The sequence below is a fragment of the Haemaphysalis longicornis genome, unplaced genomic scaffold, assembly GCF_048455015.1.
Source record: "Haemaphysalis longicornis isolate Haplotype H1 unplaced genomic scaffold, Haemaphysalis longicornis Haplotype H1 scaffold_43, whole genome shotgun sequence".
Lineage (NCBI taxonomy): Eukaryota > Metazoa > Arthropoda > Arachnida > Ixodida > Ixodidae > Haemaphysalis > Haemaphysalis longicornis.
The window spans coordinates 2,085,573-2,229,751 of NW_027526371.1; the positions used below are offsets into that span (position 1 = coordinate 2,085,573).

Here is a 144,179-nt window from a genome sequence, read left to right on the forward strand (position 1 = left end):
AAACTCTCTCAGTACATGGCGGAAGGAAGGATCGAGCAGCGGTGCAACGCGTTGGAAACAGATCGAAACCATTCGAAAGCGTAAGGCGGAAGTAGAACGCGAAAAAAATCTGCTCAAGTGGCGAGAGCACGAAGCCCTTCGAGGACGAAAGGTGGAAGCACAGCGTCTCGGGCGTATTGCAATTGCTTTTGAATTGCCAACATTTATGTGCCTATAGTTGTCCTGCCACTTTTCTCATGAAGGTGCAGAACCGGCTCGCCAGCCGCCAATCATATCGTGTTATCCTAGCTCGGCAGCGAAAGTAGCAAATTGTGCTAATTTATGGGAGGCTTATTTAAGGCGGCTTTGGTTTCTAGCTCGTGTAATTTTCATCGAATGTTCCGGAAGGTCAGCTTATTCGCGAAAGCAGTCGTCACTCGGTTGTTTATGTGTAGGGACTGCGCGAAAAAACAACTATTTAGGGCTAGCGTCGCGACGGGATAAAGACCCAATAACCCTAATAAAATAAGTGCGTCCCGAGGTCTATTCAAGCATTTGAGCCAGAAGTTAGAAAGAAAGAGCCTTTGAGAACGCTTTGGTCGGGTTTTCATATTGGAGTCAAGCTATATTGGGGGACTTGCTATGTTTATTGAAGGGGCAGTGGCGCGATATCTGCGTAAATCTAGGAACCCACACAATTCGGGGGTACATACAAAGTAGGAGGAGGTTGCCTTTATTGTGACAGGAAGACTCTACGTCAAGTGCGGGAGTGGGAGCTGAAGGTGGGGTGTTTGTATCTTGGGACATCTTAAAGGCGGACAGTTCGACCCAAAACAGATGGGCTCCTTGAGAAGGCTGGCGAGGCCGCGTGGGGTGAGGAGAGCAGGCTGACGACTCTAACTGTTCGCGCAAGACCGCTTTTTATACAAACAAGCATGCAAATAAAGCCAGCATGGAGTGTTCCAGTGAACGAGGGTCGATGTATAAATAGGATGTATTTGGAGGAGGCTTGAAGGTTCTGTAGCGCGTGAATATCGGACAGTGCCAAATTAGGTGCTGGAGATTGGCGGGCGTGTGGGAGGCGCAGAAGGGACATCGAGGAAGCAGAGACACAACGACGTTTTACTATAACGCGGCTACGCCAATCACGCCTTAGCCTGTACAATAAAAGCTCGTTAATTAGAACCCGGTGCGACCCATAAAATAGTTCGAATTAAGCGGAGGCCGAATTAGCGGGAGGCTGCTCGAATCAATGGAAATCGCGTCACACTGCGCGGGCAGAACTCAAAGAAGCCACCTCTGGACTCGTTATCGCGAATTAGCCGCTACTACGCGTTTGTGGCGGGTGATTTCGTAAATAATGTTCCGTAAATATTTATGGCAAGCGCCGGAGCACTGGCGCTCGTGGCGCGGCGCCCCCCTTTGTAGAAGCGAAATAGGCTGTTGCAGAATCATAGCGCACGCGCCAGGCTGTTGTTTTCGTGTTTGTTGTCTTGTATCTCTAGTAAATTTGGTTTGGTTTGGATTTGCAACACATGGTAATCATTCTGGGCCGACTTCTTCTTCGGGGAGAGATAGAAACCTGGGGATCTCAGTTCGAATTAACCGTTTTGGGTACCGACGTGATCGAATTATCGAAACTTTCCTCCCATTGAAATATACAGGTCTTGGCCGGGACCAGGGTGGAAGTTCGAATTAACCGGAAGTTCGAATTAACCGGGTACGAATTAACGAGCTTTTACTGTATAAAATTACACCATCTTCCCAAGGGGAACCCTGAGGTGATGCGAAGCATCGCAGAGTTCCAATCCAATCCAATCCAATCCAATCCAATCCAATCCAATCCAATTTAAGCCAAGCCAATCCAATCGAATCGAATCCAATGCCCCTCGCGAGAGAGTGTTCGCTATCGGAGAGGAGAGGGGTGAGCGGCGGAGAGCGCAGCTGGCGCGGCGAGGAGAATGGGGGAGGGGTGGACGCCGACAACAACGCCGGATGGATGCAGGGACAAGGCGAGTGAATGAGATGCGTCGCATCTAATACTGCGCAGCACAGGTGACCGCCGAAGAGCGTGCGCAATGACCGGGAGGAGAGAGGCGCTGCGTGTGGCGAGGAGTGTACACGGCTCAGGAAAAGGGCAGTGGCAGTGGAGAGGAGTATGGAGTGGGTCTGTAACCTTACTCCATCCGCAGATGGTCATGCTTGACTGTGCAACAGTGTGGGAAAGCCAGCGTACGAAAATTAAGCTTGCATCGATTCTCAGAGCCGGTTTCACCTTTAAACACAAATGCATGGCTGAGAAGACGTTTGTCCAGGGGCAATATAGGCCTACGGATATTAAGATATAGAGGTTCAAGGATGTTCACTTGCTTTTTCTTCTCTGAATGTTTCCATACAATCAAAATTGTTGGCCCATGCGCCGTCTGTTGCTCGACCCAATTTGATGGATCCGGATCTTTAAACAGTTGGATCCTAACCATAGGTATGACTAGCACCTTACGGCGAGCATTTACAACTCTCTATTCCTCATTACTTCCCCTATATTCATAACAAATTTTTTTCGGCTTATAATAATTCCCCAGGTAGCGTTCCTCAGAAGCTAACATATGCCAGAGTTACGTACACTTGTTCTGCAGACGGCTTGCGTGCGTCTGTCTTTTTTGCACGGCTTAGGCGTCGTGCCAAAAAGCCAACCCAAAGAGGGGAAGCCTTACGGCGAGGATCGCAGGTTCGCAAGTTGTGCGGCAAAGGCAGCTTTCATTTTTCCGATAATCCAGCATGGCGAATAACCCAGAGTGAAGGAATATAAATACTTGGGAGTGTGGATAATCAATGGGGATAACTACTTAACTAACGAGCAGCAACTTGCGGGTAAGGGAAAGCGAAACGCAGCTATAATGAAGCATAGAGCTCTGTGTGGGTATAGCAAATATGAAGTAAAGAGAGGAATGTGGAAAGAAGTAATGGTTTCGGGTCTCACATTTGCGAATGCTGTGCTACGCTTAAAATCAGACGTTCTAGCAGGCCTTGAAGGCAACCAGGGAACGGTAGGACGTTTGGCCTTAGGCGCGCATGGAAAAACAACTAACGAAGCAGTTCAGGGAGATATGGGCTGGGCGTCGTTTGGAGTTAGGGAAGCACAGAGTAAAATATGCTTTGAGAGGAGGTTGAGGGCAATGGATCAACGAAGGTGGGCAGCTAGTTTTTAGGTACCTGTACTTGAAAAGCATGGGCACGCAGTGGTTAAGGAAGACTAGAAGGCTAACGATGAAATATGGATAGAACAGTGGAGAATCCAAAACAGCCCAGGTAACGAAAAAAGAGGCAAGGCAGATTGAAACGAATAAATGGAGAGGAAAAATGGAAGCTAAAACGTCGTTATAGACGTACAGGGCTGAGAAATTGAACATCAAATTTCTATGATAATTCCCAGGGCAGTGCTTTGCTTTTTGAGGCTAGAGCAGGTTGCTTGCGAATTAAGAGCTTTGTGGGCCAGTATTCACAAAACGATGGGGTAAGCCATTCTGTATAGGGTGCGCTTGAATGTGGCCTACGCGGGACATTTCCTGTACAAAATCCACCAGATATCTTCACCTTTTTGTTCAAGATGTGACTCACGAGAAGACATTCATCATGTTATATGCGTGTGCCCAAAGTACGCCATTCACAGACAGAAACTCGTTATCTTTGCGCAGGCATCTTGGTGTGGGACTTGAGCTGAGGGCTGTTTTAGGTCCTTGGTCGGGTCCCAGTCAGACTTGCTGCACGTTCAATCAAAGCTCTCTTGGAGTTTCTTCGGAGCACAGAACTGGACACAGTTTTGGGATTCAAAATTTTGTGTGCATCAAATGCTTTTTTTATCATTTTTATAGATTTTTTTGTTTTTCTTCTATCATCTAGAGCAGCAAGCCAGCGCGACGGCTCGGCTAACATCGCTGGCCGTCGCTCGGCTAACCTCTTAAACGCACACTTCACAAAACAACAATACACGAGAAAAGATAGGAGACGACAGTTGCCTTTCTTTCCTTCTTGTTTTTACCAGGATCGGCAATGGCAAAGCAATGATTCAGTGACGCCGCAGCTAGCTTATGATCAATGAAAACTCACATTACTTAGTCTGCATTAGGCTTACCCTAAAAAACACCTGTTACAAAAACCGGTAGAAAAAATTGGCTCCAATCCACGCTGTGAAGGTGGTTGGAAACTTTGAAAGTAAAACTATAAACGACACCCACAACAATTGCCATGCGATGTCACTTGAATTCACACGCGTGGCTTTACAAAGAGTGAAACCAGAGATTCTACCAGCCATTACCTGAGATACGCGGGGGCGGAGTCCCGAAAGCAGCATCGCCGGCCACGGCCGGACCAGAGCGGCGGACGCGTCGGCGCAGAGAAAATGGAGATGAGCGTCTTTCGATGGGTGCGACAGCGGAACATAGCGATCCTGATGTGCTAGTTCGGGGCTACGCCACCGCGCGACACACGCGCAGACACCGAAACAATTCGGCATGTGAGATTAGTGATTCCCATATATATCGATTTAAACTAGTTAGTTTCGTGAGTTTGAGAATCGCAAGAAAGCTGAGGGAACTTTTATAATCCCTATTTATCAGAACGAGTTCCTTCTTCCTTTTTTTGTAATACCTGTTAAAACACAACCGAACTGGTATTCACCAATTTAGAAAACGGAGTCCCATTCATGGCAAGCAGTGCTCAAAAGTTAGCGTTTCTCTAGCGACCAGGTGTCTATGTGGACTCTACATTTTGTTTTGCCGCCCTGCAAGCCAATCCTTAAAGTATCCTTGCTTTACGACCACTTAAATATGTCGGGTCCGGGTTACCCAGGAGGCGCTGGTGAACACGTTAATCAAGCCGTGCGAAGGAAGCACGCAATGGACGCGAAGCAGCGCCAAAACAGGCCCAAAACAACCATTGCTGAAGCAGACGACAAAACCAACGGAATGGTCCCACCGACGCGCCCTCCGGAGTGAGCAGGTTCCGGCGCGTGGGGAACGCTTCGTCGCCGCGCCATCTTCAGTGTGCTCCGTGAGTGAACAGCGCCCTCCCCCTCCTGAGCGGCGTTGAGAGTTTCTTGTCGTGTACGCCACGACGAAACCGTTGGCTGGTAGAGGTAGAAAACTTTGCTTTAATAAAATCCCGTTTGGTTTCTTATCAGGTTGCCTCGCCGGCGTACGCCGGGCTTTTTACTGGAAAGCAGTATATGTCTAACCCCCCCCCCCCCCCAGTTTTCATTCCGGTGTCATCGATTTACTCGGCGCCGCTCCGGGGCTCCTCCTCACCGCCGCTGACACCTCTTTCACAACCATTTACCCCCTCTCCTCCGCCTATGCCCCTTTGGCAAGTTGCGCAGTCGGCAGCTAACGGCCGTAGTGCGGTTATCAGATGATTGCGAAAAATAAACAGAAGCACGGGAGAGCGTAAAAATGCACACACGATTAATGCACTCCCTAATAAGAAATTTGTGCACAGCGCCAGCTGCAGTCTTCTCGGTCACGGCGCATTCCTGCTGCATCTCAGGAAGCGTTCTCGTGATGAGCGAACCTACAGCGGCGCGCGCAACTCTGCTGCTACCTCATGTTGCAAATCGTGCTTTAACCTCCCGCGAAAATGTCACGTGGTTCGGATTAGCCCCCCACAAGGGAGCGGCGAGCATGTTGTTGCATATCGCGTTTGAACCTCCCGCGCAAAAGTCACGTGGTTTGGATTTGCGGAGAATGGAACAGCATGTGTAGAAAGTGTCAGGGGGAGGGCGCTCCTTGGTGGCGATGCATGAGACGTGTGGGAGGGAGAAACAGTGAGAGAGATGACGCTGTAGCCGGATGTGCGTACTCCACGCTTCGCTAGACGCTCCTCTCCGTTTTCTTTTTTTCGTCGCTGCTGCGTTCGCTCACTTAGTTACGCGGACATAAACAGATGCCGCTCCCGTGAATCCCAGGTAAAGGCGGCCAAAGGGCTGCCCCTTAAAACGACCGAAACCAGCCGTCGCCGTTTCCGCTAAAATTCACTTCGCCAAGTAGCTGCGAGTCCTTTCCGGGAGAAGGGAAATTTCCCCAGTTGGAACGCCAGCTTGAGCCCACATTTTTCTGCTTGGAAGGGCTTGCGAGCGACATTTTCGCTGGTGTCTTTCACGCCTAAGTATGCGCCATCACGGACTGCCGGTATATGCGTTCATGGTTTGCGTGTAGAAAAGGGCGCGTGCACGCATAGCTAGGCTTCACGCCACTACCGATGAAATGCCGGTTGTGCTGGTGGGAGATTCAGATCTCGAAATTACATGGCTCGATGTGGTTAGTCGGCTGTCCTCCTTAATCGAGTGGTTCGGTTGTGAGTTGGTGTGTTACACAGACATCTTACACACACAGTAACGTGCATACGAGAAGGAAGGAAAATGGTCAGCCGCATGTTTGTACGCGAGAATAGAGCTCAAGGTCTTCCAGGTTTTAAATGGTTATTGGACGCATATGCAAGCCGTTTGTTTGGAGTAAGAAGAGCAAGAATTGAGACGTTGGCCCGAACACAAGAGCGAATGGTCGCAAAGACAGCGGAAAGCTGCTGGCGCAACCGCTACCGCCTCAAGTTCAGCTCATCGAGTAGCATCGAATCCCTCCCGCATGATTTTCGACGGCGTCTGTCACTTCTAAGCACGGGCACGTGACTGGTTCCCGGTTTATGCGTGCGCAGGTTTGTGGTGGAGAATAGTAAAATGAGGAGGGCGGCGTACCCGCGCAGCTATACGTTTCATGCCCGTAGTGATGGATGACATATCCCTTGTGCTGTTGCGAGGTTTAAACGCGGACGTAAATGGCCCAATGGCACCTGTCCGGAGTCCTTCATGGTAGAGCGGATTGGGTTTGTGTGTGAGTCTATGTTCAGACAACCGACGCAAAAGCCGTATCGCGATCTATGGACGTTGATGATGATGTTGTTTGAATGTTAATGGCGCAAGTCCCCTAGGGCAAAGAGCTCCAATAGAGTGTGACCTATGGAAGTAAAAAATGTCATGTCACGATGTTCAGTTGGCAGAGACGTGAAATGACGTCATTCTTTTAAGTTATTGCGACAGTTGCTTCAACATTATGAACCCGGCCTTACACAAACTGTAAAATGCTTACGACGCTGGAGGGGCAGAGGCAGTTCCATGTCAATTTGCAAGATCAAAGATTGGATGCTTCAGAGGTTCATTCAGATACTTGGCTAGGAAGTATGATCCGTCACACATTACGATAAACGTGTTTTGTTTTTAAGTGCGAATGCACTTTATAAGCGACCCTGAATTCCGGTGACCGCCGTCCGTCCACATAGCAACAGCTGCGGGTGCGCGCGCTCCTCGTCTTCCTTGGCAACGGGGGGAGATGGGCGCGCGCTGCCTGGCCGCTGACATGGCACATACCCACGTGGGGGATTGGCCAGGAATCTCCTCGTCTTCCTTGGCAACGGGGGGAGATGGGCGCGCGCTGCCTGGCCGCTGACATGGCACATACCCACGTGGGGGATTGGCCAGGAATCGGGCGTGAGAAGGGCTAATGCACCCGCCTAAAGGAGTACTGACACGAAATTTCAAAGCTGAGATCCGCTCTAGCAATCAAGTACAACGACAACACAAATAGGTGTCTGTGCATGGCACATACCCACGTGGGGGATTGGCCAGGAATCGGGCGTGAGAAGGGCTAATGCACCCGCTTAAAAGAGTACTGACACGAAATTTCAAAGCTGAGATCCGCTCTAGCAATCAAGTACAACGACAACACAAATAGGTGTCTGTGAATAAATGCATCTTTCTTTCTTTGTAGTTGTGTGTGTGTGTGTGTGTGATCTCTCTTTCGCGAACATTACCGAACCGCGCAAATTCAACTCCTGCATTCGCACTTTCACATTCTTCCCCTCGGGTAAATGCGGGGAAATTTTTTTGTGCACTCCGTGGACTGCGTCGAGCTTTGCAGGTAATCCTTCTTCACAGAGTGGAAGGGTACTAATATTTTCCTCTCTGCGGCATATGTTCTTCAGTAGCTAAGAAATCCCAAGGTGCTCCCTCAAAACGGAAACATCACAGCCGTGCTCGGGGTTGTAAAAACGTGTGGTAACGACTGATGTGAAAAAAAAAATAGCTGTAGCCACTTAGCTAACTCTGGATATATGAAAAGCGTAAGCTTGGCTTAGTATGGTTTTGCCTTGGTTTAAGTTTGCAAACCTTTAAATTAGTTGTAATTATTATACTATTCTTCCAAAGCCTGCCTTTGTTTACGGTTGGGGTCCCGCTTCGGGCGTTTTCTGAGCCAAACAGCTAACCAGATGATATCCCTGCGGTGGTCAGACACCGCTTGCCGCTGACGGCTCAAAGCCCCCGATAGCTTTCGCGCAACGATCAAAGAAGACGGTTGGGCCTCGCTGTCATTCATGGCCAAGCCAACGCCGCCTGTATTAACATTGCCTGACGCGTCGCGCGCTTTCCAATGGGAAGGGTAGGGACGCTTAGTTCAGATACTGATCCGCTATGTGGCGCGTGCTGGCGGACATCTAGCCTTACGTCACTGCTCGCGAGTCGCAAACGCTGCACCCACTTCTACGACGTGTGTCTGTCAGCTTGCCTGTTGGGCTTCAAGGGCCGTTTCGCTTACATCTTAGCCACGACGGGGCGCTAGTTCTGTGGCGCACTGGGGATCTCGTTCAACGTGTCGCTCGCTTCATACTTGCTGCATTTTTCCAAAGATAAAGACGGAGGCGGACTGAAATAGTCTAAGAACATACTGATTGTCGGGTAGACATATAGCTAACAGAAAACGATATTTTCGGATGGGGCAGCCATTATTTTACTGATATTTTTTTCTTGAGTATTTAGAGAAGAAAAAATTGCGTGCACGTTTTTTGTTCAGGCGCCCACTTCTGCGATTACTTTCCAATAATATCACGTGCTTGTAAACTTCAGAAAAATTATAGGAAACAAAAGGATAAGCAGCTGCGATCCCGCCACGCTGTCCGGGCGCTTCTACAGTACAGTTCTCAATTTTAGAAGTGCGTACCGATGCGGAGTGCGAACAGGGGTGTCAAAACAATACCTAAATGCGGAGGGGATATAGGGGGGATGCCCCACTCAGAAAATTTCAGGGCCTGTGATCCGAGTAGATAAGCGCGCAAAGCCGGCATCAGCCTGCGGCAGCGCAAGGGATTTTGCTTCGTGACAAAGGAAGTTTTATCACTGACAGACCAAGACAGACAGGCATGGTGAAAAACAAGAAGGCGTAGGAGCGCCGCCTCGGGAACGCTAAACAAACTTTCCACTATTTTGCATAGTTTCCGAGAAGCGGCGCTGGCTGGCGGACACGAAAGCACGCTGGAAGGCTACGGAGCGGGGAAGGGTAGGAGAGAGCAACAGGAGAGTGGCTGTTTGGCCATTTTTCGCTCACGCGTTAGGCACTGTTTATACAGGCGGTGTTGGCCAAGCTCGCATGCACACGGCGAGTCACGTGGTCAGGCGTGAACCAGCTGTGGTGAGCGCATGCGCCAAGCCGGCAGCGGCGCGGCAAGTCACGTGATGCATTGCCAAGGGTACGTCGCAGCTGCGGTCAAATGAACGCCAAAGTTACCGCGACGGGATACCGCTTGACGAGATTAGTAATGCTTTCTTTTAAAATACGAAACAAAGACGGTGGCTCTGTGTTTAATTAAGAGGCCTTCGTTCGAGTGATTATAAACAAAAAAATTGGCCGCGTATCTGGTTCTTTCATTGCAAATGCCGTCAAAAGACGACAGTATTTGTCGGCTTTTGCGAAGTAAATGCCTCCCTTCGCTTTCCCGCTCACCTCTCATGTTGTTCCTCTTGCGTCGCGCTCCTACCAAGGTAAAGACGCCAAAGGTTCGCTTAAATCCTTTTAAACTTCCCGCGTTCCTCTGCTCCAAACCGGGTGTCTCGATGCGAACGCTGCCGTACGGTGAAGAAGCGCGGTAATCGAGGCGCCCTACTTCAACGTTTACAGAACCGCGTTTCCCTACTCCACGTGCGTTGCAAGCAGAACGTGGAACCTATCTAGTGGAACCTTGCGTAACTGTTGCCGGTTGATTTCTTAAAATGGCGCCAGAAGCTATAGTGGCGCGGGCGACAGCAGGCGACGGCGGAGTGAATTCTTTATCTGCAGTTGATGAAGTATTTAATTTCACAAAAAAGTCAAGAATGTTTGATTTTTCATAAAGGAACACTACAAATATCACTTCTGTATTGATTTGTTGTCTCGTATTTGCGTAATGTCTTGTTCTTCTTCAACAATGTTGACAAGTATGAACATTACACCGGACATAGACGGGCAGACTTAGCTGTGCCTATATAAGACTATTGCGCAGGCATTGTTTTGCTTTGGCCGTGTGGCTGAATCGAGTCACAGACAGACAGACGGATAGACAGACATACAGACAGACCAAAATTTCTGGGTTTAACTAGCCCAAGAAAGACTATCATCTTTAAAAAAAGATTCAAAAGTAGATTGCTATGTATTAGGATTCGCGCATGTCTTGTTTATATTGCCGTGGACCATAATGCGCGGATTCTAGCGTCTCCCGTGACATACATTATAAGCGGTGTACACTTACGTGAGTCAATAAGCCAAGCAGAAGCAGGGGCAACAGCGGTACCGATGATGGCTCAAGTGTATCTATGGTCAGACGTAAATCAGAGTTACTGTATATAGGAGTTGTGAAACAACCCATAGGCGCCATGCATCAAAAAGTGGCCCTACGATTGTTCCACTGTTTTGGATTTTTCCGTACAGTGGCGCCATCTGATAGTGACAAAAAAAAACTTTACAACGTCGTTCACCGCTTGACGACCTGGGCGAAATATGGTATTTGGATGCTTACGTAAATTTTTTGTGCCGAAAAAGCCCAACGTGCTCAACCACGCAAATGTTTTATATGCATTCAAACCAAGAGTAGTAAACAAATGCGGCCGTGTGGTCAGCTAGATGCATTATCACCTGCGCATTGTCTGCTGCGCGTCATCTCAGGGCTTTTGGCGGCAGAAAAAAGTTATAAATTCGCTTCGAAGGCTTGACGCAAGCTGTAAAGGATTATTTAGAGCAACTTTATCAGATACTGGACTAGTTTTGGCATGCAGTGTGATGTAGGCCGAGCGACAACTGCAAATTTAGTACTCCAGATAGGACCTGTGTTGTGCTGGAGTGCCCGCACAAGTGCCAATCGGTCGAGGCAGCTGCGCAGACGTAGAAACAATCTCAACAAGAAACAGCAATGAAGAACTTAGGAAAGTACAAAAATAAAAATTATGCCCCTTTAAAACACAATATAACCTTATATTGTCACTTTGAATGGTTAGTTTTTTATAGGGCGTGCAGTGCGTATAGGACGCGACCGTTCGCACCATCCAAATAAGCAGAGGGGCTCCAAGTGCGGGCCGCTTTTTGAGGCGGAGTTTCGCAACTGTCCACATCGAAGAGCTCTGAACGAAGATATCGGAAAACCCGGACTTGGACAGTCCCATCACGGTGGCGGAAGTGAGGGCTGAAATCAACCGCCTCAGAACCAAAACGGCTGCCGGGCCGGATAAAATCAGCAACAGGATGCTCAGGAATCTTGACGACTGCTCCATTAGTAATCTAACAACGTATATGCAAAAATGCTGGGACAAGGGAGAGATACCGCAAGAGTGGAAATCTGCGAACTTGGTCTTGATTCCGAACCCAGGGAAGAAGCTAAGCTTTGAGCACCTCCGACCAATTTCCATCACATCTTGTGTTGGAAAATTGATGGAGCACGTAATCCAAACTAGACTGAATAGATTCATGGAAGATCAAAACCTGTATCCTGATACTATGATAGGCTTCAGATCACACCTGTCAGTATGCGATGTCATGCTGCAGCTGAAAGAGCAGGTTATCGAAAGAAAGACTGTTGATACTAGGGTAATTGTGGGTCTGGACGTCTCGAAAGCGTTTGATAACGTAAAACACGCAGCATTACTCGAGAACCTTAGCGTGCTAAACGTAGGCGTGAAGACGTATCACTACGTAAGGGATTTTCTCTCCAATCGGACTGCAAACATAAGCTTGGGAGGAGAGTCGCTCGAAAATATTAAATTGGGGAATAGAGGGACACCGCAAGGGTCCGTCCTCTCTCCGACCTTGTTTAATGTAGCGATGATCGGGCTTCCAGGGCGGCTGGACGAAATAACAAACCTGAATTACACCATATATGTGGACGACTTGACGCTGTGGGTGAACAGTGGTAGCGACGGCCAAATTGAAAGTACACTTCAGAAGGCCATAGATACAATAGAAAAATATCTTGAGCCGATCGGGTTGAAATGCTCGGCAGAAAAATCAGAGGCTCTTTTTCTACCATCTCCAAAGAGGAAAAGGAACAGTCCCCCTTCCAAGAGCTACGACATTGCTTTACGAGTGAATGGAAATGCCATTCCGACCGTAGACACTATTAGAGTCCTAGGGCTGCGCATACAAACAAATGGCAAAAACACTGAAACTATCAGGAGACTTGAAGCGAGTACCAGCCAGACGTGCCGGTTACTTAAGCGCATTTCTAACAAGCATGTGGGGATGAGGGAGGCCAATCTCTTGATATTGGTTCAGGCTTTCGTCATAAGTCGTATAGTATTCGTTGCACCCTATCTGAAACTTTGTAAAACAGAGAAAGATAAAATTGAAATCATACTCAGGAAAGGGATCAAAACCGCACTAGGTCTTCCTCCGAACACCCCGACGGTAAAGCTTCTAAGACTAGGTGTATCAAACACTCTGGATGAGCTTATAGAAGCCGCCACGGTGTCTCAGCATCAAAGACTTTTGAGAAGTAAAACTGGAAGGAACATCATGGAGCGCCTGGGATTCGAACCGTCTCAGTGTTCCAAGCAGACTGATATCGTACCTAGACCAACTAGGAATAGACTCATGATTATACCGCTGCCTAAAAACATGCACCCGGTATTTCACAAAAGCAGACGAAAAAATAGGGCTATCGCCTTGCAGGCCAAATTTGAAGGGAGGTCTGATGTGCTTTACACGGACGCTGCCGAATACGACAATAACAAGACCGCACACACAGCGGTAGTAGTTCGTGAGAGTGGAGACCCGGTCTCGTGCTGCACCGTCAAAAACACAAATGCAACTGAGGCAGAAGAAGTTGCTATTGCTCTAGCAATAGCACAAACCGGTACAAGGGTGGTTGTTAGTGACTCTAACGCAGCCATTAGGAATTATGATATGGGCAGGGTCTCTGCTAGAGCACTGCACGGGCCCGGGCCGGCCCGAAAGCCCGGGCCCGACCCGGCCCGCGGGCCGGGCCGGGCCGCCCGAAGTCGATTTTTGGTGGGCCCGGGCCGGGCCCGGGCTCAATGCCGCGGGCCCGGGTCGGGCTCGGGCTCGACGCCGTGGGCCCGGGCCGGGCTCGGGCTCGACACCGTGGGGCCGGGCCAGGCTCGGGCTTGAATTCATAGGCACGGCCGTTAATAGGTCCGACGTGAAGTGTAGAAAAGAGCATCAAAATGAATATTCTTGGTTTATTTTTGCGCGATTCTTGCTGTTAGTTGTACGCATTATTTTAAAAACGTGTTTTGCTAGGTCTGATGGCCACTATACTGCAATCTTAATGACATTTCTTGTACTGCATCAAGATTTTATATTTTGGTGTATAACATACCAAAGATACGATTACAAGTAATGCCCAAGAGGGGAAGGAATTAATTCAGATATCCCGGAGCTGTGCACCTATGTCTATGTATGTACACGTGTGTTTTAGATGTCGCACCAATCAAAATGCGGCTGCCGTGGCCGGGAATCAAACACGCGTGCCAGAGAAACACCACCGCTTAACAACCACTGCAGGTGAAGTATTTCAACGCGCGTACATACTCGTTGATTCAAATGCGTATCAAAAAATTTCAGCAATACCAACTTGTGGCCGAGACAACCACGTGAAGTTTCCAAGAGCCTGGTAATCAAAGGTGATGGTGTCTCTCGTCTAAGAATACGAGCTATTATTATGCCGATGTGGCGTGAACTGCAGACGGTGAAATCTAAACTACGCGCACTTCTAAACCCTTATTTTTTGCGTTCAGGTCATGACGTGCTTGTACAGACTAGATGCTCCATCTGATCGCCCGGAATATAATAAACAAACTTTCTTCAGCGTCAAAGACCGGGCCTGGTCACACACGCGCAGGCCCTCCCTAGGCCAAAAAATAAATTACCGGGCCGGGCCGGGCCTGGGCTTGAGATGGCGGGCCCGGGCCGGGCTCGGGCCAGACTCACTTATGAATGCTCGGGCCCGGACCGGGCTCGGGCTAGGTGTTACGGGCCCGGGTCGGGCTCGGGCTTCGCGAAGCGGGCTCGGGCCGGGCTCGGGCCTTAAAATCAGGCCCGTGCAGGGACTCTCTGCTGCAGCCGCCAAAATTCTCAGAGAAGGTCAAGTATCAGCAGATCAAATTTCACTGATATGGTGCCCGGGCAACCAGGGTCTGCGGGGGAACGAGAAGGCGCATGCGACCGCCCGAGGCCTCACTTACCGGTCGATCGCAGCTGACTCACCGCCTCCACGCGAGGAACCCCTTCCTTCACGTGACGAACTAACGACATTCCAAGAAATAATTTCTCATTATAAGCTCGGTCGCAAGATCTATCCAGCGGCGGATAAACAGCTCAGCAAAAAAGAGGTCATGTGGAGGAAATTGCAAACCGGGGTGTTTCCAAACCTTCAACTATACAGCAAATGGCATCCGGAAGTCTTTACTTCTAAGTTGCAAAAAAGAAACCAGCGGCAAGCACACGCAGGACAAGAGAAGGAGGGACACAAACACAACGCTGTGTCCCTCCTTCTCTTGTCCTGCGTGTGCTTGCCGCTGGTTTCTTTTTTGCAACAGTATGAACCAACAAGCCCAGCATTTCACTCTCTTTACTTCTAAGTGCACTCACTGCAATAACAATGCGGACCTGGCCCACATGGTCTGGACATGCCCTTTCTATAACGACCCGAACAGAAATGTGGAATCCTGGGAGATCTTATTCCGGCCGACGGTTAGGGACAGACCGATGACTTTGCGTTGCTCTTCTGCTTTATGGTTGAGTAATAAGATCTCCCAGGATTCCACATTTATGGTTGGGGTTGAACGGTTAGGGGGTGAACGGGGGTCTAGGCTAATGCCCTCTCCCTCGTCATTTTAGACGGGTGCAAATAAAAGTTAATTCTCTCTCTCTCTCCCCCTTCTTCTTCTTTCCCCCTACTTTACCTTGAAAAAGAATAAATTTTATTCCTTCCTTCCAATATGAAAGTTTTGTATGTTCAAAAAACAGTTCTACTACCATACCAAATATAAAAGATTCTGAGTACATTGTACGAGCGCTGTAAGACGGGGCCGAGGAAGAATTACACGGGACAAACGGGTTAGTGGTATGTAATTATTTATGTGCCCCATCCTACACTGCTAATACAATGAACTGAATATCCAATAACCAACTAGCCCAATTTTCGCTCCTTAACAAATGAAAGATTAGATATTTTGATACTGTGCAAGTAAAGTGAAAGCTCACGTTCACAATTCCAATGTTGTCGAACCTTTCAAATCAAAATAGCCTGCTGACAAGAGAATATACTCATGGCAAAATCTTTCAGTACTACGAATCAAGAACATCAACATTATAACTACGAATTTTAGAACTGTTGTTTGATTTTTACCTCAATACAACAAACTCCGATTTCTGCTGCTGCTGACCAATTGATGCATCGGTACAACTACTACCACCTCACCTTTTGGAAACCCTTAAAACAATTTCGAGGACGACCGCCATGAAAAACGAATTTGAGCGATATTATCAACTGATTACGACAATCATTTATTGTCTTTCTAACTCGGATAGCCAGTTGACGCTAAATACACAGCACCATGCGTAGGTGTTCTTAAAATATCCCATGCACTCAAATTGCTTGGCGGATTTATCGGCCGGGCCTTTTCTTGTTCTATATTTATCTATTTGTTTGTTACTATTTGTATTGTTTCTTTGTTTATTATTTTTATTCGAAATAAGGTGCTGGATTTATTAGTAGGGAGGGGGAATGGGGTCAGGGGCAACTGAACAAGTGTGCAGCCGGCAAAGCGAAGTCAAACATTTCTTCCCCAAAATCCTTCATTTTATCATACATTTATACTTACTTCTTTCAACCTGATCTCCGTCCAGAGCATTTCCCCAGGTTCAACCAAGCTACCAATTTATTTCTGCCGTCAGAAAAGAAGAAATCTCCACGTGCGGCGAAAAGCGCATTTACTGCGATAAAGGCATCTCACTGAATGGAAGTTTCCTGTTAGAGAGACTCTTTCAAGTTCCTATGCAAAAAAAAAAGATGACACCATCTTTCCGTAGGGGAACCCTGAGTAGTATGCGAAGCAGGCATGGGGTCGATTCAAGTGCCCATTAGTTTTCAGTTCGTCGTTTCCGTGAGGTAGAGGTACGTAGCTACCGTTATATTTACCCTTTGGTTTCCATAGTAATTACCACACTTTTCACTTACCGGAACTACGAAATGGGAAATTGCGTTGACCCCATGGCTATTTCGCATACCACTCAGAGTTCCCCTACGGGAAGATGGTGTAATTTTATTGAAGGGGGGTGGGGGGTGTTAGAGTGGAGAGGCATTAAGGAGAGAAAGAGAGAGAGAGAGAGAGAGAGAGAGAGAGACGTTGTACGTGGTATGAGTTTGTCTTTATTTAAGCATTATCATCATCATGTTCAACGTAGGTGACGTGGAGCTGTGGTTCGCGTTCCGCTTTGATGATGACCGCCTTATGGTCTGTGAAATGTAAACTCAAGGGCTGTTGTAGTGGATGAACCCTGAAGTTGCTGAAGATGAGGTCGATGCACATTCCCCGGATGGTTGTGGGCTGCTTGTAATCACGGCCCCCCCCCCGAGACTCGCCGACGCACGCCGCTGCTGACGACGATGAAACGTCATGCTTGTCGCGTGCCGGCCCAGGAAGACACCGGCAACACTGCCGCTCCAGGAGCCCTTAAAGGGGAAGCGTTCCCGTCTCGTGCCGGCCCAGGAAGACACCGGCAACACTGTCACTTCAGGAGTAATAGAAGGGACCGGGCGTTCAGCAAGCCGAGCACGCGCAGTGGGGGTGTGGACGGCGCAACAACGACAATGACAAGGGAGGGACATAGCCCCGACCATGAGATGCTTCGCATCTAAAAAATGCGCTGACTATTACTATGCTCCTAAATGAGAAATTTGTTCACAACGGGTACTGCAGTACTCTCAATCATGGCGCATACCTGCTGCGTCGCAGGAAGTCATCGCGTGATCAGCGAACGCACGGCGGTGCGCCGTCATTCTGCTGTTAATCTGGCAGCGCGTCGCTGCCGCCGCCGAGCATGTGGTTGGAAATCGTGTTTGAACCTCCCGCTCCAATGTCACATGGTTTGGAACTTATAGTACCCTCTAGCAGCGTCTGGCGAAAATGTGAGAGGGAGGCAGTGAGAGATGATGCCATAGCATCGCGTAACGCCCTACCCTCCACACTTTTGCCACACTTTCCTCCGCCGTTTTCTGTCTTCGCTCGCACGGTTACAACGCCGTCGCCATCGCCGCCGCCAAATCACAGTAGCGGCCACCAAAGTGCGCACTTAAAAAGTCTGACAGAAACATTCACAATATATTTAGCTTTCAGAAACATGAACCCGGCCAACAATAAATTTTATTTGTTCCCACTCGTCGTTACGCTCCTCAGTAACTCGAAAAAAGACACTTATTTGCGCAAAAGTACTCTATGGCAAGTGCAACTTCGGGTTGTAGAAGGTAGGCCGCGTTTGGTACGAGGCAAGTTGGGGTCCGGTGGTGTCTTAGAGAAGTAAGCCTGGCAAGTCCCTCGGGGAAGTGGGATAAGTCGTGCGAGTTTAGGCTGAGGTGAAGAGGAGGATTTGTGCTTATGACAAAGTAATGTTGTATTCCCTGGTCATTGCTACCACACAGGAGGGCACAAAACTGCACGAGTAAGAAGCACACTATAATGCGTAGCCTTTAAAAGCAAGCTGTAAGAGTTCTTATACCGCCTTTATTGAAACAGACATCGCTTTATGAGCGCAGTTTATCGATTTCCAGACCACAAATTTTAACTGCACCACAAAGTAAACACACTTAGCAGTTACATGCTTATAGTTCCAATCTGCGCACTGAGTACAGCGACATGCGAATGAAACATTAATTACAAATCTTTATAGATATCGGAAGCTAAGCGTGGCTTAACTGCGCATTGTGAGGCCGCACGGCCACATGATCTCTCGCACGTCATTTCACAAACCATTACACGCCTCTAAACATGCTGTATTTCCACATGTACATGGACAGCCGTAACAAAGAAAACATACCAGTTATCAGCCCAGAAAGCAGGGCAATTTATCACAAACTGAGATCTGAAATAACACCGAATCTTCCATCGATCAGCTTTCCGCAGTGCTAACGTGCACGGGGCCCTGAATTGTGGAGGACCCGTTAAGGCGCCTTTTCGACCTACCACAATCCCATCATCAGTCGACCGGACATGGGTCGCTTCGAATAAAATTTCATCCATCTCTGTTCCCCTCTCATGTAACATTGTGCCAATAACGATGGATTCATAATTTTTCCTCGGTGTTAAAGGGCATCAGTCGATGGCGAGGCGCGGAAGCCTGGCGGCGAGCTTTTTCTTGGCGTCCCTGGTGACGAGCGCGGAGCCCGTGAGGGAGATGGCCCTGAGGTCGCTGTGGTGGAGTCCCAGGGCGTCCAGGCCAGCGTCGGTGAGTAGGAAGCAGCGCATGACCCTGAGCGTGTGCAGCCGAGGCATGTGCCGAGCTACAATCGACAGCGCCCCGTCCTTGATCGGGCAGCCGGACAGACTCAGGAAGCGTAGTTTCGGCATGCACTGCACAGGGGAAAGGGCGGCATCGAAAGTGCCATCACCACCGGCTCACTCCTCTTATGTGTGAGTTTAACCGAAGTATAGTCACCGCAAGGCTGGATACTAGACAGCTTGCCAAAGATGATCCCTGTACTTCGTACAGTCCACAGCTACGAATATTGGCATTCAAGAAACGCCCTCTGACACGACAGAGTAATGAACGCGAAATGCCAAGACACACCTGTGGACTTAAGACACAAGAAAATCGCGTTAAATGGGAAAATGTCGAACGTTAAGCCAACATACCCAACCACTGCTTTGGCGTCGGTCGTGCCAGGCGGGCGTCACACTCACACCTTGAAGCCGTTACGACGCACAGAGAGCATAAAGGTTCTGCCGCCGAGATTAGTTACAAAGAGGCCGAATGCCAGTACGACGACGGGCGTGGCCATACAGCAAAAAAATTCCCCGCATTTCCCCGAGGGGAAGAATGTGAAAGTGCGAATGCAGGAGTTGAATTTGCGCGGTTCGGTAATGTTCGCGAAAGAGAGATCACACACACACACACACAACTACAAAGAAAGAAAGATGCATTTATTCACAGACACCTATTTGTGTTGTCGTTGTACTTGATTGCTAGAGCGGATCTCAGCTTTGAAATTTCGTGTCAGTACTCCTTTAAGTGGGTGCATTAGCCCTTCTCACGCCCGATTCCTGGCCAATCCCCCACGTGGGTATGTGCCATGCACAGACACCTATTTGTGTTGTCGTTGTACTTGATTGCTAGAGCGGATCTCAGCTTTGAAATTTCGTGTCAGTACTCCTTTAAGCGGGTGCATTAGCCCTTCTCACGCCCGATTCCTGGCCAATCCCCCACGTGGGTATGTGCCATGTCAGCGGCCAGGCAGCGCGCGCCCGTCTCCCCCCGTTGCCAAGGAAGACGAGGAGATTCCTGGCCAATCCCCCACGTGGGTATGTGCCATGTCAGCGGCCAGGCAGCGCGCGCCCATCTCCCCCCGTTGCCAAGGAAGACGAGGAGCGCGCGCACCCGCAGCTGTTGCTATGCGGACGGCGGCGGAATGCGGACGGCGGCGGACGCTTCAGGCTCGCTTAAGAAGTGCATTCGCACTTAAAAAGCATTAAGGACAAACGAATTCTAAAAGCTTCGTGAGGAAAGTTATGCTAAACATCCAAACCGTCCTGGAAATTGTGTAGATTCACTACCCTCTAGTCTACAATACGCGCAAATGCAGACACAGGCTTTGCGTAACAACTATGGAACGACCCTACACGGCGGTAACTTCCTATTCCACTCCGCGAAAAATATGGACCTGACCTTTATTTGTTCAGCCGTGTTGTATCTGTTACAAATTTATTGTCGCACCAGTATAATATTTTATAAACAATGAATAATTAGTCATGAGTATCATTCTGCACGTCCCCACTCCACATTTTGACACGAAAGTGTTGTATTCCCGGATACACCAAGATTTCGCAGTCGTCATATCCGTCACGGAAGTGACGCCAGCACAATGAAGCAAGCGGCCTGTAAAGAGTACACCCCTGCACACAGGTATTATTGCGGGGAAGCAACCTTTCGTACTATCGAATACGTTATACTAAGGGTTGTTCGCTTTCGGGTTTTATATTTTAACATGAAAGTGTATTATGCCGCGATACCCCGAGGTTTAACTGACGTCGTATCTGTCACGGAAATGACGCCAGTGCACCCACAAGACAGCCGCCGACCCGCAAATCATGCTCAGCTGCAGATTTCGCTGCACATTTCGCTTGCGTGTTTTACTGATTCCTATGACAGAGGAATCAACCACACTTTTTTTCCTCATTTCCGGCCGTGTTCGACCACCATATTACGCAGCATTAGGAGCACAATTTTATGTGTTGTGATTCTGACCAGACTCGTCGGATACCCATCTGAGCAGCTACCTCCCTCTGTTGGTTATATTTCGCGCTAGACTTTCAATACCAACACTTGATTGATTGATTGATTGATTGATTGATTGATTGATTGATTGATTGATTGATTGATTGATTGATTGATTGATTGATTGATTGATTGATTGATTGATTGATTGATTGATTGATTGATTGATTGATTGATTGATTGATTGAGGTTTAACGCGCGTTCGCTACACAGGCGAGAAGACTCGCCGTAGTGGAGGGATCCAGATTATTTTCACCACCTGGAGATTTTTTAAGGGGCACCAAAATACCGAACATACGGGCGTTTCCACTTTTCGCCTCCATCAAAAGTGCGGCCGCCACCGCCGGGAATCGAATCCGCGTCCTTGGGATCAGCAGCATGCCTTACACGCTCAGCCACCGCGGCATGTACCTGCATTTTCCTACGCAGTGAGCTCAGCCTTACCCAACGTAATTCCTGGTGCCTCGAAAACACGATAATCGTAATTGTCTTTTTGCATGAATTCAAGCTAAATCCTACTGGCTTCGATGATATAAACTGGTGAAGTAGCATTAAATGTATTGTTTAAAAAGGCTCCTGATAGAAAATTCAAGTTGGATACGTCCGAAACGGTGTCAATTAGAATAACAATCCCCGTAAATTCAAAGCGCACAGCAAATAATTTGTCTAAATGAAAAGGAAAGCGCAATGACTGGAGACTGACCTCCAACTGTCTTTCGGTATATTCTAATGCTGTCAGAAGGACTAGCCGTTGTTATCGGCGTCTTCTGACAACAGCTACACCCAGTCAACATGACTGTTCGAGTTTTGTGCATCCTCTGGTTCTATTTTGCCACCATAGCATGCGTATTTACTTCTAGCGGAATATTAACACGCTGATTGCTGTTTTTTTTTATTTTCAGTGACGTCAGTGAGCTTGTATAGCTCAAGGTTATTTTTCTACTTTTCCCAACTTTTCGGCATTTGGAAAGCCTCTCCCATTTATTATCTCCATTTACGATATTGAAACCATTAAAGGGGCCCTGAAAGGCGTTTTGAGCACACTAAATGAACTAGCGCAATCGTTAGATTTGGTTGTCAACGTCATCTGTGCCAAGTATTACTCTTTTACGCGCCGCTGAAAGCTCACACTTTTGTTGAAAAGTTTGTCGCCCTTTTCTCACCCTTCCCTGTGTGTTTTTGGACGCCGCCATCTTCACATATCTACGTCATCGATTCCCAGGTGGCGCCATGAGCTAGACATCCTGCTATTGGGCGGATTTTTCACGCACTTCCGGCAAAGAGATGTGTCGTCTGCTCAGCAGCGGCTCGCCGGCTGATCTGCCAGCGGAGTGCCGGAGTGCTTGGACATTTTACGACTATCCAAACAAGTGTAAACAAACGCTTAACCGAGTGTATTGTATGCAACACGGCCATACCACGACATGGATATTCTCTTACCTGAGTACGTTCCATAAAGAAAGCGTTGAAGCCCCGTGGCACTTCTTTGTGCAATCGCAGCGAACGCCTTCAGCCGAATGCCCGGTTTTGACGCATACATTTTATTCAACTTCAAAAAAATCCAGAGATCCGTTTCGAATGAACAAAACGTCACAACATGCGTTGCAAGTCTGAACCGCGAATGACCGACGATCGGTTGCCTCCTCCTGCCCGTCGTAAATTCGGTACTCACCTCGCGCGCGGTTTGCGGGGATGAACAGCAAGTCACTCAACTCTGGCGCGCAAGCCGAGAAGGCTTTTTGCCACGCACACTTCACATACCCCATGCGAGGTTGAGTCGTACGTCGCTCGAGAAAGATAATCCAGACCATGGGAAACACTATCCACCCGCAGAAGCACAACGTCGCATTTCATCGCTAAACAAACGCGTCCACAACACACACACCATCGCCTCCTGTAAAAATACAGGAGGCGATGCACACACATGCACACACAGATTCGGTCACTGGCTTGGCTTAGCTGCAAGCTTCGTTCGGACGGTCAGCGATGTTACGACTATACAGATCTGGGTGAGGGCGACGTGCTAACCACTCGACGTATTTAAAAACACAGGGGCAAAGAACTTGGTTCATAGGAAGCAAATTACTGTCCACAGAAGAGCGCAACCGTGGATGCTTGTCGCGCTACATGAAGCGGGCATGAAGCGGGCACCTCTACGCCATCTCAACAGATGGTGCCAGCAGGTCAAGCTGTTTTGCTTGCTACTTCAGCTGTCACAATCGCGCGGATTTCACTTTTGCAACTTTACTTGTTGCAACCTCAAGCGAACGAAAGGCCAGGCCGCACACATGCGGCCAGGTCTTTCGTTCGCTTTTCCAGCCTTGAGCGGAGTGCGGGATCTATGGTGTCAACAAAGATTAAAAATTACGCCCACCTCCCCTCGCGGGAACCCTGGTGTGATGCGACGCTGAGAGGGTTCAAGCGCAAGCGGAGAGCAACCGTCGACCGAAAGGCCGCCGGAGAGCGGCACGCCGGTTATATGCGCAGCGCGCCCGAAGGAGAGGAGACTGCGGAGAGAGAGAGTACTGCACATGCGCAGCACCGGGCGCAGCGCCGCCCACCGGCGGAGTGAGAGCGCGCTGGGCCGCACACGCTCTCACCTGGGCACACGCCGGCGCCAGTGCGTCTGCCACGGCTATGACGCAACACAATCCAACACAATACACTTTAATCCAATCCAATCCAATCCAAGTCAAGCCAAGCCAAGCCAAGCCAATCAATGCCCCTCGCGAGAGAATGTTCGCTATCGGAGAGGAGAGCGGGAGAGTGGCTGCGGGCAACAACGGACGCACGCAGGAAGGACACGGCCGCCGACAAGAGATGCTCTGAGCGTCGCATCTAAAAAGCCAGAATAGCTTGACCGTAGCAAACGACAGTCTGAGGAGCGCAATAGGAGCGCAGCTAAGGAGCGCAGCATCATGGGAGCGCAGGACCGCTAAGGAGCGCAGCATCATGGGAGGGCAGGCTCACGCGCCGTCAACAGCGAAGAAAAGTTGAAATGAGGAGGAAATGCGGCGCGACGATAATGCGCGGTTTTTGATTTACGATTTCTCAGCTAATACTCATCGCTTTACCAAAATTCTTGCGAGAGGAGATTGCTAATACATTGCTTTATTTGGTTACATGCATATCCATGCATCGGCGGAAGGTATTTCAGGACCTCTTTAAAGGGGAAACTTCGGCTATATCTGCATTTTTGTGGAAATGCAGGGCGTCACACGGTCCCGGCTGTGGGAGTACTCGGCAAAGAATGCATGCCATAAAAGTGTTGCACAGTCCCTTCAAGCGTCTGCCGTGTAAACTGCCCAAACGGCGCTCTGCGCAACAACGAAGGTTGAGGACATGAAAAGAGAGGGAAGCGTAAGCTGGTGAAAGTCTCAACTGAACTGCCGTTTAATAGACTGTACGGTGCCTCGTTTGCGAAGGCACCGGCATAGTGCAGAGTTCGGTGCTGTTCTGCCGCCTAAAGTTTTAAATTTTATCTAGATATGACAGCCACCTCGATGTTTTTTTATTGCAGTTGCATTTGCCCGATATAATGCGCTTACGCTTCACATTATCTGGCGATTTCGTCCATTGATTTGAAAGTACAATCTTAAAAATATGCTAATAAAATGCAGTAACGCGCTGTATTTACTATCCCCTTCCGAACCTTACTACCCCCAGAATGGTACGTAGTCCTGCCGCAAAGTATGGAACCTAATACTAGAATTACTGGTCTAGACCGTACCCTCAGTAACTGCTGCTTCTTTAATACTAACATTCACTAAGAGTAACAAAATTCTATGTAATAATGAATATAATAACTAAAGCAGTTTTGCCATTACAAAACACGATTAAAAGTTTTTGCAAATCCACATGTTGACTTGTATATGCCACCAATAAAATGAATAGTTCTGGAACTATCGATAAATTATTTGATTTTTGCAACAGGCTCACTGACTCTATCAGAGGACTTTCCGCTGCTTTATGTTTGGGAGGCTCTATTTTCAATTTTTGAGATTCTGAACGGCAGTCTAGAAACCTTACTCCTTGATATTATTTCTATATCGCACGAAAAGACACCTCGCACCAGAATAAACGCGCCCTTCTGGAAAGACTGGCTCAGGAGTTTGTGTGAAGAAAGAAAGAAAACGTTAGAACCATCTGTAGTAGGGACTCTGGCTGTCCTGGTCTGATGTTGTTGTAGTATCATGTAGTGTTGGTACTAAAACACCGGGACACTCTTTTTCCAGTGCCTCGCGCTGGAACACGTCGTGTTTCAAAGACACGAGACTTACAACAAAGCTGTACACCTCTACCCCTCAAAGGTCTAATCTCCGTGGGCAAAAACGCCAAGGCGCCAAGAATGCACTTATACACTGCATGCTTCGCCCCTCTCCAGATTTCACGTTGTGGAGATGGCCCGGGATTTTTTAACTATGACACACTAACACGTGACGTGGTGGTATCATTTTATGTGCTTTTCTTTGGTGACTACAAAGTTGTTTGATATTGTTGCACTGCCTAACCGCAATTCATCGAAGTGTTAAACAAAAACTTACTGCCCTTCCACTGTAGGAAGAAGGATGACCTGTAGAGTTCGATGCAGCCCACGGAGTGCACAAAACAAACCACGTTTGTATGCAATTTGCTATTGATTCAACCTAATTCTAGCTGAAGGAAACTTGGGAAGACCCCAGCTTTAGTATCGCGGACAAACACGGAGCTGTCTGTTTCCCTCCCGTGTCATAGGCATCTTACTGTTTGTATAACACACAAACCCAGTCCGCTCGACCACTGAGGACACCAGACAGGCCGCATTCGGCCGTTTGACGTCCACGTTTAAACCTCCCGCCTGCACCACGGACGTGTCATTCGTAAGTGCATGAAACCTATAACTTCCCGTGCATGCCCATCCCACCTCCCAAGCCGTGCATGCCGGAAACCAGTTATTTGCGCGTGCTTAGAAGTGAAAAAAAAAAAAGCGTCGGAAATGCGTTTCTGAAAACCCTTTCAGCTGAACAAGTAATATTGGCTTACGTCGGCGTTCATAGCGGTGAAGCAGCTGCTCATCCTGGAGGAATTCGCAGCTACACGACGAGCTGGAACTTGCGGCGGCGGAAACGGCAGCGGCTTTGCGTTGTTTTTTCGCGTATTCGCGCCTCCATTCGGGCCGACGCTTCTTCCAATTCCTGCTCTTCCTCAAAGCGAACGACATGCGTCCTCCTCGTAGAGAGTTGAACCTGGAAGGCCTCGAGCCTTTTTTTTCTAGCGGACAAACATGTGGCTATCTGTTTGCCTCCCCCGTCGTAGGCATCTTAGTGTCTCTGTAACCCACCAACCCAGACCCAAACCGCTCGATTACGGGGTACAGCTGACAGGGCGCATTGAGCCATGAGAGCTCCGCGTTTAAATCTCCTACAAGCACAACGGGCATGCCACCGGTAGCGACACAAATCCCAGCTACCCATGCAAGCCCCTCCTAATACGCCAAACCCGTGCATGCATAAACCGGCAAGTGAAATTTACCCCACCGGCGAAACTGTCGCTCGGAAAGCCTTTCAAGCTGAAGAAGAATTATGGGCTCACGCCGGAGTTCTGACCGGGAAAGTGGCTCCTCAGGCGGGAGGATTTCGCTCCTACTCGCGAGGTGCAATCTCAAGCGGCAACGGCAGTGGCGGCTTTAGGTCTTCTACGTCCGTTCGCGCTTCTGCGTATTCACAGAAATCATCTGATAACGGTGCCACCCCCGTTGTCATCCGATTGCGAACTTGCGAAAGAAGCATCCTTGGTGGCGAGGGGAATAACAGTTGTGATAGAGGAGTCGGCGGTGGCGAGGAGGAGCCCCGGAGCGGCCCCGAGAAAGCGGCTTCAGCGGAATGAAAACTGATTGGGGGGAGGGGGTTAGATAGATATAGGTTCATGATTGGCGTGTTAAGCATAGAAAATGTTTGGGTTCACTCGCCCTGTTCCCTGTGCGGTAAGCATGCTTTGAAATTCGTCCCCCGAGTTACTTAGCAAGGCAACGTCATCAGGAAATCTCAGGTTACTGAGGTATTCTCCATAACCCTTACTCCCACCTGTTCCCAATCCAATGTTCTGAATACTTCTGGTAAACATGCTGTGAATAACATTGGAAAGATTGTGTCTCCTTGTCTGACGCCCTTCCTTATAGGTATTTTACTGCTCTCCTTGTGGAGGATGATGGTAGCTGTGGACATATTGTAGATACCATATAGTCTTCTTACGTAGTGCTTGTCTACACCATGGTTCCACAATTCCTGCATGACTGCTGAGGCTTCGACGGAGTCAAATGCTTTTCATAATCTATGAAGGCTATATATAGGGGTTGAGTATACCCTGCACGTTTCTGTCACCTTACTGTTCGTGTGAATATGGTCTATTGTTGAATAGCCTTTACGAAACCCTGCTTGTTCTTTAGGTTGACTGAAATATAAGGTTGCAGAAATTCTGTTAGCGATTACCTTGGTAAGTACCTTGTAGACGACAGACAGTAAGCGCATAGGTTTGTAATTTTGCAAGTCCTTCATATCACCTTCCTTACGGATTAGGATGATGTTCGCCTACTTCGAAGATTAGGGTTTTCTCGCGGTCATTAGGCACTGCGTATACAGGTTTGCCAGTTTTACTAGTACAATTTGCCCGCCATCCTTCAAGAGGTCTGCTGTTATCCGATCCTCACCAGGTGATTTGCCCCCCTGGATGTCTTTCAAAGCCTTTTTACTTCGGTCGTTACTGGTGGGATGTCTACCTCCGGGGGTTTAATAATGTTTATGCAGAAAAAATGAAGGAAACTCACACTGACGCGTAAGACTTGAAGGTAGCGAAGCTGTACGCAACCTTCACGAGCATGACGAGAGTTTAAGTCCATGATTGCAGCCGATTTGCTTGTTCTTCGCTGCCGCAACGACCTTTACTCTATCATTGTTGATATAAGTGCGAGCTTCTTTCATTGTTGATATAAGTGCGAGCTTCTTTCATTTGTTGGGTAAGCGACGATCATCGGACATCACTTTGGAGGGGGGCTGTACGCAACCTTCACGACAATCACGACGGCTTAAGTCCACAATTGCAGCCGATTTGCTTGTTATTCGCTGCCGCAACGACCATCATTGTTGCTGTAGGTGTAAGCTTAATTCCTTCATTTTTTTGGCAGCGACAATCTTTAGACATCACTTTGGAGGGGTGTACGCAATGACATGTATTTCTCGACCCGAGCAAGTGTTACCATGATTACGGCAAACGCTGGAGTTTTTTTTTTTTTTGTCAATCTTGGCCAATCTCCCCAAGTGGGTATGCTTGGCTTGACGAACGTGCGCAGTGGCGTTGGGTGGTCGTCGCAAGGCACGCACACATGAGCGCTAGGCATTTGTTGCTTTTGTTAACTGCCGGGCGGTCGCTGCGAGGCCCACGCTCACGCACACGCACTCGGCAATTTCTCGGTATTTTTAAATACGGACACGAAAAATAACGATTTGCTAAACAGCTTCGCTGTTAAAACTAAAGTACTGAGCAATAAACTTCGGGAGAACACAGCGGTTTGAGATAGGTGGCGCGGCAGTGGAAGTGATAAACAAAAATATCTACTTAGACCAAGTTGTGACACCGGATCCCAACCATGAAGCTGAGATAATGATAAGAATGGGGTGGAGTGCATTCGGTAGGCCTTCCCAGATAGAGAATGGCAGGCTACATTTGTCCCTGAAGAGAGAAGTATATAACGGCTGCATCTTACCGGTACTCGCCTACGGGGAAGAAACTTGGAGGCTGTCTAAAAGGGTTCAACTCATATTGAGGATAAGGCAACGAGCAATGGAACGGAAGATGATAGGTGTAATGTTAAGGGATAAGAAGAAAGCAGAGTGGATCAGGGAACAAACGCGTGTTAAGGACATACAAATTAAAGGACCCTGCAGCACTTACCATCGACTACTCTGAATGTTTTGGGGGGTAAAGTCTATTGTCCCAGCAATCTCGTACCACAACAATTATGAAAATCGTTCACTATCACCGAAACTACGCGCGATGAGAAATCGCGCGTAATTGTTCCCTCTCAACTCGACCGTGAACAAGGCTACGAAAGCTGTGCGCTCTCTCGCGGAGAGGGGGGCGTTTCGCGGCGTTCTCTTCCGCGGTCTTCGATATATCACAGGCCTGGAAGTTTTCTCCTTTTCTCCGCAACGTGGAGGTGTCTATTTCCGGTCTGGAGCCACAAAAAAGAAGCAGGCATGGGTGCCTGCTCGCAAGCGCGCGCTCAGGCTGGTAGGGCGTTTTCGAAGCAATAAACGTTTGTTGTCGAGTGGTTTCGATAAAACGGGAGTATCGAGTTCGTCACTCAAACTAAGCGCGCACTCAAAACACAAAACAGACGCCAAAATTGTGCGTACAGGTTCAGGCATAGAAAAGGTTGGTACACAGCGCCGACGACGGCGGATCGTCACAGGAAATGCGAGAAGCCGCGAACATGGAGGAAAGAAAAGGCCGCGAAGTTGACCAACGACAGCCAGCCATGCCAGGGGTGCACAATGAGGAAAACTGAAGAGAGCGCGGTTGGTTTTTCTTCGTCTTTCACAGCAATTTGCGTGCTCACCGCTTCAAGTGCACGTGTAATATTTGGCTCAGGTATTCCTGACAGTGTAATCTAAACGTCGCGCAGGTTTACTTTCGCTGCTCAAAGAGTGTTGCAGGGTCCCTTTAGGAAGAAATGGGCGTGGGCAGGGCATGTAACGCGAAGGCAAGACAACCGTTGGTCATTAAGGGTAACGGAGGGGACCCCTACAGAAGGCAAGCGTGGCAGAGGGCGGCAGGTTAGGTGGGCAGATGAGATCAATACGTTTTCGGGGATACATTGGTCGCAGTTAGCACAGTACCGGTATAACTGGAGATCTGTGGGAGAGGTCTTTGCCCTGCAGTGGGCGTAGATAGACTGATGAGCATGATGGTGGTGGTGGTAGTGGTGGTGATGGCCTCTTCCCATTATCCAAAGCCTGCGGGAACTGTAAAAACTGACTCTGAGCCGATGGCATCATGCAGCAACGGAAGTTTCTCCTGTCCACAAGGATTGGCACAGATTCCTTCTGCGTAGTGTAATTTTTGCAAAACCCTGTAGGGAAATTTGCTGCCCAGCCAGTGCATCTAAGAACTCCACCTAAAGCGCACGTTCGTCTATTTTAAGTGACTTGGATCCCAACGCCGCTTTTGGCGCCTGGTAAGGAATGCTCGCCTAACAAGTCGGTCGCTCGCACTTCGTTTGATGCGGCTTTAAAAATCAGCACATTTCCTGGCTTAGAGTTGAAGCTAACTACATCGATGCCATCCAAAGGCGGCGCAAACGAGACACGAGGCAGATGACCCACCGCGTACTAGAAGATTTGCAAGCCGGGAATCTTGAAGGCCAGGTTTTGTTTCCCGGTCTCGGTGATGGATGAGCAGCCCGTCAGGCAGATAACCCTGAGGTTATCGTGGCAGCGGGCCAACGCATGCAGGCCTGCGTCGGTCAGGTGGAGGCAGTTGTTCAGGCTCAGCTCGTCCAGGAGAGGAATGTGTCGGGGGACGTACGAGAGTGCCCGGTTGCTGATAGGGCAACCTGACAGGTCGAGGTAGCGAAGCACAGGCATACACTGCACAAGGGGGAAAGGGAGCACTTGTTGGCTCCGACCCAAGCTGAACACAAAAGCTATGCTTAACAAGACTCGAATCTCCACGAAGTGAATCATGACGAGTGGGCGCAGCACTGGGGATCGTTCTTACAGTAAATCACCCGTGGCATATTGCCCACTCGCGCATGCAAATGAGTGACAACGCGTGTGTACAGTATATACAATTCCAATGCAATCCGATACAATCTGATACAATTCAATCTAATCCCATCCAGTCCAGTCCAATCCATTTAACCCAATCCAATCCCCGTCCAATGCTCCTCGCGCATGCGCAACACTGTGTACACGGACGCCAAGCCCCGGAAAAAGCGAGGTCCTGAGGTGCTTCGCTCCTGAAAAGCGCCACTTCTACCGCAAATCTTCACACTCGGTAGTGAACCACGGAGGCTCCCTGTGCTTTGTTAAACAGATTTTGGCATTCAACAAGCATTACGCATGTGTTTAACTGCAAATGATGTGACACGCCTGTAGACCACCATCTCTTAGCAAATTGATTTACCCAGACAACTCTCCAACTTTGAGCCATTCATGTTCGGCCACATTGCGGGATACTTGGCATCGCATGTCGGTCCTTCCTTTCGCGTGTCGGTACTCCGCGGCGTCTATACATACACGGTGGTGATGGAGATGGGGTAAGGGCACGGGCGCACTGCACCTGCGCTCCGCGTGATGTACTGGGTGCATGTTGCGCTGGAGTAAAGTATGCGGAGGCAGTCTCGGATGTCTTGAGGCAACGAAGCTTCCTCCTCTACCATTGCCGGGATGCCAATTCGTAAGCGGTGAAGAATGTGCCGCCCTGTGTAAGCGGTAGAGAGGCGGCGTAACTGATCAATACGATGGGCCTGTAGTAGCTCGTGGGCAGTATTGTATGCTCCCAACGAGGCGAGTCTGGCAGTGGACAAGTGGAGGGGGATATGTAATGCTGCCTTCTACGGCGACTCCTTCAGACCAACTCTCGAACCAATCGGTCCCTCCTCCACAAGATGTATCCCTCTGAGTTCCCTTCATCCAACTGTCCCCTCTGTGACTCCCTGGGCACACTAACCCACACCATGTGGGCTTGTCCTCTTAACCTATTCCCCCACATCTCCAGCGTCGAGCAGTGGGAGGACGCGCTGGGCAGCTCGAAACCGGGGGTGCAGTACACTTCTGGTTGACCGAGCCGCCACCGTCACCGCCAGCCTTCGGCCGGCAGCCACCACGCGTTCCCAGCCAACTTGCTTGGAAAATAAAGTGATTTCTCTATCGCTCTCTCCCCCCTCTCGACAAAGCAACATCCTAACACACTCCCGTCGTCTTCTTGTGTCCTGGTTTCGATTGGCGCTGCAGCTATTTTTATAATCAACTACCACCTCGCTCAACAGTACGCTTTGTTAAGCAGAGGACCTGCGCTTACTCATGTACCCCACTAGCACACATATTCCTGCTTCTGCTCTTCTATCCCGGGACTTCCCTCCGTCCGCCCTCGACCAGCCTTTTACATTAACAGAACTGCACCAAGCGCTCAGCACCCTTCGTCGCAATGCGACGCCCGGGGAAGTTCGAATAACTTTTAAACTACTCCGCAACCTTCCCGACAGCGCACTTTTATAGCTGCTGTCTCTCTTTAACCACAACTGGCTCATTGGCGAAGTGCCGGCGTCTTGGAAACATTCCAAAATTATTTTGATCCCGAAACCAGGCAAACCACACTCTTCCAAATCTTCGCCCTATCTCGCTTATGTCTTTTGTTGGTAAATTGCTTGAGCGTATGGCATTGACGCGCCTTCAATGGCACTTTTCTCACACCTCTTCCCTCTATTTTACCCAAACTGGATTCCGCCATTATATATCCACTTAGGATACCCTTCTCCGTATTTCCCATGACGTCTACGGCTTTCGTAGCTCCTATCAGCTCCGTGCCATCCTTGCTCTCGACATTCATTAGGCCCTTGATAATGTTCAGCACACTGCCATTCTCGCTAACTTAGCCAAAACTAACTGCGAATCTCGCATGTATACCTACATCCGCTCCTTCCTTTATCACCGTACTGCTTCTTTCTCTATCCCGGGCTCTACCTCCCCTCCATTCTATCTATGAGCTGGTACACCTTAAGGCTCCATCTTTTCACCCTCCCCTTTTTAACATCGCTTTAGTTTCGCTTGCTCCACTGTTAGATGCCATCCCCCTTCTCTCCTACTCTTTATATGCGGATGACATCACGCTCTGGTCAACCAAGGGCAGCCCAGGCCAACTGGAGGACACTCTTCAGCAAGCGTGTGACGTCATCCAGGGATATGTCACGTCTGCCGGCCTCTCTATTTCACCTCCAAAATCCGCTCTCCTCGTAGTCAGGAACAATCGTGGCGTGGCACCGGACCGCTTTCCTCAGGTACAATTTTTTTGGCAGCCGTTTACCGCACGTTGACACCCTCCGGATCCTTGGTTTCACCTTACATTAGGCGGGAAGCTCTGCGGACACTTCACAATCAGATCACTCAGCTCTCCCATCTCCTCCGCTGGGTCGTCAGCCGAAGAGCAGGACTGCACGAACATAACCTGCTCCGCATCATCGATGCTTTTGTTATGTCCCGTGTACAACTCTGTATTTGTAACCCTCGCCGTCTCAGCTCTCGTACCTCGAGGCTTCCCTCCGTGCACTTTACCGCTTCGCTGTGGGAGTACCCTCCTACGCCCCCAGCCCAACCCTTCTGGAACTCGGGATATACAATACTCTTGAAGAACGCATCGCGTGCCATCTCCAGGCCCAACTCGAACGCCTGCAGACTTCTGCCCCCCAAGGTCCTATATCCTTAACACACTACCCACTACCCCACTTCGCACCATACTACCGGAACTCCCTCTTAGGGCCCCTTTCGCTAATTTACGGGTTGAGTCTTTGCCTCGCAACATAAACCCTGATCAACACGTTGATCATTGTGCACTGCGCGTTCAGGCCCTTTAAAACGAATTCATTTTCTGCTCTCCTGCGGTTCCATCGTTTACTTTACTGACGTAATCGACATGCCCTCAAACTCGACGGGTGCGACTTCATTTCTCCAACTCCCTTCTTTAGACACTGCCACGCTTTCCTTTCTTTCTCCACCGGATTCGACCTCCCTCGAAGAATACGCCATTGTCCTTGCAATAGAGCACGCTACTCTCACTGTTCCTACAACCACGCCAGTATATGTCTTCTACGACTGTCAATCGGCCCTTCGTAATTTTGCTCACCATGACACCCACCCACACACCACTGACTTCATCACTTCGACACTTGCTTCAAATCCTCGGCCACGTTTCACACTGGTTTGGGTTCCTGGCCACGCTGACATGTGCGGAAACACTATAGCAAACCCGCTCACCCGAGTACTTTTCCCAGGTCCGCCCATGTCCTGGCCAGCCCCGTACCACCCGCCGACGGTTCGTACTCAGCACCGCGTTTCATGCCGTTACCAAATACACGCCCAACGCCTATCACGCACCCTGTACCCAACCCCCACACCCATCTCACTCGTGAGGCTACACGTGCCTCATTCGGCAGGCTCAAACCTCTTCACTCCCTTCCCATCACATCCTTCACAGCATCTATAGGCGCCCTGGCCATCCTTCCTGTCCCACCTGTTCCTCCTACCCATCCATCCCTTATTCTTATTGGTGCTGCACTCCGCCATCTGTTGCCCCATCTCTCGCCCCCATCACCTCCTGGGAGCTCTGGCTGTCTCCCCCGCCGACAGTAAACATCCAAACTGCCCAGGAAGCTCTTTATAAACATGTGCACCGCATCCACTCGTGCATACTATACTACGTGGACCTGGTGAATTGAACACTCAAATTAGGACCTCGACTTTGGCCCTACGGAAAATAAAACTTCGTTCTGTATCTCTCTTCATGGCTGAAAGTATGCTGACGCGTAACATACAATCATCGATGCCAGCATTCATTTTGGCAGCTCACGTAAGGCTTCTATATGTAAACATTCCACTTCCAAACGCTATAGGACCCTTTGAGGAAGACCCTTTCGGTTCATTTTGTTCTAAGTGATGCTCGTTTATTTGGGACAGAGAGAATGTAAAGAAGAATCTGTTGTCGGCCCATGTTGTCGGTTGGAAGGGGGCGAACGGGAGGCTCCTGGTGATGGCATGAGCTTCGGAGGGTGCTGTTCATTGGACTGACCAAGTGGTGACAAGCGTGTCCGAAAAGTTCAACGGTAAGCTCCACACCTAATCGACAGAAGGTCCAAGTGTACGTTTTCGCCTTCACAGTTTTGAATGCCCTAAGCATCCCCCGTAATTTGTTTCTATACGAAGGAGCTCAGTACTTCGCTAATACCGCTTCACCAATAGATCTTCTACTCATCCGTAAGAGTGCCGCGTTCGAATAACAATAAGGCCAATTAGATGCTGATGATGAGATGTAACGTGCCGACTCTACGCAGGCGATGAGGGGCGTCACAGTGGACGGCTTCGGATTAATTTTGACCACCAGGGATCTGTAACGTACGTTGAAATCTCGAAAACACGGGCGTTTTCGCTTTTCGACCCCATCAGAAACGCGGGCGCCGCGGCCACGAGTCTTACCTGCGTCCTCTGGATCAGCAGCACAACCCGGGTTCAATTCGCGGCGGCGGCGGCTGCTTTTCTGATGGAGGCGAAAATCTGGCCAATTATATCTTAAGCTCAAAATAATTCAGCTAAATGAAAACGAAAACAGATGACTGTGTGGAAACTCGCCACTCACGTCTTTGTATTACACTATGGTGTCACATAAACCAGTTTTGGGTGGTGTGCACTCGTGGACCAATAAACATGATAGCTCAATTATAGGGCGGCCCCTTTTTACTTTTTTGTTCATTTTATCACTTCATTTATTGCTAGCCTGCTATTAATATGCTGAAAACATCTTGTTTTTCTCTAATGACGTCAGTTGACACAGTGCAAAAAGAAGCTTGAAAGTTAGTCAATATTTGCGATATTTGTTTGCTGAGAAACATCATTCGGATGGAGAATGGTGTTGAGGGAGTCGTTAACGGCCAGCTCTTTCGCAAAAAACAAGAAAAGATGCCCTGGTTCCTTTGAGCGTACGGTACCGTAACGCGCTGCAAATTAACCATGAAAACAAGTACGATGTTTTATCTCAACATGATTGGGCTGATGTGCGCGCGAAGACAATGTGAGCACTCACCTACCTGCGTGATATAGCGAACTGCGATGTCCCCTGCGCCCGTGCAGCCGACGTCGACTTCTTCAAGGCCGAAAGAAACTCGGCGACCTGCCGCGCGCCTCCACCCTACGTCCGTTATTTTATGGCACCCTTGAAGACTCAGCACTTTCAGGGAGTCCATGCGTGCTAAGTGCTTCATCACGCCGTCCGACAGCCTCGTGCAGTACTCCATTCGAAGCCAGAGGAGTTGCGGCAGATGTTCCGCCAACACTCTGACTCCTGCGTTCGTTATGAGTTCGCACATGCTGACGTCGAGCTGGGTCAGGTGGCTCAGTGACCTCGCAAGCTTTGCCAGAGCATTGTCCGTGATGGCGGTCTTTTCTACGTAAATTGTCGTCAGATCAAGAAGCCCGGGACCCGAGTCAATGCACGACACTCCTTGGTCATCTATGAGCACGCAGCCGCGCATTTCCAACTGCTCCAGAGACGATCCACCGGTAGCGAGGTGCCGTATGCTTTTGTGCGTGAGCCTTTCGCACCAGTAGAGGTTGAGAAAGTTCAATGTTGCTATTTTAGAGAGTCTCTCCAACGCAGCATCGCTCACCAGGGGGCATTCGGAAATATCTAGAAAGACGAGCTTGGCTATGGTCTCGCTGACATACCGCAGACCGGAGTCCGTCACGTCCACGCAGCTGGCGAGTATCAAGATCTCGATCTCATTTCCCGCAGAGACGTCCAGGAGTTCACCGGCCTCTGAGAAACCTGCAAGCCTCATGAGTCCAGAGTCGCTGACGCTGCAGCCAGAAACGTCTAACAGCTTCAGCTTTCGCAGTCTCATCGACACGTAACCCAGGGTGGAGTCGGTGATCCCACCGCAGTAACCGATATACAGCTCAGCTAAATTGGGAGCGTGCTCCGTGATGCAGTCGATGGAGGCGTCGGTAATCAAGGAACACGTCCGAAGATTTAGGCTCATGAGCGAGGTGTACTGCTGCCACCCCACTGACGTGCGCATGGCGTCGTCGTCCAGTTCTTCCTGACAGGATGAGAGGTCTAAGGACCGTATGTCCGGCAGGTTCTGGAGAAGCCAGCGTAGCTCCATGGGGGGAAGCACGTCGGGAGGCGCACCGATGGAGAGCACCTTGACGTTGCGGATGCCGCGCCTTCGGATGCAGTCCAGCGATGACCCGTAGAGATCGAGCAGCTAAAGCAGGGCCTCGTCGCCTGCCCACATCCGGGGCTCCTCGGCGATGGCCTTCAAGGCACTGATCAACTGGGCTATGCGGCCTCGGCCGGCTGGGTCGAGGTGGCTGAGGATCAGAAGGATCGCCTCTGGGCTGAAGGGCGTCGCCGCGGCCGCTTGCGGTGACCGGCAAAACGTTCGTGCGACCTGGATCAGCCGGTTTGCGGGCTGGGGGTCCGCCTAAATGATGTAATGTTTGGTTGGTTGGTTGCCTCCCACAATGGCACATACCCACGCGGGGGATTGGCCAAGAAGTTTTGTGCCTAATGAGGATGTGACCTATATTATTTTAGATCCCAAAATTTAGAAAAGAAAATACCCAACAGAATTTTTTAAATATGTATAATATGAAAGTAGATTCAGGAAGAAAAATGAGGTATGTGTGAATGTTTAGCTGGCTAGCAGGAAAACCTGCCTGTCGCCACAACATAAGAATGGAGGGCAGACACAACATCCCTGTGGCAGACTCCTAGGGCGGAAGCGCCTAGTGACAGGACCTCGTAACTAGATAGCGGAAGGTTAAGGCGTCTAAAGGTTGACTCCAGATGCGTGCGTCGCATTGGGGAGAAGCTGCGGCAATTAAATAGAAAATGATCTAAATTTTCCAGTTCGTCGCAGAAAGGACATTGCGGAGATGGAGCCAGACGAGATTTATAAAGATAAAAAAGTGCGTCGGCATTGGCTGCAATCCTCAACTTCTTCTCTTCCACGCGAGGAGGGTCCGCACGAGCAAGCAGTATGTACTCAGCGCGAAGCGCCATTATCTATTCGGCCATCGGTACAGGCCTGGCTGCACGAGCAAGCAGTATGTACTCAGCGTGAAGCGCCATTATCTATTCCGCCATCGGTACAGGCCTGGCATTTTTTTCTGTGTTTAACTAGCCGTTCGTTGGTTTGCGTTGAACACTTCTGCTATTATCTTCCGCAACAACTGAAAGGGGCCCGCTTCTCGGCGTCCGTGCCCTAGAGGTACAGACGTGGGCCTTGGTTCAAAGCCAAGTAATCGTATTTTTTGCAAATATTTTAAAGTAGCACGATCTTCTTATTATCAAAATGTTCTCTTATATCAATTTTACGCATCAAATTGTGTAAGCAATACACCTTGTCAATGATTAATATAAATCTTTCCTTCTAAGCACGAATGACTACTGCTACGTAATAGATTTTCCACTTGTCCGTAGAAACAGCTGGGCTAGCTATTTAAGGGGGGTATGAGTCTATCGTCAGCACAATTGAAACGAATCACTTCCCGCTGCGGCGGAACGACCGGACTACCGAGTGAGTTGCTGGCAAAATTTCTAGCCTGGTTCAGCGGCCGGTATGCGCAAAACGTTCAGAAGCCGCGGACTCCTGGCAAGGTTGAACGACCATCTTCTGTTAAACTTGAACCGCTGGAGGTCAGTAATATTTCAACGACCGTAGCCACTAAAAGTTTAACGGTTCTCGGCCAAGAAAAGTTCTACGGCAGGTCGGCGGCAAAACCATGCCAGAGATCGGTTGTGGGCCCCTAGGCAATGCATTGGTCAGAGATGAGCGGTTGCCCAGCATATTCCAGAGAAATTTCAACGTGTGGCCAAGGCCCGCTTCTAAATGTGGGCTTTGCACTGCCAACAGAGCAAGGCCGGATAGAAATTATCCGGCCAAAGTACTAAGGTTGATGCCACGCCTTAGTACTTTGGCTGTTTGTAAGGCTGTGAGAAACAGAACCTAGGGACTGTGAATTTGATATCATGCATCTTGTAGCCTGCTGTATAAAGCACTGTACTATAAAGCACAAATAAAGCACTGTACTACCAAACCATCTGCGCTAACTTCCAAACCGGCGTCGCCCAGCGTCTGCAGCATTACACCACGATCAGTTGTCTGAATGACGTAGCTTCGTAAGATCAGGCCAAAAGAGCTCCTACTTCCAATTTTTGCGCGGTGTAATTGACGTCGTTCAAGAGCTGTATTCCGCAATTCATCATCTTTCTGTTTTCAAAAAATGAACGAAGTTCACACTAATGCGTAATGCTTGAAGGAAGCGGAGCTGTACGCAAACTTCACGACCATTACGATGGTTTAAGCCCATGATTGCAGCCGACTTGCTTCTTCTTCGCTGCCGCAATGACCTTTACACCATCATTGTTGCTGAGGGTGTTTGCTTCCTTCACTTTTTTTGGAAGTGATAATCATTGGAACCTACTTGGACGGGCGCACGCTATGACGTCTCTTTCTCGTTCCGAGCAGGTGTTACCACGATTACCATGAACGCTGCAGTTTATTGTTCAATCTTGACCAATCTCCTCAAGTTGGTATGCTTGGCTTGACAATTAAACGTGCGCTTGGGACGCTGAAAATCGCCGCGAGGCAGCCACACAGGAGCATTCGGCATTTTCTTGGTTTTTTAACTGCCGGGCGGTCGGCGCGAGGCCCGCGTTCACGTGTACGCGCTCGGCAATTTTTTGGTATTTTTAACTGCGTACACGAAAAATTACGATTTGCTAAAGAGCTGGCCTCTTTAAAAAATTTGGTTGATGCCTCTTTTGTAGGAATCGGTGAAACACGAAAGTGAAATGTGCCTTCACAGGAGAATTTTTTGTGCATCCTTATATTACGTCCGTATGGCACCGTTAGACGCATCAATGTTAGACACTGGATTGCACGCGCCTGAACATAGCGTAAATCCAACTGAAACCACAGCCCCTTGAAAACCGTGCGAACGAAACGGAACCGAAACCGAAACCGAAAACACTAGATAAGAGAGGGCATGAGGGTACCTCAATAGGCATAGAGTTTCTTACAATATACTTACTAAGAAACTCTATGTCAATAGGTGACCGGTAAAAAGCGAAAAAACTCATGGGTACGTCGTCTGCTCCAGCCACTTCCGGTTCGAGATCTCGCCTGGCCTCCCGTATGCCGGCGGCTTTCACGCGCGTGTGCGTGTTGTTTATTTGTCACAGAGTGCTTACCTTTCAGAGAAGCCCCCAGCAGGAGTCATCGTTGTTACACATTGAATGTGCAATAACAAGCACACGCGCGCGTGAAAGCCGTCGGCGTACGGGAGGCCAGGCGAGCTCCCGAACCGGAAGTGGCGGAACTCCGTGGGAGCAGACAGTGCCCAAATGAGCCTTTGCGCTTTTTATCGGTCACCTGTTCACCCGCGTCCCGCGTCCACGAAGACGCTGGCATCGAGGCGCCGACTGTCGGCGCTCATTAGTGCCATGATGAACTACTTCGCTTCACTTCTCTTTGACGGCACCTGAATGAAGGAAGTAGTGGGAAAGATATAAGGCGCGTTCGTAGACCTACTTGTGCTTGAATTCGTAGTGCAGTGGGCAGAGCGCTGTGTACCTCCTGTTGCGGTGAGAGAGTTCGTGGCTCGAATCCGGGCGCAGCCGCGTGAATGGAAGTTTTTCTGGCGACGTCATTTCCGTGACGGTTATGGCGCCGCTCAGATCTTGGTGTACCCGGGCATAAAAAGCTTTCGTGTTAAAAATTGTCGCCATCCCGTCGTACGAATGTGGGTATCCAGCCACGGCAGTGCTAGAGGGCTCCTGCACTGCCGAGGGGGCGCTGCGAAATCGGCTTCCGGGAAATATTTCCGGGTAGTACAAAGCTGCGGGGGTACCATAGGATCCAGTGTTGACTGAAGCAAACTTGATACTGCGATTGTTTTGCTACACGGTCTCCATCACATCCCAGACGCGTCCGATCTCGTCCGGTGATCAACTTGGCATTAGGGAAAAAAGCTTTGCAGCGTTACATACGTTTACAGCGTCGACGAAAGTGCTGGGACGGTGATGGCGCTCTGCCACTCCCAGATTCACCGAGCGATGGTCGTATGAAGTGAAATTTTAAGTGAAAGCTTCTTGTTTATACTAATACGCTTAGTGACAATGACTTTTCAACAACAGCCGATCGAACAAGAAGAGTAACGCAATCGGCGATGATCGCGCGTAAAATCCAACGAGTCTCGCGTACCACAGCCGTACTTTTGCGCTCTGAATTTTCAATAAACACTGCTGGTTTGCGTCATCGTTACGAATACCTATTGCACCGCTAGCTTGCCGTTTTTTCTGTGGCTCAGTCACAAAATTCAGCGAGCGTCATAATCGGCAAATATGCTTGTGATTCTGGAAGTAGTGGCCGTAGTGAGGCTCACCCGAAACCATCGAACATATACTACTAGAGTGCTCTGCTTATGCTGAATCAAGGGCCCGTTTACAGCAATGAATTGAATGTCTCCAACCTGGACCAATAAAGCTTGATGCTGGGACCATTCCACTCACCATCCTCCCAGCGCAAAGCCCTGTCTGCATTATTTGAGTACCTCGAGGACATTGGCGTCGCTACAACACTGTAGCCATCTCCATAGCATGTGCAATCAAGTTTTTTACTCAGCGCCTTTAAACAAGACTCTATTCATTTTTAATTTTTATTCTTTTTTTATTCTTATCTTTTGTCTCCTACTCTTCTTCTTCCCCCTTCTTCCTTTGTTTCCTTCTCCCTCATTCCCCGCAGAGTAGCATGTCAGCGAATTCATGCTGGCAAACCTCTCTGTTTTCTCTGTAATAAAGAGTCTCTCTCTCTCTCTAAAACAAAGTGGTCGGACGAACTGAGTGGCCGTTGCGTTTTCTTGATGCTTTCACCGTATTTAATTACGGCCTTCCATAATATATTCCGATTTCACTCTTAATAGGCTAAAGTAAGGATCGGCAACGTTTCGAGTTATAGTACATCGTTGCATGAAGTCGACACGGCAGAGGGCTGGCTGGACGGCAAATAAGGTGGGAGAGGGGGGTGGCTTTAAAGGAAAATAAAAAAAATCAGCAATTGCCAATAATATTTGACAATATTCTGATGAAGTGTGAAGGTGGGGGACAATGCAACTGGAAGCAATGAATTCTGATCTGTCATTGTCTCGCCGTCCAATCTCTTTTGAGGACAAAACTGGCGTGTCGGCGTTCATTTAAGCGATGACCCCTGCACTAGAAGGTAACCAACACACCCGTGACGATCTTATGTAAATATATGAGCCGTGCACCGGGTATGCGACTGTGTTATGTTACACATCTAAGCAGGCAACGGACTCGCGATTCGGTGCTTGATTCGCGTCGTTTAATTGCGCTCAATTTGTTTATTTGTCGGTATTGCCTCACCTACTCGCTAGTATATGTGTACCCCGCCGTTCGCAAACCGTGTGGCGTAAAAAGATCATTTAGTTTGCGAAAATACAAAACAAATTTTCCACTCGTTTTCGAGGCGTTGCCAGGCCAGCAGCGTCCGCTCAATCGGCTGCGCTCCTCACGTCCACTGGCATGCTCCTGCTGAAGCGACCATTTACAGTTACTGTTAAATCTGCCGCTGGCTATGCACCAGTCATGATCATCATCGTGGATTTACTGTGCGAGTAAAGTGATGATCGCCCGTAGCAGGCAACCATGGCTTCGGTCTTGCTTCGGTCGTTCTTCCGTTAACATTTTGGTGCCAAAACCCGGGAAGACGACCGCACGCGACGAAGGAGACCACCGACGCCCCCTCCGGCTTGAGGTTCGCAGAACCCCTCTCCTTTGACTGCTGTTTACGCTGCTCAGCCCCGCCCTCAGCCGGACGTCAGCATGGCTGGCCCTGACCATGCATCTACCGACGACCGACTGAATGCGTGCGATGGATAAGCTGCGCCGGCGGCAACGCATCCTTCGCGGCGCTACTGCGAGACTTCTGAAGGCAGCGACGAATCTTCTGGATGCCACCTCAGTGTCTGCGCACGACCTGCAAGAGGCCGTTGACCAGCTGAAGAGTAAGAACACCGTCCTTTATGAGGTGGAGCAGAAAATCATCGATCTGCTTGACCCTGAGGAAGTGGAACGTGGTCACTTCGACGCATTGGCGTACCGAGGGCATATATGCCATGCCCTCAACCAGCTGCGCTCCGCCTTGAAGTCTACGGAGGCTGCAGGCCTCGGAAATAAGACCGACGCCACTTTCTCCCATATGACCGTACTAAACGCGGCTCACGCACATCGACCGCGGCAGTTGTCTTGCCTAGGCTACAAGTTTCTGCTTTTCACGGTGAGCCACGTGGGTCCACGCCGACGGCCGACAGTCACCCGAACCTTCCCGATATCGGCAGCCTGAGCACTGTAAACCGCGTGGAGCTTAGTTTGCCGGCGCCGCAGACAGATGTCTTGACGTTCATGTCTCTGACGAGGATCGAACGAAACAAAGGCAGATGCGATCGCTTTGCGCCCACCATGACGTCCGCTACCTCGTCTCAGGCTGGCGTGAGGCCAGAAGATCCTCTCGAGACCTACTGCTCTATTACGGCGGCGCAAGAACCCGTTCCATACAACGCAACGGCGGACGCGGAGAAGAGCCTATTCCCCCAAACAAAACAAGCGAACACAATCGAGACTAATTTGTCCGGAAACGTTTTGCAAGTCTCCGTGCAGGAACGAGCGATCGTTACAGCACAGGATTCAGCCTTACAAAATGCCGATGAGGCTGAGCGCAAGGACCTGCAAGTGGGAGCCGGCTACGAGGTAGCATCGGTCGTCCCAACACAAGCCGGGTGTGAAGAACGTGAGGCTACGCCTGCCGCAGACAAGGACAGCTCGGTTGCTTCTGACCAAGCAGTAGACGAAAAACGTGAGGTAAAGGACGTGGAAGAAAACGTCGAAGTGACACCGTACGCGTTCGAGGACATCTTTTTTGCAAAATTCATGAACAGAGAGTCATCATCATGTCGATTTCCCCTATCATTAAATCTGTAATCCCCGCTAAGGGCAGCCATGGCCCAGGTCTGCCTTACGTCATTCTTTCGTAACATTTTGGTGCCGAGGCTGAACCGTCTGTGCAGACTATTTCTCGTCATTCCGCGGAGACAGGCAGGCCTGGTGGATAAACAGGAGAACCATATTCTGAGCTGACACGTACGAATAAAATGGGCTGTTCAGGAACGGAGTTAGAGAAGAAAACCCACGGGAGGCTCAAAACCGATCTAAGAACACCGTTGGACGCCAAGACATCCCAGATTGCCCGCCGTCATCTTCAGGACAATCGCAGCAAGGCGTCTTTCGGGAAGTCTTTCGGGAAGCAGAGCGCATAGTTCGGTTGTCGTCCGCGTCACCGTTTCGCGCTTGGTTGTCCTGAAAGCGGAAAGACGGCGCAAGCACCGCTGGAAGAGCAAGAGGAGACAGGGTTTGCCTACAGCTTTACAAGGATTGACCTCCTGGAACGAAAAAAAAACTTTACGGTTGTGAACCTATTTTTACCCACTAGGAACCGTCTTGCGGGCCGGGGGAAATGTTAGATCCCCCGCCAGGTATACGCTGCGCCGCAGGACAAACGTTGCAGCGTTCCGAAGTCACAAAGAACTGGATCAGTACGTTCAAGTTGTGCCGCAGAGCTGAGGTGTTCAAGACGCTTTAAAGCGAGGAGCCAGCGCGTAGTGATCAGAGCCCACTTGAATCAAGCTTTCGGATTAACTGCGACACTCTCTGTGCGTACATCATCCTAAGAGACACGTACTAGAGGGCCATGTTGGGATTGGGCCGATACGCGGTCGCGGTGCCAGCTGGAGAAGCTGACGACTGGCCAGCAAGTACGGCGTGCTGTAGCGCGCTTCTAAAGCGGCAGACACGAACGTTACGCGCGCGAGAGGATGTTAAATCTCCCGCTGGCTATGCACCAGTCATGATCACCATCGTGGATTTACCGTGCGAGTAAAGTGATGATCCCCGTAACGGGCAGCCATGGCTTCAGTCTCGCTTCGGTCGTTCTTCCGTTAACAGTTACCTCAGGCTCAGCAACGTTCTGTTTATGCTACTCGCGAACTTTCCTTTGTCGTCCTCACGCAAGAAGAACGAACGATAATTATCTTCAAGAAGTTAGACCACCCGGCCTGGTGATACTGCCCCACGCCGTCACTATCACGATAGCTCGCTCAAAAAAACGCCAATAAATCGGCTTGTTTGAGCGGATATTATTTTGTTTAGCCTCTACAACTCATTTAAGGGCTATTTATTACAGTATGCAGTCACTTAAACGTGCCACAAAGCGGTTAAACTAAGTACAACCAAGTTTAACTCTGCCTAGTAATTGAAAACGCATGGAGGGCGGTGAGGGTCGTCTGCTTTTGTACTATTCATAGGCGTCGGCCACTAGGGGCGCTGCATGTAGCCAAAACGGACGAATAACGTGGGAAAGCGGTAACAGACAGTCCAGCATAGACTACAGTTTAGTATCCGAGACAGTATACGAAAGGTTGCGGGAAATGAGGATAGATAGAAATGGAACAGACAGCTTAGGAAGCGACCACAAGCGGCTTACCTTGCACTTTGGAGGCGCAACCCGAACAAATTTAGAAATAGGTACAATAGGATGAACTAATTTGAACCATGAGCAGTTAAACATCATCGCTGATAGAATGGAAGATGAAATCAATAAATACCGAGACAAAAAATGCGATTACGACGAAATGATTGCGTTCATAAAGGGTAAGATGAAGGAAGCAAAGCAACGAAACCGATGGAAAGGGAAGAGAAAGCCCAGAAGCTGGTGGAATAAGGAAATAAAAGAGGCTATTGACCAGCGAAGAAAAGCGTCGAGAGAACATAGAGAAGCAAAAATAACTAGTATGGAACCGGAGGTAGTGAAGGAGAAATGGGATATCTACCGGGGGAAAAAACTAGAAGTGCAGAAAATGGTGCAAGCAAAGATGAAGCAGAAAAGCGAACAATGAATGGCAGAAATACGGAAGAAGGACAAAAGCGCATCCAAAAAGTTTTGGAACCATGTAAAATTACTAAACTCAAACAACGATATACATCAAAAATTCTTGATTGATGAGGAGGGGAAACATTTAGAAGGAGAGCACGCGCTGGTGCATATCCATCGATTGATTAGTGAGAAGCTTGGGGCAATAGTGGTAGGGAAGCCTGAACCGATAACATCAGCGCCACAGAAGTCTGCGGAAAGGGAAACAAGTTTGAGCAACCTTGATTGGAAAAGAGCAGCGCAAAAGGTTTCCCCCAGACAGCAGTGGGCCCGGACGGAATACCAATGCAACTGATAAACCTGCTTGGACCTAAAAGTAAGAACTCGTTTATGAGGGCAATAGATAAGCTGATAGAAACCAAACAAATACCAGAGGACTGGCTAGAAAGTAGGATGAATTTATTATATAAAGGCAGAGGAGACAAAGCCAGTATTTATTCATACAGGCCACTCACAGTAACGTCAGTGGTGTGTAGACGCGTAATGCAGGCGATAAAATCAGAAATTCAAGCATGGATGGAAGAAAATGAAATACTTGTGGAACTGCAGAATGGATTTAGACAAGACAGGCGATTGGATGACAATTTGTTCGTGATAACGCCATGCGTTGAAATTGATTACGTTCTTGGACATTAAAGGGGCATATGACAACGTAAACAGAGAACGGAGCTGGAGAATGCTGAAACTCCAGGGATTAGATGACGAGTTAATACAGTTCCTTATAGAAATCTATAAAGACAATAGAGTGCACCTTACATGGGAAGGACAGAAATGCGCCCAGCAGGTCAACATCCATCGGGGACTGAAACAGGGATGCCCTTTGAGCCCAATACTGTTCATTCTTCACATGGCAGGGTTAGAAAAAAAACTGGAAGAAAGTGAAGTAAGATTCAGCCTAACGCATACGCTGCACGGCGAAGTGGTACAACAGCGTATTCGGGGAATTTTATACGCAGACGAAATTGTTCTTTTGGCTGATAACCAGACCGATATGCAACGGCTAATAAATATTAGCGGCCAGGAAGCCACCGACCTCGGGTTAAATGTTAGTGCAGAAAAATCAGGAATAATGGTTTTCAATGACGCTACCACTGAGGCAGTGTCTATCCAACAAGGCGAATCACCTAGAGTGAAGGAATATAAATATATAGGGGTGTGGATAAAGGAAGGGGATAACTACTTAAGAACTCACGAGGAGCAACTTAAGGTTAAGGGAAAGCGAAACGCAGCTATAATAAAGCATAGAGCTCTGTGGGGGTATAACAAATATGAAGTAGTAAGAGGAATGTGGAAAGGAGTAATGGTTGCGGGTCTCACGTTTGCGAATGCTGTACTCTGCTTAAAATCAGACGTTCTATCAAGCCTTGAAGTGAACCAGAAAACGGTAGGACGTTTGGTCTTAGGCGCGCATGGAAAAACAACTAACGAAGCAGTACAGGGAGATATGGGCTGGGTGTCGTTTGAAGTTAGAGAAGCACAGAGTAAACTATGTTTTGAGATGAGGTTGAGACAAATGGATCAACGAACGTGTGCAGCTAAGGTTTTGGGTACCTAAACTTGAAAAGCGTGGGCACGCAGTGGTTAAGGAAGACTAGAAGGCTAACGATGAAATACGGAAAGAACAGTGGAGAAGCCAAAACAGCCAAGGTAACCAAAAAACAGGCAAGACAGATTGAAACGAATAAACAGAGAGGAGAAATGGAAGCTAAAACGTCGTTAGAGATATACAGGGCTGAGAAATTGAACATCGTGAAAGGAAAATTTCTATAATTCCCAAAGGAGTGCTTTTTTTTTTAGGCCAGAGCAGGTTGCTTGCGAACTAAGAGCTTTGTGGGAAAGTATTCACAAAATGGTGGGGTATGCGTGGTCTGCGGAGAAGAAACAGAAACTATGCGGCACATAGCGTTAGAATGTGAGGGTATCCATCCAAATCTACATGAGGGAAATATTCGGCTCCCAGAAGCCCTAGGATTTAAGGGTAGCACAAAGGAAGTTAACTTTAAGGCTGTCGAGGGGTCCAAACGATTAGAATCCTGGTGGACGAAAAGCTGAGAGGAGAATATTGCCTAGGACAGTTACCACCTGTAACAGAAAAAAAAGTATTTTGTTCCTAATAAGCTTTTTGTGCCTGCCCTAAGCAGCGCTAGTAGTAAACCAAGAGTATAAAACATAGGTATATTAGTCCTGTTTAGTAAGATGACATGTCATCACCCCGCTACAAACGGGAAACGAATACCAGTCGTCATCATCATCATCATCATCATCATCATCATCATCATCATTATCATAATCACTCCAGCGCAGGATGCCTAGAGCGGCGGCGCGCGCTTTGTTGATACGACTTTCGCAGCGGAGGCGCGAACAAGGAAGAGCAGTCACGCGTGGCCTCCGAGATTCAACCGCGCGCGTTTTGCTCCGGCCGTTTCAATCGCCCGGAGAGAGCTTCTTTCTCCACACCGCGGCGCTCGCCACCTATGCATCATGCATCAACTATTCCGCTGCGGCTGGGCGCAAGCGATGAAACCCGCGTTTTCGCTGCTTGCACACAAATTGAGTCGAGCAGCGAGCTTTAAAATAACTGGTACAAGACAATAACCAATAACTTTATTATGGTTAAATTAATAATATAAGGCGCACGAGTACAAATATTAAACAGCAATCACCCGAACTTTAAGGCTTTCTGGTTCGTTCTTGTGCTCTCTGCCGTGGTTTCTCGTCGCTGTTTCATTTTTTTTGTCTACGTGGATTTTCCCGCAGTGCCCCTGAAAAACTTCTCACGTCCTTACCCAACACATTATTTACAAGGGTGGTGACTTGCTTAGCATCTGTCGCATAAGTACAATTTTATCAATGGTTCAGCCACAAGAACGTTTCTGGTTGGAATGCATGTCAAGACAGATTTTTTCCGGGGCGTTTTAAGGTAGGCTTGGAAAATCGTAAGCATGCAAGACCTATACCTAAATCAACCATGGTACATTCAGACACAACCGTCCATTGCAGTGCCATTGGGTATTTGCTAGGTTTTCATTAATTGATTATAGGGTTTAACGCCCCGACGCAACGCAGGAGATGATCGGCGCACCGTAGTGGTGGGCTCCGGATTAATATTGACCCCCTGGACGAAATCTCGAACACACGGGCGTTTTTGCTTTCCGCCTCCATCAGAAAAGCCGGTTTCAGAAGTGATTTGTGATATATATATATCACAAATCATTTCTGAAACCCGCTTCTGAAACAAAAAAGCTGGTAAAAGGGTAGTAACGGCTGTATTTACTAACTCCTTACGGAGTTTACTACCCCCCAGAACGGTACGTAGGTGCTACCACTAAGTGTGGAACCGTTACTAGTCTAGACCGTGCACTTAGTAACCGCTGCTGGTTTGATACTAACATTCACTAAAGTAACAAATTCTATGAGTTATTGAACATAAAAACTACAGCTCTTTTTCCACACCAAATCACGATTAAAAAGTTTTTGCAAATCCACATGCTGTCTTGTATATGCTCACATTAAAGTGCATGATTCTAAAATTATTGCAACAATGTTTGGTTTTTACGACAAGCCCACCGACTCCCTCAGGGGACTTTCCGCTGCTATCTATAAAAGCAAGAAGAGCAGATGTATTTCTAAGGTAACTAAGTAATACTTGCTCTCCTCGCGCATACCGCTGGTTTTCTTGCTCCATTTAGTTGTTGATTGTCCACGTGTGATATGTGCGTGATGAATGTGTCTATGTCGCGCTGCGCAGTCAGCAGGTCCACATTGTTACGCGTAGCTTTTTACTACGTCATGTATGGCCAGTTAGTAAAACCAACTAGGTACCTAGTCAATACTGGGACAAGTAACTGGTTAGTGTTCTGTTAGTAAGTGCGCCGACCTTTTTTTTTAAGAGCGTACAGCGCATATCATGGTCTGTAATAACTGCACGGATACGTCATAGCTTGAAGGTGCCTAGTTATCACGTGACGCGCGACTTAATTTGTGTGTGTTTGCAATTGAGGATGTTTTTTTTATATACCTGTGCGCGCAGAAGGCTAAGCTAGATTAGTGGTTTCATGTGAATCCCGATTGCAACAAATTAGTGTGCTAATTCTACTATTTTTTATTTTGCAAGATGACTTCGAACATTTGTTCTACTTTAATTTTTCTTATTTTTATGCTTTCAACTTCCGTTCAATAAATTCGCTCCGTTTGAGCTATTTTAAAGATATTAAACATCTCGCCGTGATAATTATGCACTTCTATGCAAAGCCAGAAGATTACACGGTTGGTCGTTCTCCCGATATTTTTATGCGCATTTCCGTAGCTTTTTTCAGCGCTTTTTTTTTATTCTTCACTTTTTGCGGAGGTGTATAAATGCGGATTTGTTATTTTATAGGCTAACTTCTAAAATTTATTTTCTATTATTTTTAAGATTCTGTACGGCCAGTCACCTCCATTAATGTATAAAGATTAATTTAACATGATAACTCTGCCATTTATACATTTCTGCGCAAATTCATGGCATTTCACGTTGGTCAGTTTAAACGTTTTTTTTTTTATTCCCGATTTCTTTATTTATTATTGGGGTTTCCGCGGTTAATATTTTTCAGGGCGTTTTAGTCTTGTCCTCGTTTTGAACGCGAGATGTATAGGACGGAAATTTTTTATTTCGTAAGTTCACTTTTGTAATTTGTTTCTAGGTTTTGTATTTTTTGTTGCTAAGATGCCGTTCGATCAACCATCTTTATTCGCGCTATTATAACAATTATATTTGTTAAATCTGACAAGTATTCATTTCTGTGCAAATGCGGGGCATTACGGTTATTCCGTTCGCACGAATTTTTTATTCACTTTTTCGCCATTCTTTTGCGGCTCCTCTATTTTTGTTTTTGTTTTGTGGAGGAGCTGTGTAAAGATATATACTCTGTTTTCGTTAATATTACTTCTATTTTTTATTTTTTTACTTCCTGTATTTTTGTTTTTAATTACATTAGACCAATGATCGTTATCTGCGCTGTCGTAGCTATCAACATGTTAACTCCGCCGATCTTCATTCGCAATTTTTTTTCTTCCTGGCAATCCTGTTCTATCCAAAGATTTCTTTTTCTTATCTCAATATTTTTCTCGTACTTCACTTTTTTTCTCTCTCTAAAGTAAACCGGGTCACAGCCTAACCCTTACAGGCAGCTTCTTGGCCAATCCCCAGCGTGGGTACGCGCCATGACTTAAGGATCCAACCAACCAACCATCCACCGATCTGAATTTTTGTGGAAATGCAGGGCTACACATCTGGTGCCGTACTTGGGGCACTCGGCAGTTGTGTACGTCCGCTCTAGAATGAGCCAATAACGATAGCTGCTGCTTTTTACTAATTAAGACTGTATGCCTCATGGCATAAAACGTATATTACAGTTATATGTTTACTCCCGTGCCGCGGAAGAACGCAAGTGCCGACGTGAAGGCCCCCGTGTCGTCGGCAATGCGCTGGCTTTGGTTGGCGCGCGCTGCTCCGGCGTGTGTATCATTTCACGGGTTTTGGGACTGACATCATGCTGCCCAGGCGCCTGAAGATGCGGAGACCACGGCCGGTCTGGGCACGAGCGTGAGCGCTCGCGCCCGCGTCCACACCGGCAGTGGTCCGACAAGAACGGTGACGTCACGAGCGCCGTCCTGTCATGGCGGCCGCCTCGGTGTTCGTTTTGTCGAAACCGAAACTGACACGTATAAACAAGGCTGTAAATAATTATTTACTCTGCGGCCGACCCACTGGTGAGTCATTTTATGATTGGTGGGCTGGTAGGCATTACAGCGAAGAAAACGTAACACGAAAATTTCGTCTCAGTACTCTTTTAAAGGGAGCATAATTCTACCTCTTGGGAGCACTATATGATACATTCCGGTTTCACCCATAAGGGAGAAACTACCACATTATTTTTTCTTCGAGTGTACAATCCGCGGCAGCCCGCTTCGCAAACTCAGGGTCTGTGCTTCCCACTTCACGCGCGAACGCATGTGAACTGGCGAGGTGAAAAGCACGTGAGAGAGAGAGAGAGAGAGAGAGAGAGAGAGAGAGAGAGAGAGAGAGAGAGAGAGAGAGAGAGAGAGAGAGAGCTTTAATGAGCACGGAAGAGGTAAGCCCCACAAACGGCGGGGCTTGCTACGTCAGATGGGGGTGAACATAGTGAGGGGAAAAAAGAAAAGAAAATGGGAAGAAGTACGCAGCATCAATGAATAATGCGGAGACGAAAATAAAATCAGTTCGGAACGCAGAAAACATTTACAGCACTAGGAGAATAAAAATCTGAGAATCCCAAGGTTAAAGAACCTCGATTAATCCCGAGTCAGACAAACAAGTTAAGAGAGCCTTTGTCCCACGCACCGCGTCAGCGTGATTTTGCCACGGACCAAGAAAGTGATGGAGCTCTGAAGAGTTTTTGACTAGCAGTCGCATGTTTCGCGATGAGTTGTATGCTGCGGGCAGTGACACAAGACATGACGTCCTCCCTCACACAGCCCACATAACACAATGGCGAGTCCACCCAGCCTATTTTAAAAAGAAAGATACCAGTGAACGCAACGTTCAGGAGTAGTCGGTGAAGGACACCCTCTGTTTGCTTTTGTAGGCCTCGCGGAAACTGGAAATTGCACTGAGGGTCAATCGCGTGCAGAGGCAAGGGTACCCTAAGAGGGCCCTGCCAAGCTGGCAATTGCAGTTTTCCAGTGCACTCACGATCGTACTTCCGTCTTGTCTAGAATACGGGATTCCAATAGAGACAAGCAGATTGTGCGCCTCTTTCGCTGCGGCGTCAGAGACGACGTTCCCCTGGATGCCAGAATGACCTGGAAGCCATTGAAGCGAGATGCAGTGCCCGTATCGTAGTCCAAGTGTGTGCAATGCGTTCAGATCACGCACAAGACATCTACACACCTGACATCGCGCCTGACGCGACAATGATGGGCACGGGCGCACCTTCGATTGTGGAACACCCTTCATTCGATCATAAGACTGAAGAATTACGAGCAAGCAAACAAACAGCAAGAAATCACCCTCCATCTGAGATCTTCGAACTGAAAGAATGTCTTTCGGCCTATCCCGGCGTGTCTTCATTGGCCATCCTAGCGGCATGTGCTGCTTTTTTTTTTGCAGAACGTCACGCAATTGGTTATTCCATTGATGATGATGATGATAATGATGATGATGATGAATGAATGAACTTTTACTTTATCCCAATCCGACTCCCTGGGTACAGGCAGAGCAGTGGGGGGACTCCTCGGTCTAGGAGTCCGAGGGCAATGGCCCGGTGTATCATTTCTCGGGCGGTGTCGTGCGCCGCTTCATTGCCGGCCAACCCATAATGTCCAGGAGTCCATAAAATGTGGACCTCCTTGGGGAAGTAAGTGGAGTGTTCGAAGATGTGTAGGGCACTGCAAGGAAGTAGACCTTTTTTAATATGTCGACAGGCTTCCTGTGAGTCCGTGATTGCTGTCGCGTAGCCGCGACAAGTGGAGGTCAGAGAGAGCGCAATGGCTATCTCTTCAGCTTCAGTTTGTTTTGAGGCCCGCGTGGAGCCAGGGGCTCCACGCGGGCCTCGTTGGGATATGAGAATGCGTCCACGTAAAGCACGTCCGGAAGATGGTGGTATTGGGGGCGGATATAGTTGATGCGGGCGGTGCGACGACCATCGTGGATGCCTGGGTGCATGTTCGGGGGTAGTGGGGCGGCTTTATTGCGAGCGCGCAGTTGGGGGAAGGCGTGCCAGGCGGTGAGGCTGAGTCGGGGTCGGATAGCCCAGGCAAGCTAAGGTACTACAGCCAGTGGGCGTTGACATTGCGAAGTTTGTTGAGCTTGGCACAGCTCTGTCCAAGTATTATGTATTCCCAAGCGTAAGAACAAGTCAGTAGAGGTGTGAGTGAGGAGGCCGAGTGCAGTTTTGTACGTTTGCCTAGTTAAAATGTCCAGTTTCTTGTGCTCTGCTGGTTTGAGGGACAGGTAAGGAGCTCCGTATGTATTGCGACAGATGAGGAAAGCTTGAAAGAGATGGGGATCGAGTTTCAGCTTTTTTGAGGCAAGTACGTGATGGCTGATGCACTTAACTAGTTCCAATTGAGTAACTGTGCGTTCAAGTGCCAGGATGGTGTGCGAGCCTGAGCCGTCTTGTGGGATTGTGAGTCCGAGTACCCTGAGATGGGTTACTACAGGAACGGAACGAGTCTGTATAGTAAGAGCCGGGTGCGACGTCGACGCCATGTGTCATCCCCGAGTTCTCTGCTGAAGGTTTAGCAGTGCAGATTTTTCCGGGGAGCAGGTCAGACTACATTAAAAGAGATACATGCTAGTGATTTTGATGGCTCGTTGAAGTGACTCTTGTTGTTCACCTATGGAATCTGAGTTGGCCCATATCGTAAGATCATCGGCATATAGGGCACGGTGGAGGGATGGGACTGTGTAGCAGTGGAGGCACATCTTTGAAAGCTATGTTAAAAAGCAAAGGGGAAATGACGGAGCCTTGTGGTGCTCCTCGGGAGAGCGCTGGGAAAGAGGGTGTGCGTAAGTGGGCGATCCCCACTGTAGCGGTGCGGTTGGTAAGGAAAGCTCTCACAAAGTGGTATAGTCGGGTCTAAACATGAAAAATCGCCAGGCTGTTTAGTAAGGCGTAGTGGGAAACGTTATCAAACGCGCTCTTGATGTCGAGAGCGAGGATACAGTGTTTGTGATGCTTCGTAAGGTTAGAGAGAAGGTCTTCCTTGAGCTGCAGGAGAACGTCTTGGGTAGACAGTTGAGGTCGCGCCGTACATAGTTGTTGCTATGATCCCTGTGGCCACCGCCCTACTAACCATCCCCAACCTACACACTTTTGTATACGCCGATGACATCACCCTTTGGGTGACCAGTGGCAGTGACGCTCAGACAGAAGAGACGCTGCAGCTAGGAGCAGAAACTGTGAGTACAGTCGCCCGCACAATCGGTCTATCATGTTCACCGCACAAATTAGAACTTCTCATCGTACATCCCACGCGTTAACGCCCACCCACTGCGCCCCCCATCGGCGTCTGAACTGGCAACACACGCGTGCCTATCGTCCCCTCCATACGCATACTTGGCATCACTATACAATCGAACCGCGGCAATTCGCTCACCTTCCAACGACTCCGCTCACACACACTTCAGACCATAGGACCCCTCAGACGTACTACATTTCGGCGCCACTGCCTCACGGAGCCCGAGTGATTTCGGCTGTTCCATGCTTTCGTAATCAGCAGATTCACGTACCACCTCCCATACTGCAGGCTCACCGTAACAGACAAAGCCAAATCAGACTGCCTTCTCCGCAGTCTATAGGGCTGCTCTTTTGCTTCCACCGAATGCCCCTACCGACCGCCTCCTTCAGCTTGGCGTACATTACACCACGTCTGAACTCATTGAAGCCCACCGCATGGCCCAAATCCACCGACTGGTCCGCACCCACACTGGGAGTTCCATACTCGCCCGACTCTTCATCTCAACCCATATCCTCCTCCCATCCCCATCCCCCGAGAATTTCGCCAACTCATACGAATTAAAGGGACACTGAAGTGAATTTGTCAAGCTCCCGTTTTTGCTTGCACTGCGTAGACTGGCTCAAATTAGCCCGCTTTTCATCGTTTATCCGGTTGACAAGTCGGTAATTATCTTGCAAAGCGAGAAAGAAGAAAAACTACCATGCGCGGTTTGCGGCGGCCGCACCAACTAAAGGTTGTGACGACGGGAGGAGACGCACCATGATTGGACGATGCCCAAGGTTTGCATTCAAACAAGTTTCGATTTCGGTTCTGTGAAACAACATGTTTGACAACCGACGGCATCGTTGGATGGGCCTTCTCGATATCTCAGTAATCGTCGTACCGCGCTTCTGCCATGTTGTCGGCTGTAAAATGCATAAGATAAGCCTTCCAGGACGGCTTGGAATTGTAGCAATCACTAGCCGAGGCGTACGCAGTGCATGAACGCCCTCCGCGTCCCCGCAGACGCTCAAATGCCAAGCGCTTTTCCCCCATATTTGGAGCTTCCCTCACTCATGCCTGTAACGTAAAAAGCGTGTTCGCACCAGGCCAAGAGTCTGTTGATTCTGGCCTGTGCCCACTGCCCTCAAGCAGTCAGTGCTTATGGCAACAGCAGGCCAACGAGAACTCGCTAGCGCGTCAGTGTCAGCCTGCGCGCATTCTGTAAACTAGTTCGTGGAGCAGTGAACGTTACGGCCCCCCCAAAAAAGGTGAACTCAGTACAGAAAACATCGGTCGAAAACGGACAAGTCAACTTACAAAAAAAAAAAAAAGGAATGTACCCTCGGGCATTCAAACCCGTGACTCGCAAAACACTTACCTAGCGCTCCAGACCACTCGGGTAAGGGCGAGTGCTGCTGACCTTAGAAAGATAAGGTATATAATGTATCACTATTTGTTGTATTGCGCTCGTGCAGTAAGCGTCCCCCAAGTTTCCACAATATCTTACGTCTAGCAATTGCATTTCTTAGACGGAAAAGCGTTCCCAAATGTGTGATCGTGCTGCTGACCGCTGTGCTTGTTCGCCCAGCGCGAACAAGTCTTCCTGCACCCTAGTTTTACGCTGTACGGTAAAAGTATCAGTTGATTTTATTTCCTTACCTATTGACTTCGCTGACCCTTCTCCCGCCTTCAAGTGGCCTTATATTTTTAACGTACCAGTCAGCGAAGCGTCGCATGTGCGCTTGTACAGCGCTTGTGTGAAGCGACCTTGACTTGGAACTGTTTACAGTGTACATACTAACAAAGTAAAGAAAGGCACATTCTTCCATTCACAAACGTGTTGTGTCTTAGTTTCAACCAAGGAGGTTACAAAAAATTGCTGGAGTGAAAGTCACCTATACCAATTTTTTTTTAACCTCCTTGGTTTTTTTTAACCTCCTTGGTTTCAACCAAGGAGGTTGTTTCAACTGAGCGAACGAATTGCGACGACCCGTCGGCGGCCGGCGGACGAAACGCTCGGCCGACTGACTCTGTCGGAAGTTCGGCAAGCCGTGCAGTAGCGCAGCCAATTGCCAGCTAATCTCCCTCTGACGTCACACAAAAACGCCACAGAAAATGGGTGAGGGGGCAGAAAGGAGGACAGCATTTTCGAATTGATTTCTCTACTAAATATATTCGCGTAAACGCGCTCAGAGTAGTCGAAACAGGGCTTAGGGACTCCGGACTACAATTTGCGCTCGTAATCCCGCAATGTTTACAAATCACTTGAGTGTCCCTTTAAGCCACTGACTCGCAACTCCCACCCCACATTACATGCGGCCAGATGTGCTGCACGCGTAGCGAACCTGCAACGCCCGCACCTCCCCTCACCTCATACCATCTACGTATAGACGCTGCTAGCTACCCCTCCCGAGCTGCATTCTCCATAGTAGCGCTCTCCGAAGATAGCACACCTCAGGACTGCTTCACTCTCCTCACCGGTTCAGCGGTAATGGCGGAGGAGGCGGCCATATTCCTCACCCTAGCCCAAGACCCTTGTCCAGACACCATCCTCTCAGACTCCCATTACGCAATCAGAAATGTCCAAGCTGGCATTTCCAAAATTGCCCTCAAAATTCTACCCTGGAAACTACCTCCCCACCCCGTGGCCTTGTTGTCGGTCCTTGCCCGTACGGGAATAGGTGCCAACGAGGCGGCCAGCCGAGAAGCTCGAGCTATGACTACCCGAGCAGGCCTTTCGTTGGAGACCAACCACGGCCTTCCCAGCTCCCGGGACATCTCATACCAGGAGATCGCACAGCATTACCGCCTGCCCCACCGCCACTATCCCCCCCCCCTCTCTCCCCAGCGTCACACAGGAGGAGGCCAGAACCTGGCGTCTCCTGCAAACGCACTCCTTCCCCTGCAGAGCCTCCCTCTCCCACTCACACCCTTCCCTTTTCCCCTCCCCACTCTGCCCACTCTGCGGCGCCCGGGACTCTCAACTACTCTCTCTCTGTGATTGCCCGCGCTCCCCTTCCCCCCCTTTCCCCACACCCACCCACTGGGAGCAGGCCCTCGTCTACCCTCGTCTACAGGGCCCAACAGGTCGCGGAGACCCTCTGGGCCCCCGCCACCTCCTCCCCCTGACCCAGCCATAAAATAAAGTGGTTCTCCTCTCTCTCTCTCTCTCTCTCTCTCTCTCTCTCTCTCTCTCTCTCTCTCTTGCGCCCAAGTCAGCTCGGCCGGCGCGAAAACAAACACCATTCAGGTAAACAAGCTAACCCCACTGAAAGATATCTAGTTGCCGGGTGGTTTTAATTAATAAGTGAGGGACCCGAACTTAACGGGCTACCTAAACCCAAAATCTTTGTCACTTTGTTCGACTTCTCGGCTAAAAATCTGCAGAAATTCAGAGAATTGTCTACTAAGGCAAAGCATTCTTATGCCGCTTGTCCAGAGTGTGAGTTCCTTGCAACCAGATATGGCTATGCGAAAGACATTGTTATTTTATTATTTGTAAGTTTCCTTGTTTTTCTCCGATGACGTAAATTTATAACATTATAGCGATGAAGAGCCTTTAATTACTTCGGTAATTATGTTTTTTTCGAACATGTAAAGTGTACTGCAGAGTCGGCCTATTGACGCTGTTTTTATACGTATTCTTAGCAATACGTATTCTATACATATTTTTAGTGGCTTCAGCAAAAAAGAAAAACAAAGCCCTAGCGCTGTCGTCAAGCGCTACCGGGCATGTAAGAAAACTCCAGCGCTAATGCTAAATCTGAAAGACACCCTCCTTGCGAGAGCAGACAGCGCGGCCGTCGCATTCTCTGGAAGCCATTATGGATAATTGGAGCCGTGGCTACGTGTGCCAATCCTTCCCGAGAAGACTTGTAGGTCCCGGCAGCACTGCCTCGAGTCGATGGCGAACAGCTGGCAGAATTGTTCAATGCTGAGCATGAATTCGCATCCACTACTCGACACGAAGACGACGACGACTTCTTCGATGCATGTGACGATTACTAGCACCGCATTATGCAAATAAACAATGACACTAAAACTTAATGATGTGTCCGGCAATGCTCACCTATAACAGCTTCGCCATTCAAGTCTCGCGCGTGTGACTGCAAGCTGCCCTGAATTTTTTTTATTATTCTGGTCTTGGGGGACGTGCATAAGATGCATATTTATGATTTTTTTTCAGATCTCTTTTTGTGAAAACTCTATTTTTTTCTATTTTTCTCATCTTTCGGTTTTCAGAATTCGGTTCGACCAATCATCTCCACTCACGCTATTATAAAGCCTACAGGTTTTCGTCTTGCCAAATCTGCATTTTTGTGGGAATGCAAGGCACGGTTCTCTGTATTTTCACTGTTGTATTCGTAGTTTCAAGATTCCTTCAAGGACTTTTTTCATTTATTCTTTGGTTTTGCGGGGAGTTGTATAAGACGAATATTTTTGATTTTGTTAGATCATTTTTGTGATAATTTTAGTCTTTCTGTTTTTGGTTTTTGAAAATTCTGTTAGACCAATTATCTCCATTTACGCTGGTATAACAATTAAAGGCATTAGTTTTTGCCATATCTGCATTTTTGTGGAAATGCAGGGCGTGTTGCATGCTTATTTTGAATGTTCCTTTGCGGACTACAGTCAAAACTCGATCTAACAAAACCCGATCTTACGAATTTCTGGATCTAACGAACAAATTTGGATTCGCCTAGGGGTGCTCATACGGCTCAATGCGTTTGTGAACTTGAATGAATGAAATAGATTCAGTGCCATTCCCGATCTAACGAAGCATTTTGAGAAAAAGACATTTCAACAGGAGTAAATATGAATGTATTTCGTCATAACCCGTGAAGATTATTGCGTGTCACGTCAGGTCAAACAAAACACGAGTCATTTAGCTTTTTTTTTTTTTACAGAGCAATACAAGATAATCTCAGCACTACCGTGGCCGCGGACGACGGCATCCCGGCCAGCACGATTTGCACAACATTGAAGGCAAAGGTCACCATGATCTATATTATTAGGACTTGGTTGCTGGCTAGTTGGTTCATGATGTACGAAGGAATAAGTTTGCGCAAAAGACGAGGACGAAGAGACGAGATAACAGGACGAACGCCTGTCCTCTCGTCTCTTCGTCCTCGTCTTTTGCGCAAACTTATTCCTTCGCGCATCTATATTATCACTGCGTCTGGAATTGCGTCGAAGAAAAAGCACTTCAAGACCACCAGGCACGAAAAGTTGGAGCAAGCCCTGTTATGGGGTTCAAGTATATGAGAGCAAAGAATGTTCCGCTCAGCGGGGAAGCGGTACAACAAAATGCGGCATGTTTCGGGCGCCTGCTGAAGTGCGACGACTTCGGGGTAAACCTCGGCTGGCTTATTTTACACCACGGACTTTAGCAGATTATTAAATTATTATCAGGCGAGCGCAGCGGTGGCCGCAATTACGAATCCTCCTTTAAATATCAAATTTATGGAATTGAGGGCTTGTAATATGACAGTCCCGATTTAGCGAAGTAATTCCCGGTTCCCTATGACTTCGTTAGATCGTGTTTTAACTGTATTTACGTCTAGTCTTCGCTTTTGGTGGAAGTTGTATAAGTGCATAGTTATTATTATGTCATGAGTTTTGTGAAAATTTTATTGTTTCTATTTTTCTTACTTTTCAGTGCTTCAAAATTCTGTTCCACTAATTATCCCCACTTAGTCTAATATAAGAATTACAGCTCTTACTTTTGCCAAATCTGCATTTTGTGGAAATACATGGCGTTACACGGTCCCGGTTATGGGGGTACTCAGCAAAGAATGTTACACACTAGAAACAGGCGCGAGAATGCTTGAGCCTGAATTATATATGGGCATGACCGTTCCAAGCAGCCTGACTCATTCGACTTGCTCCAGCCAATCGTCGGGATCCTCCGAAGGTGACCCATGAAGTGATGGCGGCTCCCTGGGTTTTTGAAGAACGGCGGGAGGATTGGTAGCGTTGGTCATGGTGCTTGCGCTGATCGTGCTGGTGGCCACGACGTCTTTCTTCACTTCATACGGAAGCAGACCAAGCTCCGGCTGAAGACTTCGCTATCGGCGACTGGCACGAGATTGGCTTGCCTGACGACTGCCACGGGTTTAGGGTTCACGTACCCAGAAGCTTCACCAGATGTCACGTAGCCAAAGACGACGCAAGTTTCTTCAAAAAACAAAGTTTATTGGAGCGAATTTGTGGTCCGCAATAACTCAAAGAAAATACAAGCGGCGTGGAAGCAGTCAACGAATTGACGTGTGCAGACTGGCATCAGGGATCGAATTTCGCGGCGTTTGCGTTCCGAGCATTTTTACTTTGGCATTAATCTTTCGCGAGCTAACAAATCAGACCTAGAACTTTGGCGATAAAAGACGGACATTCTGTTTTAGTAATTGTAGGCGATACACTTTTCCTATAAAATTAGATAGCCGGCGCGGCATAGAAAAGAAAGAGGCGCGAACGCGCCCTTCACTTCTTAGATAAGACGGCTGGGCGCGGACAGACACTGTAAACAAAATACAAAAATAAACACTGCAGGGGTTCTAGTTCGCAGCAATATTGAGAGCGCGAGAGATGAGATAAAAACTTAGGTTCCGAGGAGATCGAGTCCAACGATGATGATTATGATTGTTGTTACATTGGCAAAGGCTTCCACGTGTCCAGCTCCGTCGCCTCCGTCATGTAGTGGTAGCGTGGTGAACGAGCGGTGAGCAGAACAGCTGCCTTGGTGTTGATGACGAAGAGGCAAAACTTGAATTCTTTACTGCATGGCGAGATATGAACAGCGACGATACTGTAATAGCATGGCAGTCGATGGGCAGAGCGACGCTCAGTTTAGCCCCCAATCCCGAAAAGAGGGTTGCTGGCCATAAACAAGAAAGGAGGGGCAGTAACCGGTGGTGCCCCGGACAGCAGTTTTATAAGCAAATGTAACGAAGGGAAGAGGGATGTCCCACTTTTCGAACGACAGCACTTCCCTCCTCCGCATCCTAAACTCTCAAAAGATGAAGAATCACTACTTCGCCGACTCCAGAGCAATACCTTCCCTCACCCAGCCCGCCTCCATCGCATGTTTCCAACGCAATTCCCGGCCGCATGCAAGTTCTGCTTACAACACGGTACTCTTCCCCACATCATATTAAAGTGCAAGCACAACCCCAACCTCCCCCCTCTTCCATCCCCCCTTCCCACCCCTGAGCTGTGGGAGAACCTGGTGACCAGCAGAGATCTGGACGTCCAGACACTTTTGGCCTCCAGAGCGAAAGCTGCCGGCTCACCGCATGGCTTCCTGTAATAAGGAACCACTCCCGCTTCACCGGCTCAATAAAATGTTTCTCACTCACTCACTCACTCCCACTTTCTGTGGGCGGGGATGTTGTACACAACGAGCAGATCGGACAATCTGCAATTGTAAATAGAACAAGTTCTGCAAGGATGGTAAATAGAAGAAGTTCTGTGAACGATGTTGGCAGCCCGAAGCATTTCTGCAAGAATGTGACAGAGAAATGTCTTGCCGCGGTCGCTCAGCACGAGCCGAGGTGATCCATGGCGCAAGGTGATGTTGCGTAAGGTAGTCAGCAACTTCTTCAACACAGCCAGGTAGGAAAAAAGCGGGCTCTGCTCGTCGAGTCAAGTGTTCGACCGCCGTTACGATGTCACGCGGTATCCAGTCGTCGTTGTTATTCCTACGGTTTCAAAAGGAGCATAAGGGCAGGGAACCCTGCGCAGCAATACCGCGGGAGGGAACGCAGATCGCTTGCGGTGCTCACGCGAGGCGCACGAAGTGACATACTTTGCTAACCTTGTCCATAATACTGGAGAAAAAAAACCTGCTCCGGGAACGGTCTTTGGGAAGCCAAGAAGGCCAGCTGTCGCATCATCATGAAGTGCTGCGAGTATGCGAAGACGAAGCTCCGGAGGAATTACAGGTATCCATTTGTAGCCTGTAGCATGGCGATTCGTGCGGCAAAGTACTCCATCAATCAGCCGAAAGTTGTTTAGTTACGTCGCAGCCCGCTGTTGGGTGGCCGAGCAGAGCCATTGAGGTGGTCGATTCATCATCATCAACCTGCCTACTCCCAATGCAGTCCAAAGGCCTCTCCCGTAGATCTGAAAATATCCCAGTCATGTTCTTACAGCGAGAAATGTATCCCCGCGAACTTCTTGATCTGCCCCCGCCCCCCGCCTGCCACGCTTGCCTTCTCTAAGGATCGATTCTGTTACCTTTAATGACCAACGGTTATCTTGCCTTCACATCACAGGCCCTGCCCACACCCATTTCTTCTTAATTGCTACTAATATGTCCTTAACACGTGTTTGTTATCTGACCCATTCCGCTCTATTCTTGTCCCGTAACGTTACACCTATCATATTCCGTTCCATTGCTCCTGAGTCGTCATCAGTTTAAGTTGAAATCTGTTAGGGAGACTCCAAGTTTCTGCCCCGTAGGTGAGTCCGTAGGTGATCCTTCCCCGTAGGAGAGGCGGTCGATCGAGAGGCGGTCGATTATACAGCGGCAATAGGAATCTGCCCGTTGAATCTATAGCAGGTTGGTAAACACATCCACTGAATGGTTGATGGGTGCCATCGGTAAACCTGGTTACCGTGACCGGGTGCAGGCAGCGGACGATGAGGCAGGTAGTGGGCATGGCGAAAGGTCCGATCATGGTTAAAGGTGGGCATGGTCCGGTAGAATGCATTGAGATGCATTCTACCGGATTTGAACGTAATGGTAAAGTCGAACTCCTACAAGTCCAGGGACCAACGGTGCAGCTAGGTGCCTTTAAAATGTTTCATCTGTCACAGCCGACAGACAGCATGATCATCTGTGACGGTGGTGAAATGACGGCCGTGCAACTATGGGCAAAACTGAATGGACCATACAACAGGCATTCATACAAAACATACTATTAACTATTGATTCGTTTGCTGATAGTGCAATTTCACTCAGCGGATGTCAGTGAGCGACTACAATACGCTATCACTTCCTCCGGAATGGAATGGAGTCAATGATGCACCCGCTGAGATCAGCATGCAAGAAGGTCGGCGCTGTATTGTCAAAATGGCACGCGATGGGATCATAGCGAAGGCGTCTTTGAGAGATTGAAAGGCTCTTTGGCAATTATCTGACCAAATGAGGGGCACGTCGGCGCGTAAAAGCTGGGGCAGATGGATAGCGAGGACAAAACGCCGCAAGTACGATGCGAAGCCAAGGAAGCTTTTTTAGTGGCCAATGAAAGTTGACTACCGCGGCTGTCTTGTCTTGATGTGGACGTATTCCATCTTTGCAGGTGACATGTCTAAGCACTTTGACGCTCTTGCTGACTAAACGTAATTTCTTCTCATTCAGTCGAAGTCCGGCATTAGACGGGCAGGTCAGTACTTCCTCAAGGTGCCCCAGATGACGAGAATATGTGATGGAAACTATAACATCGTGCAGATAGCATACACATGTCTTCTACTTGAGGCCACGAAGAGCGGTGTCCATCAGTTGTTCAAAAGTAGCCGGCACGTTGGAAAGGCAAAACGGCATTACATTAAAGTCGTAAAGATGATCTGGGGTGGTAAATGCCATCTGCTTGTCTAATTCGTGCATCCAGATTTGCCAATAACGTTAATGACGGTACAGGCTTGAAAAGTATTCGGCCCTTTCCGAACAGTCTAAGACATCATATTTGAGGGGCATAGGATAGACGTCTTTCCGGGGGATATTATTCAGCGCCAAGTCATCAACACAGAACCACACAGAGGCACCCTTTTCCCCCGCAGGACATCGGGATAGGACCATGAACTTGTCGATAGGCGAATAACCTTCCGTTTGAGCATATCCACATTGTTTTCGTCAATTAACTTCCGCTCTGCGTCGAATCACGGCCGTGCAGTATACCTTTCAATTCGATGCTCTGTTGCAGTAGTCTGTGTGAGGCCACGCGAACGAACGTCAAATAAGGCATGGTACTTGGCCAGAACGAGTAGTAACTTTGCCTGGTTAGGCGTAAAGTCCGAAATAAGAGTGCCAACAAGAGCTGACATATCAGAAGGCGAAGCCATCAATGCCTTGTTCGAAGGAGGCATGTCGGCAACCGAAGCTTTTGTAGGCCCTTGAGAAAATGTAATGGGTTAATTTCTGGTGTTTAGTGCAGCCAGGACTAAGGACCCACTAACAAACCGAACATGACAAGTTGCCATGACAATCCCTTGCGGAAGAAATTGCGTAGAAAGGACCGCCACAACATCGCCTTCGGTGATTTCGTCGGACGAAACTAATAGGACGCCTTCAAAACTTGCTTCTAAAACTTAATCGGCATTGAACTTGAGGGTGGGGTGTAGCGCATCTAAAAAGCTTAGATTTTGTGTGTCGGCAATACGGATGGCCGAGTTACGACATGAAATAACGGAATATGCAGAGGAAAGAAAGCCCCATTTAAAAATAGTTCATGTGCACACGGGTAAATACCTACACATTGGAAAGAATGGCGGAATCCTGCTATCAAAACACGCACGGAATGAGCAGTGGGCTTGAAGTCATTGTCATTAACTCCACGTAAACAGGGACCGGAATAAGGAGTCTTTCATTTCTTCAGACGCGAACACACATTAGCATGGATCACAGAAATACTATGTCCAGTGTCCAGTAATGTTTTCACTCTAGTGCCTCCTATAAAAACAGGTACTAGCATGTTAACCGGGAGTTCGGGAGGATTGTCGGTCCAAATGATGCAGTTTCCCCTCCAAAAACTGCAGCATCTAGTTTTCGTGCGGTTGGTTGAAAGCATTGGTAACGGGTCGAAGTAGTGACAAAGCACGACGATAGAGCAAAGGGGAACGATGTCGAGTGGGGAGAAAATCACGGGTACGGTCAAGTACGGTCCGTGGCATCAGGACGAGTGACGAGCGGCCCTGGAGTGGCGAGTGCACGCGCTTACGAGGGGTGTAGCTGAAGCGTTGTCTCGTCCGAAGGGGGCATAGCCTCGTCGCTCGTCTGGGTGGCGCTGGGGCAAAAGCGCGAAACATGGGCTCAGATACTGCAGTAGAAGCACACAGGCCGGTCGCTGTAGGACGCACTTTACTTTTTGCCACGCTGAAGTGCCGAAGGGTGGTGAAATTGGCGGGAGAAGCCGGATGTACGATTGGCTGTGTGGGATGTTGGTCGTACACGCCAGCTCCTCCTTGATCAACTCACGCAGTCCATGTGCGTAGACATGAACGTTCTGAGGGCAGGATGCCTTACGCTGTTGTAGCTCCTCGCGGATGATGGTACATCTTAAATAAGCACGGAGCTCTGCATCCCCGAGGGTCTCGTACATAGAGTTTCAAACTATATACTAAAGGGAAATCGGGCGTTTCAATCACGGGTCGTCGTGGGCGGCGCCATTGCAGCTAGTGACGTTTCTCGCCTACTTGGCTTAGCCAGCCACATGGCCTGTTGTTTGTCACCAAACCAAAACCAACAAAAAAGGGCAACATTTTTTTGTTCATCTTGCATGAAGGTTCTAAATAATCACTGGCAAATGAATATTTTTGGAGCTTCAATTTTATAAAACAAGGCACATTTGAATAATCCTCTACAGTTATAGTGTTGCTTTTTTGCCAACATTTCAGCCTGTTCTAGAGCCCTGCCAAGAACAATTGAAACGTGCTGCTAGGTACATGACGGAACGCTCCTTGAAGAGCGCCTCCCCAAGACAGTGGCGCCAGATTTCACTCTAGTATATATTAGTACGAAACTCTATGGGCTGGTAGGCCAGGCGTCCTGTAGAAGGAGAATAAATTGCAGATTGACAAGCCGCTCGTATATCACCCGCACGTCTGCAATGGTGGTGTCATTGTAATATCGAGGGAATTGAAGGTTAAAGAGGCGTTTCCCTTCATGATGTGCCGCAGCTTATAGGCTTTTGACATGTCTTTGCCGGCTCGACGACCCAGTGCCGCGAATTCTTGGATGTACGAAGCGTAGGTTTCCTCCGGGTGCTCTATACGGGTGTCAAGTTCCTTTGTAGCTCCAAACGAGCAAGCAGAAAACGTGACGAAAATGTCCCGCAGCTTCTGCGTGAAGGTGTTCCAATCAGGGATGGCATCCTCATGGTGGAGATACTAGGTGTTCTCCATGTCGGTCAGGTAGAAAACAAAGCTCTGCAGTTTGTACGTTTCGTCTCAGCATTTGAATGAGCTCACCCTGTCGTCCTCATGCAGCCATTCGTCAACACTGTCACCGCGGAGGTAAGCAATAACGGGAGGATTGGCTGGAGGCTGGTGATAGTAATGGCGGGCTAGACAGGACCTGCTCTGTTGGCCGCTCCCCCGCTGTTCTCGTGCTGCACAGAGATGGTTGGTAGCGTCAAGCGCCGACCTGATCAAAGCTTTCGCTGTGCGACCGTTGTGGCTTAGACGTCGGAATCAAAAGCATCCTCCATCACTCAAGAGAGAGCGAGAGAGACAGAGAGAGAGACAGACAGAGAGAGAGAGAGAGAGAGAGAGAGAGAGAGAGAGAGAGAGAGAGAGAAAGACAGAGAGAGAGAGAGAGCGACGAGGTCTCCAAGACGGTGTTCATTAGGAGGCTCTGTCCGAACATTCAGAGCCACAGCAGAGCGAGCCCAATTATGATGATTATGAGTATGCACAGATGATAATGGCCATAGGTTACAGATGTTGGGCAGCGTACCCCTCGCTACTCACACTGGCTGCGTCAATGATGATATCGATTGCATGAATTATCATCCTAAAACATACCGCGAATGCTCACAATGTACATTTCTGCGTATCCAAATATTTGTTGCCCTAAAGATAAGTGGGACCGGACGGGTCAACGAATCGCCGTCACAGGTTACGTCGGTCTCCGCGAGATGGCGGTACTTGTCCGTGCTAAGTACACGAGGTGTATTTGATGTTCCAAACCGTCCACCACCGACGCAAAGTAATGCCTCGACTCCAATGTGAGTGTGATTAAAACATCTCGGTTGAAACCACCGTTGGGAACCCGGTTGAAACAAGGCAGACGACGCACGCCGGTGTTTTTTTTCTGCGACGTGCGGGCGCAGTGACACAAGCCACGCCGTGTTCGTGCCGAAGCGCATGGCCGTTTCCCGTGTTGCCAATGGAAGAAATGGCAGTAAATGTTTTCAGTGACTACCATCTATAGTGTTTATACGACACAATCGCAGCCGCCCGACTGGTTGCATCTTCTTGAGGCGGGCGTTTGCACACGTGTCTTTTAAATGATGTGTCAGTGAACGCACTGCATTGTAGCTATGGTGTTATTTTAACGCTTTTCGGCTAGTCTTCCATGCAATACAAAAAACGTAGAAATGGTGCGATCGTATTGACGCTGGCTTCATAACGCTAGGGACCAAGGTTCAATTCCGGCCACGGGAACCGTTGTTTTCTTTCACTTCACCCCCAATCATTCATCATCATCGTCAGAGACATCCTCTGATGGCTTTTAAACCTACAATCCAGAAAATGACTGCTTCCCTGCAGGGCGTACATGTGTACAACGGCGTCAGTGAGGACAATAAAGCTTCGTTTTAAAGTCCATCTGATATGCCTTGGCATTTGAATCATGGTCTCTCCAGCAGCAGCCCAACGACCTACCACTTAGCTATTTCCGCACGCCGTCATAGGTAGAGGAAAAGTTCTGGTTGTTGCTTACTTCGTAGGGCATGTCCGTTTGGGGGATTGCCTAGGAATCGGGCTCTAAGGAAACAATGTGCCCCCTTTACAAAAATCCCAAAACTATGAATGGGAAAGGTAAATGTTGGACAGTTGAACCTCGGTGTAATGAACACTGATATAGTGAATTATCGGCTATAGCGAACTAAATACGAACTTGGGTTGGTCAAGCTTAATTTCAGTATTCTTTTACAACGAAACTGAAACCCTGATAGCCGTGCTCAATATCGGATACAACGAAGAAATATCGGCCAGTATGCTGAAAAGCTACTTGGAAAAACCCTCCGGCATCCGAAACTGCAGAAGTATAAAGTCCCTTTTGTTCGTGGACAATGTGGAAACTCCATCCTGCTCAGTGCTGTGAGCTCATCAAATAAATAAAGATGCGGACCTTCTTGGTCAAGTGAACCTTGTCCTGTTGTAATTCCACGTACTCACGTTTCGGTTCACACAGTTTGAAATGCAACAAGGTGAAAGGTTATAGTTACCTTGTTTATAGTGGGTTCGAAGCCAAAAAATGCCTTCTTGTATCGCGTGTTTTCGCGTGAGCCAGGTGGTCGATTTGTTAGAGACGATTTTTACCTCTACTGTTACAACGATTATTGGATATAACGAACTAATTTGCAGTCCTTATACCACTTCGTTATAACGAGGTTCGGCTGTACTATAGTGTGTGCATTGTTACAGCTGAACGTAACGGCACGTGGTTAGAACAGGCGAACACGTTCCGCGCGGAACCCTGATTCTCTGGAGGGAGGCTGTGTGTAGTGTGGCAGCCTGCTTGCTGACGTTGTGCGCGCACCAAGACGGAGAAACGAAAGTGAAAAAAAAAAGCGTTTACGTGGTGTAACACAATAAAGGCGGGTGACATGTTTCGTGTAAAAAAAAAGAACGAAAAGCGAAATAAAGAGAGGAAAATAGGATGTACCAATAAACAAGTTGGTCAAAAACGCACTGACGATTACTACACTCCGTAATACGAAATTTCACCGCAGCGCGGAGTGCGGTCGTCTCGGTCACGGCGCATGCCTGCTGCGTCTCGGGAAGTGATCGCGTGATCATCGAAGGCACCGCGGCGCGCGCAACTGTGCTCTTATCTCGCAGCGCGTTGCCTCCGCGCGCGGCGACCATGTTGTTGCAAGTCGTGTTTGAATCCCCCGCGCAAATGTCGCGTGCAGGCGCATAGCCAAGATTTTTTTTCGGGGGGGAGGGGGGGAATAAAGTTGTTCTCAAGCCCCCCCCCCCCCCCCCCCTGACAGAACAAAAATCGTGGTAGTTTGTAAGCGTCCCTAAAAACTAAGAAGACAAAATACGTGCTTGGTTCATTAAATTGACTCCATTGTCCGGATAGCAATGATACCAATCTTATCGCAAGCTTCAGAGGAATAATCGAGATATTAAAGAAAACTTAAGAGGCAGTGGCGAATCCCCAGCCCCTTTCCGGCGACTTCCGTATGACGTCACAGGATCCTGTTGGTACGATTGCCGCCGAACGACCTAAACCACCGTCGTAAAACATCATCGCGCGATTGTTGAAGGGCCTCTAGTTCAATCGATCCTATCAGTGAATTTTTACGTGCTGCTAACACACTTATAACTACATCTTAGTGCTGGCCTAAACTACATCATTCCTGTCGATATTACGTCACTGCAGCGCGAAATGTGCAACTTTTTTATATGCGGTGCATTGCTTCGGTTGAAAAACGTATTCTGTGACTGGAATGGAGCTAACTGAGTCACCAAAGGCTAGTTCTTTCAAAATAAACAAGGTTGTATTCTGTCTTCAAATGGGTTGTGTAAGGTCTCGCTCATGATCTTGGTGTTGACTATGATGGTATTTTAGTGTCAGGTGAAGTTGTAAACGGGGAAAAAATCCGCAGACCACGTGGTGCAAATCTGCGCCAGTGATACGGGACGTGTACTGCACGCACAGGCACCTTGTGCAGGCATTAGTTTCATGTGATTACTTGCTTTATTTCAACGTGTGTGTGATGAGTGTGACATCCGCAATAAAACGGCTAGGCCGTACGAATGAGTTTTTTTTTACTTAGTTGCTTTTGTCCAAAAAAGCAGATGAAATTTTTTATCTTATGAGTGTTTTACGCCCGTACAGCAGCTTCCAGTGTAATGTTAATGGAGCTAATTTTGTGCAGCGTACATCGAATCTCTGCGCTTACGTTATGTGTAGCGCTGGTCTGATCTTAAAAAAAAACGACAGGCTATTAATTATGCATACAAGCTGCTTTATATCACTACCAATAATTTCAGCAAATACAGACATCACGCACAAGAACTGCGCTGTTAACGGCGAAGATTACACGAACATGTTAGGATTAGCCCTCACGCAAAGCGGAATAATTCAGCCATCGGTACTGTCAAGCAATGTCAGTTGAAATTGTCGCTTCTGTTTTAATTCTGTGACGCAGTCCACCGCGTAGCTTCTAAGGACGCCGGGCGGACATGAGAAGCTGGTGCTTTGTAACAACATCAATCTGGTTAACATTTCGGTACAACCAAAATGCTGACTCTGCTGTAATGAGCTCCCCTTTGGTGTTTTAAAATGCTTGCATTATTCTCTGTCAAGTTTTCAATGCTTCGTGCTAAATGCTCTATAGTCTGCCTGAAGGCGGGTGCTATTCAGTAACTTTTCTGGGGCAGCCATCACCTTTAGTTGTAGGTGCCCCTTCTGGAGAAGGAAGAGCAAGTCACTGAAAATTTCCCTATTCAATGCTATATAGAACTTTAAATTTAGCAAGAACAAACAAAACATAATGCAAAGACGGCGTTGTCTGACCATACCCTTGCGGTTGGTCATGTTCTACGCAAGTTGAGCAAAATCTTGCTGCGTTTGAAATTTTGTCGCGAGATCTGAGGAAAGAATTATAATGAGGTCCTACCATTCTGGTTTGAAACAGTAATGAAAGAACATACTTTTTAGCGGACGCGTGCGCTGCTTTGTTCAGCCGAGTACACTATGCCGGTTATAAAGCTGAACGATAAAACAGCATGGGCGAGAATGTATGGGACGCATAGGAATTTTGTAGTTTTCGTTAGCCTCACGGGAAATTGAAATTATGTTGGGAAGCTCCTTGGCCCACCAGAAAACGGAGCATTGGGCCATTGTACAGAGCTTCGGGCGTGGGTCGATGCTCGAAACAAGCTAGCATTTTGTTGCCCGCAGTGCACCAAGAAAACATGCGTAATGGCATGGCCCCGCGTACATAAATGCTGGAGAGTACCGTGTTTCAGCACGAAACGGATAGTTATAGTACAGTTAAGGTACTCGCTCGGTTGACAGCGACCGTGATGTTCAAACCGAAGCATGGTTTCAGGCTACGAAATAATATATAGGCAAAAAATTGCAAAGTTTGCGGTGATAATTCCTGTTTACGGTGATGATTCCTCGGTCGTTTTGGTTACTTAAGTAATGCTGACTGTTACCCAAAATCCGGACAGAATCACACCGGCGCGCACCCGTATGTGGGGGCAGGGGAAGAGGGAGGAGCGCGGAAGTGTGCTGGTGTTCTTGAACGGGCCTGTGGTCCGTAGCGTGCTTTTTTTTTTTAATTACTACATTCGTTCATCATTCCAAATCGATTGAGCATTGAAAGAACGATACTATTGATCCCACAAAACTTCAAAGAAAGTCCAGAAAGAGGCAAAGGAAAATTCTACCAGAAAGGCACGTTCGTTTCTTCGCCACTAGCACGAAGGTCCTTCACTTGCGCACACTGCTATTATCATTTTAATATTGGGTGTAGCAGTGGATGCTCGCGTCGGTATGTTACGGGGCAACAAAAGCCGCGATGGCGGGCACACCATGCAACAGCGGCTACCTCACGTGTATTTGCGTTCCTGTAAATGAAGCAAACTACGAAATCTGCAGCGAGAACAAATATATTTTTTAACTCTTCATCCACTTTAACTTTTCATGTACTTCACGCTGTCCCGATACGCTCTGAGTAACCCTCGTAAACTTTGTGCATCATAGGATATTCAGGCGTTTATATGAGTTAAATTTACGTTTTCCCTCGTTCAAAGTTACCTAACCGCTTCATAGTGGGCGCTCCTTTCAACAACCAATTCAGACGCAAATATTGCATTCCAAATAAAACGAGATACAAATTTTTTGGCTCGCAGACATAAAGTTACTGTGACATCATGTAAATATTAGGAAGCCATTATTTAAATAATAAAAGACTGCAGTGACAACGTAAGGATAAATCAGGGGTCAGGGGAACGAAATGACTTACAATTGGGGTCTCTTTGTGCGTTGGCACTTCCCAAAGCCAGGCGCTGCTGTCCTTGCGCCGTTCTGTCATATCGCCGTCGTGACTCCGGCCCCTGAATATACACTGCTCTGGGCAGCAGCCGCCCAAAGAAAAAGCCACGTAAACGCAATGGAGGGGCTTTAGTTGTGACCGAGGTCGAAGATGGCCATCGGGTATTTGTTACTGTCGTTACCGCCGTCTGCAGGGCTGGTGACCGTCGTGCATTCCCGTTTACGATTAAAGCGCTAGACACATGGACGACCGGTGCATGCGATTCGCATGCGACTGATCGTTACGACTTGTTGTTAGGACTGGTTTTGGCGGATCAGTCGCATGCGAATCGCATGCGACTAATCGTTACGACTGTCGCCACGACTAGCCGTACGCGTGAATTTGAGACACATAGGGACCGGGCGACCGTTGTATGGCACAACCGTCGCTTCAGCGAACAGCGCCGCCCGTGGCTAACCGCTCGTCAGTGGAATGCCGGTGGCGGTCAGCTCAGCGTAACTGTGCATGGCTTTCTGTCGTTTTTCTGCGGTGCGGCTTGCAAAGCGTACGTAACCCCACGTGTATTTTTCAGATTCGTAAATTTTGAGCGTGGATGTGACGTTTACGAGGCATGCCATGTGTGTGATTTACGCCCATACTCAGTATTTACAAATAGCAGACGACGCTCAATGCGCCAAGCTGGAAGTCAAGCTGGAAGTCAAGCTGGAAGTGAAAGTTCGTTGCTTCATGCAATTTTTTGATGGCTGCATGCAGTTTTGCGTATCGAGGAGTAAACTGCAGCTAAATGCTCCCACAAAGCCGGTGTGTGCAACCGATCTAGGAATGCTGCGGCGTTAGCCTGGGGCAGTTGATGACGAAACGGCGTCGACGTCGTGCACAAGCGAAAGACAAAGTTGGGGGGGGGGGGGGTGTCTTCTAAGATTTACCTCAAAACAGAAATTGCGACGGACGACGCTTCAGTAACTTCATCACCTACGGCTGAAACGTGTTTAATTTCACAGAAATGCTCTTACTACAGTCATCGGGAATCGTTGATAGAATAAATATCGCATGATAATAGAACGTTATTGCTGGTCGTGGAGAAGCATTGCTCTTCAAGAATTGCAATGGTTGCTGGCTAGCTGGTAAATGGTTTTTCAAAAACCAATTCCTGCGTGGCTGAAGGACGTAAGACAGGAGGGTGCCCGAAACCTGTACTCAGCTTCACAACTGAATGCTGCGGTCGGTTTGCAAGCTGCCACCTACGCTTGAAAAATCATGCACACCTTGGTCTAACGACGATGAGGGTTTATCGCAAACCTCTATCGTATGGGTTTCCTTGGTTGCCTTCTGGATTTAAACTTTGACTAGCTGAGCGTCGAATTTGACCAGCACGCAGTTTGGTGTTTTGATCGCAGCGTCATTGACTTTGACCATTTCCCATTCGATTTGGCAGGAAGAAAGCTTTGCGTTAAACCATCATAACTATTAGACGGAGGGCTAGATGATCTTGCTGTTTAATTTTGAACTTCCATGACCCCCTCTCGAAATCTAAACTTTGTCCAGCGTGTCGGAAGTGTGTCTGTGCTGGAGGACTCGGGCTGATGCACCCATATTTGAGGCAACTAATAGCGCGTTTTTGGTGTCTTCACCAGGCATTACACGATTTTTTAGGTACTCTGTAGAGAATACTTAAGCATTAAAAAAACACCGGCTGACGTTAACGCTGCTACATTTTTAAACTATCGGCGCCAGCCTTTATTCTACGCAGGTGGTAAAACGGTAAGGGGAGGAGGGATGGTGGATGGTTCCTAGCTTTGGCTGTTGAGTTGGTGAATAACTTTGGCTCTTGATATAATGACCACAACAAATGTGGGATTTCCACTTCGGCTTTCAGGCTCCCATGCTGTCACAGTGTCGCTCACCAAAACCGAGGGCACAAAGCTCACGGTTACAGAAAGTGTAAACTACCGCAACATTTCTACTGCTACACGGTAATCCATCTCGTATGCAGGTTCCTTTCTATTTAAAGCACACGTATCGAGGTATCCCAGCGCTAAGGCTGGCGTGGAAACCGTAGTAATTGAAACCAGGGAAGATAATTTAAAGTGGCAGAAATGAATAATATTATTGGTAATAGTTTATTCCTACTCAGCTCGCGTGGAGCCAGGTGCAGAGCGCTGCAAAATGCGCTCGTGTCAATGTAGCCCATTCCCAACCTTACAAGCATCCAATAAGTTTGCGTAGCCGTTAGTGCATTTAAGAAGAAAATAATACTACTAATAGTAGTTTTATTCGTACTCAGAACGGGTGTAGCCAAGCGCAGATCACTGCAAAAAGCGCTCATGCCATTGCAGCCGATACCCAACTTTAGAAGCGTCCGACAAGTTTACGTAGTCATTACTGCATCTAAGAACCCAACACATCTGTCTAGACTTTGTTTCACCACACATATACGCTTACAAAACCACCAAACCATTCAAAGCACCGAAGCAAACACGACAAAAACAACGGGAGGCTGTGTAGTCCAATGCACCGGCTCATTCCACTGACGAGGGGAGCGCCGAGTGGTGGCGCCACCCGTCCAGCTGCCCGGTCCCTATGGCCCGATGCGCGCATGCAATGCGTCGTCGGCGTAGCTCCGCCCACTGTTTTTGCTCCATGTTCAACTACGACAATCGCTGAGCTGAATTTAGAGATTCCGCGCGTCGTTCGCAAAAAAAAAAAAAGGATAAAGCAGGCAATCGTGAAGCGTTTTCGGTGTTTTCGGCCTTCGGAAACAGTCCGCGCACACGTCGGCCGCGCCTGCCAGCTCGGCACACTCAGCGGCTCGAACCGGCGCAGACCACGGTACCAACGTCGCTGCTCTTCTGAATCAATCTGATCGCTAAAAAGAAGTTCTACATGCGAGAAAGTAGGTGTTATTGTGATAAAAAATTGTGCTAGGGATAGTTGTCAGGGCTTATATTAAAAGCGGCGATCAGATATCTGCCGCAATGCAAGCCAACGCTGACCGGTCGCCGCGGCGCGCGGTGCGCCGAGCGGCCGAGAGATGGCAATACCGGCGCGGAAGCATCGAAACAGGCTACGCAGATGTCTTGGTCACCGATCGCTCAGACGGCAGTTATAGCTTTAATAAAGTTTCACATGCGAGAAAGGGGATGATAGCGTGGTGAAAAGTTGTGTTACGGATTGTCATTCGCAGTTACATAGATAGCAGCGATCAAATGTCCGCCAGTATGGTAAGCCTAAAGTTCCCAACACCTGAGCCAACCCGAGCAACGCAAGCCGGTTGCCGGCTGTTGGCCAAGGCTCAGCGGGCTCTCAATGTGACCTCACGATGGTCGCAACGATGGCACGACTGCGTCTGGCTTGCCAGTCGCACGTCGTGAGCCTCCTCCGACCAGCGAACGACGCCAAAACAGGTCCTAACGATCAATCGTAACGACCAGTCGCCGAACAAACCTGCCTAATCGCGGAGGAGACAACAAGGGGACACGCAGTGTGCGCAAGCTGAGACCAAGCAATTATCCCACCCTCCCGGGCCCCACAGAAACGTGAAACGAAAGAATGAAGGGGGACGCACGGAAGAGGGGCATACTTTGCGGCATTCCCCTAAAGCACACATTACATTTCGCCCAATACGCAGACGCATCGCTTTCTTTCAGCTAACTTGCAGGAGTATTGACTGTCTAGCATCTCCGCTCGCACGTGGTTCTGCTTGGTGGTGGTGGTGATTTATAAGAAAGAAGGGAAGAGAAAAGACCTTGGGATATTGTTGAACTCAGTCGGGGAGTTCACCCTCATACAGCCCAGTCCAGGGAAGGGAAGGGGGTTTCAAAGTATAGGAAGAGAGAAAGAGGAAGGAAGGAAGAGAGAGGGGCACAGTCTATGTAGCGTTCATTTCGTCCAAGGCGGGACGGCTACAAACGCTGCACTAGTCCTGTCACAACTAGAAAGTGGAGGAGGTGCTGGAAGACCTCCCGTCGTAAAGCGCCCGATCCCGTGGGGAACAAGAAGTCTTCCAGCTTGTGGCTTGGTACATTGAGTCGCTGGAATGCGGCCCGGAGTTCCTCTCTCGCGGTGTCGTGCTGGCGGCAAGAGCACAGTAAGTACTCGAGCGTCTCGGGCTCTGGGCAGTCGGCGCAGGTGGGGGACGCCCGGCGGCCCTGGTGGTGCAGGCGGGCTCCCACGTTGCACATACAAAGATCGTCCATTCCCTTTCCAGCCTTCATCATACCAGTCTTCACCCATCAATGGCTCTCTTTCTTTACGCCGCCAGTTAGTGCGGACCACTCCTTCCTTCCCTGGCCATACCGTGACGAGTCAATCTCCTCTGCTGAGAATGACTCAGCCGGCCAATTACTCTGCGTGGCGACATGCCACACACAAAGGGGCACAACGTGGGCTAGCGTACCCGAGGGCGCCACCGCTGTTGGAGCTGCACCCCTCCGCAATTATCCTGACACGGGCACTTCGTTTTGTGTAAGCATCAGTGTTTTAAAGGCGGACTCACACGAAAATTTTATGTTACACTGTTATTGCTTTTATCGATGCTTAATGGTCTCGCGAACCTGAAACAGCACTTCAAATACGTCAGCGCGCGATAGCTACTTACATTGAACGGCCTGAAAATCTTTTGTTTCAAATTCCCGCGCTTCCATCTCGAACGGCGCATATGACAGAATCCCGGCCTGACCTCACCGCTTTGTGCGGACGTCCCTGGCGCCCGCTTGCGAGGATGTTGCGCCCGCTCGCCGCGCGTGGGGCCGCGCGCGTGAAGTGACGTCACAAGTTTTTGACGAGCGCTGTCACGTCACTTTTTTTGGCTTCACGGGGTGATGTCACGCTGATGTCCATTCGCTAAGTGCCGCTGCCTGCGCTGCTCCGTCGGCGCGATAAATGAGTTCCAATTGAACTATGTTCTTCGCGTCGCAGGCGGCTCATATTTCAGCCATGGTATTCTGTTGAGTGAAGGAAGCGAACTGTGCAATAATATTAACGCCGAAAATTGGTGTCAGTGCTCCTTTAAGACAGGCATTGAGTCGTGAATGTTTTAATAGTGGCACGTCCGAATGCTATGCGCCTTTGTTCACAGGCGACGTACTAGGCGTAACAGGCAGCACGGCGTGGACCGGAAAATTTCCGGGGAAGGGGGGGGGGGCTGAAGCCCGGTCAGCCCTCTGGCCACTGGTCACGTGGTTAGGTTGGGCCACGCACGGAATAGTAGTGTACGCCCAAAGTGTGAAGGACGAAAAGTGAGAGAGATGGTGTCATAGCAGCGCGTGACGCTCTCCACCTGACAATTTCGCCCGCCTATCCCACAAGCGTCTCGTGCGCGGTCAGAATACTGCCCTCCCCCGCACACTTCTTCCACATTTTCCTCCGCGATTTTCTTCCTGCCTTCACTTGCTCTGGTACGTCGCCGTCGCCATCTTTGCCGCCAAACACCAGTAGCGGCCGCCAAAGTGCTTGCGCCCTACGAGAGGCGGCACGCTTTTGCCTTCAAAGCCCGTAAGCAGACCCTAGTGAGAACGTTTTGCCGATACACGCGCAATTAACTAAAAAAATTAAAGCCGTTCCACTCAACGTGAAAGCTGTCGTAAATGCAGACCAGTGATTTACCATAACGGCCTGTGGCACCGTTATCCGCTTACTGCTACTACCCATCACGCTCTTCGCCTCCCTGTCTCACTTCTCTCTTGATGAATTGAACGGAGGTTTGTCCAAAGCAGTTCAAATTTCCCGCCTTCGCAGTGCTCGCGCGCCCCCTGCCTGGAACGAACAGCGCGAGCGGTTCTCGCATGTGCCGGCACCTTACTGCGCAGTCCACAACGCGTTGTTTTTGGTGGTCCCATCTCCCCGCGAGGGGGACTCGAGTAAATGCGTCGCATAGGGGGTGGGTGTATTGCGTTAACGTTTAGTGTTTGGGGAGTTGGTGGTAGTGAATGCGTTGTATCAGCAGCTTCTTGACGTAGTTTGAATGAGTCAAGGATATAAGGCGCGTTGTTAGCCTCCCATTCTGTGTCGGCTTTGTGGCGCAGTGAGTAGAGCACCATGTACATTGCGTTCCGCCCGCAGGGTCCAGGGATCGAAACCAGGCGCGGGTCGAGGGATCGAAACCAGGCGCCGGATAGTATTTTTTTTATATAGTGTAGGGGGAGGGGTGCGGACAACGACGGTGCGCACTACGACGGACGTCAACGCGGGTGACATCGTGAGTTACTGAAATGCTCGGCATTTAAAAACTGCACGCGAAAGTACCGCCCTTTAAAGCTGAGCTTTCTACCTCTACCAGCCAACGGTTCCTTCGTTTACGCCGCTCTCGCCCGGCCGTGGCCGGCGCTGCAGCGTTCGGGACGCCGCCCCCGCGAATGCCAGGTAACGGTTGGCAGAATCTGTGGTTTCACTCTTTGTAGAGGCCAGAAGACGAAGAAGAAGAGGACAGCTGTCCCGTTCTCATGAGCTCTACAGAAAACTGAAATATTTGTGAAATGTTCCTTTAGTATCACTTAAATGCGTTACCATCGGGCGCTAGAAGTCATCTGGATCGCGCCAATATCCTACTTTAGGCCGTAAGTCAAATTTTCGCCATTTAACCGTCATCTGAAGCTTCGAGGCGGTAGTGCACCGCTACGCCTAACACCGCCGGCGGGCCTCAGCGTCGCCTATGGATGTGACGTCGCCGCATACGGTGGTAGCCCCATAGGCTTCGTCATTCGTCGTTCCAAGCCAAACACCATTGTCTTGCGACGTAGATGACATGGACCAGCAGCCCTCGGAAGCATTTTTCTCCACTAAAGAAGACGACGAAAACAATACTGCACAATGGATAGAAGTCACCCGACGTGCTCAACGCAAGAAGCAGAATTCCACCACTCCAGATGCAGGTACAACCCCTCTCAAGCCGGCGATGAAACCGACCAGGAACCCCAGCCTAGTTTCAAGAAAGCCAAGGCCACCTCCACTTCCGGAGAACGACTACAAGATGGTGATTCGCCCATGCAATGGCCTAGCACTGAGTAAAGTCAGCCCTTACACGCTTGCCAGCTGCATTCTGGACGAAGCAAAGCTCACGTGGCGAGAAGCGGATCTCAAGATCAGAACTAATGAGGCTCAAAACATACTGGTCGTTAGCACCCCGTACATCGCGGCGGCGAAAGCACTAAGCAAAATTCAACAGCTGAAGATTGAAGACACAATTTTTCCAGTAAACACCTACGGAATCTCACCCGACAATTCCTGTAAGGGAGTTTTTCACATCTCTCTTGACGCCACACCAGAGCAAATAATGGCGGTTATCTCTTCCCCTGGTTGCGAGCCTCTCACGTGCAGAATACTTGGCGCGCCGGCACAATGCTGATCACATTTGCTGGAAAGAAAGTCCCTTTTTTTGTGTACATCGGAGGAGTTGAGACCAGGTGCTACCTATACAAGCGGACCCACGCCTTCTGCCACTTGTGTCACTCAACAGGTCACAGAGCCGATGTTTGCCCTAAGCCGAACGCTTTCACGGACGCCCACTGCAAGCGCTGTGGCCTGCTGAGACAAAAGGACGTTCCGCTCCACTGCCAGCCCAAGTGTGCACTCTGCGCCGGGGAACACGTCACGGCTAGCAAGGAGTGCCCGAAACGCTTTCTTCCACCAGTCAGTCGGAGGAAAAAGCAACGCGAGGTCACCATGGGTCCCCGAACAAGCCGGGAGTCAAGATCCCGCTCCAAATCCAGAGGGCCCTCCAGGGAGAGAAGCAAGACCCGATCCAGGTCCAGGTCCCGAGGGAGAACACCTTCCGCCAAGCGAAGATCTGCTGAAGACGCCACGGCAATGCAGGTGAGCTGGGCTCAGATGCTCTCTCCACGTGCTCAGACCCCTCCTCCCCCTCCCCCGATCCCCCCAACCGTGACGAGCTGGCGGAGCTAAAACGACTAAACGCTCAGCTTCTTGCCGAGATTAAACAACAACGGGAGGAAAATCGACAACTCCATAATGAGCTCCTTGCACTCAAGGCAGAAATCAGGCAAGGGATAAACCCTACACCAGAAAAACGCCGAAAACCTGACCCCACCACACCAGAGCCCGCACAAATACCCCCTTCCAGTTCGGCTTCCCAACCCCCCCGTACGACAGAATTCCCGCTGGCGCAAGAGAAATCCCTAATCGCCGAAACCGTAAAGGAAATGATGCTCATGTTAAAACAAATCACGCAACGGTTAGATAAATTAGAAGGACAGGGGCAGGCAGTTACTCCTCGTCACTCTCGCCGAGAGCTCAAGCCTTACAGCAGGCCATCAGCCCTGACAGACGACGCCACCTTGCAAGATGGCACCTCCCAAGAATAGGCGCAATTCTCAGCAGGAATCAAAGCTTACCATATGGCAATGGAACTGTAGGGGCTACAAGAACAAGTCAAGCTCACTAGCTCAGTACATCGCCACCACTGAGGATTCACCCGATATCATTACACTTCAGGAAACAAACTACCCTGCGAAACTTTCGGGCTTCATCACCTATGAAGATGGACCCACGAGCTCTCTCTCCACGCTAATAAACAAACGACTCACAGCTATACAGCATCCACTCCAGCAATCCGAGAAGATAGGAATACTCACTGAAATCGTACCGAGTAAGGTTAAAGTGGCAGAGAGCTTATACGTGTTAAACATTTATTGTCGCCCCAGAGGCCAAGAAAGTAACCTTTCTCATGTAATCAAACAAGCAAAGCGCATTGCATCCTCTAACCCACTGGTTATCATGGGAGATTTTAACGCTGCACATCCCTTATGGGGCTACAGCTACACAAACAAAAGAGGAACCACCTTGCACTCCCTCCTGCAAGAAGAAAACTTGATTCTGCTATCGGACCCGCATGCTCCCACGCGTTTGGGCAATAGTGTCTCCAAAGACACGTCCCCGGATCTCACGATTACCACAGGGAACGTCAAGGCTATGTGGTCTCACACGGGGGAAACCCTGGGAAGCGACCACTTCGTCCTTGTCATCACAATACATGGAAATATATACGCTGCCCCGCTAGGTGCAGCCAAGTTAACGGACTGGCCGAAATTTCGCAAACAAAGGGAGCAAGCCAGACTTGACGGTGCAGCCACCCAGCCCCTCACGCTAAAGGAGTGGACCGCCCAAATTCGCGAAGACATGAATCGCGTTACAGACAATATTCAGCTTACCACGACGGCCCCCTGTGTGGATCCACACCTTCTCCACTTATGGGAAGCAAGAAGGAGCCTAATCAAACGGTGGAAACGCCAGCGCCTTAATCGTCGCCTGAAAAAAAGGATAGCTCTGCTGACGGAGGAAGCAGCCCGCTATGCGTCTCACTTATGCAAAGAAAGTTGGTTGTCCTTCTGTGACAGTCTACAGGGAACACTAACTACATCAGAAACCTGGATACTGCTCCGATATCTCATCGACCCTTCCAAATGCAAAACAGAATCCAATCACATCATGCGAAAGGTGATTCACACCCACCCAGGGAATTCCGCTCACCTCATAAAGTCTCTCCAGGATAAATACCTCCCGGTCTATCCCAAAACACCACTACCTCCATATACAGGGCAGCCCAATGTTAAACTGGATGAGGACATTTACATCCACGAAGTCAAAGCAGCCCTTCAGATCATCAGGCGCAGCACGGCTCCAGGAGGGGACGGCATAACAAATAAGCTGCTGGCTAACTTAGAAAACGAGTCTATTATTGAGCTCACGGGCCATCTCAACACGGTGTGGAGGTCAGGTCGACTCCCGGAAGAATGGAAGATGGCAGAAGTGCGCCTTATTCCAAAGCCTGGAAGACCACCGAGCACAGATAATCTACACCCCATCTCCCTAACCTCGTGTTTGGGGAAGCTATTAGAACACATCATCCACAAAAGGCTACAGAACTATCTCGAACAGCACATGTTCCCTCATACCATGTGTCGATCTCGCAGTACCTCTGTACCCAGGACATACTTCTTCAACTCAAGGAAGAGGTCATGCTTAAAGCCTCCCGGGACCACCCAAAAGCCATACTAGCCCTAGATTTAAAAGGGGCATTCGATAATGTCAGCTACACAGCCATACTGAAACAGCTAAACGGCCTAAACTGCGGGCAACGTACCTACACCTACGTTCGAGACTTCCTCGAAGGCCGAAAAGCTATTCTCAAGGTGGGTGACCTGAAATCAGATCCCGTTTCCCTCGGCAACAAGGGCACACCCCAGGGTGCCGTTCTGTCCCCCTTGCTATTTAACATAGCCCTGATTGGTCTCCCTCCGCTCCTGGCTGCCGTACCAGGCATACGCCATGGATTATATGCGGACGATATTACCATATGGACCATTAATGGATCAGTAGGGGACATGGAGAACAATCTACAGCAGGCGGCTGACATAGTCATTCAATATGCCCTGCAGTGTGGCCTAGAATGCTCGCCGCACAAATCGGAGCTGCTGAGCGTCTCAGGAAAGCAGAAACTCTCTCCTGGGTCGCCAACCATCTCCCTGCACATGGACGGCCATGTAATTGTTCCGACTCCACAGGTCAGAGTTTTAGGCATGCTTTTCCAAGCGGATCTCTCGAACAACCAACTGCTCAATAGACTTAAGAACACCACAGAGCAAGTATCGCACATGATCCGCAGGATTAGTACCAAGACGAGGGGGATGCGAGAGGAGGATGTACTCAGGCTGGTTCAAGCCTTCGTCGTGTCTAGGGTCACTTACTCCCTCCCCTACGCCATACTCTCCAAGACCGAAAAGGACAAGGTGGAAGCCGTGATACGCAAGGCGTACAAACTAGCATTAGGACTGCCTGTTACCACCTCAACGCAGAAACTTTTGCGGTTGGGAGTCCACAATACCTTAGATGACTTATTGGAAGCCCAGAATTTGAGCCAACTCTTACGCCTGAGCTCTACCCCTACCGGCAGAGCCATTCTATCTCAACTACACCTGCGCTCTCCTCTGCAACACCCGCAGGCGGATGCGACTCAGCTTCCCGATGAGGTTCGCAAGTTCATTGATGTGGCCCCACTACCACGCAACAGGCATCCGACACATCACGAGGCTCGTAGGGAAGCCAGAGCGAAAGCTATTCTTAATCAATACGGCCGAAACTCTGCCACAGTCTATACAGACGCCGCTTCATATCCCGGGCGAAGAGCTATGACCGCTGTTGTTTCTACTACCGAAAACCTCGTTACATGCGTATCAATTCCAACCATCCACTCTCTGCAGGCGGAGGAAGCGGCCATCTCCATTGCACAAACTTCGGCAGAAATAATAATCACAGACAGCCAACAACCCTGTAGAACCTTCTCCAGCGGTTGCATATCTCGACCTGCCCGAAAAATTGTACTCGAGCATCCTCCTCGACATCCCGTACGGATTATTTGGGCCCCAGCCCACTCCGCCGTGTCTGGCAACGAAGCTGCCCATCAGCGTGCCCGAGAGTTGACCCAACGGGCAAGCCAGGAGTTCGGCGAGCAGTGGCAGGTCTCCCCTCTCTTGTCGTTCCACGAAGTCACTCAGCATTACCGTCTGGAACGAATGCTATATCCTCCTGCGCACAAACGCTTCACCAAAGAACAAGAGCGCCACCTCCGAGGCATTCAGACAAACACATTTCCCCACCCCACTACAGCCCACATTCTGGCCCCCACCTTGTACTCCTCGCAATGCCGCTTCTGCGAGGCTCCGGGCACCCTCTACCATATCATGTGGGGCTGTGATAAGAACCCCCACCTACATCCCCTGCCTTTCCCCTCCCCTGAGCACTGGGAGAGAGCACTGTCCAGCTCGGACCCTGACGACCAGCTTTGGCTGGTGCAGCGAGCCCAAGAAGCCGGACGGACTCAAGGGGTCCTGGAATGAGGACTCTTCCCCAGGGCTGACAGCTTCAGATACACGTTTATTCCTCCTCCTCTTTGTAGAGCCGCGTTTGTGAATTAAATTGATGTCGTATGGGCAATTGTTTTGGGTGTCGTTTAAAGCTTTGCTACACAACCGCTTTCACAGCGTCGATTAGAGCCAATTTTTTTCGCATTTTCGTTCGGGTTAATTTGTTAATGCCTTCTATGGCAACACACTTTCGTGTTTGCGGGGCACAATTTAGTAAATTCCTAACACGTGTAGCTTCTAAAAGTTATGCGCTAGCGATATATATTACGCCCCAGACAGGTATAGATTAAACTTAAGAAAACTCAGGTAATATTAAATCGCATTGCAAAGTAGTGTGCCGTAAGAACAGAAATGATGGTGTGTTCAGTGCATGAAGTTTGCAGTTTTGTCGTACATTGCAAATTAAGAAACGATCATATGAGTTTCCTTTATTTGTTCAAACAGGGGGCTGCAATTGTTACACAGCTCAATGCGGTCACAAATAAAACCAACAAATTTACTTCAGGGTCCCTTCAGGGTGATCATTCGTAAATTTTATAGAAAACAGGGCTTCAGCCCTGCCGGCTTCAGAAATCACAATATTTCTATGTCGCGAATCCTGGCGGCCAGCATCAGCTTGGCCGCCTCGGTAAGCCCGGAGCATCCAGTGAGGCCGATGATCCTGAGGCTCTGGTGGTTGCCGAGGCACTCGAGGGCGGTGTCAGTGAGTCACTCGCAGCCGAACACTTTTAAAGTGTGCAGCCGGGGCAGTCCTTTTGCGATGGCGGAAATGGCGCGGTTACCTATGGCACAACCAGAGAGGCCCAGACACCGCAGCTGGCCTGCGCACTGCACAGAGTAAATGGGCACATTGAATATGAGGACCCAAACTGCTCAATATATATATATATATATATATATATATATATATATATATATATATATATATATATATATATATATATATATATATATATATATATATATATATATAAAAGACAGAAAATTAGGGTTCGCAGTCAAGAAAACCTCGGAAAGCAAAGGGGAGGTTGTGGTGGGTCATAGAAACAGATGAAGAATTTTTTGAGTCAGAAAGAAATTGGTGAAAAAATGCCCGCCCGGTGGGATCCGAACCCACGACCTCCAGAATACCGGTCTGGTGCGATAACCACTACGCTACCGGCGGTGCTGTTTCCCGACCAGTTTCTCTGGTATTTATGTTCAGGTCTTTTTTTTTTCCTATCGGTCGAGTCTCGACGAGGCGAAGAACGGCGAGGAGGCGAAACCTACCCATTACGACGATCTCCGTAGACAAAGCGGGTGTCACCCGTTCATCAGGCGTGTAACCCCGTCGCTCATCCTGTTGGCGTCGCCGTCAAAAGCGAAATGTGGCCCCGAATACCGCAGTAGTACCGCGGGAAAAGCTGGCGGTCGGGACGGTCGCGCGAGTAGTATGGCTGAGGATAAGGACCGGTTGAAATTGCTGTCAGATGTACGTGAGAAGTTGGTAGCGGGAAGCTTCCACTCGCATGGGTGGTTTCGAAGCAGCATCGCAGTATGACATGGCGTGGATGGTAGATGAGGCGGGGTTAACAGATGGTATCGCCGTCATGGACGTAAGCTCCTCCTTCATGAGGTCTCGCAGGTAAGACGCGTTCGGGCGACAGTTGTCACGTGGGGGGCATGGTGAGCTACGGTTTTCTAGCTCCTCACGGATGATGTTACGTATAAGGGTACGTAAGTCCGTGTCCCCATCCATGCAAGTTGACCAAAGCTGAGGTTGCAGGCGAAGATACTGCAACTGGTCGAGACGTAGGCAGGTTGTTCGCACATTGTTTACGCTTGTGGGGTTCTGAAGAGCAAGGGGGCTAAATGCGAAAGGAGCGATTCCCTTTAAGATGTGGCGCACCTTGTCAGCCTCGGGCATGCTTTGGTGCACTCTGCGGCATAGGACAAGCACATCTTCGATGTAAGAAATGTATGTTTCTTCGGGATTTTGCACGCAAGAGTTCAGCTTCCTTCTGGCGCAATATGAGCGAACAGACGGGGTGCCGAAGACATGGCGTACCTCATCCGTAAAGGTGGTCCAATCGGTGAAGCGTCCTACATTGTTGTAGAACCACGTCTTCTCCACATCGTTTAGAGAGGGGGGGACATTGTGCAGCTTGCAAACGTCATCTCACCTGTTAAACTGGCTTACGCAGTTGAACTCGTCGAGCCAGTCGTCGACATCGTCCCCGCGAAGACTAGCTAAGAAGGGAAAAATCATGCTGGTGGCTTGTCAGCAACCACGTAGACGCCATTTGAGCGGCGGACTCCGACCTGGCTTCTCGCTGCATCGGCGGAGCTTGTAGCAGGATGCGTTGACCGGAACGGAGCTCTAGGGGTGTAACTGGGAGCGGCGGAGGACGGGGTGAAAAGGCAACTCCACCACTTAAAAGGCAAAGGAGCAACCGAAAGGAGCAACCCGCAGAGACTCCGACGAGGATGACGGTCGCGCGACGCACGGGATATCAGGGTGACAGCCGGTGGCACGTGAATGAAGGTGATGGTGATGATGGGAGTGTTTCTGGATGCTATGAATAGGGAGAATGACCACTGTAGCGGTCGGTATAAAAACATTGCTTACAATATATATATATATATATATATATATATATATATATATATATATATATATATATATATATATATATATATATATATATATATATATATATATATATATATATACATTCATATCTCTCTCACTTTCAGTGCTCGTGAAGCATAGGTCGTAAATGCATCAATTCCGCTCCAAACAATCTTCACACCCATTCACACCCAAACGTAAATGTCATCTGCGCATTTTTTGTAACTACAAAACTATCCCAGAAGGAAGTTCTACTAGATCAGCGGCATTTTTGTTTTGACCAGCGCTTCTCCCATTCAACAGATTGATCTTCCGTGGACATCCCTCCCCGGGGCTAAATTTTTCCAACCGCCAACATAGTATTTATGCTCGCGTATTTGCTTGCATTTGACCATCCCAAACGTGTCGCAGTTGCTTCTTTAAATATGATTGTCTATTTTACGCTATACTTAAATCAAATATACCTGCGCCAGTCTGTCTGTCGGTCTCTTTTACTCTCTCTCTCTCTTTCTCGGTCCGTCAGTCAGTCCACCCCTCCGTCATTTCGTGTGCCTGTGTCAGTCTGTGCCTGCATGTCTGTCTTTCAGCCTTCCAGACAATGTTGAAGCAATTCGTCAAGACGAAGCACACGTGGGCATAACCGTTGCAGAGAACTTCATCTGCTGGCGCAGGTAATGCACGTTCCCTTTCCCTTGCGAAAAAAAAATATCATGACCTCTTGAGGCAAAGTGTGAGCACACAATCGGTAATACCTTTTTTTGTTTAGTTGAGATACGCGACGAGTTGGTTAGCACTATTGCAAATAAAACAGAAATCAGACGTTCCTCGGTGTAACGATGATTATAGTGCAGAACAAAGCTTTTTTTGCGCGTAAGAATCAGATGGCGAAATGCCGAAGTCGAAACCGCTGCAATCAAAGTAAAAGCGTCAACGATCGAAGTAAAAACCACCTGCGAGGCTAAGTCCAAACTCAGACGAGAGCAACCCAAACGCTCATGTGAAAGCTGATTGCCCCCCCCCCCCCCCCCCCCATTCATCGTCGTTGGGCCATCGTCGTCGTCCAAAATCCGTACTGCCAAAGTCCAACGCTCGCGCAACGACCCAAAGACAATTTAGAGCGACCCGAACGCGGTGATTGCGAAATCGGATTTATGTGAGCCCCATAACGCGAGGCAGCTTGGTTCGATTCAAACCACGGGTAGCGTTTGTTTTTCTTCGCTTCTCCACGATCATCATCATCAACAACCTCAAAGAAAGTTCGCTTTCCAGCAGTGTGTTTTTGCGTACGGACATCATCAGTGAGAGGCCGAAAGCTTCGCGTTAAAAATTACGCCAATCTCTCCTCGCGGGAACCCTGTGTAGATGCGAGCATCGTGGGTTTCCCTCGGCGTTTCTGTTAGGATGATTCTCCCATCGCGTGAAACGTGGCATGAACGCGTACGATGCATTTCCGTATACTACGGGATTCCCGCATCCCGTGCACGTCGCTTTGCAGCTTCATCGTCGGTGGTGCTAGCAGTTCTGTTATTGGGCTGGCCGGTGCTTGTTGCGGTTGAGCCGACCATCGCGATAGCAGGCTTGTTAGTCTCCATTCAAAGCAGCGTTGGACATCGGAGCACCGGCGCTGGAACGACGGAGCGGAGCGGCCACTATTCTTACACCGTGGGAGCGGCGTAGGTACCGCGTTGTATACCGCCGCATAACGGTGAGGGGAATGAGAGAGAGCAGCGCATTCGCATACGTTAACCGAGCGCTAGCGCGAGCCGACGCACAGCTGGCATTGCGAGGAGCGAGCGCTAACCCGCAGATAACGCTGCGGTGAGAGCGGCGGAGAGCGCATGCGCAGCTGGCGCGGACAACGACGTCGACGACGCCGGATGGATGGAGGGATGCATGCATGCATGGACAAGGCGGGTGAGTGAGATGCGGTCGCATCTAAAACGAATGGGCCCACGCGAGCGAAGCTGTAACGTGCGACCGCTGTTTTGCGAATCACTCGAGGCCTGCACATTTCCGAGAAGCGTCCAGCCGGTGCTTGTCATCGCCCATTGCCGCCGCCCTGCCAGCCGTTGCCGCTTGAGCAGTGCTTCGTTGAGTAGCTCGCTGCTCGCGCGCGCAGCTGCGAGAGACGTTCGCACGCTCCGGAGGTCGGCTCGCACTTAGCAGTTTCGGCCACCGAGCAAGATAAACAGGAGCGCGGACTTCGCTCTCTCCGGCGGGCTCTTAATGTCCATAACTCGCGGAGCACAATGTAGATGGCGCAGCGAAAGGAACCTTAGCCGGCGGCGGCTAAACGGCCGGCGTTCCCCGTGCGCCGGCGGGCAAATTGGCGGAACGCATTTCGTCGGCTCTGTCGTCTGCTTCGGCGACGGTAGTTTTGGGCACGGACTGCTTTGGGCCTGCTTTGGCGCCGCTTCGCGTTCATTGCGCGCCTCCTTCGCACAGTTGATTAACTTGTTCGACAGCACCTTCCGGGTAACCCGGACCCGAAGGAATTGAGTGGCCGTACGGCAAAGATACGTTAAGGATTGGTTTGCATGGCGGGAAAACAAAATATAGAGACCACATACAAACATATGGCTGCTATACGAACACTACCTTTTGCGTGGTGCTTGCCGAAAATGTGGCTCCGTTTTGTAAATTTTGGAATACCAATTTGGCTGTGTTATAACAGGTTTTGTTTTACAAAAGGCGAAAGGAGCAACTGGTTCTGATCACTGGCGATTATAAAAGTTCCCTCAGCTTTCTCGCAGTTCGCAACTTGCGTCCAAAACAGAGTGTGTCTAGAACACGGGCCGGCACTTACACGCTCATCAGAAAAGAACAGAAATGCGATAACATCACCCGCGACTGCCCGCGACGTAGCAATCTGCTCAAGATCAAGTCCCTGACAGTGCGGTCTTTTCACAAGCCTTCATTTCGCGATAACTCGCCGAAAGAAAAGGTTTAACGATCCGGTTGTTTTGCTGGTCAGCCGCTAAACGAAAAAAAAAACAAAAAAAAACGCCGGGAACCCTGGTAGGCCAAAAAATTGCAGCCATACAAATCGCTGCATTTTATTTGGAGACCGCGGTGTTATCGACGAGATAACACGACCGTACAGCGACAGTGAACATCGGGCGGTAAGTTGCGGCATGAGTTAAAATGAAGTATGCGTTTGATATTCTTGGGTTCCTTATCAAGCTGACAGTGTTTTTGTACACTTGATACAACAGGGCAGCCGTCCAATTCAGTCATTGGCACAGAAATGTGCATCATTGCCGTTTGCCGATGGAGTTTCCGGGCGACCCTCGTAAGCGTTGTTTGTGCGCAGAAGCAGCATTAATAATTAAGCACGCGGCCGGAGAGCGGGATAACAACAGAGGGTAACCTTTGCGCTGCATCGATTCGTCGTAAGCAGAATCACGCTAGACTATGTTGTGGCGTTCCATATTACTCTTGCTCATTCTTCGGTGCTTCTGAAGTCATCGCCGTTCAGTTGCGTCTTACATGTGCTGGGTTAGTGCAATATTTTTAGTGGATATTCATAATGTCAGACTAAACGTTCCGGGAATAAGCGATCGCCATGAATGCGGCGGCGTGCGATTATCTGCGCCGTCTATTGCGGCCGCGCACGGGCGTTTAAATTCCGCGCGTGCACGCATGCCTCCTGCATAGTAGGACAGGCATAAGACAGACGTCGCTGCGCAAGAAAAGATGCCTCTGGGGAGAGCGAAGAAGGGAAGAGCCATGTACAGAGGCACAGCGACGAGAGGGCGAACGAAGGAGGAAGAGAGCAAAGGGAATGCTGGGCGGCCGACGGCGCGTGGACATTATCGGCCCGAGCAAAAGATTTTTTCTGGGTCACAGTCGGCGCTCCTCTTTATATCTTGCTCCGTGGTTTCGGCGCATACACTAAAGTACACTAAACTTTTTTAGACACTCATAGCCAAAAAGGGTGTAGCATAAGTGGAAAAAGGGTGTTGGGAGGCCTTTACACCTTTTTTCTTGTATCTCAACACCCTTTTCCTAGCTCTACACCCTTTTTGTGTGAGAAAAAAGGGTATTGATCAACTTCAACACCCTTGGTTTTTCTTAGGGTACTGAAAGGGTGTGGAAAAGGTGTTCAGCTGGTCATTGAACAAGGCCATGTTTGGATGCATAATACAACTGTAAAGAAGAACACATCCACTCATATACTCCTCTACTCGCAAGAAATTTTCAAACGCAAAAAAAAATATTGTCGCATGCAATGATCGCTCGTTTCCATATGCGGTGCACCTCATGCCCCAAGTTTAGCTTTGGCACGTGAAACACCTATTTGAACCTTCAAAATTAAAAAAGTCTATAGTGGTGTGGCGAAAACGGTGTTGACCGACTGCAACACGCTTGGCTTTCTGTAGGTTGTTGAAAAGGTGTGAAATGGGTGTTCAGTTGCAGAAAAAGAACAGCGGAGCCGGGGGTCAACGTAGTTTCTTCCGCTGTTGCTAAGTTTTGCTATGCTTGCTAAGCTTTACAATGCTCTTGCTAAGCTAGGATGACCGCTGAGGGGTGAGGCCAAGATAACCGGATGTTACAAGGCTGTTCCAGTGTTCCACCACCCCGCCACCGCCCCCCCCCCTTGCCAGGGGTTCCAAGGGGGAAACAAGCTAGGTCGGCCCCCCGCTATGCTGTTTCTCCAGCCTTGCACCACTATGGCAAGCTGCGCCAATTTCTTTGCCTTTTAGAATCCAAAAAAGACTAGTAACTTTGAAATGGCACAGTAAGAGGTTCGCATACGCATACGCCCCTTGTGCTCACATTCTAACAAACTCGAAAGCCGACTTCACTGTTTAGTACCTTATCTGCTGTGGTGCGCCCTTTACCGGTGCCGCAGTTTTTTTTCTTTGTAATTTTTTGCTAACGCCACCGAAACTACCTCAAGCCTACAGAGCTTCACTGGTAATAAATTATGCCAATTCATATTGCTTTCAACATCGTAAGGTACAAAACACACCCCGCTTGTAGAAAATGTTCAGTCCACCCGTGTAAATAAGTACAAAATGCCTCCAAAGTTGGAGGTCTCTTCACCTTTTTTTCTTAGTTGGTGGTCTTTTCTTACTCCCTTTTTTCTTACACCCTTTCTTCTTTACGCCCTTTTTCTTAGTTTCGAACACCGTAATTTGTAGCTGTACACCCTTCTGGGAAAAAGGGTGTTGGAATATTGAGCACCCTTTTTAAGGGTGTTGAGGTGGTGGGGAAGATTTGTTTAGTATTTAAAAATAATTCTATAGGTTATCGAACAGAAAACCTACCTCGTACTAAAAAACGTTTTTGCAAATAGGCGTGTCGATTTGTATATTCTCATAGTAAAATTCATACTTTCAAAATTAGCGCTAAAATATCTGTTTTTTGCTACAAGCCCACCGACTCGATCGGGGGGCTTTCCTCTGCTGGATATAAAAGCAAGAACAGCACATGTGTTACTAAGTAAGCAGGGGTGCCCCTTGAGTCCCTTGTTGTTTGCGATTTATCTTGAACCCTTTTGTTTAAAAATTCTTCAAAATGGAAATATAGATGGATTCCGTTTGCACTGCAGTGAAGTTAAAATTGTGTCATATTCCGATGACATCGCTGTTTTTTGTAGTGATAGGAAAAGTGTGAGTGAGGTGGTGAACGATCTAAAGCGATTTTGCGAGTTGTCTGCCAGTGCAGTTAACTGGAACAAGTGCATAGGATTTTGCCACGGTGACTGGCAAAGTAGGCCGGTGTTTTTCGAGAACATGTCTTGGACGACAACTTGGACGACAAGTGTGGGCATCCCACTTGAAGACAATCAGGACGCTAAAGAGTACTGGGACGGGGAAACTGATAGAGTTAGAGAGAAATTAACACAATGGGGGGAAGGGATCTGTCAATGCTTGCCCGTGCTTCAGTATGCAATGTTTTTGCTGTTGCCAAGGTATGGTACGTCCTACAGGCGATTTGTATATCGAGAAGGAACATACAAAAGCTGCACAGTGTTTGCAGTGTTTTTGTGTGGCTCAAGTTCAGAGCGCATGAATCGAACTAATTTGTTTCGCGCGGTGAAAAGTGGTGGATTTGGACTGGCACATTTGTTTATCCGACAAATAGTTTCTAGGTTTATGTTTCTGAGAGATCAGAGAGATTGCTTTCTACGTACTGTGGTACAAGTCCGACTACGTGATGTTATTCCAGACTATGTAGTTTCAACTTCTGAAATGCGATGTGTACGCGTGCGTGGGTTCTTGCGCGAAGTGATGGATGCTTTTATGATTTTAAGGGTTAGGTTTTCCTCTGAGTATTTCAGTAGTGTACCGCGGAAACGTTTGTACAAAGATATGATTGATGTGTGTCTGCCTGTTCCTGTTTATCGTCAGTTATATGCAGTGGGTTCAGGAAAATATGTGCTAAAAAGAGTGAAACGAATGCCAGTACACTCATCTGTTAAATCTTTCTTCCTTAAACTTCATAGCGACACGCTACCGGTAAAACCCTGGCTGCAGGAAAAAGGACTATATGTTCACCCATGAACACTTAACTGTAGATTATGCCAAAAGCTGGAAACAATTGAGCACATCTTTCTGGACTGTTGGGATGCGGTGTTTTATTGGGACATCCTCCAACGAACTCTGAAAAAAGACTTACCATTAACGCCTTATGGCATTCAGTTTTTGCCCGTAAACAATGACGTAGGCGTGTCCTATGATATGTTCAAGGCACTTAGTCTGCATTCTATGTGTAAAACTCGCATGGCGGTTCAAAATGCCGAAGAGGATGCTCGCACAGTGCGAGAGTACTTCATTGAAAGCGTTGCTTATATAAGAGAAGTTTATCGAGTCATGCCGGAAGAACCTGAGTGGTTACCCATTCTGGATGTTCTAGCGCAATTTAAGATGTTTTAATACACTCCCTTCAGCCGATTGGTGGCTGGAGCTACTAATTTGAGAACTGAGCAGTGCGTGTTGTGTTGTCGCCAAGCAGGCAATATAGAAGAAAAAAAAAAGCATGCATTCCCTGTACCGCTTGAATCCCGTTGGCTTTCTTGCTCAATTCATTTGTGTTGAAACTGTAACTTGGGCGTATTGACTGTTTGTGTTGAATGCTGTACGCTCCGCCGATTCACATTGCCACTGCGCATGCAACCACCTTATAAAAAGGGTGTGAGGCTGAACACCCTTTTATTAGGGTGTTGAGCATCCTCAACACCCTTTTTAAGGGTGTTGAGCTCAACACCTTGTTTTCATCCGTACACCCGGGTGTTAGCCATGGGACAAGATTTTTACACCCTTTTCGGCCAGAAAGGGTGTAAAACTTTAGTGTATAGTTGCGTCATCTTTAAACGCAGCAGTCTCTCTCTCGACCTGGTTTTCTCGCGCATGCGCGTGTGGTTGTCCCGAAGAAGTTTTCTGCGTACACGAGACTACCGCATGTCCTTTTGCGTAGCGTTATCAGATTCTTTTAAGAAATAGGCTTTATACATGACGCAGAAATGCTGGGTGCCAAATGAAAGCAAGCAGAAAGGGAAGAGAGTGCCCGCTCGTGCTGTTCCAGGCAGAGCAAGAACGAAAACATAAGATGCGTCCTGTCCCAACAAATGGCGCTCGAAAAGTGCCAGGGTAAGATGGTAAGATGACATGTCATCACCCTGCTGCAAAGGGGATACCACTTGCAATATTCAATCATCATCATCATCCGCGGAAAACTGGATGCTCTGGGCAAACCTCCATTTATTACGAAGGGAGCGAGAGGGAAGGGAGAGAGGGTGATGGGTGGGAGAAGAGAGCGGAGAAGGTGCAGAAGGATTCCTACGTCCGACGACATTTCCAGCGAAGTGCACAGATACGTTGTGCTATTTTCTCCTCTACACTAAGCTCACTTCAGGATATCGCAACAACTCTTTGCCTGGTAATCTTTCGCGATGATTTTTCCTCGCCTTAATCATCCTCGCTCCAGCATCCACCATTCAACGTGAGGCTCGCTAATGCTTTTGCTTTCACGAGTGAGCCAAGTGTGTCGGTGTATGGCGGAATGAATCTGTTGCGTAGCGCTTTGGCCATACACATATTTCGCACCCGAAAGAGCACCGGGGCCGAATAACAATCGGGCGAAGATAACTGGAGCTTCCAGCAATTGGGCTGGATAATTTAGACAACAAATGTCGGGGTGACGACTATCAAGATTATTCCTTCTGTTTACCCCATGATGTAACACAAACGTTTTTTAACTGGTAGCCGCTGACAAAACCCACAACCAATAAACGTGATTGTTCGATTGCAGTGGTTTCATTGAACGCTGCCGCGCTAATGCTAGAATATTGTCAACACGCCGCTTCCAATTTTTTTTTGTCTTGTTTTGTCCGCCGTCAATCAAGATTTTGTGTTGGGAAATATGAAAGTTTGTCAACATTTGCGACATAATTATTGGAAAAACTGCGTCATTCGAATTTAGAATACCGTTTGGCAACACATCAAAGGTCGCATTTCTCAGGGGAAAAAAGGTAATGTTTTTTTGTTGTTTTCATTTTCATTTTAGGCGCGCATCCTTGTGACCCGATATAAAACCATATATTGGTTTCGTTGACTAACAGTGGCTGACCCGTTTACCCGGACAGAGTAAAACTCACCCGAACTATGTATGGCACCGCCTGATCGTCGGTGCCGGTAAGAGCGAGCTGTAGCTCGGCGAGTTTCGGGGAGCCTGGGGTCACGGCGGCTCGCCTCCAGCCTTTCCAGGTCACTTTATGCAGTTCGTCCATGCTGATCCGCTCAAGAGCACGCATACGTAAGATGTCTTTCTGAATTCCATCGCGCATGTGACGGCAACCATCTACTAAAAGTTCCTTTACCTTAGGGAGGTGGTCTGCCAACAGGCAGAAGCCTTGGTTCGTGATTAGGCGACAGTATCGAATGTCCAGTTTCGTCAACTGGTCCAGTGTCCTTGCCAGTGAAGCCAGCCCGTTGTCCGTGATGGGGATGCTTAAGAAACTTAGCGACGTCAGCTCAAGCAGCCCTAATCCTGTTGACACTTTTAACGCACCCTCGTCGTCTATGTTCTTGCAACAGCTAATGTCGAGCTCTTCAAGCGAGAGCTGCCGTGCAGCCAGGGCGCGGATAGATTCATTGGTCAGATTTTGGCATGAGCCTAGGTACAGGACCTTTAGACTGGGCAGGTGTGACAATGCCACGACGCCCGCGTCACTGATGTGGCACACTGACAGTTTCAGGGTTACAAGGTGACACATACTTGCAGCAAGTGTTGTAACGCCCTGGTCCCCGACTCTCGTGCAGCCGGTAAAGTCGAGGAAAGTCAGGCTCGTGGCCACTGGGCTGTCCACGTGGGAGAGTCGCTGCAGCCCGGCACTGCTCACAAGTGTGGAAGACATGCCAAGTTTTTGCAGCTTTCTCAAGCCGGTGGCCAGGGCTTTAATCGTATCGTCACTCAGCTGCACGCACCCCCCGAAGAAAACCTCCTCGAGGTTTGGCAGATGGTGAATGATTTGGTGAATCGCTTCGTCCGTCAAATCCCAGCACTCCTGAATGGTGAGTGTCTTTAGCGAATCTAGCCGGAGCGACTGCAGGACCAACTGGTTGTCTAGGTGCGCCCCACACGGGGACAGGTCCAGGGACTGCAAGTCCGGAAGGGCCTGCAGCAGCCCGCGCAGCTGCTCCGAGGGGCGCCCGCCGAGGGAGAGCACCTTGACCTTGCGGATGCCGCGCCTGCGGATGCAGTTCAACCCTGGCCCGCTGTTCTCGGGCAGCCGAACCCGGGCCTCGTCGCCTGCCCACATCCAGGACTCTTCGGCTACGGCGTTCCAGGAACTGCTTAGCTGGGCCATACGGCCTCGGCCAGTTTGGTCCAGCCGCTTAAGAATCAGCCGCATCAGCTCCTGGCTCGCGGCGTCCTCGATTGGCTGCGAGGACGGCTGGCTTGTGGCTCGGGGTGGCTCTATGTTTCGGCCAGCCGGATGCCTGCCTACATGGATGGGGAACCGATGAATCTCCATTTCGGGCACAGTGCCTGCGCGAGAAAGCAATAATTCCTCAGCGCGCCGATAGCATACAATGCGCAGATAGCTACAAGCGTGGCCCTTCTGTTATTGATCTACCGCTACACTAACGAAAATTATCGTACAGAAACTAAGGCCATATTGGCTTATAGATACAAATAGCCCTAACGCACTTTCCTACTGTAACACATGAATTTGTACTTTAGGGTCGTTAGTGTTTTAGTATCGGCGTTGCCCCTATTATTTTTTGCTAAATAACTATATCTACATCCTCACATCGTACTATAATCTCTATTGGACCGCAGGTACTTTTTCTCATTCGTGGAAGCACGCTCAAATACCTCTAATACCTAAACCGGGAAAACCACTGAAACTGAAATATCTCCGCACCATAACCCTCACTTTATGCGTAGGGAAAGTTCTTGAGAACATCATTCATTCCCGCTTTGTTCAACATCTTACCAAAACATCTCACCCCATGCTAGGCTTCAGACAGGGTCTTTTGGCACAGGATCTCCTTTTGCAACTCCAACATGAGATCATTATCCCGGCCTCCAAAGTAGATACAGCTGCTGTTCTAGCACTAGATCTCAGCAAAGCCTTCGGCAGAGTTTCACACCGAGCTACACTCCAAAATCTGGCAATGACTAACACCGGACAGCGGGTTTACACTTATATTAAAGAATTCCTTACTAACCGTACTGCCGTGATTTACTTCGGCGACATAGTATCAGTATCAGACACTATTCACATGCCCTCATTTTGTATCCCTCAAGGAAGTCCTTTCCCCACTCCTGTTTAATCTGGCTCTCCTTAATCTCCCTAAGAGATTAGCTCAAATTTCACATCTTAGACACAGTCTCTATGCTGATGAAATTACTCTGTGGTGCGCCGGAGGTGGTGATGCACAAATTGAGGAGGCACTTCACTCAGGCACAGACATCGTTGTAGCAGAAGCGGTACTGGCCGGTATTGAATGCTATCCAAGTAAGTCGGAGCTCTGGACCCTCCCTGCCCACCGCCGGTCACGCTCCACTCCAGACGTAACATTAAGGATATAGAATATTCCTGTACCATGTGTCCCATTGCCTAAAGTCCTCGGTTTGATCATACAGCGCAACAGAGCCAATATGCGATATATTTCTAACTCACCTCACATGTCAACCAAACTATTGGCCTCATCCGTCGCATAAGAGCTCGAAACAAGAGAATGACGAAATTTGAGCGGCTCAGGCTGGTTCAAGCATTCGTGCTCAGTCGCCTAATATAAGCCCTCCTGTACCTTACCCCAAGTAAAACGAAGCTATCGAAAATGAACTGCGTCATACGAAAAATATACAAAACGGCGCTTTTAATCCCTCAAAGCACTTCCACGGCCAAACTGGAACGCCTAGGCATTTATAACACAGCTGAAGAGCTCACAGAAGCCCATTCTGTGAGCAGGGGCGGATCCAGGTTTTTTTTCTGGGGGGGGGGAGTCAGCTTCTACCAGTGATGATGATGATGATGATGATAAAAAGGAGGATCAGGATAGTAGTCTGTTTTTATTTACTGAAATACTTGAAACCACAAATACAAGAAACAGAAAAAAAAATCCAACTAGACTTTTTCTACGACCTGAGGGGTCACCTTCTAGGGGGTACACATTCCCAAATTGAGGGGGGGGGTCAGCGCATCCGGACACCCCCTCTGGATCCGCCAATGTAGACTGAGTCAACTTTCCCGCCTTTCTAACACTTCTACTGGCAGATACATCCTAGAGTCGCTCGGGCTTCATGCCCCGATTGTTACTGACCCCAGAGTATACAATCCTCCAGACTTGCACAATCTCCTGCTTGTGCGGCCACTTTCCCGCAATACGCACCCAGAACACAATATTAAACGCCGTGAACATCGCACACGCCTACTAGCCCACATCCCACTTCCCACGCAGAACTGATTTGGACTCCTGCCCATGCGGGGTTAGAAGGAAATAAAGCGGCTAACCTTTCCGCTCGAGAGCTAACCGACTGAGCTGGGCCAGGTCGCACACCTTCCCATGGAGCCTAATCAACCCGCGACAGCCTTCTGACTTTCCACGAACTTAATTGTCACTACCGCCCCTCTCGCCGGCGCTACTCTTCACCCCACTGGTCACTCTGTCACTGAGGAACGATACTGGCGCCCTCTCCAAAGCAACACCCTCCCCTGTAGCGCCAGACTACACGAAATTTATCCATCTATATTTCCCTCTCCCCAATGTCCCGACCGCGGAGCCCATGAAACAGTTGCTCATATCAATTGGCAATGCTCTCAAAACTCACTCCCTCTCATCTGTTGTGTGGAGCACTGCGAGGTGGCGTTATGCAGCTCGGATCGCCGTGTGTAGCAAGGACTCGCTGAATAAGCAGCCCAGGTTACCGGCGCCCCCAAGCGCTGGTAACCCCTCGTAGGTGACCCAACAGATCAAGGATAAAGTTCTTTCTCTGTCTCTTTCCCGGCACACGTGGCTGGAAAGTTATCTGGCGTGTGGCCCCGCTTCCAGGCGAAGGAACCTGCTTCTGCGACGTTGATCAAAAGACGTGCGGCAGACTTAGAACGCGTTTGTTGCCTCGATTCCGGTCTTCAAAAGATGTTCAACGCGTACCCGGCCGTCAAGCGACTCCTTTCTTTCTACAGGTTAAATGGCTGTTTTCTGGTTATTAGCAATCAATTTATCAATCAATGTTTATTAGTGTACCCAGGAACAGCCAGAGGGCCTTTGTGCTGCCGCATGAGAAAGAATCAACTTCAAACGAAAACAGGTGATGCAGGACGTGTACATCGCACACACACACACACACACAGACACACACAGACACACACACACACACACACACACACACACACACGCACGCACACACACACACACGCACGCACGCACACACACGCACACACACACGCACATGCACGCACGACACACAAAAATTCCATTGGTTACACTGAACGACAATTACACGCTTTGAGCCACACACACACACACACGCACACACACACACACACACACACACACACACACACACACACACACACACACACACACGCACGCACGCAAGTAAGCGCGTGAACAGGGGATAAAAGGTAACTTACATTACAATCTCACAGAGTAGTTTGCGGAACTGCGTCGGGGAATTTTTAAATATGTTAAATATTCGGAGTACTGATTGTATGCACACTGGAGGCGAAACATGGGGCACAAGCCACGCAGACATGTGGGATTTAAAAACGTGTGGTGCCTTCTGGTGGATTTTTGCGGCAGATGGAATGGAACATGTTGCAGTACCTCACCACAAGACACTGTGCTGTTGAAGATAGTTGAAGATAGATACAAACTTTTTCTGGACAGTTTCAATACGGTCACAGTTTTTCTTGCATGTGCTATTGCATACCACAGAAGCATACGCGAGCTGCGGACGACAAATAGGCGTGTACAGCTTGAGCAGAGAACTCGGCTTTTTGAACTCGTTTGATAGGCGATACAATGCCAAGGGATCGGAGGGCCCGCCGAGTGATCCCCGGGATGTGCGGGGACACGCTAAACTTACTGTCGAAATTAACACCAAGATCCTGAACATCCACAACATGTGGTAGTGCTTCACCGTTAATGCTATAGGAGAACAGTATGCTGTCAGTTTTTCATGTGTATGCCATCACCTTAATTTTTGGTGTATTTATAAGGAGTTTGCTGCGTGAGCACCAATTCGAAAAAGACGTGATCTCTCGCGCGAGAGCGGAACAGCTGCCGGTGTTTGAAACAGCCCTAAATATTTCGACATCGTCAGCATATAGCAGAAAGTGACAATCATGAATTAGTGAGAAAACATCATTTATAAAAAAAATGAAAAAGAAGTGGCCCCAGAACAGAGCCTTGAGGGACACCGCTTGTGGCTTCATAAGAGAGGGGAAGACTGCCCGTTCGCATGCACGAAGTATGATCTATCCGATAAACAATTACATAAAAAGGATGTGAGGGATGGTTGTAAATCGAGTTGACACAGCTTTTTAAATAATATATTGTTGCAGACGACATCAAAAGCCTTGCTAAAATCGAAATAAATGACATGGAGTTGTCCTCTCTCATGCACTGCTTCCGAAGCATGCAGCGTAAAATTTACAATATTGGGCCCATCTCCCAGCGAGAAAGGCGTATTGCTGAAGTAATAATGTAGTTTTCACACTGAAAGTGGGTAGCATATGCAGCATGGTCTCAAAGAGGTTTGAAGCAGCGCAGAGAATAGAAATTGGGCGATAGTTTGTGGCGTCTAATTTAGACCCCGACTTAAATATAGGAACAGCCCGCACATTCCTCTAACGAGTGAGGAACTTGCCGGTATTGAGGGAAGTTTGAAATATACGCGACAAGACCGGAATGAAAAGATCTCCAAACGCCTTGACTAATGTAGAAGGAATGCCATCAGGGCCGCACGAAAATGACGGTTTAACTCGCTTTAGAGCTTTTGATACAAGACTTTCCCAAACAAATCGTTCTAAGCTTTTATCACACCCCGGAAACATTTGCGGCGGGGAGGCTGCACTTTTCTTGCCGACTGAACGGCATTGTTGCGCAAAGGCGTTAGGAACGTCCAGAATGCTCTCACCCGTCTTGGTAATCAGGTTAATATTTCCTGGGTAATTTTGGATGTTTGTGCACGAACGTGACCCGAGAAAGCTTTAGCATTGCGTGGCGCATCATCTTAATCGTGGCCATATAACTGGACCTATCGCGCTTAAGCAGATATTTACAAAGAGACCTGAGTTGACAAAACTCGCTCTGCCACCTCTCTTGGCCAGTTTTCTTTGCTTGTTTGTGAGCTCTATTTTTTTAGTGTCACTTTCAACATTTAGTACATTCTTAGTCCAGATAAAAAGCACTACGGATAATTGCTTCTCTTTTGAGTTTTTTTTTTTTTTGGGTACAAATCTGCTTAAGCCATCGTGAAGAACTTCGGTGAAAAATACAGTAATTTCGCCAACGTCACTAAGGGTGTCCAATGGCGACCAATCCGTGTCGCTGAGGAAGTGAAATAAGCCAATATAGTCCCCACGAGCAAAGTTGTAACCACAAAGACCTGGTATGTTGACGGGAGGACTGTGGCACATAGGGGATACGTTCGAAAGTAAATTTAACTACGCGAAACCTCAACATGTTTTATGTTAGTAAAAGACAAGTCCGAAACGATTCCACGCGAATTCTTAATGGAGTTGCATTGCTGTAATAAAGGAAACAAATTAACCCTTTCGCTACCGCGCCTATCAAAATCGATCAATTTGATCGATACTTTTGGGAGCGCCTTTTCATAGCGTTCCAGGCGTTTCTCGAACAAGTAAAGCTGTTCGGAGTTAGATCAGAAAATGGCCTTTCAAAACCAGTTTTGTTTTCATTTTTGCAACGGAAACGTGATTTTTGACACGCTTTTGAATCACCTGGTTGTGGAAAAGGGGCGTGGTCATCGCGCCTCAAGGCTACCAACGAAGAATGCGTGCAACTCGTAATTACTCTGCACCAGCGCTTGTTTTTTGCTATCAGGGCGTGAATGGGGAACTAGCAAACGATTTTCAATCGTCAGCTTCAAGCTCTGACAGTAATAATCCCAGAAATCGGCTGAAAATGTCAAGCAGTGCCTGGTTGCAAAGCTACTTTATGATTTTAGGCAGTTTTATTGCCTTTGCGCAAGTTGTCCTAAGTACTCTGGTAGTTCTACTTACCCCAGGACCATTCCCAAACAGTTTACAACAGTTTCGGTTTCGTTTCTGCATCGCGAAATTCATATTTAGCGCAACTACGCAGTTACCCAACTTCAAGGCTAACTGCCATGGCGCCTGAAGCGTCCGCGACTGATCCTCGAACAAAGCACGCCGCTCCTCATTTCCCCCCACCCTAACCCGATTTCTGCGATAAGAACTTCAGATGCAAGTCAAAAGGTCACACCCAGTCGCCAGATATCTGTTGCGCCGAGGACAGCGCTTCAAACCGGCCTTACACTGCCAGCTGTTCGCCTTCCAGTTTCGTTTTCCTGCGAGGGTATATCCGGGTGTCTAATGTTGCTGCTTAGTTGAACTGTCTATTCGGACGGAGTCTCTGATAAGTTTTTGTACTGTTTCATTTGAAAAATGTTAGGTGGCGCTGCAATAGAGGAGGCTCGTTGTGCTGATCTTTTTTTAGCGCGTGACTGCTACTCGGCCAAAGATCGCAGGGGACGATTCTAGCTCATCGTACCTCATTTTTGCGAGCAAGGCTACAATTGCGAGTAAGAAGATGATAATAAAGCTCAGCTTTATGTTTTGAGAGATAACTGACCGTGAACGACAACAAAGATCAGCCACGGCGTTCCGTTTTCAACTTCATGCATGTTTTTTTCTGCATCGCGTGCTTCTCCCAAATATTGTGCTCGCTGTAAATGCAAAGTCAGCCATTGACAAGATGTTTTTACGTTATGTGGGGGCAAATTGGTGCCTCTGATAACGTCAAACCGCCAGATTTATTCCAAGGAACCACCCAAAATTGCACAGTTTGAATTAGAGGTTGGGCTTCACCGCATGACACGAGCGCCGTGCGTGCTAACATTTTTTTTTATATCTGAAAAACTGTTCCGCGCAAGTCGACATTTTTTTAGGGTGTGTTTTTGAAATGTTTCCCTGCAAAATGTATATTCTAATTTTTTTCTACTACCGGTGGTTTGATATACACAACTCCTTTTTTATCATTTTTTTCGACAACTTGACAAAACTTTTGATTTTGATATTTTTTTTCACAACTATGATATATGAAAACCTTTAAAAAACTGGTGTTATTGGAAAGGCCGTTAAATAATCTGCATTTTGTGCTCCTGCAATTAGTGCCTAAATAATTTTTTAGCAGAAAAAAAATGTTTTCTTGGACCCCTCAAAATTGGTCAATTTTCTGCGGTAGCGAAAGAGTTAAACCTAGCAAAATTTCCCCTTTCCTTGATATTGGATGGGTGGCCCAATTAACCAACTGAGTTTCCCATGCAATTCCGGGTGCGTTGAAGTCACTAGTTATCAGAAAATTGTGATCACTATGAGAGGTCACAACATTTTCTATTGAGTTTATGGTATTTCGGTATTCAGTAGCGTTGGTCTCGGGAGGTATACAGTAAGTGCATAGTAATAGGCGTTTACCCCGGGAACAACGCACTTTTAACCAGATAGTATCAGGTCCCAGTTCAGGGTCCAGGCGCCGTTTACGTTTAATGGAATCGTGTACGTCGACCAATACGCCACCTCCCCATTGCTTGCCGCGCGAAGGGTCACGGTCACGCCGGAAGACTTGGTAGCTTGGGAAAGATGGGATTAGAGCTAATGTCCGGGCACAGCCAGGTTTTTTAAGAATTATGACAGGGAAACAGATGAAAGAATATTAGAAAAAAATCTGCTGATTTTTCAAATGCAGAGCATTTCAGTAACTCACGATGTCACCCGCGTTGACGTCCGTAGTCGTAGTCCGCACCCCTCCCCCTACACTATATAAAAAAAATACTATCCGGCGCCTGGTTTCGATCCCTCGACCCTGCCGGCGGAACGCAATGTACATGGTACTCTACCCACTGCGCCACAAAGCCGACACAGAATGGGAGGCTACGAACGCGCCTTATATCCTTGACTCATTCAAACTACGTCAAGAAGCTGCTGATACAACGCATTCACTACCACCAACTCCCCAAACACTAAACGTTAACGCAATACACCCACCCCCTATGCGACGTATTTACTCGAGTCCCCCTCGCGGGGAGATGGGCCCAATTTTTCGTAGCCCACCGACATCCTCGCAGAAAAAATCGAAACTGCGGTTACTTGGCCAGCAAGATCCTTTCCCTCGGCATGAATCATTTGTTCACCCAGCTCACCGCGGAAGGGCTTAAAGGGGTCGGGAAGAGATTTTCGAAAAAACTTTGTTGTATGTGCGCTTATAACCGTGGAACCTTGATAAACAAACAATGGATACCCGTTTCGTCGTCCGATATCGGCAAATAGGTAAACAAATGCAGTTACGGTTTCACTGTGGCTTTTCTCCTCAACTCGTGAACTATACATTCTGCTGCAAGAAGCCCGCTGTACGCCTCAGGTTCCAGGATATACCACATATGTAAGCCCCTCCATTCCGCATACAGTCGCAGCGGCTCCATAACAACTGTTACGGCACCCGGCTATGCGGCCGTGCTAGTGAACTCTTTGAGCAGCCAGCAAATATGTTTCGCGGAACTCAACTCAAAATTCCACGAAGTCGTTGCAGTGCACACTCGCCTTCCCAGCGGGAAAGCAATTATTGTAGCAATGGCCTATTACAAGCCCGTCACGCTATCCGAAAAACAGTACAACTTCACTTGGATTTCCACCTTGACTTCCCAATTTCCTGGTACTCCGATATTACTAGGTGGGGCCTTCAATGCCCAAAGCACCACGTGGAGATACTCTCAAACTCACCCGCGAGAAAAAGCGCTTGAGGACGCCGCCGACGCATCCAATCTGCTGCTCATCAACGATGTTGACATCCCCACTCGTATCGGCCTCCACGCTGCACAACAAGGCACATCACCGGACCTTACTTGGGCCACCGCTGGACTCACCAGAAAATGGATGCCTTACACCACCACATGGGGCAGCGATCACCGACCAATTCTAGTTCACCTACGCCGCAAGAAACTTCGCGAGCGGAAAACAGTGAAGAGGTTAGATTGGAATATTTTCCGAGAAAGCATTCTCGGCTCATCTCCGCTGGCTTCGCTAAATGACTTCTGTTCTCTGATTCTCTCTTCAGCAACACATGCACAGGAAGAAATTGATAACGCTGCAGAAATTACCCATTTCGACAACCACATGGCAAACCTCTGGAAGCGAGTTCATAAGCTCACTCACGTTTACAGGACGAACGGTAAGCGGCACAAAGACCTGCAGAAGATCCGAAGGCAATATCGCCTAATTACGGATTACCAGATTACCAAAAACAGTTAAGTCAAACCAATTGGACATCTCTATGTACTAATCTCAGTCATAAAAGAGGCATTCCGGCACTCTGGAAGCTTCAACGTACCCTCACCCAAAAGGCAAAGAAAAGAACCCCCCTATTTTCTACCCTTGCCCTCACTGAAGACCCCAGGGAAGTGGAACGACGTCTCATAACTACCTTTTTTCCACACGCCTCCACATCACCCCCTGAACTTCTCCCTGGCATCCCAATTTTCCAACCAGACCAGTACCTTGTGGGCCTTCTCCCTACGGCATGCCAAGGAATGAGGCACACTGCGGTTGCGTGAAAGAACTCTTTACTCACATCCTCCAACGCGCTGTCGCCCGTCCGGGCATACACACACACACCAGCCAAGAACACTCTGTCCCTCCCGAGTCCGAGTCCCCGCGCGCGGTTCTTCTGCACCACCGCCCGTTCCTACCCGTCCACTCGCGCCATCTCTCCGGCGACCGGGCCGCACGGTAGGCGAGGAGGGCGAGGGAAGGGAGCCCATGGCGAGGGGCTCCGGGCGACACCCCCTAGACCAGAAGGTGTGCCGAGGCGCTCCCCACATCTCTCCTCCCCTCAAACACGGGGTACGGGTCCGTCAATGAAGATCGTCCTCGGGTTCCTAGCGCACGTGGAACCGCTGGTCGGCGCCCGGGGCCGCCCTGTGCAGCTGTGGGTGGGACGGCACCCGCCGAAGTGTGGCAGCATGCCGCTCTGTCGCCATCGTCACCACGTAGGCGCCCGCAGGAGCGCATTCTCGGGTGCCGGCGCAGGATTCCATGGAACGGCCAGGCTCCTCTCGACAGCGCCCCGGCGTCCCGACCTCCGCTGCTCGGCGCCGGAACCGGAGGCGCCGCGATGAGCCCGGGGCAAACCCGGTTGACGGGCGCTCGTAGAGGCTCGAAGCCCCCGAACGAGCTGTAGGCTTTGCGCCAACTTTTGCCTCCACGCCAGGGTTACAGCTCCGCGAGGAGCTCAGCAGGCCTCCAACCCATGAAGGGGACTCCGCCGTCGACCAGGAGGCGAACCGCAGCCGCCTCGCATCTCCGAAGGGCGGCGGGACCACCCGGACCGTGGCAACAGCTCCCGGGTCGTACCGGGAAGGCCCTCTGCTCGGCAGGCCCAGGCCGGACTCGAATGCCCAGGCACGAACGTTTCGCCCCGCACCACCAGGCCGGTGGCGCGAAGCTCCCGGGTCGTACCGGGAGGTCCCGCTGTCGGCAGGCCCAGGCTGGCATCGTAACGGCCAGGCACAAAACCACGCCTCGCACCACCGCACAGGTGGCGCGATGAAGCTTGAAGCGGTGACTTCGCTGCGGGTTGCTCCGTGGTAGAACCACGTGAGACCCGGACCCGTGGGGGGTAGACACTACCGCACCCTCAGGTCGTAACGATGGGTGCGAACCCTATCGCCGGCCGTTCTGTCATTAGAAGCGGGACTCCCACCTTCTGGTTCCGCTACCACCTGTTCGTCATCGCCATTGCGAACATGATAGGCCTTGAGATCGCTAACGTGCACAGGACCCCCCAGCTCGTCGCTTTCAAGCGACTGCATCTCATACGTGAGCAGAGTCGTCTGCGCCGTAATTCTGTATGGCCCTTGCCATTTGTGTGCGAGCGCTGCGGTGAAACCGCGTGCAGCGTTGCTGAGTGGGTGCGTTCTCCTTAGCACTAGGTCACCAATGTTGTACACAAGGTGACGACGGCCTTTGTTATACTGCTCGGCTTGCTCCATGCGCGCCACGTCGAGGTTCTCCCGAGCCGTGCGTTGCGCTGCCCTAAGGCGTTCCCGGAGCCTAGCCGCGTACTGCGACAGAGAAGGGGCGTTACCCGCCGCCGCGTACAGCAGTGCATTTTCCATTGGAAAAGCGATCTCTCTACCGAAATTTAGGTAACCTGGTGTCAAACCTGTTGACCTATTTACGGTAGTCCTAGTCGCGAAAGCCAGCTCAGGCAAACGCGCGCCCCAGTCCTTATGCTCCTTGGTTGTCGCAACCAGCATGCACTTCAGGTTCCTGTTCACCCTCTCAGTGATGTTGCTCTGAGTATGATAAGGACTCGTTTTCCTGTGCCGAATGTGCAGCGCTCGACAACAGTCTGAAAAGACTTTGCTTGTGAAATACGAAGCATTGTCAGTGATCAGGTCGGAGGGGAAGCCGAAACGAGTGAATGTCTCCACCAGCTTCTCTACGATCCGCTCCGACGCTAGCTTTCTAAGGGGAAACAACTCCACCCACTTAGAAACGTGGTGCGTTATAACCAGAATGAACTGGTTTCCTCGCGCGGATCTTGGGAGGGGTCCCATTACGTCACACGCTACAATCTGCCACGGGTAGCTGCTTTCCACCGGCTTCATGAAACCCACAGGTTTCCCAGCGCGCGGCTTCGCTACCTGGCAAAGAGGGCAAGCGCGGGAATAGCTCATTACGTCTCTCCTCATGCCTGGCCAGGTCGCTACACGGCATAACTTGTCGTAAGTCTTACTGCCGCTGCCATGTCCTGCCAGCGCTGAGTCGTGAAAGTACCGCATGAACCGTTTCCGCAACTTCCTCGGGACCACGACTCGAAAGGGGGATGAAACCGCCTCTTCGTCGTCCAGTTGGGGAAAGTAGCGAAGTAATAAGCCATCGTCGCCCAGCAGATACGCGTCAAACCCCTCAGCGTTACCGGTGCAAGCTACGCCTCCCGCTAGCCTTTTCAGCACCCGCTGGCACAGACCGTCTGCTTTCTGGGCCTCAATGAGCTCTTCCTTACTCACTACCTCCCCCCAAGACAGATTCCTTTCTGCCTCTGTTCTCGGGGGGCGAGAAAGCGCCGCTGCGAGATGCCGCTGCGCTTTCCCTTTGCGGCCGGCCTCGACTCCTCCGTCCGGCCCTTTCCTCCCCCTCTCGGGGTGGCCCGCGCCGCCCATGAAACCACTGCACTCGGCGCTCGCGCTTCCGCCACCCCCTTCCGATAAGGGGAGCAAACTTTCCGCCAACATTCGGCGCTGATCATCGGATCCTGAAAAAGATGCGACGATCGCTTCTACATCAGTGCTCCTCTTTCCTGACGCCTCTCCCTGGCCTTCCGCAGCGCAGTAGAGTCTATTTGCCCCGTGCGGGTGTAAACCGTGCATCGGCGCGTTCGCGAAAGGAAAGAAAGGGGGTTGCGGCCCGTACTGGTAGCCGTTCCTCCCCATGTCGAGCAAAACACCCTCCCTCGAGAGGAAATCTCTGCCCAGTATGACTGGAACAGACAAACCAGGCAAGCAAACAAAACGCTGTCTGCGCCTTCTGCCATCAAAAGCGAGCGTGAGTCTCACAGCTCCCTCTGCTTTTGCCGAACCCGCCGCTAAGCTCAAGGGTGTCTCGGCGGGTCTGACCCGGATTCTTCTTTTCCGGCAGGCTTCGAATATTTCGTCCCCGATGAGAGAAACTGTCGAGCCTGTGTCGACCAGTGCAAAAAGTTCTTGACCGACTAATTGCACTCGCATGAACGGGGCCACCGAGGATGGGTCCCCGTGTGCCCTACATGCGGAGGGGGCCAGTTGCCCGTCGACGCCAGCTTCGGGGTGCCCTGGGGGCTCCCTCGCGCCCCCTCTGTCTGGCCCCCTCTTCTCGCTTCCCGCCGGCGACGACGAGCCACCGCTCTTCACCGTCGCCGGCGATCCGAGTTTCCCTGCGTGCTACGCATTTTCTCGGGGCATTGACGGGAAAAGTGGCCAGGCTTGCGACAAAACCAGCACAAGCGGGCTGTTTCGTCCTGCCTCCCTCTTCCGTCGCCTGCGTTGCTTCCGACCGAGGAGTTTGTGGGGCCGTTATCCGCTCCCCCTCCCGACCAGGCGCAACCCGGTTCGAGCGATTCCTCGGGTCTCGGCGGCAAGCTGTAGTGAAGCTCGGCGAGTAAATCCGCCTGAATTACTCGCGCTTCTTGTGCGAGGGCCTCCAAGTTGCGAAAACTCCGGCCCCGCAGGTACGGTCTGAAGCGCGGGTGGCATTGCCTGCACACGCGCGCTACTTTGACCGCGTCGGCTGCCTCGGGGTCGGCCCGTTCGTACAGCTCCTGCATAGCCCGCACGTACTCGAGGAGACTCTCCTCAGGGTGCTGCGTGCGAAGGGCAAGCTCGTCCCTCATACGGTGTTCGTAATCGGGTGGCAGGAATTCAGCGCGGAAGCGGTCCTTAAAATCTGCCATCGACTCGAAAGCCGGTTGGCAGCGCCTCCAACGCGCAGCGCTTCCTACCAGTGCCACGGGCAGGACCCGCCTCAGCACGTCATCATCCGATGCGCCTACCGCAGTCTGATACGAATCCAGTTGCTGCAGGTATTCGCAAACGGATTTCACGTCTCCGTAGCCGGAATAGGAGGGAACCTCGATATTCAAACGCGGCTTCGAGACTGGCACTACAGGACCCGCGGTGAGAGCAGCTAGCGCCGAACCGAGCATTCGGGTCATCTCCGCGAACATCCCGGTCATCTGCCTCATCATTGAGGCGAGATCTGCGGGCTGCAACTGACCAGCAGCCTCCTGCGCAGCGGCCGCTGAGTCTCCCCCCGAGCCCTGCGGCTCCTCCTTCTCTCCCGTCTCTCTCCTTGTGGTAGGAGCCATTTCCAGCGAACTACCCAACAAAAAGCTGGCTCAACCACGCCAAACTGTAGACGCGAAATACAGAGGAAGCCGCGCTAACTACATACGCAACGCGACAAACACACTCCACACACAAATCTATAATGGAAGCAAAAAACGAACGTCAAGACAATACATTCGACCAACGGGGCTGAACTACAGCCACATTAAAATACAAAAAAAAAACACAGTAGGGCCACGTCAAAATACACAAGCGACTAATATCCCTACAAACGCTAAATATACTCGCAATGTAACCACTCAGGCCGTTACCCAAACAACAGAGAAAAAGAACGCAAGAAAAACTTCAGGCATCTACAGCCATCGTAAAACCTAAGCAAACTAAAACACTGGCCTCAAAACTAATTTACAAACATGCATCTACACGGCTCAAAGCCCTGGTCTCCCACTGCCAAAATGGCGCTTCCTTCCCGGAACAAAGGAATGCCGTCCCAAGCCGCAGTGGGCCCCTTCCCGGCAGCCGCAGAGAGCCAATGTCCACGGGTGGGCTTGACATCAGCCCCACGTTCGGGCGCCAGATGTGGGCCTTCTCCCTACGGCATGCCAAGGAATGAGGCACACTGCGGTTGCGTGAAAGAACTCTTTACTCACATCCTCCAACGCGCTGTCGCCCGTCCGGGCATACACACACACACCAGCCAAGAACACTCTGTCCCTCCCGAGTCCGAGTCCCCGCGCGCGGTTCTTCTGCACCACCGCCCGTTCCTACCCGTCCACTCGCGCCATCTCTCCGGCGACCGGGCCGCACGGTAGGCGAGGAGGGCGAGGGAAGGGAGCCCATGGCGAGGGGCTCCGGGCGACACCCCCTAGACCAGAAGGTGTGCCGAGGCGCTCCCCACAACCTTGACCTACCTTTCACGATGACTGAAGGGCGCCTGAACTCCGCACCCGGCCATGATGGCGTAACATGGAAGCACCTTAGAAATCTGCCATCTGAAGCCCTCTCGCACCTGCCCTCCCAAATCAATGACCTCTGGGAACAAGGACGCATCCATGACCATCTCAAGCTGACCTTGATATTCCCTATACGTAAACCGAACAAGCCAACTGCAACTCAGGAGAACCTAAACAACCTACGCCTCATTTCATTAACCCCGGTCTTATGCAAATTAATTGAGAGACTAATTAACAATCGCCTCATGCACTATTTGGAGTATGTGCAACCATACTTCCACCCCTCCCAAACAGGCTTTCGTCCCAATGTGAGCACGCATGACAGCCTCTGGCTTCTGCGCAGAGTCATTAACCGATCCCACTACGCAAGAGAAAACCCAGACATTGTCATGGCCGTTGACTTACGCAAGGCGTTTGACAACGTCAGCCAAAAAGTCATTTTGGAGGAACTTGCAAAGGCGTATCCGAGTGTAAGAGCTCAAAAGTGGATACGAGTTTTCTTACAAGGCCGACCTATAAGACTCCATGGGTCACACCCTGGCTGGGAGCCCACTACCTATTACGTAGACCGCGGGGTCTCTCAAGGTTCTATTTTAGAACCAGTTCTATTGAATCTAGCCATGACTAGGGCGGCATGACAGTTGGAAGTTGACACGGCTGCCCGCTTTACCATTTATGTGGACGACGTCACAGTTTGGACTGAAGCAGCCGACTTCGACTCTCTTGAAGACCAAACAATAGAACTGCAAGCCGCGGCTCATAGCCTCGAGCTAACTCTTGCCGACCTGGGACTCCAGCTGGCTCCCGAAAAGACTCAGCTCTTGGCGGTATACGGCTGCAAACCACCCGCTCCATCCGATGTGATACAAGCTATAATAGAAAATCAGGTAATACAAGCCGCAACAGAACCCATCACCCTCCACGGCCTACCAGGCGGAACAACGAACAGCGCTGGAATATGGCTGCAGAGGTTGAAGCAAATGGAAGGGTCTGCTCCACACCATCCGCAGACTTTCGAAGAAGTACGGAGGAGCAACCCAAAAGGCCACCCTGACAATGACAAGAGCTGTCACAGTGAGCACTCTCACGTACGGCGCTCTCGCCTATAAACTCAACAAAAGCCACACAAGAGCCCTCCAAGTGTTGCACAGGGCAACCCTCCGAACCATCAGTGGTTTGCCTAAGCACACACCTAACCAGAAACTCGAACAGGCAGTTCCCCTTCTTCCCATTGAGTACATCATCAATGAAGCCAAGACGCAGGCTGAATTCAAACGTCCTTTAACACACCAAGGACATGCCCTTACGGCATGGGACGTGCGCAGCCCACCAATACCCTGCACTTTCCCCACCGCACTTGACCCATGAAGTCGCCCAGAAATCGTACCCACTACGCACAGCAAGCCGATTGGACGCAACAGTCCTGCACTCCGCCAACAACGCGTCCGACGCCTTCAGATGACAAAACTCGAAAACGAAGTTGACATCTACACAGACGCTAGCGTAAGCTTAAATGTCATCGGACTGGCCTGGACATGCCCGGAAGTTCCTGTCCTCTCGGGGTATCACACCATGTTCAGCAACCATGCCACGAGCCTTGAAGCAGAACTGCATGCCATCAACCATGCCATGACATTCCTTGCGTATGATACTGATTATCTGCTTCCGCCATCTATTCGTATCCTCACAGACTCGTATGAAGCATTAGAAACAATAAGATCTCACAAGACCACAAATCCCCTGGCACATCAGATATTATACCAAGCGCAACTTTTGCAACGTAACAAAACACAAGTCCTTATTGACTGGGTACCGGGCCATGAACCCTCTTCCTCGGGAAAGCAGTCGGCCCATGAGGCCCCACAGGAGAGTGCACATTTACAACCTCCACTGGCGCCTGAAGAAGAGCCGGCATGGTCGCCTACACCTCCACCGGCGATGCTACTCCACCGGTATAAGAAGGACCGAAGAGAGCGGCTGAAAAACAGAACTCCAGCAGGATATTTGAGCACTTTACCACCGCTACCCCGCTCCAGGGAAATCTTTCTCAACAAATTTCTCACCGGCGCAGCCTACACACCTGAAATGCATCGTAAATGGTACACTCCCCATTTACCCCCAAGATGCCCATACTGTCACACAAGTACCTCAGCAGACCTCACTCATCTCGTGTGGTCATGTCCTACTTTTGCCAAACACCGAACATTCACGGCACCACAACTGCACCCTGATCCCCAACAACTTGACAAAAAATTAATCCACCAAATAGCACTTTATTCTCTAAAGAGTGGTCTGGCACGAGTTGTTTGAGCGGAGACCTCACCGGTCCTATTCACAATGGACTATTTTGCGTGGCCCACCAGTTGGGATGGACTCATTTCAAGCGTGAAGCAGAAAAGAACTGAACCCCCATAAGCGTGAACACGAAGCTACGCAGTGCAAGCCAAGAACTGCACTACTAGTCCCAGTGCTTTTACTACCCTCTCCCCTTTCCATTCCCCGGTTTAGACCAGCGGTCTCCCGTTTTCAATAAAAGCTTTAATACTACTCAGTAAGTCAGTAATAAGCCAATCATAGTTCTCCCTCGTCTGCACAATATGTCGGCATAGAGCGGACTTGCAAAGGGTCAGATAAAGCTAAAACATCGGCGCCATGATGAAACTCGCCCTGCAACTGAACGGGAGACGTCTGATCTCTGATACCACTGATCAACATGGTCGAACTTTCAGTCAACAACACCGGCGAGTGGCGCAGGCAGAAGTAACCACGTTTAATCTAAACTGGGCATTAATAAACTGCTTACGCTGTTTTCCACGAGTCTAAACAGTCGTTTTGATAGCCGATATTCTTGCACAAGTTTGCCGACGTCTGTCTCACATAGCCTGTACAGTCAAGCGCTTCTATAACGAACCGTGCGGGACCGTGGTAATTGTTCGTTATACATGTCACTTCGCTATATGCGTCGCGCACTAAATTGACACCCTATAAAGCAGGTAAGCATATATAAGAAGCAGAAGTTTATTCAATCTTACAAGATGAAGGTTACAAAGCAAAATTATACAGACGAGGGTCCCATAGTCGAGACTGCACCAGGACCCTCGGTTAAATATTATATAGAAGAATAAAACACTGAAAGCCGCTAGAATCATATTATACAGTGGCATATTATAGAGCTATATGCATTGCAGAGTAGTAATATAAATTATAAAAAAATATTGACAATATAGCAATACAAAATAAGTAGTATATTTAGGGCGGACTCGAAGGGGGAAAAAAAAGGACAAATAGAATAACAGGAAACGCAATGTTATACATGTAAAACTGTAGTAATATTCAAAAGAACACTAAGGAATTTTCACGAGATAGAAAACACTAAACCGCGCATCTAGGTGAAATTTCTAAACACCCTATGCCACAAGAAACAAAAGCAGGCATAATTACATTCACTCAGTATGAGAAAACACGATGAAGCAAAAAGGAAAAGAAGTAATTAAAGTGAAATGTAACATAAATTAATAAAAACCCAGTGCAGCACTACAAACATACATTCAGCGAAAAAAAAAACAATACGCAAAAGTGCAACGAATAATACTCAAAAATACACAAAAATGTCACTATGACTCTTATGTACCATTAAGCACTCTAGAAGAAACTTTTTAAGAAGCCTTTTAAATGATGATAAAGATGATAGAGCTTCAATTTCACCGGGCAGGCTGTTGTAGTTTGCAATAACTGAAAAATGCGAATGCATTTTACCGTAGTTAGTGGAATAAAGTAAGCAAATAGAATTAGCAGCGAACCTATATGTTTATTTACATCAGATTTAAACTCCAATAGGCGAAAAAAAGTCAACAATTTTCTTCTGCACGGTAGTATGACGTACTGAATGCGCAACCACCACCGACCTGATGCTATCGAGGTTCACGGCATGCTGCGGCGCGAGGTCAGGGAGTGACGAGAAATATATCTGTAGCGCGTCAAATGCCGCTATCGCTTCGCGGGTAGTCATAACACTTGGCTCCTCTGCAAGCTCTTCATCGCTACTCGCCTGGTCATTTGTGGCGTCCCTTTTCTCTATGATGGCCTCCACGATGTCGTCAGTTGTAAGGTCAGAGCAAATTAGGACCTGGTCGTCCACCGAGATGTAATCGTCGGCCGTCACAGCCAAAGCGGCGTCGCAACACGCACTGTACGTGTTTATGGACTCCTGCAGCTCCGTGGCCGAAATGGGGGACTCACGATCGTCGGCACATCTATCGGCTGTGTCGTCAGCTTCAGTGAAGCCAGCACTGCGCCAGCAATTCCGCACAACGTCGGCGGGCACCTTCCACCATGCCCCGGTAACCATTTCAATGGCCTAGCGGACGTTGATCCTAGTTGGCCCTTCAATGTTGCGTTGGAGGTTGAGCAGAATTCGCTGCAGCATCATCGTGCGGTAGCGGACTTTAACGGACCGTATGATCCCTTGGTCCAATGGCTGCAGCATCGACGTGCAATTGGGCGGCAGAAAAATCACTTCCACTTGATTTAGCACCGGGATCTTGTTGTGTGCGGCACAGTTGTCGATGAGAAAAGCAATCTTGCGATTCTGAAGGCGCATTGTTTTCTCCAGTTGCAAAAGCAAGGTTCGGAAAAAGTCCGCCGTCATCCAGGCCTTTTTGTTTGCAACATAATCTGCTGGAAGGCTACGCACGCCCTTAAAGCATCGTGGCTTTGCCGACCTCCCAATCACTAGCGGCTTCAGCTTTTCAGTCCCCGCTGCATTGCAGCAGAGCAGCACGGTCAGACGTTGCTTGGACTTTTTTCCGCCTTTGCAGCGATCTGTTTTCTCGCACAGGGTCTTCTGAGGAAGCAACTCATAAAAAAGAGCAGTTTCGTCGGCATTAAATGTGTCTTCCGGCCTGTGCTTGTGCAGCACTCTCAGCAGTTCGGACTCACGCCAATTGTCGGCGAGATCGTGCGGTGCGTCGGCCTCTTCGCCAGCCACAGTCTTGAAAACAATGTCATGTCGTTGTTTAAAGCTTCTCAGCCAGCCACTCGTAGCTTTGAAGTCCGCTTCATCCACGCCGAGGGCGAAGGCAAACTGTTTGGCCTTCTGACACAGCAACGGCCCGCTGACAGGAATCTTCCTTGCACGTACATCGGCAAACCACGTGTAGACGGCGGCGTCAACATCCTCAAATGTGGCTGCACGGACCCGCTTCCTTGACGGGTCCGTTTTGTGTTGTGCCACTTGCTCCTGTATCTTTTCTTTGTCCTTAAGGAACGTCGGCAAGGTCGATGCGCTGATACCGTACTCTTCGGCTACGTCCTTTTTTTTCCGGCCGCTCTGCACGGCACTGATGATCTTCATCTTCTCATCGAGGCTGAATTGTCGTCGCTTTTTAGTCCCTGCACCTTCACCTGCACTCATCGCGATTCCAAGACGTTGCAACACGAACACGGCGCAATCGAACAGCCACGCTACAGACCAGATAAGGAACACACTCGCTTCTCTCCGCAGTCAGTCAGTGCGCGCATGCGCACACTTAGCTGACTCTTCTTACGCCGTTTTTGTGCTGCCGCCTCCCCAAGACTAGCACGAAAACTCTCCTCCAAATCGTTATTGCCCTTTGTCCCTTCCTTCTCTCAACCGCCCTGTCATTCTAAAAAAAACTGAAATACGTACACGTTTCATCCCAAATTTCCACACCGATCGCCCTTTTCATTAGTTCTTATCGCTAAAAGAGTGCAAGTGCTCCGGAAACAGCAGAACAGCCAGTCAGGAGTTGGGACCACGCCGACGTACCGTGCCTGTTTTGTGCCATTTCTCATTTCATTTATTACACTGTATACCCTGCTGCGACGAAGAAACTCGGTCCAGACTGCATTTCCGCCGGCAGGAAAACAGTGAAGGGAGCGGAAGAAAAGGAAGGCCACCCAACCTGGAAGTTAAGAGGCGACACGCAAATTGTTTGTCGATGTCTTCCGCGCTCTTATTTTGTCTATTCGGGGTCTGTCGACACAAGAAAGGCCGAAGGTACAGCTGGTTCAGCTCCAGGCCAACGCCTTAAAAAGAGATAGTAACCGCAGTAGGGCCACGCCGCCATTCTGTGCAGGCGTTTGCGCCCCCGCAGTGATTGTGTTCTTCGCCCCGAGGGCCAAAGGCGCAATTAGGCGAACCGTCCCCTCTCTGGCTTCGTAAAAGGAAACATGTGGGCTTTCCGGGGAGGAGTTTTGTGGGAAGAAACACGAGCCCTCGCTTACACGTGCTGCCTGGAAAATATTTCGGAAGTAGAAAGAAGGGGGGGGGGGGTCGAACTCCCTCTTCCCGCTGGCTACATCCCTGAGCAGCAGTGCAGCGGCATTATCGCCCTTTTTTATTTTTGTAGTTCTTTAAAAGATAGCCCGGGGTGACCTTGGTCCGGCAGTTTGCATTAGCGAGTGCCATCGGCGGCAGCAGCGGGGCGCGGCGACGCAGCCCGGTCGCTCGGATTCGGTTCGCTGCTGCGCGTTACCACGTGTGCGGCTAGCCGTATTCGTTATCAAACAACAATTCAGCGATTGGGAACGCATGATTTTCTTCGTTAAACAGGCAAATTCGCTGTAGTGGTATTCGCTGTAGTGGCGTTCACAATACATAGGAAACACCAGAATCTGGCCAGGCCATATGGCATGCTTCGTTGTACAGGTCATTTCGTAGTAGAAGCGTTCGTTGTAGCGGCGTTTAACTGTAATGTGATTTGCGCGAACGTGAAACTTCTGACCTGAGTAGATTCATGACCGCACGCTTAAAATGACAGTTTATTACATAAACACGTTTATCGAAGGAACTTCGAACAGTCGGAACTTAAAACTCATCCATCATTCATTCATCAAGCGCAAAAATAACTAGCGAGAAGCAGCGATACAGCGCCGAGTCACCGAGTCCCAACATCACGCAGTTCGACGATTGCTTTCCTGATTCGTGCAATAAACAATGCTGTTAACGCTGTTTTGTTGATTGTATACGCTCCGCATTGGCTTACTGCAGTAGCGCTCAACAGTAAGTTGGCGGTTAAAGCTCTGGGTTGATCAGAATTTATGAAAACACGACAGACTTCTGGTGTTACAAATGCGAAGAGGCTTTTATGCAGCAGTTTTTCGCTAGGTGTGGTTCTCACGTCGATAGTATGGCGGTTAAGGGATAGGGAGCTTCCGTACACGCCGAAGGACGTCACTTTTCGGCCGACCAAGGGGTGGTAGGCGGTACATTGGCGGTGGGAGGGTCTGCTCTACGAGGTCGCAATACAGCTTCTTTGGTTTCACAGGACTTTTTCTTCCGCTTTCACACGTGTATACTGCCTACACAGGCAAGACAGGAGGAACGCGGTTTTTTTTTCTGCCGGGAGGGGCTCTACTGTGCGGAGGGAGGGAAACGTCCGAGCACGTATTCATGGAAGTAACACGGCGTTCTACTTCTGGGATGAGCTGCAGTGCTCCTTCAACACGCGCTGGAAAATCACTTGGACAAGCTTGAAATTCCTAGATGCAGACTTTAAACGCCAGCTCCTCCGCGACTGTGTCCATGTAATAGGGCTCCACTCGCTATGGAGGGCGAGAGTCGACGCCGTCGAATGTACCGAACGCCCCCGACCGGTGTGGCGGCACTTTGTCCAAAAGGAACAATGGGCAATCACCGCCCTCGACGGGGCTGAGGCAGACTCCGAGCTACGCGACGCACTGGATCGGGGAATGCGAGCTCTCATGGATTTCAAATCACAACAGCAGAGGAGATGGGACGCAATTTGAGGGCTAGCTCCGGGTAACGCTGGAGCCCAGTTATACCAAGAAATGGCTTTACCCAAGAGCTCTACTTTCTCCCTTCCCTCTATCCCGTTCACTTCATACTTTGTGCAATTACAAAGTAGCCCTGTAGGCAATCTCTCTTGCTTAATTAAGTTCCACAAACGCTCTGTGGCTTTGCGGGCAATACTCCTCGATTGGCTTACACTCACTTGGCAAAGCATTATGACCCTCTCTCGCATGATAGCCGATCGCCTCCTTTTTATGTTTAAGTGAAGCCGTGTTCTGGTGTGCTCGGAAACCACTAATCATTCCATACGGGTCTGTATATATTTGTAAATAAAGTTATTATTACAAAAAAAAATAGTGCGGTGGTTCAAAGTGTCCGACTAGGCTTGCCGTAGCGTTGGTCTGGCCCGGAGGCCGTAAGTTCGAATCGCGAACGGTGTACTTTTTTTTTTTTGCTTGAGCGGTCTTGGGCCATTTCATACAAAAAAGATGAGATTCCGAGGAGAATTCGGCAGGGAAACTGGCTACAAACTGTACAAACACCCAGTACGTCTGAGTTCTGCTGCAATGGTTGCCAGACAACTGAAGCTGTCACGGCACCGCTCACGCGGATAGAACACTGTTTTTGGCAACGAATATAAGGATGCATTATTTTTAAAATAACGGGTTTGCAGCTTTGCAGAACATTATACAAAAAGAACGTTGAACTGCGTTGAACTCTCGAATGTACTTGACGTGACGTCATTCTAGTTGCGCTGCCGACCGATGGTGCGCGCATGGTAGCTTGCGATGCGTCTCAAAACGAGAATTTCAACGGCGCCTCCTAAATAGCAATGAATTGTTAAAATATTTGGGATTTATGTTCTCAAAAGGTCGTTCAAGCAGACAAAATTAAGCAAAGACAAATGCATTTTCTCTTCACGACCCCTTTACAGGGGCAATGTCGCGGCCAAAGCGCAGGGTCTCAGTTTCTCAAAACTTACGTCGTCCGCGGCGACCATGAAAGAGACGTACGAGTCATGCCTCGTTTGCAGCCGCTTGCACACGCTCGCGGAATAAATGGTCCCGGAACAAATGGTCCTAACTTCAAACTAGGAAAAAACGATCCCACCCCTGCACCCATGCATGAGCGCCTGTATGAGGGAAGGAAAGCGGTCAATGTATTTATGTTTATATGTTTGTATTTGTGCAATGTATTTTGCATCTGTTCATATATAATAGATTTGCTAAGGATGAATCTACTTGAGTTAAATGCGATATGCAAATTTTTTGTCGCACGTGTACGTACTCGCTCGCTTCCTTTGCTGGCCTTTTTCTGTGATTCCGCATACCAGGCAAACTTGTGGCAGACATTTCAATCAAAAACTGCGTGAACTGGGCAGCCCACGTCCGGTGTTTAGTTTAATTTTCTTCATGAATGCGGTTCCTCATGAAGTGGAGCAATGCAACTGTTTAAATTAAGCTGGCTGACGTACAATACTCGCAAGGATACAAAATTTTGTTAACACTTGAGAAGCGAATCCCACTTGAGGCAGCCAGTTGAGCCTATTTACAGTGACGGTATTATCTAGCTTATGTAAAGCAGAAAACATGTGAGTGGGCCGGTACTGCTGACCGTTAGTCAACATAAGCCCCGTTTACATTGACCCGACGAGGGCGCGTTGAGTCGAAATAAACAGGTTTTTTGGACTCGACACCCCCATGTATAAGTGGACGGGGTGGGTCAGAGAGCCGTCGCGGCGAGTCCAGTCAACTCGGAGGCAGGGGGTGGGTTAGCTCGCTCATCGGGCTGAGTCGGCGGGCCGCGGGGAGCAGAATGCCGTATTTGCGCGGTTCTAACGCGCCCACAATCGTAACGCGCGGGTAACTTCGCGCAGGAAAATTCGAAAAAAAAAAGTGACACTGACGGTACTGCGCAGATGGAAAAGACACGACACCACGTACCTGAAGGAGGGAGATTTTATTTGGCGTATGCAGCTCTGGAAGCCAAAAATGAATTGTGCTTCACAAGGTTGCTTATCCAGCTGCTGCTGGAAATGAAGTTATAGCGGGGAACACTGAAGCTGCTTGCGATTTCAAGTGCCTTGATCTTCATAATTCTAAGCGTTGGGGGCTAAGCAGAAGCACAAAAAATGTGCAACAGCTCTCTAGGGTATGCGGCATGCCATTTGGGAATCAGTGCGCCGAAATTCACTCACGTGGTGTTGACGGATTGTTTTTATTGGATTGAGTTGGATTTTGCGGGTACTCCGTGTCCGTTGCGCATGGAAATGCTGCTGGCCGCTTTAAGGCCTATTTCGGTTTTGAGCCCGATTGTAACGCGCACACAAATATTAAGCTACCTTTTAGCAAAAGAGGGTGCGCGTTAGAATCGTGAAAATACGGTAGCCCCTTTTCCGTGAACCCCGCCGCTCCCCTCACCTCGATTCTTCGGACGGGGTTCATATAAACTCGGACGCGCCGAGGTAAGCTGAACCCGCCACTCAACTGACCCCGCCCCCGTCGCGTCCAAGCTTTACTGCTGCATTGCGCTCGCTGATTTGTTGCTATTTCATAAAGGAACTTTACTCGATGAATGGTTATTGCGTTAGCTAACTGCGTTACTGTGCTCATCACCTGAAATGCTTCGATATCTGCAGTTCGAATCAAGCGAAGCGGCACTAATCAAGATTTTGGACCTCGATAATTTCGCAGTTTACCACTTAGAAACTCTTGTTTTTCTCCGAAAATTGGCAATACTTAGCTTTCATCACGCCTTTTCTTTTGCTGCAAGGTTTAGGAGACTGCTGGCTAACACGCTTTGTTAATTTTGCCGCCATGTTCCGGGAGCATGAAGTCGTGCTTAGGGCAGCAGGTGAGCTCATACTCGAAGTTTGTCACCCACAATCCACAACAAACTTCATTGTTCACAACTGCATTTGAGCACAAATATATGCAGTTTTTTCGCGCAAACATATAAACATGTCTTTGCTCGTCTTGCTGGCGGCTTTAGGCTGCCAAAATATACTAGAACCAAAAACAGTCACGCGTCATGGCTCAATGAAAAGCAGACGATTACGGCAGGTTGATGCACCACCGCCGGCAGACTAGCCCCTTCGCGACGCCCTGACAAAAAAGCAAAGGTCAAAACCAGAAGGAGGTGGAGGAGGGGGGGGGGGGTGGAGGAGCAGCGCACTCGCTTCGATAGCATATTTCTTTTCTTGAGATGGCCCTCATTGCCCTTTTTAGAAGAAATTGGCCATGGTGTTGACTGTCGCGACAGCCTGGCTTGACCAGCGGCTCAGCCGATGCTCCCGATGAGACGGGCGCATGTCTTGAGACTGCCTCTCACCAACCTCCCTAGCGGAGTCTCGCGACAGAGGCGGCTTCCTGGAACACGGCCTATCTCCTTTGTATTTAATTTTGATTCATTTCACGTGATTTATTTGTTTTGAGGAACTTTGGACCCAAGCAATTTGTTCCCCCTTATTTCTCTTGCAGCAGAGGATGCGGTAAAGTCAGCACACGGAGCGCGTGCTGTGCGGCGAAGCCAAAATAGAGCGCATGTCTAGTGGTGGAGCTGACGTTTTGTTGTTGTTGCCTGTAAATTCCGGAATATTTAACAATTTCAACCCTTCTGAGTATTAAACTGTGCTGGAAGAACAAGAGTGAACATTACTGGCGCAATATTTTATAGATTTAAAAGCTGCAATTGCCTAGTAATTTTCAATTTTCTAGTAATTTGGCTAGTAAATTTCGCCTGACTTGATAGGGATTTTCGCCTGGCCGTAATTTATGCCGCTTCCCCTCGTTATCTTTTTTGAATGCTGGGTAGCTTCAGGTGGTGCTTTTCGTGCGCACCTAAAAGCGGCCAGTATATTCTAATCATTCCAGTTGCAAATGCCAGGTCAAACATTCGGTATAGGAAGGCAGTGCTCAACAATGCACCCAAATACTAAGTATTTGAAGTGCTTACTCTGTGACATGCACTGAACGGCTGCCCATGTGAGCTAGTCCAGTTGTTTCAGCTATCTGTCCTGTACTTTTCACAGCTGCTAGCATATACTGACAATACATGTGCATGCCATGTTCAGTTCACTTCAAAACTCGCCTTACGGCTGCTGAGTCGGCACATGACAGAGAAATATTCCAATATTCACGTACCACTGCCTCCGTTTCTTATAACTGTCTCATGACTGCAATAAGATCCATCATGTCATATTTCACTGCTCGTGCATTGTATTTGACTCAAACTTTACTTCATAATGCTAATGTTACATTCTACCACTCATCTTTCGTCACTAGCTTGAATGTGAATTGTTCTCCTCACAACCCAGTCCTAAATATCTTGTTGGCTGTTTATTTGTCTTTGCAGTGACCACCGTGCGATTGTTACAGAGCATGTTTACCGTCTGTTGGCGGAGATCACACTGTAGCTCGCTGTAGACACAAACGTCATTGTCATTTCCATTGGTGCGGCAGATTGGACCAAGTGCAGGTTTTTAGGTATTGATTGTCGCTGTTGTATTTGTCTACACAAAGACAAGAGTCAAAGCAGTCGCCATTATTGCCAGGGTGATCTTCGTCAACACAGGAGATTACAACAAAAAGCTAAATGTAAACAATGATTGTCATCTTTGAGTGTGGCATTCTAACTAGGGCATGTTTCTGTAGTAAGAAACATTTGGCAGTCCATATCAATACAAGCCACACTCCCAAAACAGTTGCGCTGAAGGTACACTGCGCTTTCGCTCATTGTCCACCCGCTATTTAAGAGATTTATGCAGCACAAAAACTTATGTGCTGCCCACACAGAGAGTGTGCCTTCTACAAAAACACAGTTTCTGTGTTCTGAAGACCCGAGCAGCGTGTATAAATATTGTGTCATTTTTTTCTACGTTTAGCAGGCATTAGAAGACAAGGGCGCTCCACTGACCAACTGCTGAGAGTTCGTTGATGGGACGGCACGTCCAATATGCCGCCCCAAGAGGAACCAGAAACGGTATTTCTTGGGGCACAAAAGAATGAATTAGGTTAAATACCAGTCATTGATGTGCCCAAATGGTATTGGGCGCCAGCTAGATGGGCACTACCCAGGAAGCTACCATGATGCAAGTCAGTCAGCCTTGGTACTTTTGGTTGCATGGTTCTGATTATCTTTGATTTTGGTAATTATTGCCAGGTTTTACTTAGTAGGACTTGATTGCTGGATAGTTTGTTGACGATGTACGAAGGAATAGGTTTGCGCAAAAGACAAGGACGGAGAGATGAGAGGACAAGACGAGCGCAACTTCCAACTTTATTTTGCATGAATTAGCAACACCCATATACACCTCCCACCAGTGTTACCTTCTTTCCTATCACCAGTTGCACCACCCGATAAGGCGTAACAAGGATCACAAATCAAACACAACAAACAAAACAAAACAATTCGATAAAAGGGCGTAGCACAACAGCATGCACCAGATAACAGGTACCATTTAGACTGTGTACGTCTTCCACAGAAAAACACGTGTTGCACTTAAAATAAAAGATGAACGAATAAAATCAGAGCCAAAAGGGCATAAAACCACCATGAAATGAATGATAACGCGAAAAGCTAAAACGAATCAAACTTCGAACCTACACAATACATTAACACATGTCAACCCTAAAACCGAGGATGAAAAAATAAAAGCATAAAATCACAGCCTAAAGGCAGAAAAACGCTAAAAATAAAATGATAACATGGGTGCAAGTGGTGACCAAACACAGAGTGTGCGTTGCAACATTTAACAAAGCCTAAAAGTGACTACAAATATCAAAATCTTTTAAACATAGTGCCGCTGCATTAAAGACATACGCATGATTAACTTGGTTGCATGTTTTTTTCAGCATTCATGTGCACCGTAGACATATCTTTCTTACTCTTCTTGCGCGAATATTTTACCCACAACCCTGATATTGAAGTCCGCAAAAATTCGCGTTTAGATGCGACGCTCAGAGAGCATCTCTTGCCGGTGGCCCTGTCCTTCCTGCGTCGTCGTCGTCCGCGTCCGCACAGCTGCGTCTCTCCTCCGCTCACCCCCTCTCCTCTCGCCGTGATAGCGCGCCCACTCCTCCAACATCTGTGGCGCGCGGCGCAGCGCTCTCTCACTCCGCTGGTGGGCGGCGCTGCGTGCGGCGCAAGCGCGCTGCGCGCATGTGCAGCGCCCTCTCTCTCCGCGGTCTCCTCTCCTTCTGGCGAGCGGAGTGCCACGCTCCGGCCGGTCTCTCAAGGGGTATTGGCCTCGAGGACATACCGTGGCGCCACCTATGAGTGACGTCACTTGTAGGACGCCGAATCGTGTTGTCGTCTGCTACAACACATTTCCCGTGCGTATGCGGAAGCGTGTTTTTTTGTTGTGGCCACCGTCTCGCCCCCTCCTTGTGGATTTGATGCAAATTACCAAAAAAGTTGTCTGTAAGCCAAATAATTCGAGCAAGCAATCAGCAACTCGCTTGTTCCCGGCGACACCGCCGCGTTTAGGTACCATCGCAACCCACAGCTACGCAGCCAGCTAACGCCAAGGACGATGCAACTGATGCCGAGAAAAGTACGCTGTAAATTCATTATGAAATACTTGTGTTGATACATGTGTGTGGAAGGAAACACCTTGTAACAGTGACGGAAACGCGTCGCTCAATTATGATCTCGCCACGCGAACTTCTCGTATTGCCTGGTAAATGAATGACTACGCGAGAACGGTGATCGGATTGCTTCGCCGCACATGCTTAAAAGTATTGTTATGGTCTGTAGTTTGGCTTAATCAGTGCCTATTTCCCCTACGATGTTTTTATAGTCATGCCCGGATTAGATTAACGATTACTGCCGTAGCGTGTACTCTTCACGGCTGATGTTTAATTTCGCGACTCGTCCGCAATGTATGAACGGTATGAACTCGAGTTTTTAACGCCTTCGCGCGGGTCTGAACAAGGTTATATTTAGTTTTCGTTAGGTGTTCGGCGTGGTAATTTATAATTGCAGCGTGTTTCGTATGTTTAAAGTGAGCCGGCCTTTCTCAAGCATAAATTTCGAAACTCACGACTGCTCAGTGCTCACAGAAGGCGAGCCTGCGTACGAGGCGAAACACGTCGTTAATGATTTCAGGTAATTGGGGAGATTTAGAATGGAGAACCGAGCGTTGGGGGCCCCCAAGAAGTTAGAGGAACCCAAACGCAACACGCGCGTGCGCGACGGGAGGGCCTTCTCCAACAGCTCGCAGCCGGGTTCGGATGCACGTAATCGGATGTTGAGAACTTTAGGCTTGTCGTCGCAGAATATATTTCATTGCCGTTAGAGTTGCGAGTGACAGCCCCTAACAAAACGTTTCACCGCGCTGGAAATTCTGTAAGCGCGGTGATTTCCGTTGAAGCGATCGACGATCAAGATACCTGCACGGCCTCGGCCGGTTCTTGCGCGCAAGCATAGCCATCCTTCGGCCGCTCGCCTCACCGGCGTGAACGGGCCGGCGCTGCCGGGACCGACCTCCGCGGCCGGTCGGCGTAAATCGCGGCAGATATTTGAGCATCGCTTTGAAAACCACAGCTGATGACACTACCTATCAGAATTTTTCATCACACTAACATCCACTTTCACCAATCTGTAACTTCTTTGTTGCTGTTGCTGCCGCGAGCTGCGTCGGTTCGAGCCGCACCGTCGGCCGTGCGGGCAGGCACGGCGGGAGCGTGTGCTTCTGCGAGCAGTTAACGCTTCACGATTTCCTGCTTTATACATTTCTTGCAAACAAGAGAAATCTAGAAACTTCACTCGGCGATCGCCGTAGTCCACATTGTTGATCGGGGAAACAAGCCGCTGCTTACGCTTCGGTCGCATATATACGTAGTACACCACCACGCTCATGGTGGTTGCGGATAATCTACCACAGTTGATACGGTTATAAAGTCCCCATGAGGTCGAACTGCGCTTGACGCACTGAGAATTAACTTCAAACGAAGGAAATTAACACGAAAATACTTTTAGAACGCGCTTCCTAAGCGAAGTGGCGAAGTGTCACGCGCTGCAAGCCAACTACGCAGCAAGATAGGAACGGTGATCCTACTAGTGACGTCAAAACGATCGCAGCGCCGGCCTCTCCAGTGGTGGGCCTCCGCCGTTTCGCTCCTCGGAGTGCGCGCCACGTGACCCCTACGTCACGGTTTCTCTCCGGCGCACCGCTAGAGTGAACTATTCTAGTTCACTCTAGCACCGCCTCCGATGGGAGATCGGAGCTTCTGCTCGCGAGCTACAAACCCTCCGACGCTCGGTTTTTTCCCGCCAGGGGGCGAGGAAAGTGAAGATGCGCTCACATCGGTCTCCGGTGAATTTGACTTTTCAATGGTCTTTTCATCTCAGGCTCATGTACGCGTGATTTCTGAGTGCGCGGTTGTCTAGTGCACACCTCGACACCGAATCCCGGACGTTTCACGTGAGTAGACGCTTTACCGGGCAAGTTCTAGCCCACTCGGTGGGTTAGGCCTAGGAGCTTCGCCGGCTGCTTGCAGCACGTGAGCAGAGCGCTGAGGTGGCCCCATGCTCGACGGCACGAGCCTCGCGCCCAACGGCACGTGCCCCATGCTGGACAGTGCGTGTGATGCGGCTGTGGCCGCTAGCGCACCCCTTCCACTGGCGCAAACCGATCTTCTTTCTGGCGCCTCCCTGACGGCCGCTGCGGCGAAGACGGAGACCATCCTGGAAGGAGAGATGTCCACCTCCATGGACACCGACATCGAGGACACCAATGCTACTATTACTACCATTACCACCACCGCTACTACAACCACCCAGGTTCCCGAGTTCGAGAGGGACGGCAACCACCGGCAAGCGCCAACGATGCAAGTCAACTACACGCAAGGGAGGATGTCGGTCACAGTTGCCGGCGAGGATCCAACACCGAAGGAGGGCGGAGAAGGCAGATGGCAGGAAGCGAGGCGAAGGATGCGGCGGCGGACGACCGGGGAGGAAGCGGCCGGCGGTAAGTCGGTCCCCACTTCTTCTGCCGCTTCCGCGGCCGCGGTCGCGTCCGTTCCCGCGCCCGCCGCAGCCCCCGTTAAGAATCAGGCAAAGTTCGTTAGGCAGGTCGCGGCCAGGCTAACGAAGGCAGCGCGCATGCCGCGCGAGCTACCGAAGGGTGATTTTAGAGTAATACTCCGGCCACGTGGCGGGCTTAACGTAGCTCGCACGGCGGCACCGCTACTCATGGAGGCCATCTTCGAGATGGTGGGTACCACGTTGCAAGAGTCTAGGGAGGACGCGATCTGCACCAACGACTCGCAGAATATTATAGTCATTAGCACCCCGAACGAGCAGAGAGCTCAGAAGTACTCGAGCATCAGCTCGCTCAGGATAGCGGGCAGGATGCACGAAGTATTCGCGTACGCACCGGCACCCGAGGGCACCGTGAAAGGAGTCATCAGGGGCATTCCGACCGTGTATACGGAGCAGAACCTGCAGGAAATTATAGTCAGCGAGGAGAATCCAACGGCGCTCGAAGCGCACAGAATAGGCAACACCACCACGGTGATCGTAGCCTTCGAGGGCACCAAGGTACCAAATACAATAAAGTTCGGAGTGGCAATCACCAAATGCAGTCTATACAGGCAGCACTACGAAGTGTGCCGGTGCTGCGGCAGGTTGGGGCACCGCGCGGACGTGTGCCCTTACCCAAACACTAAGATATGCTTTGCGTGCGGAGCGTCCAACCCGGGCCCCGCGCACGAGCGGGAATGCAACCCCCGCTGCAAGCTATGCGGCGGGGCTCACCCCACCGGGGAGGCGGGTTGTAAGAACCGATATAAGACCCCCCATTTGGTGAAGCAACGAAGGTGGGAGCGCCGGCGTGCAGAGGAGGTACAAAGGCAGCAGCGGCAGCAACACGCGCCGAAGTTAGGCCTAGCTGACTTCCCGCAGCTGCAGCAGCAGCAGCAGCACGCACCCGAAAAAGGCGCGAAAATGGAGCAGCCAAGGCAGTCGAATCCACGAAGGAATGCGGCTGACGTCAATAACGGCAGAGAGGCGGCGGCTGGGCCAGCTGGAGCGAAGCCCGCTCGAAAGGTCACGGCAGCCGCAACGGCAACGACAAACGCAACAGATGGCAGCGCTCCGGCGGCGGAAAGGTCAACCGGCAACGCGGGAAACCGCGGAGGGAGCAGCAGCGGCGGTGGCGGACAGCTGCAAGAGGGAATCACGTGGGCCAGGACAGTGGCAGGACAGGCGGCGGCGGTACCACCGCCGCTGCCAGCACCGCCGCAGCCGAGGCCACAGCAAAGGCAACTGCAACACCAACATCAACCAATGGCGGAGACGAACGAGGTTGCACGTCTCAAGGCGCAGCTAGCGCAAAAAGACAGGCAAATACAAGAACTCAGTGCCAAAATGGACATGATCCTCAATCAGCTACAACAACGGCAACAATGTCAGCTGAAACAACAGCCATCGCTGCAGTTGCGAACTCAACCACCGCAGGTCGCGCGGAGACAGGCGCCCAGGCGAGCGCACGCGCGAGAAGAACGAATGCAGCTGCAGGAAGAGTCGGAGCCGGAGTACGCGGCTGGCCTGCAGACGGCGGGGTCCACAGAGGAGAAGGAAGAAGAAAGAGAGGAAGAAGAAGTAATGGCAGCTACGAAGAGGAGAAACGATTTTACAACTGCAGAAGAAGAAGAAGAGGAGGAAGAGGAGGAGATGGAAGACTTCAGCCCCAGAACCAAGAGGCGGGTTATTATGCTAGAAGCGCTCGAATGCCGCCAACAGCGGGTGGAGGAGCGCGTCGACCACGAGGAAAAAGAGCTGGAAGCCATCAACCAGAGGCTGGCAAAGGTGGAAGCCGCGACAGCGGACATGAGCACCCGCATAGCTAAAGTAGAAGCCGTGACAGCGGACATGAGTACCCGCATAGCGAATGTGGAAAGCCTGTTACAACAACTACTAGCGAGAATCCCTGACATCACCCACCACCAACAACAGCAGCCGCCGCAGTCGCCACAGCAACCACTACAGCCACAACCACAGCCGCCGCAGCAACAGCAGGTGGCCAACGTCACTCGCCCAACATGGCCGGAACAACGCTAGCGCGCGAGCTTGTGGTTTGGCAGTGGAACGCGAATGGCCTGCGAGGAAAAAAGGCAACATTACAACAATACATCAAGAGTGTCGGCAAGAGACCAGACGTCATATTAATACAGGAAACGCACATGGAAGACCCCTCCCCAGGCTTGCCGGGGTACCGCTCCTATGCCAGCCCGCCCAGCGCAAGAAAGGCCGGGAAAGGCGCGGGGCAGGGAGTGTGTACCCTGGTGAGGAAAGGAATCACGTACATAGAACACGGCTTACTGCAGAACAGTACCATTGAACACTTGGCAATCGAAGTCGTGACGGGCCGAAAGAAGAAAGAAAGCACGTATTTAATCAACATCTACAGTAACCCCAAGCAATCCCAACAAAATTTCAGATCACTCATGCAAAGAACGAAGCAGCTTGCCGGGGACGACACCGCGCTCGTGTGCGGAGACTTTAACGCGCCGCACACGGCGTGGGGGTACCAGAAGACCACGGCCAAGGGGCGAAATCTGCACGACGAGGCTCTCGAGGCGGAACTCCACCTGCTCAACGACACGAACATCTACACGCGACACGGCACGTCGGTGCAGCGCGATACGAATCCGGACCTCGTTTTCTGCAGCAAAGCCACTGCGGGAGTAAGCTGGCGGAACACGGGCGAGACGTTGGGCAGCGACCACTGCGTCCTGGAAATTGCGGTGCCGCTGCACGGCCGACCCCCGGTCACCCGCAAGCAGGCCATCACAGACTGGAATAAATACAGAACGGAGCTGGACGCCCTGATCATCGGACAGGCCCAGGAAGAGGAGGATGGAGACATCGAGAAGTGGACGCGAGCCTTGAACGCGGCCGCGAAAACAGCCACCAAGGAAATCGAGGTCGACGAAGAGACCCCGCAGCTGGACAGCCGCCTCGCGCACTTGCTGGAGGCGAGGAACTCGCTGAAGGCTCGATGGCGGAGGCAATGCCACAACAGAAGGCTCCGCAAAAGAATAGCACTGTTAAACATCGAAATCGAGAAGCACAGCGCGGTGCTCTGCCGACAGCAGTGGCAGGCGGTCTGTCAGGAAGCGGACGGCCAGATCCATAAGAGCAGGACCTGGCATCTGCTCCGGCACCTCCTTGACGAAGGCAAAACGAAAGGGGCCCAACATCACACCCTCGCACGGACGCTGCACAAAGCGAAAAGGGAGCTCGGCGAGGCCGAGGTCCGCCGGCGCATAAACGACCAGTACCTCCCGTCCACCCCGCCGACCCCCCTCCCGAGTTACGCGGGCGAGGCCAATGCCAAGCTCGACGCCGACATCGAGGAATGGGAGGTGCGGGCAGTCATCCAAACGATAAACAGCAAGTCCGCCCCAGGGCCGGACGGGGTTACCAACAAAGCGCTACGCAACCTGAGCGATGCGGCGATAAAATCGCTGACGGGGTACTACAACCAGTGCTGGCGAACCGGCAAGCTCCCGGCCAGCTGGAAGGAGGCAAAGACGGTCCTGATCCCGAAGCCGGGAAAGGAACCGAGCATAGACAACCTGCGGCCGATATCCCTGACGTCCTGCGTGGGGAAGGTGCTGGAGCACGTCCTGCTCAACAGGTGGCAGACATACCTCGAAGAGGAAGGCCTGTACCCGGACACCATGCTGGGCTTCAGGGCCAAGTTAAGCACCCAGGACGCAATGTTGCTGCTCAAGAACGAAGTCATCGACTGGCCGGCCGGCTCCATGGACAACCGGGCGGTGCTCGGCCTAGATCTGAAAGGGGCGTTTGACAACGTCCGACACTCAGCCATCCTGGACCAGGTCTCGCGCCTCAACATGGGGGAGAGGTCGTTCGCGTACATTCGCGACTTCCTCTCGGGCCGCACCACGAGGATCGTTGCCGGTGACATGGAGCTGCCAAAGAAGAGTCTGGGGAGCACGGGGACGCCACAAGGCGCCGTGATCTCGCCGACGCTGTTTAACATCGTAATGATCGGGGTCGCCCAGCGCCTCCAGGGCGTCCCGAAAGTCGGACACACCATATACGCGGACGACATCACGCTGTGGGTGTCCGGCGGCAGTGACGGCGAGATCGAGGCGTCCCTGCAAGAGGCCATCGACGCAGTCGAAGATCACCTAAAAGACACGGGTCTGACGTGCTCCCCGACCAAGTCGGAGCTGCTGGTACTAACACCAAAGAGAAGAGGAAGCCACAAGAGAGGAGAAGAAGAAAGAAACAATAACATCCACCTGAAGACGCGGGACGGGACGGCCATTCCGAGGGTGAAGACGCTGCGAGTCCTCGGACTACACATCGACGCCCACGGACACAACGGCTTCACCGTTGCCAAGTTGGAATCAAAAGTCGGAATGGCCTTGAGGTTGATCAAACGAGTGGCGTCCAGACACGGAGGCATGAGAGAGGCGAATCTCCTCAGGCTGGTCCAGTCGTTCGCCGTCAGCCACGTTGCATATGTAGCTGCATTCCACAATTGGACGGTGGCGGAGCGAGGGAAAGTGGACGCTCTGCTACGCAAAGCTTATAAGACGGCCCTAGGCCTATACGCACATACCAACACAGAAAGGCTTCTCGAACTGGGGGTGCACAACACCCTCAGCGAGATAGCCGAGGCCCAGGGCACCGCACAGATCGCGAGGCTTACGCAGACAAGAACTGGTAGGGCTATTCTACGTAGGGTAGGCTACCGGTCGGAATTAACGCGAGAAGGCGAAAGCGAGAGCGGCGGGTGCGGCGGCGGGAGCGGTGGCGGTGGTCGCGGTGGTGGAGGCGGGGGGTGGCCGGCGAGCCGGCCGCCGATGCAGAAGCCGGCGCGGTCGCTGCCGCGCGGGCTGCTCGCCCTCATGCACGTGCAGCCGCTGCCGAAGCACATGGACCCAGAAGAGAATCGAGAGCGGCGAGCGGCCAGAGCGAAAGCCCTGACGGACGTGCACGCGGCGGACACCAACGCCTTCTACGTGGACGCGGCGGAATACCCAGGCCGCCGGGGCACGTACGCCGTGGCCGTGATTGCAGCGACCTCCGGGAAGCTGTGCTCGGCGGGCAGCGTCAGGGCCCGGGACTCAACGCAAGCGGAGGAGCTAGCGATCGCGCTGGCCCTAGTGGACCCACGGTGCGCGACAGTGATCAGTGACTCGCGAAACGCGATACTGAGCTACGCTCGGAACTCGGTGTCGGAGTGCGCGAACAGGGTGTGCGGGGCCCTGCCCCGACGGACGCTACCGGTGGTCCTCAAGTGGTTCCCGGCACACGTGGGACCGGTGGGGACCGGGACCAACCGCAACGAGGAGGCGGACCGAGCGGCGCGCGTGCTAACGAGACACGATGGCGCCGCCGTCGTTGGTGCGGCCGCTGCCGCGGCTGCTGCTGCTGCGCCCGCGGAGGGTGCGGCGGCGGCTCGGGCGGCGGCTGCGGCCGAGGCGAGTCTGCCCCCTCCTCCTACTCCATCGAACGCGGAAGACTACTACAGGGAAGAAGAGGAGGCAACCCCGGTCAGCTCCTACAAGGATGTGCTTGCGTGGTACAGAGAGACTAGGCGCGCCTTTCCGCCGCCACACCGTAAACTCACCAGGAGGGAAGGGGTGCTCGTGCGACAGCTCCAAACGCGGGCGATATGGACGCCCGTGGTCGCCAAGCACGTGTGCCCCGAACTATACCCAACGGACGAGTGTGCGCTGTGCGGGAGCGCTCGTGCGACCATGAAGCACATGCTGTGGGGTTGCCTCAATCAACCACCGACAACAACAACGGAAGAGGACGATGATCCGCTCCCACCAAGCGTGAGGGACGCGGTCACCAGCGTCAACTACGAACTCCAAAAGATGGCTGCCGAGCTCGCGCTCGCGGCCATCGAACGCCAGCGGCCGAAAGTGCGACTTTCCGCCACCCCTTGCACGGGGTCCGGCGAGTAGCGCCAGTAGGTAACCCACCGGGTTTACGCAGGCCTGAATAAATGTTGTTTCTCTCTCTCTCTCCGACGCTCGGCGGCGGAGGAGGCGGGATTTCGTCTGCTCGTCGGGCAGCTGGCCGCGGCTGAAGTTCTATAGCGGTTGCAGGCACTATATTTTTATCGTTTCTTAATACATCGGACGCGTGGCGCACATCGTGCCCCACGCATCGAAAATGCGTGGCGCACATGACAGGCCCACTGAGGGAGCCGCGTACACCACCATCACGGGCGCTTGGCGAGCGGCGGCGGCCGCGGCCGCGAAGTGGCGCAGGCCGGCGCCGGTAGCTCGAGCGACAGCTTGTTATTGGCGGTGAGATCTTTGAGTGGCGCCCCCTGGCTCTGACGTCGGCTTAGGGATTCGCGCCGCTGTCGTCTGCTACACTCCGCTTGTGAGGAGCAACAGTGCCTGGGCTAGAAATCGCCCTCTTCGTTGCTGTAGTGCGTTAAAAAGCGTATTTCTAGCGACTCAGTTATTTTGCCAGCTTCTGACGCATCTGAATAATTTGAAGCTGTATCCCCCACAAGTTTGCAACACACGAAGAGATAGAGAACAACTTTCTTCAGAGTATCGGTCAGAAGATCGTGTGTAACTGGTCCTTTCTTGCTTATTCGCGAGGATCAGCGATCAGAGCTTCTCGATAAGTATTCAAAATGCGTAAGCTTCCCTGCAGTATTTTTGAGATGCTCCTATGAAGACTCAACAGTCTAATACTACGTACCAAGCAGCGACCTCTACACGCTCATCGCACAGCAGGAAATAAAGCGGCTTTCTTCTGTTTCTTTCGTTGTTGTCTTGAATCGCACTAATGTTTCTTGCTTTTTTTTCTGCCCAACGCATTAATTTTTCTGCGCCGTCACCAACTTCTTATTACGAGGTTTCGGGATGTTTGGGAGCCTCACAAAGCCCGTGTGGATATTGCCTTCATTTTGTATGGCATAAATTCCCTTCTTCACAAATTGGCTTTCATTACGGCTGCGTGCAAGAAGGTGCATATCCGCAGCGTGCTTTGTTTATTCACATGCAAATACAATGAGAAGGTTTGTGCTACGCCACCGCGATCGCGCCCCAAACAACTTGGTCCACAGTACTCGAAGGCGGCTTTTGTGCTCCGAATTTCTATCGTAATTATATCGTTATCATAACGAACTGACCCTCAGCTCAAACAATGATGACATGATTACCATGTTGAAGGCATGATATGCTCGCTAACTAACGTAATAAATAGTATACCTGCATATTACAAGACTCGAAACCGAAGAACAATTCCAAGTAGCTCTTCATTGCTTTTCAACCCTTCCAGGCGCGAAGAACAAATCCTATTCTACTCGGGATGGCGTTCTATGATTTGAAGAAAATTACTTTTACTCTCTTGTCCTGCGCTGAGGACCCGGCCCGCTAACCAGATCTATTTAATTGTTAAACAAAGTTTTCCTCTCCTCCCCTTACTCCTCCTCCTCCTTTTGAGTGCAGTTTTCCTATAACGCATATCCGAATATCGGGAAGATATGGCTGTGCAAAATGTTCAGAAATATCCTTCCAGGTCTTAACAAACATATATGTGTTACTATAAATTTAACGAAGACGTGACTCGTTTTGCTCAATAAACCTCCATACTGGTTAGATGCCTGGTATAGAATCAGCACGCGCGTATATACACACTGGGTTATTTGGAACTCAACCTACAGTTTTTGCAGTCTACAGTGCATGTCGGCAAACTTTGATGCCTTGACAACGTAAAGTGATGTGACAAAACGCGTTCGAGCGTTCGGCAAGGTTGTAAAAACTGTTTTACCTTACATATGATTACCGGGAATCGTGATGCCTTCTGCCAAAGCCGACAGCCCTGAAGGCCTAGAATTTGTTTTGGTCTTCCATTTTCGCTGTTGTCGGTTATTAGCAGCTGACTGTTCCTTTTGTTCGAATACTTACATGAGAAGTTGACGCCTAGCTCCGACTCTTCGCGCTCCGCAAAGGACCGGCTTCGCAAGGAATGGGGTGGCGCCGGCAATGTTTCTCCCGTAGCGGTATCCAAAACTATACTTTAATTGACACCATTAGCTAGTGTATGCGATTTTAAGCCTATTATTATGATAAAAAGTTACCCACACGCCAATTCTGGTGTGCACAAGCATCAGACGTTGATCGAGCGCAAAGAAACAGCAGGGAGAGCGATCCTGAGTGAAGCAGACGACAAATGCGAGAATCCCTAAGCTGACGTCACGGAGGCGCGCTTCGCAGCGCCGCCTGTGTTCGCGCTCACCGCCAATTGCTCCCCAAGGCGCAAACAAAGCTGCGTATACGAGAAATGGGGTAATGATGTGATGGAAAGTTGCTTTAAAAATCGTCACCTGAGCCGCTTGCCAGAGCGCCGATCGAATATTCGCCGCAGTGTTAAGCCTAACATCAGTATGCGGGCCTGTAGGTGGGCCTGCCGGCTGCTACCACGTCGCGCGCCGTTCTCTGCGCGCGGCAGCACCTGCATCGCGTCTGTAGAGGACGCCACCTGTTGACTCGAGTAACTGGGAGGTGGCGCCCCCACTCTGTATAAAGGCATTGGCGGGGATTAAACGGGGCTTTTTGTTGTTCGTGAACTGCGCGTGGTTACGTCATTCTTCGCGGGCTTCACGCCCACATTCGGCACGGCTCGCGGCGTCCGCGCCACCCGGGCGCGTCTCTACATGGTGTCAGAAGTGGGATACTGCGACAACCGTGCAACATGGAGGATAACCCAGCCGCCGCCTCCGCCGTGACCGCCAGCTTCACGTTGCGAACCCCGCCGCAGTTCACTTTCGACAACCCAGCCCAATGGACCGCGTGGCTTCAACAATTCGAGGATTACTCCTTCGCCTCAGGGCTGTCCTCCGCCCCCGAAGAAACCAAGGTACGCACGCTGCTCTACTGTATGGGTCCCCAAGGTCGCGAGGTGCTTTCGTCTCTCATGTCAGACGCTGAGGCCTATCGCTCGTACTCCGGCGTGACAACGAGTCTTTCGGGATATTTTGTACACCCCGTCAACGAGGTATACGAATCGAGCAGGTTCCACAAGCGCACGCAAGTGGTAGGCGAGTCAGTCGACGCGTTTTTCACGGCGCTCCGAATTCTCCTGAAGAAATGCAACTACGCCTCTCGGGAAATTGACGACCGGCTGGTTCGGGACAGATTTATCGTAGGGTTGCTTGACTCTCGCTTGACCGACCAGCTGTGCCGCAATCCAAAGCTTACACTGGACGAGGCGCTCATCCAAGCTCGTCAGTACGAAGACGCCGAAAATGAGAAAAGGCGGCGTCAGGGGACAGACTTCGCACCAGACGCACTGAACGTCGACGCCGTTGTGAATAAGCAGTACCGAATGGCCGCCGCCCCAGCGCGCGAAACTGCACGAAGTAACGTCTGTCGGCCTCCCGAGTACCGCGCCGGCCCGAAGTCGGCATGCGATTTTTGCGGCCACGCCCCTCATCCGCGATCTGAGTGCCCAGCACGGTGGGCCACATGCAACCACTGTCGCAAGAACGGTCACTTCGCGGCGGTTTGCCGCTCGAACAGTACTAGGCGCTTAAGCCAAATCCAGCTCTGCGCCGTGGATGCAGCGCAAACAGAACGCCGGCACGTTGTTGTTCATGTCAATGGACGCCCCCTTCGATTCAAGGTGGATACTGGGGCGGACGTTTCGGTCGTACCTCCGAGCATCGCGGGGTGCCCAGTAGACCTAGACAAACCCAATAATGAACAGTTGATGGGGCCGGGCCGCTGCCGCCTAAAGTTGCTCGGGACGTTTCCTGCTACCCTGTCGTGGCGAGGCCGGACGGTATGCAAAAAATTGTATGTCGTAGCAGACATTGACTCTCCTCTGTTGGGGTACTCGGTGGTAGTGGACCTGGGAGTCGTCCAGTTTGTTGACGCCGTGGAAGACGAAGCTCCGAAAAGGCCCCCAACGTCCGACAAGGCGGCAGCTTCGCTGTTCTCAGGCCTTGGCGAGATGCCTGAAGAATATCACATCCGCATCAAGCCTGGAGCGGTTCCATTTTCTCTCAGCGTTCCTAGGCGCATCCCTATTCCCCTCGAAGGCGTAGTCAAGAAGGACTTAGACGCGATGGAAAGGGACGGGGTCATCCGGCGAGTCACTGTGCCAACCCCGTGGTGTGCTGGTATTGTGCTGGTACCCAAAGCGGATGGAGAGTACAGAATTTGTGTCGACCTCACGAAGTTGAACCAAGTAGTTCTCTGGGAGAGACACCTTATGCCCACGGTGGACCAGGTACTTGGGCGTCTTGGCAATGCCGCAGTCTTCTCGAAACTTGATGCAAAATCGGGGTTTCATCAAGTAAGGCTATCTGAAAGCTGTCAGGAACTGACTACCTTCATAACCCCGTTTGGTCGCTACTGCTACCGCCGCCTGCCCTTCGGCATCACCTCCGCTCCCGAAGTGTTTCAGCGCCAAATGTCTCGGATTCTAGAGGGTCTGGAAGGATGTGTGAACATGGTAGATGACATTCTAGTATTCGGCAGGGACCGTTCCGAGCACGACAGCAGACTCCAAGCAGTCCTTCGCAAGTTAGAACAAGCGGGCATCACGTTGAATGCCTCGAAATGCTCCTTCGGGGTATCTTCCGTCAAGTTCCTTGGTGTAGTGGTAAGCGCCACTGGCATCTCGGCTGACCCCGACAAGGTATCTGCTATTGTGAACATGAAACCGCCGACAGATACGCAAGGCGTCCGTCGTTTCCTGGGCATGCTGAACCACATTGGAAGGTTTTTGCCGAACCTGTCTGCCGTCACTACACCGATTCGGCTCCTTTTGAACAAGAATGCGGTCTGGACCTGGGACCAAGCGCAAGCGACCTCTTTCGAGACATTGAAGAGAATGGTGGCATCTAATGCTTGTATGGCCAGCTACAATCCAGAGCTACCCACTCTTGTGTCGGCAGATGCCAGTTCGTTCGGGCTAGGCGCGGTTCTCTTGCAGGAGCAACAGACGGGAGAGCGACGGGCTGTCGCGTTCGCATCAAGAGCACTGACTACTGCTGAGCAGCGGTACAGTCAGATAGAGAAGGAAGCGCTTGGTGTCTCTTGGGCCATCGAGAGGTTTGAGGAATTCCTGCGCGGACTCAGCTTTGTCGTTGAAACAGACCATCAGCCGCTCGTCAGGTTGCTTGGCTCCGCCGATCTTGACCTCATGCCCCCTCGCATCCAGAGATTTCGCATAAGGCTCATGCGATATCAGTTCACCGTCAGGTATGTTCCAGGGAAGTACCTGGCCACTGCAGACACCCTCTCTAGGGATCCTGAATGCTCTTCTACATCCAAAGTGGACAGCACAGAAATTTTTGTGTCTATGGTCGTGGCAGCCCTTCCTTCAACCCTGGCCGTACGTCTTGAAGACTTCAGGTCGCACCAAACTTCAGACGGCGAGTGCTCAATGCTGAAAGCATACAGCATGAAGGGGTGGCCTCGACGAGACCGGCTGCCGCTCAACATGACACGTTACTGGGAGCACCGTGGGGACTTCACCATATGCGAGGACCTGCTGTTCATGGGCGGACGTCTAGTTGTGCCCGAAGCACTACGCAGAGACATCGTGAACCTGCTGCATGATGGTCATCAAGGCGTCAATCGATGCTTGGCGGTGGCCCGAGACTCTGTGTGGTGGCCCGGTCTCAACAGCCAGGTTAAAGCAGCCGTAGAGAACTGCCCAGCATGTGCTTCTACACGTGTCCAACGCTGTGAGCCCATGATTCCGACCGAGACACCATCAGCTCCGTGGGAGAGGGTGGCCATCAACTTGTTTCATTTCGCCAATCAAGATTTCCTTGTGGTTGTAGACTACCGTTCTCGCTACCCAGAGGTCATCACACTCCGGTCCACTTCTGCGGACGCCGTTATTTCTGCAATCAAGAGCACGTTTGCCCGACACGGCATCCCGGTGACTGTAGTCAGCGACAATGGGCCACAGTTTTCCTGTAAAGCTTTCGAGGACTTTGGGAAGACCTACGGGTTCACACATGTCACGAGCAGTCCACGCTACCCGCAGTCCAACGGCGAAGCAGAGCGCATGGTTCGCACAATCAAGGAGCTGTTTCTGAAGGCCACAGACCCATTTCTGGCTCTGCTAGCATACCGTAACACTCCCGGTGTGTCTGGCTACAGCCCGGCTCAACTGCTCATGGGACGCTCTCTGCGAACTCGTGTGCCAGCCACGGCTAAAAGCCTTGTTCCAGATTGGCCACAGGTGAAAGAATTCAATGACAGGGATGCCGCCCAGAGACGAAGACAACAGAGAGACTACAATAACCGGCACGCAGCGCATGACCTTCGTGCTCTCGACGATGGGGAGGAAGTATGGGTACGCGACACGCGGTCAAGGGCGACGGTCCTAAGCCCAGCTCAGAGACCACGCTCGTACATCGTCCAGACGCCCAGTGGCATACTAGTGAGAAACCGCAGACACCTCGTCCCTTGCAGCAATCCTCAGTCAGCCCCCTCAGATGACACGGGAAGCTCCAACCGTGCGGCCCCGATATCTGCGCCGTCTCCAGGACCACAGCGGGCAGCAACTGGTGCCGCATCGGACACTCCAGCTCCTGCACCTGCTGCAGGATCGCCAGGCCACCGTTGCACACGATACGGCCGGCGCGTGGTGCCACCTCGCAGACTGGATTTGTGAGACTGCTGCAAGGACTGTTTCTTGGTGGTGCTCTTTTGTAGCACTTGTGTTTGAGAGCTCCGGAAGGAGGGATGTAGAGGACGCCACCTGTTGACTCGAGTAACTGGGAGGTGGCGCCCCCACTCTGTATAAAGGCATTGGCGGGGATTAAACGGGGCTTTTTGTTGTTCGTGAACTGCGCGTGGTTACGTCATTCTTCGCGGGCTTCACGCCCACATTCGGCACGGCTCGCGGCGTCCGCGCCACCCGATTAATTTTTGGTCGGTTGACAAGATCAGTGCGTATGAGCTTAATAGAAATTGCCGCCGTCGCGGAATCGGCGGTGCTACGGCAGCTCTGCTTTAGAGATAGGCGACTGCAAACAGTGATGTCCCTCCGAAAGTCGCATCCTCCGTGTGAGCGAAGGAGCTGGCCGAGCGGAACTCCGCCTGCGGTGACGTCACGACCTCCCTCGGATTTCTCCGCTGTAACGCTCCGTCGTGTGAATACCCCTTCAGTCGACGGTCGTCCGCGCTACGTGTGCTCTCTCTCTCTCTCTCTCTCTCTCTCTCTCTCTCTCTCTCTCTCTCTCTCTCTCGCATTACCCGACGATTGCTCACGCAATTCGAGTAATCGACCCAACGGAAACGCACAACGGAACTCCCTTCAGCGTCGCATCACACCAGGATTCCCGCGAGGGGAGGTGGGCGTAATTTTTCATCCACATTTCCCACCTTAATTAGTAGGCCTAATTAGGCTTGTAAATTAGCTATTTAAATATTAGCCATTACTAGTAGGCCCAATTTGATTATTCATCCACCATATTACGGTTTGCCATCTCCTTTAAACCATCGATTCATCTACTTTATTCGCTTTTAGTGATCTGTCTTAATCTGCTGACTTATTCACTTCTATCGCATAGTCATACGTCTTCAATAAATTTAACTCACTTTAATTCCTATTAACTAACCTAGTCTGGCTCCTAATTCGCTTTATTTCACTTCGATTCCTCCTATTCTCTTTTATAAGCTTCATTCACTTAGCCATCCCCTTTCATTCACTTTGATTCCTCTAAATTAACTCCGAATAGTCTTAAAAAATAATTTCTCTTTGTTTCGTCGTCCTTCCTAATCTGCTTTGATCAATCATAATTCCCTTTCGCTGCCTTTAAGTTACTTTGATTCACCTTATTTCGCTTTGATTGCTCTTAACTTTAACAGCTCTCAATTCCCTTTGTCATCTCAATTCCGTCGTGCTCTGGTCCGCTTTAACTACCTTGAACTCGCTGGGGGTGCCCAGAACTTTCATTATATGGGTATTGGCTACCGGTTTTCACTCAAGGACTTGACGGAACGACCATATAAATAAAGTCTTTGCCTTAATGTTAACACTTTTGGAAATACAGAAGCCATATTTACCTATAGATGTTCATTAAAAATTTAAACTGACCAACATTAATTCAAAATTATCACATTGAAACTGAAAACGTTTATTGACCTGCGCTACTATAATACCGTCACATGTCTCTTCGTTATAAGGCAGCCACAAAGCAAAAATGTGCAATAACAATAACTTCTGTTTTAAAAAAAACCTTATGGAGACGAAGTTCATGGTGCCCATAGAGTTTCATACTAATATATACTAGAGGGAAATCTGGCGCTGCATTCGCGGGCCGCCGTGGGCGGCGCCATTACAGCTAGCGACGTTCCTCGCCTCCTTGGCTTGGTTAGCCACATGGCTTCTTTTTTGTCTTGAAGCCAAAAGGGGTAACATTATTTTTTTGTTCATCTTCCATGAAGCTTCTAAATAATCCCTGACAAATAAATCTTTCTGGAGCTTTAAATTTATAATAACAGAACAAATTTGATTAATTTTCTGCAGTAATATTGTTGCATTTTTGCAGCCAAAGCCAACTTTTCAGCCTGTTCGTGAGCCATGCCAAGGGCAAGTGGAACGTGCCTGCCCGGCACATGACGGCACGCTGGCTGAAGCGCGGCTCCCCTAGACAGTGGCGCCAGATTTCCCTCTAGTATATATTAGTATGAAACTCTATGATGGTGCCTCAGTATCGAGTCATGCCTCCTTTAGCAGCGATCACATGTTGTATTCTGGATGGAATCCATGCATAAAGCCTCCACGTGGCCTCTCTTCCTTAATGACGTTCTATGCGGCTTCAACCACGTGCCACAGATCGTCCGCCGATGCTCTATGCAGTCCTTCCTTCGACAGCGCTACCTTTGTCCTTCCCCATACAGGCTCGATAATGCTCACGTCGGCACCTTTAGGGATCCATTCAAGTTGTCGGACATCGCGGTCAGTTAACAATTTCTTGACACTTTTTGCGGTGTGCACAGGGGCCAGGCCTTACTGGAAGAGGTAAATGCCGTCAGGGAATGGGCCGTCTAGGGCATATGGGATCATTACATATTCCAGGATTTCGGAATATTTCTAGGCAGTTAGGGAGCCTTCAATTCGGTGTAGTGCACCAAGTTCCTCTCTGGACATGACGGCCCACACGTTTACGGTGGTCCTTCCGCTTGAGGCCACTTCTTGTATGTATTCCGGCTCCTAGCGAGTGTTCACAGGACGCCAGACGCGACTTTTGTTGTCCCATCTTGTGGTAAACGTCGATTCGTCCGAGAACATCACCTGCTTCCAGTCGTCAATGCTCCAGATGCTGTGCTCAGACGCAAGCCTGAGACGTGCCGCTTTGTTGTCGTCGGATAGAAGATGCTTTTGCACGGCGACACGGCTCCTCAGTCCGGCTTCTGCCAACCTTCGTTTCACAGTAGTCCGTGAAGTTGAAACACCTGCAAGTTGAGCATGCTGCTGCGCAGTGCCAAAGGGATTAGCATAAGCCCCGGCGACCAAAACTTCGTCTTTAATGGCGCTGGTAACGCGAGGGCGACGATCATGAGGGGCGTCACAAATTCGCCCTTCATTTCTATAAGCCTGAATAATGCGGTTCACTGTGTTCGTTGATCGGCCAGTTAATTCAGCAATTTCTCGCTGCGTATAAGGCTTCAAGCATAAATCATAATGCGCACACTTTCACTGTGAGGCACTCTTGACATGGTGCGGCCTGCTGTGAAAAGAACAATGCAGCCGAAAAGGGCATTGAAAGGGGCGTATAAAAACTAGCATCAGTGCTTTGTGCTCTCCTCTCGTTTTTCAGCGTGGAAGTGACGCTGTGACCAATAGAAAACA

The 144,179-nt window shown here is 49.9% G+C and overlaps 1 protein-coding gene across 1 annotated transcript; it reads right to left on the bottom strand.

Moving 5' to 3' along the window:
* Positions 1–30,196: 30,196 nt before the first annotated feature.
* Positions 30,197–97,041, bottom strand: LOC144137631 (uncharacterized). Its single transcript, XM_077669571.1, has 4 exons — positions 96,075–97,041; positions 36,869–36,995; positions 35,662–36,799; positions 30,197–30,454 (listed from the first exon to the last, which is right to left on the bottom strand). Exons 1-4 carry the CDS (start codon positions 97,039–97,041, stop codon positions 30,197–30,199), a joined length of 2,490 nt encoding a protein of 829 aa, XP_077525697.1.
* Positions 97,042–144,179: the final 47,138 nt, after the last annotated feature.

Bases quoted from the DNA above. Each gene is read 5' to 3' on its own strand.
- LOC144137631 (XM_077669571.1), bottom strand. From the start codon at position 97,041: ATGGAGATTCATCGGTTCCCCATCCATGTAGGCAGGCATCCGGCTGGC. The intron at 36,800-36,868 runs GTGGGCAGGCGA...CTGCATCCGAAG, and splicing joins ATCGCCGAGGAGCCCCGGAT to GCGCGGCATCCGCAACGTCA. The intron at 30,455-35,661 runs GTAGGTGAGTGC...CCCCTTGTGCAG, and splicing joins CAGTTCGCTATATCACGCAG to TGTATGCCTGTGCTTCGCTA.